The 110,614-nt window shown below is 30.1% G+C and overlaps 13 protein-coding genes across 26 annotated transcripts; 8 read left to right on the top strand and 5 right to left on the bottom strand.

Annotated features, from left to right (window-relative positions):
• Positions 1-1,330: 1,330 nt before the first annotated feature.
• Positions 1,331-7,051, bottom strand: LOC130668829 (protein will die slowly). 3 transcript variants are annotated; one of them, XM_057471311.1, is made up of 10 exons: positions 6,893-7,051; positions 6,605-6,653; positions 4,782-4,877; positions 4,605-4,701; positions 3,045-3,208; positions 2,869-2,958; positions 2,652-2,791; positions 2,331-2,562; positions 2,156-2,243; positions 1,331-1,916 (listed from the first exon to the last, which is right to left on the bottom strand). In XM_057471311.1, exons 3-10 carry the CDS (start codon positions 4,869-4,871, stop codon positions 1,816-1,818), a joined length of 1,002 nt encoding a protein of 333 aa, XP_057327294.1. In that variant the 5' UTR covers positions 4,872-4,877; positions 6,605-6,653; positions 6,893-7,051; the 3' UTR covers positions 1,331-1,815. The 3 variants fall into 3 exon arrangements, with proteins under 3 accessions (XP_057327294.1, XP_057327295.1, XP_057327293.1); XM_057471310.1 differs by having other exon boundaries at positions 1,337-1,916; positions 4,782-4,887; XM_057471312.1 differs by lacking the exon at positions 6,605-6,653 and having other exon boundaries at positions 1,332-1,916; positions 4,782-4,887.
• A 1,168-nt stretch (positions 7,052-8,219) lies between these two features.
• On the top strand, positions 8,220-11,961 carry LOC130668830 (cyclin-Q). 4 transcript variants are annotated; one of them, XM_057471316.1, is made up of 6 exons: positions 8,220-8,238; positions 8,721-8,854; positions 9,756-9,853; positions 10,103-10,321; positions 11,484-11,714; positions 11,782-11,961. In XM_057471316.1, the coding sequence occupies exons 2-6, from the start codon at positions 8,728-8,730 to the stop codon at positions 11,878-11,880; spliced, it is 774 nt and encodes a 257-aa protein (XP_057327299.1). In that variant the 5' UTR covers positions 8,220-8,238; positions 8,721-8,727; the 3' UTR covers positions 11,881-11,961. The 4 variants fall into 4 exon arrangements, with proteins under 4 accessions (XP_057327299.1, XP_057327297.1, XP_057327300.1 ...); XM_057471314.1 differs by lacking the exon at positions 8,220-8,238 and adding an exon at positions 8,295-8,543; XM_057471317.1 differs by lacking the exon at positions 8,220-8,238 and adding an exon at positions 8,339-8,357.
• A 796-nt stretch (positions 11,962-12,757) lies between these two features.
• On the bottom strand, positions 12,758-19,222 carry LOC130668828 (golgin subfamily A member 2-like). Of its 3 annotated transcripts, none has more exons than XM_057471308.1 (6): positions 19,031-19,222; positions 18,877-18,960; positions 13,640-15,818; positions 13,350-13,550; positions 13,057-13,260; positions 12,758-13,019 (listed from the first exon to the last, which is right to left on the bottom strand). In XM_057471308.1, the coding sequence occupies exons 1-5, from the start codon at positions 19,067-19,069 to the stop codon at positions 13,064-13,066; spliced, it is 2,700 nt and encodes an 899-aa protein (XP_057327291.1). In that variant the 5' UTR covers positions 19,070-19,222; the 3' UTR covers positions 12,758-13,019; positions 13,057-13,063. The 3 variants fall into 3 exon arrangements, with proteins under 3 accessions (XP_057327291.1, XP_057327290.1, XP_057327292.1); XM_057471307.1 differs by having other exon boundaries at positions 12,758-12,989; XM_057471309.1 differs by lacking the exons at positions 12,758-13,019; positions 13,057-13,260 and having other exon boundaries at positions 13,395-13,567.
• A 2,004-nt stretch (positions 19,223-21,226) lies between these two features.
• LOC130668827 (transducin-like enhancer protein 4) lies at positions 21,227-22,776 on the top strand. The gene is given in 4 exon segments (XM_057471306.1): positions 21,227-21,440; positions 21,534-21,628; positions 21,738-22,551; positions 22,648-22,776. Coding segments are annotated over 4 exon segments (1,065 nt in total). The 5' UTR covers positions 21,227-21,392; the 3' UTR covers positions 22,756-22,776.
• Positions 22,777-23,559: 783 nt separating this feature from the next.
• LOC130668823 (uncharacterized) lies at positions 23,560-31,879 on the top strand. 2 transcript variants are annotated; one of them, XM_057471299.1, is made up of 6 exons: positions 27,118-27,411; positions 27,583-27,824; positions 27,902-28,147; positions 28,253-29,127; positions 29,250-31,614; positions 31,700-31,879. In XM_057471299.1, coding segments are annotated over exons 5-6 (2,334 nt in total). In that variant the 5' UTR covers positions 27,118-27,411; positions 27,583-27,824; positions 27,902-28,147; positions 28,253-29,127; positions 29,250-29,281; the 3' UTR covers positions 31,701-31,879. The 2 variants fall into 2 exon arrangements, 1 of the variants encoding a protein (XP_057327282.1); XR_008990078.1 differs by lacking the exons at positions 29,250-31,614; positions 31,700-31,879 and adding an exon at positions 23,560-23,798 and having other exon boundaries at positions 25,394-27,411; positions 28,253-28,384.
• Positions 31,880-32,900: 1,021 nt separating this feature from the next.
• Positions 32,901-40,423, bottom strand: LOC130668825 (clavesin-1-like). Of its 3 annotated transcripts, none has more exons than XM_057471300.1 (6): positions 40,360-40,423; positions 37,134-37,301; positions 36,178-36,382; positions 35,737-35,860; positions 35,441-35,653; positions 32,901-34,208 (listed from the first exon to the last, which is right to left on the bottom strand). In XM_057471300.1, the coding sequence occupies exons 1-6, from the start codon at positions 40,406-40,408 to the stop codon at positions 33,984-33,986; spliced, it is 984 nt and encodes a 327-aa protein (XP_057327283.1). In that variant the 5' UTR covers positions 40,409-40,423; the 3' UTR covers positions 32,901-33,983. The 3 variants fall into 3 exon arrangements, with proteins under 3 accessions (XP_057327283.1, XP_057327285.1, XP_057327284.1); XM_057471302.1 differs by lacking the exon at positions 40,360-40,423 and adding an exon at positions 38,596-38,749 and having other exon boundaries at positions 33,817-34,208; XM_057471301.1 differs by lacking the exon at positions 40,360-40,423 and adding an exon at positions 40,124-40,282 and having other exon boundaries at positions 33,823-34,208.
• Positions 40,424-42,433: 2,010 nt separating this feature from the next.
• LOC130668826 (androgen-induced gene 1 protein-like) lies at positions 42,434-51,139 on the top strand. Of its 2 annotated transcripts, none has more exons than XM_057471305.1 (6): positions 42,434-42,754; positions 47,874-48,075; positions 48,571-48,708; positions 48,772-48,989; positions 49,146-49,405; positions 50,506-51,139. In XM_057471305.1, exons 2-5 carry the CDS (start codon positions 47,917-47,919, stop codon positions 49,345-49,347), a joined length of 717 nt encoding a protein of 238 aa, XP_057327288.1. In that variant the 5' UTR covers positions 42,434-42,754; positions 47,874-47,916; the 3' UTR covers positions 49,348-49,405; positions 50,506-51,139. The 2 variants fall into 2 exon arrangements, with proteins under 2 accessions (XP_057327288.1, XP_057327287.1); XM_057471304.1 differs by having other exon boundaries at positions 42,434-42,770.
• Positions 51,140-53,545: 2,406 nt separating this feature from the next.
• LOC130668962 (protein smoothened) lies at positions 53,546-67,331 on the top strand. Of its 3 annotated transcripts, XM_057471562.1 has the most exons (8): positions 53,546-53,831; positions 53,975-54,256; positions 57,581-58,194; positions 59,681-60,021; positions 61,776-61,977; positions 62,049-62,216; positions 65,782-65,876; positions 65,949-67,331. In XM_057471562.1, the coding sequence occupies exons 1-8, from the start codon at positions 53,802-53,804 to the stop codon at positions 67,106-67,108; spliced, it is 2,892 nt and encodes a 963-aa protein (XP_057327545.1). In that variant the 5' UTR covers positions 53,546-53,801; the 3' UTR covers positions 67,109-67,331. The 3 variants fall into 3 exon arrangements, with proteins under 3 accessions (XP_057327545.1, XP_057327543.1, XP_057327546.1); XM_057471560.1 differs by having other exon boundaries at positions 53,547-53,831; positions 65,782-67,330; XM_057471563.1 differs by lacking the exon at positions 53,546-53,831 and adding an exon at positions 54,365-54,510 and having other exon boundaries at positions 54,115-54,256; positions 65,782-67,329.
• A 4,017-nt stretch (positions 67,332-71,348) lies between these two features.
• On the bottom strand, positions 71,349-75,887 carry LOC130668964 (speckle-type POZ protein-like). Its single transcript, XM_057471565.1, has 2 exons — positions 72,115-75,887; positions 71,349-72,015 (listed from the first exon to the last, which is right to left on the bottom strand). Exons 1-2 carry the CDS (start codon positions 73,169-73,171, stop codon positions 71,921-71,923), a joined length of 1,152 nt encoding a protein of 383 aa, XP_057327548.1. The 5' UTR covers positions 73,172-75,887; the 3' UTR covers positions 71,349-71,920.
• An 807-nt stretch (positions 75,888-76,694) lies between these two features.
• On the bottom strand, positions 76,695-82,635 carry LOC130668969 (protein obstructor-E). Its single transcript, XM_057471571.1, has 5 exons — positions 82,497-82,635; positions 79,821-80,039; positions 79,482-79,749; positions 78,136-78,270; positions 76,695-78,048 (listed from the first exon to the last, which is right to left on the bottom strand). Exons 1-5 carry the CDS (start codon positions 82,546-82,548, stop codon positions 78,033-78,035), a joined length of 690 nt encoding a protein of 229 aa, XP_057327554.1. The 5' UTR covers positions 82,549-82,635; the 3' UTR covers positions 76,695-78,032.
• Positions 82,636-88,650: 6,015 nt separating this feature from the next.
• LOC130668968 (protein obstructor-E) lies at positions 88,651-94,043 on the top strand. Its single transcript, XM_057471570.1, has 5 exons — positions 88,651-88,840; positions 91,807-92,001; positions 92,066-92,250; positions 92,334-92,566; positions 93,531-94,043. The coding sequence occupies exons 1-5, from the start codon at positions 88,795-88,797 to the stop codon at positions 93,565-93,567; spliced, it is 696 nt and encodes a 231-aa protein (XP_057327553.1). The 5' UTR covers positions 88,651-88,794; the 3' UTR covers positions 93,568-94,043.
• A 4,390-nt stretch (positions 94,044-98,433) lies between these two features.
• LOC130668966 (protein obstructor-E-like) lies at positions 98,434-104,041 on the top strand. Its single transcript, XM_057471567.1, has 5 exons — positions 98,434-98,823; positions 98,899-98,967; positions 100,329-100,658; positions 101,606-102,002; positions 103,799-104,041. Exons 2-5 carry the CDS (start codon positions 98,928-98,930, stop codon positions 103,911-103,913), a joined length of 882 nt encoding a protein of 293 aa, XP_057327550.1. The 5' UTR covers positions 98,434-98,823; positions 98,899-98,927; the 3' UTR covers positions 103,914-104,041.
• An 887-nt stretch (positions 104,042-104,928) lies between these two features.
• On the top strand, positions 104,929-109,548 carry LOC130668965 (uncharacterized). The gene is made up of 5 exons (XM_057471566.1): positions 104,929-105,249; positions 105,671-105,898; positions 107,051-107,200; positions 108,141-108,360; positions 109,074-109,548. Exons 1-5 carry the CDS (start codon positions 105,037-105,039, stop codon positions 109,337-109,339), a joined length of 1,077 nt encoding a protein of 358 aa, XP_057327549.1. The 5' UTR covers positions 104,929-105,036; the 3' UTR covers positions 109,340-109,548.
• The last annotated feature ends 1,066 nt before the right edge of the window (positions 109,549-110,614 follow it).

The following is a 110,614-nucleotide window of genomic DNA, read 5'->3' as shown; positions in this document are numbered from 1 at the left end:
AAAAACGAAACCAAATTCCTGGGCCTAATTATTAAAAAAAAAGTCCAATAAAAAAATATTATCATCACCGTCCGTTAGTCTGTGGTTCAAAAATAGTGTGGCCCGATATCTCCAGGACGACTTAACCAAATGACTTAATTGTTTTATCATTTCCTTCAGAATCATGCAGACATGATTCCTTTCAAAAATCACTTCTGTTTTTTTTTTCGTTTTTTAACTTCCCGCTCAGAAAATTGATGTTGACGTTTTGAGGTTCTAGGAAGCTATTCTGACTAATTTCAAGATGATGTCCGAGCGTATGTACGTACGTATGCAAATATCTTTAACTTTTGAACGGATAAACCGATTTTGAACTTTAAGGTGTCATTCGACGCGGCTTGTTAGTATATAAAAGCTGTGAAAAATTGAGCTTGATCGGTAGAGTGCATTCGGAGATATTAAAAAAAAAAAAATTTTTCAAAAACGTTTTTTTTTGGATGACTTTTAATGTGTTCGGTGGATTGATTCCAAAATCTAATCAGCTCTAAAACTTCATAAGTCGCATCGAATGCCACCTCAACCATCTCAATCGGTCAATGCGTTCACGAGATATCGTGGAAGATATCTGCTGGCCCGCAGAGTAAACTGATAGACCGATTTTTTTTATAATAAATTATTACTGCTAAAACCGACGGTTTTACATAAAAACAAACACTTATACAGCCATTTTTCATTGACTGTTGGGTTGTATGCCACTGAGCGGTAGCATCTGCGTGACAATTTTTATGAAAAAAAAAAAAAAAAAAAAAAAAAAAAAACGCAACTGAGTCGATTTTTTTTGTTTTATTTTACAGATTTTTTTAAGTATTACTGTGTACTGTATTCAGATCTTTTTCTTTTGTTTTATTTATTATTTGAAGTATTTTTTTAGAGTTGAGTCAAGAAAAATGGTTGGTATCGTACAATCAAGAAATATTCATGTTAATTGAACAGATAAAATATTTCTTTAATTTCAAGAATAATATATCTTTTGATAATTTATAGGAGTGAATTGATTATTCAAAACATAATATGAGTGTTTGAGATGGAACTTTTGGATTTTTTTTAATTTTAAAAATTCCTTTTTATTATTAGTTGAATGTTAGGAAAATTCGTTATTTACAAAGTCTAAACGTTATACTCGCATCCATATGTTTATATATATAGTATAGATATTAGACTGTGTCAAAAAAGACATACACGGCGAGAAAAATATTGTCAGAATGACTATCTTCAAATGACCTATCGTTTTCCATCGTTATTCTGACAATATTCTTAAGATCTGAGATTTTTCTTAAATTTACTGGCCTAGGTATGTAATATACTATTTTAAAATTATTTTTATCGGGAAACTTGAAAATTAATGAATAAATAATGAGAAATCTACTTCTATTTCGGTTGCCGAATGGCCATTTTTATTTTATAAGTTTAATATAAAATTAATGGAAATGATTTAAGCTGAGTGAATTGCGATTTTATTTTGTCAACAATATAGCAACCACTCTCTGCTTCGCGTTCGAAGCGTGCAAAATATAGTTATCTAGATATTAATATGGTGCTTGCCCATATTTAAATCAACGTTCTTCCTTATTGATTGTGAAGTCAGTCCGTTTTTATTTAAAATCATTGAAATAACTACTGATTGCGACTTAAAATCCATTATTGAGATGTTCGAGATTACAAAAATGTAGAAAAGAAAAATAATGTTTTTATAAAATACACTTTCAGTAGCAATATGATTTACAGGATAAAGTAATATAAATTTATACACAAAATATTTTACTTAAATTAAATAGTCTATGTATCACTTTTCCATAACTTTATAGTTCTATCATTTTCCAAAGCAGCTGAAGCAATAATATTATCCGTTGGGTGGCATGTTGTACATAGTACTACGTCTGCAAGAGACAAAAAATAATAACGTAAATTAATATACACATAAATATATCCCAGTACCAGACGCAATACCAGAACGATTTGATAATCATTATGTTATACTAGCTGCGAACGCCCGCAGCTAGTATAACATAAATATTTAAATATTTTTTAAACGATAAAAATAAGTCGTCTATCCTTCGTCGTTCTGGTATTGGGACATTTACCTTATAAAAAATTCATCAACTTAAAAACATCATACCTGTATGTCCCTGAAGTTTTTGAACAACTTCCTTAGTCTGTAAATTCCAAATATATACCATATGATCTTCTGAACCAGAAACGATCCACTGAAATATAAGAATACGTACTCATAGTATATTATAATATTAATATTTTTATTATCAACTAAAAAGTTTCTTTAAATTTATAAATACCTTTCCCCCTGTGACAGAAAAATTTGCGAATATGCAGTATTTTTCATTACGATGACTGGTATAAGTTTTCAAGCATTTCCCTTTACTGTAGTCCCACAACTTAAGCGTGTTATCAAGAGTTGCAGCCAAAATATATTTACCATTTGGAGAAAATTTAACAAATGATACTGGTGGGTTGTCATCATCAATTAGAGTTTTTAAACATTGTCCAGACGCAGTATCCCATATGCGACTACACATAAATTGAATTATTTTTTACAATTGTAAGATAAAAATTATGAATAATAAATTTGAGCAGTTAAAATTTATAAATGATTTTACCATAATCCATCATAACTGCTAGAAACAATTAAGGATCCATCTCTGTTGAAATGAACTGCACTTACGGGGTCAGAGTGCGCTGGTAACGTTTTCAAACATTTTCCTGTTCTAACGTCCCAAATTCTGACACTTTCATCAAACTACAAAAATTATTTGGCAATGATAAGATTTTATAAAGTTAATTTTTTTTTTTAATTTGCATAAAAATATCACTTACCGAACCAGAAACGATGAGATTAGACTGAGGATTAAAATTACAACAGAATACGTAATTACTGTGGCCTTTTAAAGTTTTCAAACATTTAGCCTGAAATTTTATGAATAATATAAACAATAACTTGCGTATTTTATTTAGCATATTTCGATAAAAATGATTATCGGATAATTACTTACCGAGCTAAGCTCCCATATTTTGAGAGTTTTATCATCAGAAGCAGAAACTAATAGCCTACTGTCACTTGACCATGCTACATCGGAAATTCCTAATTTATGTCCTTGAATAGTTTTTTCGAATTTTCCATCATAAGATCCCCATATCTTTATGAGCTTGTCGGCAGCTGATAATTTATTTATTTATTTATTTATTTAAGTACTAACGCCAATCGGCAATATACATCAAAAATTAATAATATTAGAATTTGTAATAAATTTTAATATATATATAAGAAGGAAATGAGGGTACAATAAATCTGTGTATGTGGTTTAAGATACGTTAATGAAACTGCAGCAGTCGTTGTTTAATAAGAACAAATACATTTGTATATATTAGGCATTCATGCAACGAAGCACATCAGCTTCGAGAATTGAGTTGAAATTTAGTAAGATATCTTTAAGTAATTATTCGAAGAAGTTATCCTGATTATAAGAAAACCATTTTTTTTTTTTTTTTTCATCAGTAATTTAGAGGAATTTTTTAAAAACGACACAATTTTTTTTTATAAACCGCTTAGATGGCGCTAATTTTCTAACCATTTTGACTTTTCATCAAAACCCACTCCATAGAAATATGTGGGCTAATTTTTTTTCATCTAGGGAAGAATACTCTGACATGATCATGTATGATTTTATATCGTTTTGAAAATTATCATGAAAGAACATTATCATTCAAGACACCTAATCCACTAACAAGGAAAGTATCCCAAGTGTCCCTCTCCGATTTCGATGAAACTGAGATATGTTATTTTGTGTACGCGAGATGCGTCTTGGACCATACTGACTCGTATGCAGCACCTGAATGATTACGGTGCAGAACCATAACTATTCGTGTGATACACATTAGTCAGTAGCGTGCTCGAAAATCTTCGGCTAAGAATTCTTAAGAAGTTACTCATTCGTGTGCTGCACAGGAGTCATTCATGTGCAGCACCACTGGTTACTATTCAGAACCTGACTGAGTCGTGTGCGCACATTACTCAGTCCGGTGCTAACTCAATTTTCTTTCATTTTTTTTTATAACTGTACTGAGTCTGGTGCAGAACAGTAACCACTGGAGTTCTAATCTTTCCGTGTAGTTAAAAATAGGCGTTATACGTACAGCAATAAGAATCTATCGGATTTTTTAAGCAGGGAGAGAACTTGTAGAAAGCGCAAAATTTTAGGAATCGAATACTGAATTAGTGTATTGCCGCAAAAACTCGATTCAAAATTTTAATTGTTATCGTTGTTAAAAAATTTATTTATAACTTTCACAAGTTAAAGATTTACTTGCAGGTTAAAAGTCATTATCAGTAAACATCAATATATAGTTGCCGATGAGCTGTTGTCTTATTAATAGTCGTCAGTCAGTGGTTAGTTTTAAAGATTTCATAGATTTTTCGATAGATTAAGGTGAGATTAACTGCCAGTTGTGAACGACTTTAGTTTAAGAAACAAAAAAAATCAAATAAAGAAAGTATTGTGTGCACGTTGTCATTCACAATCTCCTTAATAAATAAAAAAATTAATAATATTTACATGAACTTGCAAGCCATTCTCCATTAGGGCTAAATTTGACCGAAGATATAGCTTTCGTATGTCCAGCGAGTGTGTATTTTAACGTATAATTTGGTTTCTGATAAATAAAAATGAAATGCAAATTAGTGTTTAATAAAATTTAAAATGAAGGATTTAAATTAAAACAATGATTCTTACCACGGAAGAATTTCCTTTAGTCCCAGATGCTGGCGTTGAAGTTGTGCTATTTAATGATTGATGAACTGGAGATGGTCCCAAAGGTACCATTGTCACCTAGAAATGTCTAAATGATAATTAAAAAATTTTAGTATTCTTGCCGAATCAAATTGTGAAAATCATGTTATCAATCATTATTGTAATCATTTATTTAGTTAGAATGAATAATCTCAATTGATCATTATATAATCAATTTTGTAAGAAAAAAATCTGAAAAACGGGGACTCTGCAAGCCAGCTGACACTGAAACATGAAGTTCCGATGCACGTTATCATGAAAAATATGGTGTGTGACTCAGGATAAAACACCATTTCAAATTGCGGGTGTGCCTGCGGCTCGGGCAGCCAACTTCACCTTAGTCTGAAATCGTCTTGTTTCATTCCTTGTCACATAATATACTATTAAATGGGCAGATATATGGCTCAGCCATAAGTGACCCTACCAAAAATAAAACTCTACCCAATTCAAGTCAGCAGCATCATCCCTACCTAGAAAATTCCTGCTCCAATAAAATATCTACCATCTCAAAATCTCTAACAATGAAAAAATCTACCATGATATAATCACTACCAGAAAAAAAAAACAATATCAAGCTGCATTTTTGAATAAACTCTAGGGTTTGAAATCCCTACCATCAACTTTAGAATGTATATTTTACAGACAATAAATTTATTTTTAATTAATTGGGAATCATTTGAGATTTAGGAATATGACTCTATTATTGAGGACTAATTAGTTAATGGGTAATTATTCAATATTGTTTGAGCGTTTAGTGCGCATGTTAGAAATTATAATTAACACGACTTTTTTCGTTAGCTAATATTTAGTAAACCATTTGGGAAGAAAGTTATGAATTGTTTTAGTTTTAAAAATTCCAAATGCTAATTACTCATTAATTAATTAGTCCTAAATAATACAGTCATATTCCTAAATCTTCCCAAATAATTAAAAATAAATTTATTGTCTGTAAAATATACATTCTAAAGTTGATGGTAGGGGTTACAAACGGTAGAGTTTATTCATAAATGCAAATTGGTAGTATTTTTTACTGGTAGTAATTATATCATGGTAGATTTTTTCATTGGTAGAAATTTTGAGATGGTAGATATTTTATTGGAGCGGAAATTTTCTAGATAGGACATTTCCATGATATTTCCCGGTTGCATTAAATTCCCTGATAACTCCCGACATTCCCAGTTTGTAGCCACCATGTGGTAAAAAAAAATTAGGCCAACTTATTGTATTTTTCAAAAGTTTTCGTGGTTCTGAATATTCATACAGGACAATTGACCACCGGTTTCTTGGATTAAAATAATTGATTTTAAATCAATGGAATAATTAATCGACTTAATACCGGGTCGAAATTATTCCTTAATAAATTATCTTTGAACTAGTATACAATTTAACTCATTTTAGCGTAATAAAAAGAGTGTAGAGATGATTTAACGTAAGTGAATCAGTCGAAAAAATAATTTCAATCGCGCGTTTGCGCTTGAGGTGCAACTTTTGCCGGTCAGTGTTTATTTTGTTTATTGAAAATATATAAATTTTTTAAATGGCTGCTACTTCATGATCTGGAAGTAGCAGACAATAAAAAAAGTAATTTTTTTAAAATAAGCAACTAAAATACTTATAAAAAAACAACTTAAAAATTGCAAATCAAAAACTTTAAAAAAAATTTCTGCGCATGTTTTAAATATTATTTACTTACAACTAACTTGTTTATAAAAATTAAAATATTGTCTGATATCTACTACTGTTAGTATTTTTTTGTTTAAACTCACCTATACTTTAGCGTCAATTTAAATGTCCTCGGAAATAATTCCGTAAATCCTAAAACGGAAATAATAAAATAACAGTTGTGAAAAGTGCAATTGAAATCGAGCACTTGTATTTTTGCATAAAATAGTAAATTTGAACAGTAATAAGTCAAAACAGTCAGGATTTCTTGGTTAAACTTGATACAACTGTACATCTACGTCGATGTGAGCATCCAAGATATTTAACTGTTCTGAATATTATCAAGTTTTTTAAAAATCTATAAGTTTTTAGTTATTATTGAAAATACTTACAGAGCATAAAAATAATAACCAGTGGAATGGATAAAACTTTTGTTATAACAACACAGAAAATAACCTCACTTATTAGTTTCAAACTAAAGAATAACACAATTCCGATTTGAGTATCTTTGAGTTATTCATACGCATGGTTGTAAACAGAGCGCGAATGTTATACTTAAAGGTTAAAGCTGTACTTTCATGTTACTGCTGATGCTGTTTTCAGAAACGATTTTGTCACGTGGTATAGTTTCACGAGAAGCGCCACCTGGGTGAATGTAGAAATTCCCCCTAATAGGACAGTTTGCTTAGCAAAAGTTTACTTACAAAAGTTTCCTTGAATTTTTCGTCAAATTTCCGTCAACTTCGGACTTTTCCGTTTTTGACGACAATTTGTATGCAACTTGCTATTCAATTTGACGTAAATTTACTACCCGAATTAAAATACAAATTGTCGTCAAAAACGGAAAAGCCTTAAGTTGACGGACATTTGACGAAAAATTCAAGGAAACTTTTATTATGAGTGAATGTACCAGACATCAGACAAATTTTAAATTATTAATAAATAGAGTAAATAATTAATAAAATTAAATTAAAAAAAAATACGTACTAAAAAAAATTTTGAAACTAATAAGTGCATTTTGTATAAATATTATATTTTTAATTATTTACTTTTTTTTTTTAATTTTCAATTTCTCTGATGTCTGCTACATTGACACTCATACTTTTATTAGGATTTTTTTTCTAGTGAAAAAAAAGTTACCTCTAAATTGAGGAAAAATTAACTGAAAATTTTTCTTTACAACTTTTGCTGCCAAATGTCGGCAAATTCAGGCAATTTCAACGCAAATTACAGTCAATTTCAAGCTAACGTGGCCATTAGGGTAAGTTTAGTCAGGACTTAGTTCAGCCGAACACGCCCTATCCCTAATAGCCACCAGCTTGAAATTGACAGTAATTTGATGTTGAAATTACCTGAAATCTGCTGCCCGAATTTGCCAACAATTTCACAGCAAAAGTTAGAAAGAAAAATTTGCAGTTAATTTTTCTTCAATTTAGAGGTAACTTTTTACAAAAAAAAAAGTCAGTAATGTTCATTCTTACCATTTAACAAGGGAAGCAAATTTGTACATGAATATGTCTACAATTTGACGGTAAAAAAATACTTAACAACTTTTCAAGTGAAATTAACAATAAATTGACATAAAATTTGCCTGAAAATTGACGACAACTTTTTTCTAGTCAACTTTTGAAGTAAATTTGCATTCTAATTCGGGTAGTAAAGTTGCATACAAATTGTCGTAAAAAACGGAAAAGTCCGAAGTTGACGGAAATTTGAGGAAAAATTCAAGGAAACTTTTGTAAGTAAACTTTTGCTAAAGCAAACTGTGCTAATGGTATACTAAAACACTTGAGGTCGATCTCATATTGTTGACAATTATTCTATTTCGTCCGCGTACAACCATAACCTTAATTGATTGTAAGTTAATGTCATATGTACATAATACATAATTCTCGCGTCTTACAGAATATTTGTATAATGATATAAATAATGATATCTCATGGTTAATAGTTTTATCATGAACTTTTGTTTACTTTAAATGAGTTGAAAAGAACCAGTTGTCAGCATGAATCCTTCCGAGCCCATTAGTACCGAAGTCTTGAGGTAGTCAACCTGTTGTATTATTTAAAATAATAGTAGTTTCAAAACATTTTATTTTTCGACTCTTTGTCGGCCGCACAGTAGACGATTCCTCTAAAGGAAATACCAGTAAATGTGTGTTGAACGGAGGGTTGGTACAAGATACGTGATTTAATTTAATTTTAATAATTTTGATTTTAGTTCTAAGATGAAAGATGTCATAGACGTTTTGGCCATGCAGCGTGAAAAAAGAAACGCATTACAAAAAAGTGTCACGATTGATTATACAATCTCAAATGATAGCTTTGCAATTTCACGATTCATATACGAATGTGGTAAGTTTAATTTAATTTACATTTTTTGTTCCATAGATTTCTAACTTCAACGTTCTATAAAAAAACATCGGAAATGGATTAAAAAAAAACATTTGTGCCTGTAACCTTTACACTGAGCGCGAAAAATGGATATTTTCAATAAAAAATGATTGATTTAAGAAGGAGAAGCTGGTCTGAAATACAAAAAAAAAGAGGATATTCCTGTGATTTTTTTCTGAGTACCTTCTTTATTAAAATTCTTAAAATTTGTGACATTATTGAGCATCATTCCAAGAATATTCTGCTAAATTTTCATAAAAAAATATTGAAAAATAAGCCAGTGGTAGTGGGGAGAGACGAGTCATTAAAAAAAAAAAAGTCTCAATGCCGTAGGCAGAATAACTCATGACTGCTTCATCTGAAATCAAAAAACCAAAAAGATTTCTTGAGTACATAAGCTTATCGCAGATTTGAATGAACGATTTTTTTTTTTTAACAAAACAAAAAGAGCAATTTCTGGTAAAAACCAGAGTTTTTTGATTGCATCTTTACTAAAAATTCATAAATAAATATTTTGTTTATTCCTTTGTTCGAATCCAAGATAAAATTATGTACTCAAGAAATCTTTGTGGTTTTTTAATTTAAGATGAAGCAGTCATAAGTTATTCTGCCTACGGCACGGACACTTTTTTTTTTAGGTGACTCGGTTTTCTTCACAACCACTGGCTTATTTTTCAATATTCATTTATATTTATCATTTTAAATATTAACTTATACAACTAAGCAATCAAATTTGAATAGCTCATAGTTCATAGAAGTAGCTCTCGAGAAAATTAATATATTTAATTTATATTAATTATATAAACCATCTTGTTCCAAGTTTTATTTATAAGATTTATTTAATTTCATTTATGTGTCATAGGTATTAAGCTAGATGCTCATCCACTGACCATTGCTACTGCTTCAACATTGTTTCATAGATTTTTGAGAGAAGTCAATCCACAATCATATGATCTATATGTAAGTAAATTTCTATTTTTATTTCTGAGTACAGGAGTTGAGCGAACTACTCGTATTCATTTTAACCGAGATTACTCTAAAGAAAATTATCTTTTGATGTTGTCACGAGATCATAACTTTAAACTTTGCAATTATATTCAAATTTTAGTCATTATCAAAAACAACAATAAATATAAAATTTGTAAAGAATCTTATGAGACTTTCATTAAAGAATATTTTTTTTATAATCTTACATTTTAAAAATTCTAGTTAATGGCAACGACATGTTTGTACCTTGCGGGAAAGATAAAAGACGATGGATTGAAAATAAGGGATGTAATGAACGTATCATCAAATACTCTTCACAGAGGATCCCAACCTTTAGAACTTGGTGATCAGTACTGGAGTATACGTGATGCTATAATTCAAGCTGAATTACTGATTATGAGAACGTTAAAATTCCAAGTCGTATCCGTTCACCCTCATAAGGTAAAGTTTTTCAAACTTTTTTATCTGATTTAAGGATTTTCGGAGGTAACCATTGAGTCAAAATAGCGTCAGAATTTTTTTGTTTACTTAAGTCTCCTAATAGTTATAAAAATTCATTATTTTAATTTATAATAAATCGATAATTATTAATTATTTAATAAAAGAAAGTAACGAAATGACTTCGTTATTTTTGACTCATGGTTTTATAAAAAAAATATGGTAACAGCGCGTTGTTGTGTTTCTGTGTAATAGTGTATGTATATACGTTTCAAATCTTAAAATTGGAAAATTCTTTTTTATTAGATTCGCTCGAACCTCCTTAAATTAAGAAACAATCTTAAAAACGACTGACTGCGAGAGTCAGTTCCAAAAGTTTTTGCTTTTTTGAGCTCACAGAGCTCTTAGCAGCATTGAAGTCATGGTTTTGAAGTTTGACTCTACAAATAAGTTTGACTGTGTCACGTTCTGGCTTCAATTGAATTTAAATATAAATTTTAGAATTTTTTTTTGGCAATATATAATAAAACTTTGGTCGCTCTGATGAAGAAAAATTCTTCAGCAGAGTAACTAAAGCAGATAAGCGATTTCCGCGAACACCGTCGTGGCCCGTAGTCTAAAATCATGACGAGGCATGAGACCCGGGCCTCGACGACGTTTGCTAGGGTAACCTGAAATGTGACATTGGACGATTTATAATCTTATAATTTTTTTGTACTGGATCTGCGGAGACAGAACAGGCAGTCAGCTGACGAACATCTAAGGCCCCGGACCTCTGTCCGGTGACCGACTGATTCTAAATTTAATGTTTTATTTAAGAATATACTTAAATTCAATTAAAATTCTGTATTATTTAAACTTGATCCCTTCAACCAAATTTAAAAACTATGCGAGTCGAACAGTGACATCACAGGAGGTCTATAGATTTTCCAATGATGTCTACCTGGGAAATATTTAATTTTTATTTAATTAAATAATAAATAATATGAATTAACATTTAGTCAGAATGTTACAACTATAAAACTGAAAATGTAGATTTTTTATCTCTCTGAATTTTATTTCTTTGCTTATCATATGATTCTCCATCTCAAGTCTTTGTCTTATTTATATTATTTTATTTTTATTATTAAATTTTAGACAATTTGTTTATTTTCTATTCATACAGTACCTACTTCATTATTTGCGCTCCCTTCAAGCATGGTTCGGAGAAGATGAGTGGTCCAAATATCCTGTTGCAAAGACAAGTTTAGCATTATTACAAGATTTTCATCATTCACCTGCAATTTTAGATTACCCCCCAAACTGCATTGCCCTGGCTTGTATTAATTTGACATTGCAAGTATACGGAGTGGTTGTACCATTGATGGATGAATGCGACCAACTCCCATGGTTTAATGTAAGTATAATTTTGTAGCTGTATAATTAGATCAAATTATGAATAACATAAATTTAAATCTCTTCAGGTGTTTTGCAAGGAACTAACGAGGGAAAAGCTATGGGAGATTATGGAAAAGGTCATGTCAACTTATGATCCTGAACCTGAAACTCAAGACAGTTGTTAAGTCATTATTTATTATCCGACAATGTGTTCTTACTAATGTATAAATAAAGAAAAGTTTTTCACGATAACTGATTGACGTCATACCGTCACTCTATCCTCTGAATATTTCTAAGTGGGATCAATTCTATCATTCGCTTTGCTTCACTATTGCTTTAGAGTCCTAAAGAATAACACTCGGAATTGTAATGGCGAGCACGGTCACTACTTGGATGGGTGAATCAATTAATGTAACAGGACCGAAATCCACCTTCGTCCCTACCCCACCCCACCCCAGACGACACTCTTAGCCGAAAAATATAACCGAAAACGACTAAGGCTGGGCATTAACCGGAGATATGATCAAAAATCCTCATTGCGCGTGGCATCTAACCACAGCTACCACGAGTCTATATCTTTCATGGGCCAAACACTACTACCATCTTAGGAAATAAAGAGACTCTGGTCGAAATGGGCTTGGAAAGGTCCCCTGTGGTACCAGTTTCCTGTACTGGTGATCAGGTTGCTTCGAGATAAATGGTGAGATGCAACTTCTCCTCATACCCTAAAAAGGTTTTCTTCCATTTGTCAGGCGTCGGGCTCGAGCGGAGATCACTGTCGTTGGGCCGGGGTTGAAAGCCCAGTGATCGCTGAAATGTCAAATTTCAGCGATCATTGGGACTTTACCTATCACCGACTGTACTGGCGTGGGTTTTCTCTGTGGCTTCCCCATGTTACTGTGCTAGGTCAGCCACCGTCAGTTGAAACAAACCGCGATGCAGTACAGAAGCACAAGTCGATCCATAGCCGCGCAGTATGTGACATGGGATAGAAGAAAATTGGAGGATAATCTGTTTCTAGGCCACTAGGCTGAAGCAGAGAAATATATATATAAAAAAAAATTTCATTCGTAAATTTTTTTTCAATTTAAATACATAAATAGGGTTACAAAATTTACATTTTTCAATTGCTTGTTATTGACTCTTTTTAAATTAAATTTTATTTTAAATTGAAAATATTTTATATCACTAGAAGTTTGGAATTCTGCATTAACATGGGTTGTATAATACGGACTTTTACCTTAAGCGATAGATTGGTAAAGTAAAGCGTTATCGGAATCAGGTAGGATGAGACCTGAAACAAATTTTGACTCAATGTAAAGACCTAATTAATGAACCAAAAATCAAATTGTTATCATTACTTTATAATTATATAGTAATCAGTTTCCCTGAGCACCATAGACAAGGATGAAAGTTTTGCTCCACAGTACATGGGTCCTTACAATCTTTAATGCGTCTGATTAATTCAATAATTTTTACAGTTGTTTCAGACGTTTCATTAGGTATCGATCCGTCTAATTGTTGAGCTTTCACTCCCTCTTCTGTCGTCAGAAAGTCTGGTACATCTATTAAGTAGATCAAAAAATATAATTATTGCAAAAAAATAATAGCAAGTTACAATTTTTAGGTGATTTGGAACTTCTGTGATATTTACTTGAAGATTGAGTATCTTCATGACGAGGAAGTAGAGAACCTCCAGTTTCTTTCAGCAAATCGGCAAAAAGAACTTTCAATTGATGGAGCTGTGCATGTTGCTGATTGTACTTTTCTATCAAGTGGTGGAATGTTTTCTCGTTTTCTTCTGCTTTACTGTGAAGAACGGCTCGTTGTTTATGATATAGAGTTATATACTCTCCTGAAAAAGCAGTAATACTATGAATAGTGTTTATGTGAATTGATTTCTTTAAGGTTTTGCAATTATTTTAGTTTATGACAAATGATTACCTATTGTTTCTGTTTCTCCTTGAAGTTGCAATACTAAATGTTCCAAACGCTGTTTTTCCTCCGTTAGCTCTGCTACTTTTTCCATCATATCCTTAAATCGTGCCTCTAGTTTTGTTATCGGTTCAGTCATCAGATCTAATCTATGAGTTTCTGTTTTTTCAGGATTATTCAAATTTTCTGTCATCGCTTCGGTAATCGACTGTTGACTTTCTTCAGTAAGTTTATGATTTCGAATATCTAAACTCTCGTCAACAGTAGCTCCGGAATTTTTATCGACAGAAGTTGATTCTTGATTCGGAATTTCTGACTTTTCGATTGAATCTAGATGATCTTGACATTCTGTTTTTAAAACAGTTGACTCTTGTAATTGCTCCTGAAAATCCTGTTGGTCGACTGTTTGCACCAAAGATAATTTTTCCATCATCATTTGGCTTATTATGCTCTCTTTTTTACTTAACTCATTTTTCAGTTGATTTATTTCAGATTTCAGTTCGTTCAATTGATCATTTAATTTACTTTTGACTGAAAGTTCATCTTGTAACTGTTGCGTTAAATTTAATTTCTCATTACTAACCGTAACATATGCGTCTTGGATTTCAGTTAATTGCTCTTTCAGTTGTTGATTTTGACTAATAGCTCTCGAGGCTCCTAATTGTTCACTTTCCAAAGCTGACAACAATTTTGACATTTCAAAGCTTTGATGCTCCAGTTCACGTAATTCTGCAATTTCTTTTTCCATAGCTTCTATTTTCATTTCTTTTTCACTTAAATCATTTTGAAGGCTTTCATTATTATGCAATAACGAACTAATTTTTTCATTTAAATATTCGACCTGGTTGTCATTTTTTTCCGAAAGAGATTGTTCGACTTTCTGCTTTTCTTGCTGATATTGTTGCTCTATGACTGATAAGCTCTGAACTAAATTTTCTTCCCGTTCCTTTAGATTTTTAATTATTGTCTGCGCATTTTGTAACTCTTCAGTCACGCTCTTAAACTTTTTATCTAATTGTTTTACATAGTTCTCATAATGATTAAACATTTCCAATTTTTCTGCATTTGAAGTTTGCAAGCTTTCACGTAATTGTGATGATTGTTCTTCGAACGTTGTATGAACTTGATTTTGATCTTCAAGTTTATGCGTTTCTTGTGTTTCATTAGTTAATTGTTTAATTTTTAACTCTGCTAATGTCAATAATCTATTTTTCTCTTTAATTTCCTGATGAAGATTCGTTAGATCAATATTTTTTAAGTTCAAAACCTGCTGTAGTTCAGCAGTTTCTAATTTCTGCTCTTCATAGCACTTTTCTAATTCCAAAAACTTAGAATTCAGATTTTCATAATTAACTTGTAAGAGCTGATAGGATTTATTAATTTCACAAATAGTTTGATTCGTATGATGTAATTTTTTTTCAAATTCGCTGCAACGGCACTGACTCGCATGCAATTCTCGAGTTAAATCTTCAATCGTCTGAGATTTTTCTGCTACTAAACTCTGGTAATTAGAAAGTGATTTACTGAGATTTGCTTTTTCTGCGACAAGAATATTCGTAGTCTGCAGATAAACTTGAAGATTTTTTTTTAAGAAATTTATTTCTTCAATAAATTTCGTATTTGATTCAATATCTTTTCTTAATATTGAACTTTCTAATTCGGATATCGTATTTTGGGACTGATTCACTTGATAATAAAGTTTTGTTAAAATCTCAGTATCCTCTGGCAGTAACTGATTGTCATTCACAGAATCGGGATTAATTTTCGATGACTTCATTATAAAATTATTATCAAGTAAAGTATCTGAGGAATTTTGTTGTTCAAGATTCTGTTGATTAGTTAAAGAAAGAGAATTTTGAAGCACATCATTTTCAAAAATAATCTCATTCGCAGAAAAGTCAGGGCTATTTCGAAGTGATGGAGAAGAACAGTCATTATCATGACTGTCATGCTCGACTGGCGACGATGATTTGCAAGTAATATCTATCTTTGATACTTCAAATTCTTTTTTGATATCAGGCAAAGCTGGTAATTCCTGTTCAACTGTATCGACTCCCAGAAATTTATTCATCACCAATTCCTTTGAATCATCAACTTCAAGAAACTTTAAATTTTCTTCATTATTACCAGTAAAGTGACCATGCTCCTTAACTAATTGGCTGTTATCTGCTTCATTCATCTCGGTCCCCTAAACATACGAATCGTATATTAGAAAAAAAAATTACGATACAAGGGATTGAAAATACCTTGATGGTAAATAATATAGAAACTATCACGATGATGCATGAGCTCGGCAAAGTATCAAATAAATAACAAAACAAAAACAAAACTCAAAACCGGTTAACTGAGATCTACTCTCAAAAGAGCTCGAATAGGGTAAGAAGTGAATGGTAATGAGCTTTTTTAGATCGGGAAATTTTTTCTCTTGTGTTGAAATCGGTAGCACGACTTGTAGTTCGCGGATAAAATATCCCCGTATTAAATATTTATGAGACGAAAATTCGTAACAAAATATCCTGTCGATAAATCTTATTCAGAAAAATATATTTTAAGTGAAAAAATAATTGATAGTTTTCGATGAACGGGCACCGTAGCATTTCAAGCTTATGTGTTGACCTATTTCCAAAATAATACCCATCGAAAATCTGTGAAGAAAGGGCACAGTACGATTTCAAGCATATGTGCTGATCTATTTTTAATATCACACACTCAAATTTTATGTGCAAATATATTGAACATTTCTGATAAAAGGGTACCGTACTATTTATATTAATAGTATTTATATTATTAGATATTTTGTCGGGGATATTTTATTTATCGAGTATTTAGTCCAGGGATATTTTGTCTATCGGATAAAATGTATTCGTTGAAATCAGATCATCCAGCTATTCGGAATAAGGTAACAAGTAAAGAATTTTTCGAATTTTCATTAGACCATTTGACGCCTCTGTACCTGATTGGGTACAGTAAAACAATTGAGGATAGTTATAAGTTTCTTTACTTATAATTGTTATTACCGCTCATTTCCCGTGTAAAAAAAATTCGTTCCAAAAAGATTCCAAAAAAGTTCTGCATGTGGAACTTCTAAACATGAGACAGATTAGAACTTCGAATAGATTTTTTTTGGAACGTTAGTAATTTTGATGGTAAAAAAAAAAGTTTTTATGAGCAAATTTATAGTCAAAAAAGGACGTTCTTGGAAATTTTTTGAAATTTTATATGGACATTTCAAAAAAGTTCCATAATCACCACTTTTGACTTTTTTATGGACTAAAAAAAGGCATCCCAAAACATTTCAAAATCACTTCTTTTTCATCTTTGGTAGACTAAAGACGTTTTAGAAACATGCCAAAATTGTTCAAAAATCACTACTTTTGAATTTTTTATAGAACTAAAAAAATGTCGATAAAAAATTCAAAAAAAGTTCCAAGAACGTCTTTTTTTACTCTAAATTTCCTCATAAAAACTTTTCTTTTACCATCAAAATTACTAACGTTCCAAAAAAGTTCCATTTGAAGTTCTAATCTGTCTCATGTTTAGAAGTTCCACATGCAGAACTTTTTTGGAATCTTTTTGGAACTAATTTTTTTTACACGGGTTTAGTAGGAGATAGATGTTTTGCATTAATAGCTTTTCTCTTTTAATTTTGGCGGTTAATGCGTTGAACATTATTGTGAAATACATAAATAGATTCCGTTTATCTTAATTAATAATTTTCGAAAGAGTTATTTAGAATAACGAGATCGACGAAAATTACACTAAGACAAAAAAATTTATATTATTTAAAAGCATCGGATCAAACTTTGCAACTGTGCGAAAATTACTATTCAAATTTCCTCTTATAAATTGAAAGACAACCACTTCACAGTTGAAACTGTCTGCTTGAAATGAGTACTAGTTTTTGTTTATAGTCTAACCAAAGTTGTAGAAGAAAAATACTTTTTCGCAGCAAAGTGAATAATTTTCCAAAAATAGCCTTTTCTACTAAAACCGATTTTCAAAGGATCTATAAAATAAACTAGTTGATTCCTTAAATCGTAAACATTGAATCCAAGATTTGTTAATATTAAGGGAAGAAGCTGGTCTGAGATACAAAAAAAAGATGATATTTTTGTGATTTTTTTTTTTTTTTTCAGAGTATCTTCTTTATTAAAATTCTCAAAGTTTGTGACAGTATTACGCATCATTTCAAAAAAATTCTGCTAAATTTTCATATGAAAATATTGAAAAATAAACCAGTGGTAGTGGGGAGAGACGAGTCATTAAAAAAAAAAAAGTGTCCATACAGTAGGCAAGATAACTCATGACTGCCTCATCTGAAATCAAAAAACCAAAAAGATTTCTTGAGTACATAAGTTTACCTTGGACTTGAACGAAGGAAAAAACAAAACATTCATTTTTGAATGTTTGGGAAAGGTGCAATTAAAAACCTCTGATTTTTTTCCAAAAATTGTTCTTTTGGTTAAATAAAAAATAAGATGATCCTGAAGTTAGCAGACAATTAAAAATTTTTTAATTTTGTTTTCGACGATTTAATTTAAAAAAAAAAAATAAATAAAAAAATGCACATGTAGAAAATTAAAAAAACTGTAAGTGCAATTTTTTAAAATATTTTTTTTTTAAATTTATGAATTTTTTTAAAATTTTAAATTTAATCGACGCCGGCTAACTTCAGTTTCATAAAAATTAGTAGTTATTGAAAAAAAAAAAAAAAAAATCCTTCGTTCAAATCTAAGATGAAATTATGTACTCAAGAAATCTTTTTGTTTTTTTGATTTCAGATGAAGCAGTCGTTAGTTATCCTGCCTACGGCATGGACACTTTTTTTTTTAATGACTCGTCTCTCCCCACTACCACTGGTTTATTTTTCAATATTTTTTTATGAAAATTTAGCAGAATATTCTTGAAATGATGCTCAATAATGTCACAAACTTCGAGAATTTTAATAAAGAAGGTACTCGGAAAAAAAAAATATCCTCTCTTTTTTGTATCTCAGACCAGCTTTTCCCCCTAAGTGAGAGAAAGTTTTTTTTTTTAATAACAGATTTTTCAAAAATGTAAATACAGTCACAGTTGCTTAGAACGAGTTTTTTTTGCGCGCCATTATCACTTTAAAATTCTTGCACTCGTTTTTCTCGCAGAGATGTCGACTGTTGAAGTTTCAAGTTGACATACATCTGTTACATCCACTCCCATACGTGGAAGTACAATCATTCTTTCTCCGGAAAAACTTTAACTATAAATACCCGTAATTTCTCATTGCTCTCTTCTTCATTCTGATATCCAGGAAGAGTTTCTTGATGTTGTTTATTTTGTTGGAATTTTTTCAGCTGTAAAACATAATAATTATTAAGTCATTATAATTTTATTAATAACATAATAATATGAATATTATTTTACCTTTCGCCTAGCAGCTAAAATTTTATCATTTTTATTCATAATAAATAAATAATTAAAGTTATTACAAAGATGTACACACTTATTTATTAATTTATAAAGTCAATATTGTTTTGAAACATTTAGTAGAAAATTTGACAACCCATATTCTTATTTACACCTTTCAGGCCTCCAACATGTTGGAACTAAGCTTATGATTCCGCTAGATGGCATAAATGCCTTTGACGTTTCTCCGATAGCATCTTTTTACTGCAAGTTGACAGAAAACGACGGCCAGAACTTAATGTCAAATTGACTGCAAAAAATTGATGTTTATTTACCCTAATTGCACAGTTTGTCCTGTAGCCACCTTAACCGCAAGTTAACTTCAAGCTGCTGCCATATTCTGAAGCCAATTTAAAGGAAAGTGTCGGAGAACACAAAGAGTTACGGTTAAGTTGACAGTAAATTGTCTGTAAACTTGAATTCAATTTGACGACAAGTGTTACTGTCAACAATGACGTTAAGTTAATTGAAAGTTCTGGTAAAAAATATCGATATCGGACTATCGATTGTTTCATTTTCTTCCATCGGACTATCGATGTTTCTGAAAAAAATATCGGAACATCGATTGTTAATATCGATGGTAAAAATAATTGCGAAAATTTGAAAAATTATAGCTACAACCGATGTAAAGAGAAAAATCGAAACTAGTATTTTCAATTTGGAATAATTATTGTTAAAAATGAATGAAATTGAGGGTAGCATATATGAAAAAAAAATTATTATAAAGAAAATTAGGAAAAAAATTACATATGGGGAAATTATTAAATAGTATAAATGCAATTTTTGAAAAATATTTTTTAGCACAAATTTATTTTAAAAATGAAATTAAAACATAAGTAAATGTCTGCCGATTTCAGTCTGATAAAATCAGTAATGTTCAAAAACGATTTTTATAAAAAAAATTTTTTTCCTAGATGATGATTCTGCAGCTTATAATTTTATTGTGGAGTTAATATCTACACGGAAAAAACAGAATATTAAGAATGAATAAATAATAGTAAAAAGTGGAATCTGTCATCAATAATTAGTACTATTATGTACTTAACGCAAAGTAGTTTACTAATTTTTGTAGATTCCTAAAAACTACTATCAATTATTTCAAAAAGTAAGTAAATATTATTACTTTTAGGTATAATACGTGACTTATTAGTGAAAGTTAATTAATTTATGGCATAATCTATTAAAAAGTAATGATTGGTCCAATTAGGAATTGGTATCTTAGATACTGATTTTTCCAGCCGAAAATTGCAAAAGTTACTAACTTTTATTTTATAAATTCGATATCACTGATCAATTATTAGCTTAAAATATCATTTATTCATCATCCTAAATTAATTTACAATATACATAAATCGAATAAGTGGTAAATAATAAAATGAAAAATTAGTATTATACTAGATACTGATTTTTTGCTCATAAAAATACCGAAAATTTTTAACTCTTATTTTATAAATTCTATCCCATTAATTAATAATTAATATAAAATGTTATTTATGCGTTATTATAAATTCATTTATTATATACATATATCGAATAAGTGGTAAATAATAAAATAAAAAATTAGTATACTAGATCATTATATATTAATATGTACGTTTACTAATTTTTCGATTCCTTATTTTTAAAATTTTTCTATGTTTATTTGAATAGTAATAACTGTAAATACCAATTTATAGATTCTTCTTCATATTAATTTCAATATACGAAATTACAAATTTTGCTCTTTTATGTGTATCAAATTTTAATATAAATAATAGCCATTTTGTAATATATATAATGATCCTGGTTTGATATTAGTATTGAATATACTAATTTTAAGTCAAAAATAAACTACAAACTATTAAAATTTTGAGCATCATTTTTTTCCGTGTACGGGGCAATATCCTCTGCCGAATGCCGAGTGGGAGGTCTATATCGAAGTCTTGACGGGGTCGGTTTTATTCCAATAAATTAATAGTTCGATGAATTTAATTCTTTATTATTAAAAAAAAAATTCAAATAAAAATAAATCAATTACAAGACTTTTTTACATTTTATCAATTTTCAAATTTTCCACCAAATGAGCTGTATGAGTAATCTAGCTTTCTTCTGACTTGCCGATATCAATAGTCCATTATTTCCCATCGACTATCGATGTTTCGACTTGAAAAAATATCGATGAAAAACATAGATGTTTACTTAAAAAAATATCGATGAATATCGCGCATCCCTACGAGCCCTCTTGGCCCTCTTGGCTACTGGCCCGCATCGTGGACGGACGCAAATTCAATATCTCCAGCGGAACGTGAAAAATACACCAGATCCCGGTCTTCATAATCACATGCACCTTAAAAAAATGGAGAAAGAACAAGATAAAGATATTGGACATGTAAGTTTTTTAAGAAATAGTTGAAGTCGTTGATGAAAAATTACTTTGGAGAATTGATGGGATTAATAAAATAAAAAAATTAAATTTTTCCAGCAAAGCGACGGTGAAAAAAGCGACCAGGCAGCAGGTGGCAGCAGTTCAGCTACGAGAGCGCCACTAGGTTCAATTGGATTTCCTGGCGGCAAACCGTAAGTGTTTTATTTAATTTGGTAATGACCAGGTCACTTGGCCTCGCATTATTTCTTCATCTTGTTTAAAACTATTTTATTTCTTTCTTTTTTTTTACTGAGCTTACAGTTTCCACGTGCCGAGTGAGGGTCAAATGCAGCCCGTGCAATTTCCACCTGATGCGCTTGTCGGACCAGGGATTCCACGTCACGCACGTCAAATACGCACTCTCCCTCACGACGAGGTTGTGTGCGCGGTGACAATCTCCAACCCCACCAAGTACGTCTACACCGGAGGCAAAGGTTACGTTAAAATCTGGGACATCAGCCAGGATGGCTGATCAGTAAAACTTGTGCCTGACGGCCGAACGCTTATGGTCGGTGGCGAAAATAGCAACCTCATTATCTGCGACCTGGCGGGCCCGACGCCGAGAGTAAAGGGCGGTATGTTGTTTTCAACAGCTGCTTGCTTCGCTCTCGCAATATCCCCGGACTCAAAGTTCTGCTTCAGCTGCCGCAATGACGGCAACATCACCGTCTGGGATCTACATAACCAGGATATGGTCAGACAGTTCCAAGGACACACAGGCGGAGTCTCCTGCATAGACATCTCCGCAGACGGGTCTAAAATCTGGACCGGTGGTTTCGACAAAACCGTTAGATCTTGGGACCTCAGAGAGGGCAGGCAGCTCCAGCAGCATGACTTTACCTCCCCGATATTCTCCCTGGGCTACTGTCCCACCGGCGAGTGGCTCGCCGTCGGCATGGAAAACTCAAACGTCGAGGTCCTTCACGAAAACAAACCCGAAAAGTACCAGTTAAATTTACACGAGTCGAGTGTCCTGTCGCTGAAATTCGCCTCCTGCGGCAAGTGGTTCGTCTCCACCGGCAAAGACAATCTACTGAACGCGTGGCGTACGCCATATGGTGCCTCCATATTTCAGGTCAATCATCTCATCATCATTTACGTCCACTAATTACCCAAGTTAATACATCTTACAATTATTTACTTATAATTTTTTTTTTTTTCATGATCACAGTCAAAGGAATCATCATCAGTATTATGCTGCGATATATCAACAGACGACAAGTACATTGTCACCGGATCAGGAGACAAAAAGGCAACCGTATATGAAGTGATATACTAATAGTATATTACACACCTAGGGAAGTAAAGTAAGAAATGTCTCAGATTACATGTAATTGTTGGCCGAGGCGAAGCCGAGGTCAATAAACATGTGATCTGAGGCTTTCTTATTTACTTCCCGAGAAGTGTATACTATTTTTCTCACCTCCGGGCGGAAAGTGCAACTTTCGTCCCGCTGTGCAAAACGAAGTTGCCGCTTTCCGCCCGGAGGCGAGAAAATAAATATTTCAAGTAACAAAGAAACAAAAAACAATAAATAATTCCCCGAGGCCTCTACAATGTACATATAGATGATGCAAAGAGCGTGATACAAAAAATAATATATATAATACCGTATATTTATATTTTCTTACAGGAATAAATAAAAAAACAAAGAAAAGAAATAATTTGCAGTTGTTTTTAATTATTAATTGTTACCAATCAATTAATGATTAAGAAAAATGATTCAAAACAATTTGAAATGATTTAAAATAATTTGAATCGACGAATATATAGATATACACTTAGCATGGAGTAAATTATTTTTCTTAATAAGGGCTCTGCCGAATGCCGAGTGGAAGGTCTATATCGAAGTCTTGACGGGGTTGATTTTATCCCAATAACTTAATATTCAATGCATTTAATTCTTTATTAATAAAAAAAAATTCAAATAAAAATAAATCAATTACAAGACTTCTTTACATTTTATTAATTTTCAAATTTGCCACCAAATGAGCTGTATGAGTAACCTATAGCTTTCTTCTGACTTGCCGATATCGATAGTCCATTATTTTTCATCGACTATCGATGTTTCGACTTGAAAAAATATCGATAGTCGAAATATCGATGAATATCGCGCATCCCTAATTTTTATATGTGGGGATACGCTTGTATGGTTGCGGTGTGAAGTGACGAAAATAACCTCATGTGATGTATAGTTTACATTTGACAACACAGCTTTGTTGGTTACTTTCCCGCCGGTGACATTTAAATATTTTATAGAAACTGAATGTATCTCAAAGACGTAATAAAAAAGGATTATTTCGTAAAAAGCGGCCGTAAGAGGTAAATAATAATCAACTATTAAAGAAAAAAAATTATTTATGCATGCTGATTTTGAATTTACTTCCATTGAAATTTTGTTTATTTACATAAATAAAATGATATTTTTATAATAACATGAAAATAAAATCTAAACGAGGTTATATTTACATCTATATTTACTACTACTCTCGACGGCTTACTGTGGCGCTTATAATGGCGGTGAACCGTTGCCAAGTGTCATATTATGGCGGGAAAACATTTATCGAGGAAAATAATTTGAATTTCAATTCAATTTTTCTTTTTAGGATGAACGAATACATAGTATTTTTAATATACTGAGGAATTACTGCGTATCATCTTTCTTATGTTAATTAACATATTGATATTCGTTGATTTATCATCACAACCACCTATGTCTTCACAAGAGCAATGTATTTTATGTCGGTTTTCAAGAATTTTTTTCTTTAAAATATAAACGGTTCCTATAGACTGTATTGGTTTCTATGCGGTTTTTGTCACAGTTGAGTGGATCCTATGGAAATTTTTGGGTAGGGTTACCTATCCTTAAATATTGACAGTTAATTCTTTGATATAAAATCTACTTAAAAAAAAATTTTGGGCCCTTAAATTGGAAATTGTTGTTACGCTCATACATCCTTGAGTACAATTACATAGATATTTTGTGATGACTTATTAAATACCCTGATTAGAAAATATGATTAATGACGATTAAAAACGATTAAATTTTTAATCTTTTTTAATCTTCATGCAGGACCAGAAATTGCAATATTATTTTACGATTAAAGACGATTCATGATGATTTGAAATTTTTTATCATCATGAATCGTCTTTAATCGTAAAATAATATTGCAATTTCTGGTCCCACGTGAAGATTAAAAAGGATTCATGACGATTTGAAATTTTAATCGTCATTAATCGTTTCTAATCGTAAAATAATGAATTGTCTTTTGACGATCAGAAACGATTAGATGTGAAAAACCATGACCATAGTGGCCACATTCCTGGAAAATCTGGATCAATACTATAGTATTGAACTCAAATTTTTCCTGTGGGTGAGCGAACTTCGGCCTAAAAAAAAAAGCAAGCGAAATAAGAAATGATTGAGAACCACGATAGCACGATTTGCTTGTTAAAAAGTTGATATTTCATTAGCTTGCGACCAACTTGTCGACAAGTTGTCGACAACTCTAGCTTTCGCAACTTTTGGCTACACCCTGGTGGAAATTTTTCGGAATCTTCTTTGAAAAACTCAGTTCTGAATTTCTAAAAACTTTGTCAGAGTTTTTCAGAAAAAAATCAGAAAAAAATTGCAATCGGATTCAATCGAAAAATAAATAAATTTTTTTATTAAATCCGATTCGATCTGATTGAAATTTAATCGGATACCTGGAACGCTTCTGAGCAATTCTGAGTTTCAATCGGATTTAATCAGAGTTTTCTATCAGGATCATTACCGTATTCTTCTATGTTAAGAATAACTTTGTAGTTTGTCTTATTGACTCAGCTTCTCTGATATACGGTCCACTTTACTTTATTAATACAAAATTTTTTTTTTTTTCCAATTTTTTTATCCTATTTTTTTCCCAACTCTGTAGACAAAAACTGTAGGCGTACTATGGGTAGAACGAACAAGAATCGTCGTAAAAAAAGAAAAAGTTTTCCAAAACCATTAGAAGATCTATCAGCTATTGAACAATTAGAATCTTGGATGAAATCCGTCGGCTGGACCCCATCGACTAATATGAAGCCCACTATTTTTCCAATCACGCACAGAGGCTTGATCACGTTGGAAAATATAAGCCCAGATACTCCACTTGTGAAAATACCCAGAAAGCTTTTAATCACTCCATCAGTTGCTTGGAATAGTAACGTAAAGGCTATTTTTATCGAAAAAAATGGCTATACAGGACACTCTGTATTAGCAACTTTCCTTTTATATGAAAAGCATTTAGGAACTACTTCAACATGGAAGCATTACTTAGATAGTTTACCGAATTCGTATACAACTCCAAGTTACTGTACGAAAATGGAAAGAAATATTATGCCCTTTTACATGCGTCAACAATCAACTATTTCATTGCAAAGAATGAAAGTTGACTATCAATCCATTTTAAAATCTATTCATCAATTAAAAATTAATTGCAATGATTTATGTACCCATTGCTCATTGTCTTTAACTAAAATATTCACATTCGAAGCTTTCAAATGGAGCTATTTTACTGTCAATACCAGAGCAATATATATGAGAGATAGTAATTTTAATAATGGAGGGAATATTCGCAAAGATGACAATTTAGCATTAGCTCCTTTTTTGGATTTGCTAAATCACTCATTTGATGCTGTTGTTGATGTAAAACCGATAAATAATGCATTCGATGAATCATATCAAATCTATACTTCAAAAGCAATCCAGAAAAATTCTCAAGTATTTATTAATTATGGTAATCATTGTACTCTTAAATTGTATGTAGAGTATGGATTTTTTATTCCAAATAATCCATTGGATGAAATATTCATTAATTATTTATTCATTAGTAAGTATAAAAAAATTTCAGAATTAAAAAATAAGTACATTTTATGTAATGATTTTCATGAAAATATAGGATTCACGTCACTAGGGTTGAATTATCGTGCTAAAATTTCATTTTTTATCATTTGTACAACTTTAAAAATTATTGAAATGAAAAATAAAATTTATTGTAATAATTTGAATCGTCGAGATGAATTGACATCTAACATTTTTTCGTGTAAAATATTAAACATAGAACGACTAAAACTTATGAAAGATTTAAAAAAAATGAAATCTCAAGTTAATAAGAGTGACAGTTTCAAAATTGGTATTGATGTTCAAAAAGAGCACATTTCTATTTTAGATAAATGTTTTAACCGCATATTTTATAAATAGTGCTATATAAAGAATGATTAGAAGTTGTATTATATTATTGTAAGCTTTCAATGTTTTAATGAGATTTAAATACATGTATATATATTTTTGTTAAAAATTTCTGTTATGAATGGCCGCAAAAAGCTTCTCTGTTTAAAAAATCTTATAGAATCCAAGAGTTTCTCATAAATTCTCATAGAGATATTAGGGTAAGAGCACCAGTACCCAGCCCCTAACCAGTAGCCAGCCGGTCATATACTTTAACATTGGCTCAAAATATATATAGATATAATTTAAGTTCTATGCTTTAGTCAAGTATAGGGCCTCATACATACAGCTAGAAGAATCTATCGGATTTTTTAAGCAGGGTTAGGCAGGGGTAGGACACTCTGACCTCCCACCATGCCCAATTTTGTCCCGTCTTTGCGAAACTTAAGAAAAACCCAACGACAAAAAAAATTCCTTAACAAGAGTTTTATGAGCGTGGTAGCACTGAAAATAATAATAATAAGTAAAGCCACAGTGAGCCTTTCAGCCATTTTGGTTTATTTTATCACAAAACTGAAGCAACGTGACACGCTGTATTGTGATTTTATAAAGTGTTTTTTTAAAAATTGAATAAAATTAAAAGAAGATAATAGACATGACTATTTGTAGTGTTCATAATTGCACACACTCCAGAAAAAATGATGTATGTATTTTACATCGATTTACATCGAATGAAAAAATGTAAGTATACTATAAAGTTGAGGTTATATCAATACTTTTATCAATTTATTATTATAATAAAATAATTTATAAATAAAATAATGTAATAAATTATTATAATATTTAAATCATTTTTAAATAATTTATAAATTATTATAATAAAATAATATATAATAATTTTTTATTTTTTAGTTGTAAAGAGTGGGTTCGTCTTCTAGGAGATGAGGACCTTTTGGGCCTTACACCACAAATGTTGTATCAAAAAAGAACCGTTTGCGGTTGTCATTTTACGGACGATGATTATGTTTCTTTCAAAAGAAAGAAACTGAAAAGTGATGCGGTTCCATCAATATTTGCAACGGAGATCATTCCTTTAAATGACGAGCAAATGAAGTCTTTTATGCCTCAAAATAATGTGGTTGAATCTAGCATAGGTATTTTTTTATGATACATTTTAATTAAACACCGATAATATTGAAAATTTCAATGAAACAAAATCTTTGGCTTATAGCTGTTCGAGTTTCAGTGGACCACGATGACTGGCAGAATAGTTTGAATAAACGAAAATCACATGCAATTGATACTTGTGACTTACAAGTTGCTGAAAATGATACGTTTATTAATGACGATATTGAAGCAAGCCGGACGCCATTAAATGTGATTCAACAAAAATCTAAAAGAAGATCGGTAGATATGGGTACTATCGCGACAAGTGTTAGAGAAGCGACTCCTAGAAGGCAGAGAACACGTTCATCAGGTATATACAATTTGAATAACTTATGTTACGAACTCATTACTATCGGTTGAATATTTCATCGGGTACATATAGGAATTGTAAGATTTACGCAAAAACTTTTTACAGAATTAGCGTTTGAAATGTTGGATACGAATTCAACAGTTCAGAAAGTTTATCCGTTCCCATTCAATGAAAGCAGCAATATTAACGACTTGGAGTATGTAAATATGCAGCAAGTGGTAAAAAAAAAAAAAGGGATATCTCATCAAGCACTATTAAGGAGATTGAATGGTTATTTAAAATATATGGAGACTTCACCCGCTGAGGAACTGGTTTCCAAAATTGATTCATTATTAAACAATTATTGTAAACCCATTAATTTTCGACGTGTGTGCTGAATTTATAAGCACGTCGCGTCACAAATTCCAAAAAAACATATTATTATACGCCCTTTTGGCCTATGAAAGTTTTCTAAACCTATAAGGGCGTATAAAAATAAGTCATTTCTGAATAAGTAACGCGACAGAATGTACGCGCACTTTGAATTGTAAATATTTTTTGAATTTATAATCGTGTTGTGTGTATACATATTTATATATATTTTTTTCATTAATTACTTAAATAACACTAAATTGTAAATATTTTATACAATTGCAAGCGCATTATATGTATATTAATCTTAGCGCGCGAATTTACATTTCTTGGCAGTCAATCATTTATTAGGTATAAAGTTGTAAATATTTGATTAAATTACGAACGCGCGATTTGTTTTTTTTCATCGAACTGATGTCGGTTTTCTAATAATTCATTATGTTATTGCAAGCTATTTTAACAAATAATACATTTTTTATATAATAACTTTTGAAATAATTATCTATAAATCGCGAACAGAAATAATGAATCACGCGTGCTGGTATGCACTATAATTATTTAAATTATAAACATATTTTCAATTATTCCTCGAGCTGCGATAACTTCGATCATCCTTTTAAATCATTCAGGTAAAAAATAAAAAAACGACACAATAATACGTAGCAGTTGTTTATCATTTTATATATTACAACTTTATTTTTACTAGTTACTATTTTTAAAAAATATTTAATTTGGTGTATTTGTTTTAAAGGAGCAACATCGTACGTGACATCAAGAAGACTTATGGAAGAAGCAGGAGTAACAAATGCTAACCCTACACCGGATGTTAAAGCTATTTTAGAGTTTCTGAAAGCTGAAAAAAAAGCAAGGAAGGAAGTGGAAAATCTCTTAGAAAAAAAAACATTAGAGTGTGAGCAATTGGAGGACCAATTAAAAAAGAGATCTTGCAATTGCTCGCAAAAGTCAACTTTTTCTCAAGGTCTGTCGTTGTTAATGGCTATTGAAGAACGCAATTACAATCGACTAAGCGGTGGTGAACGCTACACCAAAAACGAAATAATATTTTCTCTTAATATTTTTAAAAGATCACCAAAATGCTACCGATTTCTGCAGAGTTTATTTCAACTGCCATCAGAAAAGACTCTCAAGCGGTCTTTTGCGGATATAAAATTGCATCCAGGTTTCAACGATATAATTTTTTCTGCACTTGACAAAGCTACGAGTCGCAGTGTTGATAAATTGGATGCATATTGTGCAATTTTCGTTGATGAAACGAGTGTAAAAAAGAGAGTTACGTTCACAGAAGGTGACGACTCTGTAACCGGGTTTCACGACGATGGTAATGGTTGCCGGAAGCCAGACTTAGCCGACCATGTCACTGTTTTTATGCTGCAGCAACTTCATGGCCACGGAAAACAACCTTTATCATTCCACTTTACAAAAGGTCCAATGAGTACAGAAGTTTTGAAATCCTTAATTACTCAATTGATAGAACGTATTGTAGCTGCTAATAAAATCAAAATTGTCGCAATGGTTTCTGACCAAGGTTCGACAAATAAAGGAGCCTTCAATCTTTTAATCAACGATACTGTAGATGGGCATTATACTCGTAATTTTTTCACTGTCTCAACATCGACAGAAAAAATTTACATATTTTATGATGGTGCGCATTTAATGAAAACTACAAAAACTTGTTTTTCCGGAGCATTCGACAATTGGGTCCGTGAAGACCAGGCTAATAACAAGAGAAACGAGTACGAAGGCAGAATCATTCATTTGGGCAGTGAGAAGGCTTATCGGCGGGATGTTGTTGATTACTACGAGACTGATCCCAATTGTCATTTAACTGAAGATCATATTTATTCGAACAACAAAGTGAAGATGAACGTGGGAAAGGCTGCTCAAGTTTTAAGCGCGACAACTGCCAGAAACTTAATTAAACGAGGTAGATCGAATCCCATTCAGCACCCAACAGCTGAAGAAACCGGACGAGTTATAGGTATAATTGATGAAATGTTTGATTCATTAAATGGGAGTAAAATTGTTGGAAACGACCCGAAAATCACTACTTCGAGAGCTTTGGTGACAAAAAATTCTTCTCATTTCAATGATTGGTTTTCATATCGCAAGTTATTTGCATCATTTAAATTTATTATTCCTAACAAAAAAGTACAAGGGAACAGACAAAGTGCTTCAAAAGAAAATCAAAAAGATAATCACGTTAAAACGACTACTCCAAAAGCCATATTAAACAATCTTTCATCTGCCACTGACTTATGTCGTTATTTATTAGACACTGCTGGATTTGAATCAATTAACATGCGACATCTATCTACAGACGGATTGGAAAATTTTTTCGGTGTCGTTAAAAGTTTGCAAGGCTGCAATAGGAATTTAATCTGCTTACACTTTATAAGTGCATTTAAAGCTGCTCTGCTTACATCATATTCAAGCTTCACGATAAAAGGCACAAATTGTAAAAATGATTACTTTTCACCAATAATCAGCTGCGATGATTTAGTGACGAAACATACGAGTCAAACTTCTAAAGCAGATGTCGAATCAAATCAAATAGACTGTGAAGAAGATGATAATATTCCTCAAGTACATTTGCTAGACACAGATGATAATTTTCTTGAATCGTTAAATCTTTTTTTTGATGATGACATAGATGATAATGATGACTGTATAGTATTGACTGAGGAACAAATACCGGAGAAAATATTTCGGAATGTTTTACGCTCAATCAGTGATACACAGTGTACAAATTGTCAGTCAAATATTTATGAAGTGAATGAACCATCTATTCAGATTATGTCTGAAAATTTAAAAAGTGCAATTGCTGAAGCTGTTAATATTTTCAACAGAACTGTAAAACCTAAACTCCATGAAAAAAATATTGGTTTGTTAGCGATTACAGTTATGACGTCTGCATTTAGAAATAATTGGCTGACTTGTTCAAAACACCAAGTCTCGCTGAATAGTAAAATTGTTAGTAAAGTTGTTACTATACTTATTCAACAACAATGTAATATTTTAAACCGACAAGTGAAATTTGACGAACAAAAGGCAGCAAATGACAGGAAAATCTCTGAACTTAGTGGTAAAGGCAAATGGTTTGTAGATTTTCATTAATTATAATCTCTTAAATCGAATTGAAATTATTATATATAATTACAATTTATTAATTTTTATTTTCAGAACTGTTAGCTGGTTTAATTTGGAGCGTTACGTTGTCTCATGAAGATTTTAATGTACAGGCTTCGAGTGATTTCCCTATATGAGACATTTTAATATTACAAATATTTATTTTCAATTATTTTCATATCTTGTTCGTGATTGATTGTTATACAATAAAATTTAATTTATATATTTTTATAATTTCTGTGTTTTATTTAATATATATAGATTGGTTGCAATCATAAGTTACCTTACTTTTGGGACGAAAAAACTGTTTAAGCTATAATTATTTATTTTCCAGCTTAATTATTCTTAATCTCCTCAAATATTAAAAATTAAACTGTTTTTTTTTTTATTTAATGTATGTAGATTTAATTAAATAATAGATTATTTTATTTTCGTTATAAAATACCTGTAAAAGCTATAATTGATCATTTTCCTGCTTAATTATTCTTTTTCTTTTTAAATATTAAAAATGAAATTTTTTCTATTCTACGCGACTTAATTTTTTTTTTGTTACTTATATATTTATTAATTTTTTATTATTCAATACTTTATATGTCGGAGAAAAAAATCGAATCCTACCTGGCGGCGTGATAAAAAGGACATTCCGTTCTAACCTACTATAAAGTATGACAAATCGAGTTGCTTTTAATAAAAAATATGAATTGAGTGTATGAGAATAAATTAATATTTTTATTTTAATTATTGTTAAGAATATTTATTTATAGATCCTAATGAACCGTACACTTGCATCTTTTATTCTGCAAAATATTTCCTATTTTTTTTTTATTTTTTAAATTTTTGCTTTTTTCGCGCCAAATTTAATGACCAGCAGAGGGAGATTCATTTATCTCAACATACTGCCAACTTTTATATAGTCAGAAATAAAATTTCCTTCGAAATCTATAGATTCTTGAGTTTCATTTTGTTAAGTTTGACAATAAGTTTCGCAAAGTGGACAAATTTCGTTCCCATCTCAAAGCATTGAGTGTCCTACCCCTGGGGTTAGGCTTTATGACCAAATAAATGAAAAACAAATAAGATTGTAATTAAAGTAAGTGGTACTTTCTAATGATGAAACGTTTACCTGAAAACAATTTATTTCTGCGTAGAAAGCATCCCTACCCAAAAGTTCCTATAGATTTATTTTGTATTTATTTATTTATTGTTTTTTGGCCATGGAGTCTAGGCTCCTTGCGGCCATCACGGATACAATTATTTAATAATTAAAAAGTATATAGGATAAATATATAATCATATATAAAAATAAAAATACAAATGTAAGCTAAGTTTACAATAATGATACACTGTCATCGCAATAATATCATTCATTTAACAATATTATCATTAATCAATCTTTTAAAATCAACAGATAATAATTAAAGGACGACATACGAAATTCCTTAAAAATACATTGATTTGCACAGCCTCTTGGAAGTTTGTTCCACGCCCTTATTGCACTAACAATGAACGACTTATCATATTTAACACTGTGACAATTAGGGAGTACTAGTAGGTCTTGTTTATCATCGCCTCTCTGGAGTCTAGGTTCAATCGAAAATAATCCACTAAGAAATAAAGGCGTCTGACGCATTTTAATTACCTTATAAACAAAGGCGGAAATTCAAACTTACGAGTAGAAATTTTATGACAAACAGTATAGACACCACGGAAAAGGAAGAAAATCCCACTCTAATTAAGAAATGTGATCTGAGAAGATTAAAAAAAACTTTCTAATACTTATTAACTCCATAAATTTCAACTCCTCTTAATTTTTAAGCACCAAATCCTTTTGAAAAGTTTCAAACCACCCGTTATTCAATAATTTGGGAAAATTTGAAGTTATTCAATTTCCTATCCATTTCCACAATTATTCCTCGCTTTCCGACATTGCAAATCTCAAATTCGACTCTACCGTCCATCTTACGGTATTAATTGTTTGTGGACCTTCGCCTGTAGCTCGAGTAGAAAATTATATACGTAGGTTGTAGTGTCCTATATTCCCCCCTTGGTGAGCAGTATCTATCCTAACTTCATTTTATCCCTGTCAGACTCGAGTTTACTTATTGTAAACCTGATTGTGTTTGAAAAATTAAATAAATAAGTCAATAAAAAATAATACGAATTTTGAAAAAAAAAATTATTAAAAAACCATTTTTTTTTTTTTTTTTTTGTAAAATTACTTAAATTTTCATATATTAAAAATACAGTCTTGTTTAGAATAAAAAAATTTAAATAATGACAATGGAAATTCTGACTGAGTGTTTTTACTTTTGCATTGATATTTATTTATTTTTTGCTGTCACATGAGCGATTGAAGTGTAGATTGTGGATTTTCCAAAATTTTTCTACTATTCTTGTCTCGTTCCGTTGCAGCAATTTCCATTTCTTTCATTGCGGAATGAATAACTGGTTCTGCCCAGAGACTTGGATTAAAGGCAGGTCCTGTTCCTCCAAATTCAGCAGGTAGAATGTCAGTTGGCAAATGCTCATGCAAAGTGCTGAGATTATTCCCATGGAGATAAATCTTGTAACATGAAATAACAGTTGCATTAAAGTACACTGGTCAAAAAAATTAAAGGATATCAACCAAATGCAAAATTTTAGGTGAGTTTCAAAATGCTGTAACTTAGCGAAAAATAATTGTAGAAAAAGAAAAGCAAATCGTAGCTTTAAATTTCTAGTTTTCAGATCCTGAGTTGAAATATTTTTATGATTGATAGTTTTTAAGTGATCATAAAAAAAAAAATCGGACGTAAAAACGTTTTCAAAATTCTTTCTTACTTTTGAGAAGGTCCAGGACCTTCAGTAAATTTCTTTTGCTATTGTCACGTTAAAGCTTTTTTAGTTTGATTCCTCCTCATTAATTTGGAAGATTTAAGAGCTTAATGCGACAATTTTTCGCTGAGTTATCGGTGTTCGAAGCAAAAATGACATTTTGGACTCTGATAATTAATCACTTGGCAACCAACAATCGTACTGCAAATAGATGCGTTTTTAAGTACTTAAATCTATCATTCATAAGACTTGTATGTTTTATTTTGCTTTGCGAGGTCGTAAAAAAATATAAAATTTCCCGATTTTTTTCCGAAAGCCCTGATTAAGAAACATGATTTATGAAATGATTTAAAACAATTTGAATCAACTAATATATAGATGTACACTTAGCATGGAGTAAATCATTTTTCTGAATCAGGGAGATCTACAGACTTTTGGAATTTTAAATTCTTCTAGAAAATTGACTTATATAGGGATCTATGGAAGCGTAAATAATGAAAATTTTCCCGTTTTTCCATTCAAAAAATCTACAGGCTTAAAACTCAAAATAAATTATTTGCGTTGCAAAAGAAAAATGAATAAAACCTTTTTGAAAAAAATCCATAGGGGATGGAATTAATATAGGAGTGTATGGATTTATGTAAGAATTAATGTAGGAAACCGTGGGTACCTAGATTCCCATACGAGAAATTCATAAAGGAATATGGGTCTCGATGTAAGTAATTTCTATTGAACTCGGGGCATCTGAATTTCTATGTCATCTATCGTCTATTGATTCGCGTAAATTAGGAATTCACATAAAGCATTTTGGGAAACAACGGATACTCTAATACACATTAACGCGTATGAGAAAAGAAACAAAATACAGATTCACTTTTAGATAATAGCCATTAGTTGATTTTTTATGATTCATTTAATAATACGATGTTTTGCACTTAATAAATATATATTTTAATTTGAGATGAATTGGTTCAAAATTACCTTATATCGTACTTTTTCGTCAAGAAAAGGTTTTACAAGTGCAAGAGTCGCTTGCACATATAATGGAGGTGACAAAAAATGGATGGCCTTGAATCGTGCTGGGAATCTTCCGCGAAGAGAAGTTATCAGGCTTCGTAGAGCATATGTTCCAAAAGCTCTCCCATGACGTAATGAAAACCCACTCCAATCTACTATTACAACGAATCCGGATTGCTTATAGAAAATATGAATAACAAAGGAATAATAATCTCTGATTCATGAAATAATATAGTATTCAAACTATGATATAAATATACCTGATTACGACAATCCTGAATAAGAATTTCAAGAACCAAAAATATGGCGCGTTGAATCGATAATACTGGTACGGCAATAGGATCCCATTGGGAAGTCAAAATTATCAGAATGCATCGGCCTTTCCTGAACATAAATTATTCGCTTTTATGTTAATGCACATGGTTTTTACTTACTTATTTATTAATAATCACTGCGTCCGTGATCTTATAAACAAGTCATGTGTGAGCATGCACATTTTTACGCAGATACAATCAACACTAAGTTTTAAAGCATTTTGTTTGTGTCTGCAAAAAAATTGATAGTCATATAACGATTGTGACAACTAGAAATTAGGTGATCAAATTTACGCAAATTTGTCTATAATATATTAATTTATAAATTGCAAAGATGAGTCTCTACACAGCAATTTTCTTGTTTAGTATTTTTTACAGTAGTCTTACTTATCACGTGCTGGAAGTACTCCGGGTATACCAGCTCGAAGAGCACGTTGCAAAGCTGGGTCACGTGCAGTCAAATTTCCGAAAATATCTTGCCGATGTAACACTTGAGCTTGATAAGCTGCTATTAGTGAAGCGGTTTGTTCTATACGATACTTTCGGGCTAACAGGAATCGTGTTATATATTCATCAGTGCAGGCCTTCAGATCTAGTAAATAATAAGTATTTATTTGTATGGCTTTGAATTTATGTAGGAGACGAGATTAATCCGAGAAAAATGGTATATTACACATCAAGGGAAGTAAAGTAGTCTGAGGCTTTCTTATTTACTTCCCGAGGTGTGTATACTATTTTTCTCCTCGACGGAGGCGGAAAGCGACAACTTCGTTTTGCACAGCGGGATGAAAGCTGACGCTTTCCGCCCGGAGGCGAGAAAAAGTCATGGAAAATAGTCATGGTGTGAAGCTTTTTTTTAGCTTATTGATAAATTTATTTGCTCAATTAACGAAATTGATTTTTTGGCTGAAAAATTTTTTTTGTTCGCGACAAAAAAAATTTCTTGACCCAAGAAAGTTTGTTCTTGGTTTAAAAAATTATTTTTCATGGTTCGAAAACTTTTTTGTTTCAGCCAAGACATTTTTCTATGACTCAAAAACGTAAAAATCTTCAACCAAAAAAATTTTTTTTTGAATTAAAAAAAAAATGTTCTCGAACCAAGAAAAAAATTTTTAGACCTAGAAAGTTTTTTCTTGGTTTGAAGAATTTATGTTTCAGACTAAGAAAATGATGTCTTTCGTGAAGGAAATAATTTCTTGGTCCAAATAATTTTTTACTTCAATAAAGTAAGAAATTTCGCTTGGTTCACGAAAAAAATTTCGAAGACATTTTATTTCTTGGTTCAAGATTTCCTTTTTTTGCTGTGTAACAATCCTCTAATATATTGTTTATATTTTACTCACCTACTTCGGGCATTCCTCGTAAAATTGTTCGAACCATTTTAATCGCTAATTTTTTATCTTTGGTTTCCATTCTCGTTTCTTCATCAATAGTTCTGGACAATGCAAGATCAACATAACTGCGTGTTGGATCCCACATGTACTCACAATACTCTGCCATTTCTTTTAAATCTAAAAAATGTATTAATTGCACGTTGCAGTGATTATACATTTTTACTCATTCATATTATTTTCTTCTAATAAAGTGAAAATTTTTGTTTTTCACAAGTGACCATCAAAAGTCATAAATTCACTATTTAATCTTAAGGACATTCTCAGACAGTGCCCCCCCCCCCCAATTTTTGAAAAATATTCAATGAATTAATTGAAAAAAAAAACAACATAGTTGCAATTTCACTGAGATATAAATATGAAAATAAATTACTGCAATCGTTATTAATTAGAAGTTAAAAGAAATTTTTTAAATAAATTTCAGTAAAATCTTCATAATACCAATTTTATAATTCACATTCTTAAATTTTTTTTTTCAAATCCATATTTTGACGAAAGTGTAATTTCGTTGTCTTTTTTTCAATTAATGCTTTAATTTTTTTTTAATTACTTGATAAAATGTAAATATTATGACAGCTGAAAGACATTAAATATTTTTAAAAAATTGGAGCGGGGGCATTGTTAGAGAATGCCCATAATAAAAGAATTAATTATCAATTGAACTTAAAGAATTAGTTTTTTATGTTAAAAGATTTCTGTCGCACTTCGTGTCGAAAATATCGTGTATTTGTGTTAAAAATGGTCCGTGTTGATTATTTTGTGTCAAATCAACACATTTCATTGTATTTCTTGAGAATTTTAAATCGATTATTCAACAGTTCAAAAGTTACCTAAAATTTACTTGAAAAACTCAATCATCAGTCACGGACGGATTCTTAGAAAATTTACTTAAAAAAAAGATAATTCATCATATCAACATCAAAAAGTGTTAAAGTGACAGTTATATTGTGTGTTAAGAAAATGTCTTTCTTCTTCTGATGCGGGAACTGCACAAGCATTTAATCGAAAAAAATTTTGAAAAAATTGATAATTCGTATATCCTATAAAAAATTTTTGAGGTATTTTATAATTTGTTTAAAACATGGTAAATGACAATCATTTTTTCTACGCCTTTAATCTGGTAAATAAATGAAATAACGTAACTTCGTGTAAATATATTTTTAATCTACTTATACTTTTACAAATAAAAAATATCAATATTATTAAATTACAATATTAATAATTAGATTTATAAATAATGGAGAAGTAAAGAATCTTCTTAATTGACTTTTTAGAAAATGATAATGACAAACTCCGGATTAAATTAGAACCACCAGCTGGTCAGTTACGACTAACTAGTCAGTTACGACCACTTCGTTTTTAAAAGTTAGTTTCTATTTCTGAATTGTGTAAAAAAATTTTGAAAATGGTTTACCCTGCGGACCAGCCCAAAACTTTCCGTTGTTTGCGAGCTCTTTGAGCTCTCGATACGTCACGGAAACAGGAAAATACACAGAATAATGGGAAAATAAATGAGCTGATCGAGGATCCTTGAAGCATAGAAAGGGACACACGAGCTAACAGTAATATAACGAGGGACTTGAATTCAACTGGTTGTATCCCTACTACTAGTCACACGCAGATCCCTCAAAATTTCGACGCTCCAAGGATTAAAATTTCATCCGAAAATCGAAAATTTTTAAATTATACTTTTATGGTATGTTGGAAAAAAAAGAATTGAAACGTTAAACAATATATGTATTTTTTAATAATATGATCATGATATTCAGATATAATGTTGTGTATAAAAAAATATTAAATAAATAAAACTATATCATTAATGAATAAATATTTTTATTAATACATAGAGATCACATTATTAACTGATACATTGTTAGACAAAAATGGGAAAAAAGAACCCTGATAATTGACTTTTTATTCGAATAATTACAGACACAAAATAATCTAGAAAATTTCACCATATGTTTAACTATTAATTAAAGATTGATAAAACATTTTTAGTAAAATTAGATTATTCTTTTTTTGTACATAAAAAAATTTTCAACTTCTGGACTGTAGAGTATATTCATCACTTGACGTTCGAGTTGTGCAATAATAATAATCAGCGGCAGTCAACCGGTTGATGATGAGTCAGCAGTAAGCAGCTAAATGTTACTGTGTTTGCTTGAAACCGTTACCTCGAAATACTATCAGACATACATTTAAACTATCAGCTACTATAACACATTGTATAGAATTATATAACAGTAATAAATTTAAATTTTTAAAATAAATATCAAAATTATGATTTTACATTTTATAAAAAAGTTAAATTCAATTTTAGAAAAATATTCACACGAAAATTTTTATTAAAGTGACCTACAAATACGCATTATACTTGGTTTTTTTAGTCGTTTGTAAATGATAACCAGACTCGATTATGGTAATTTTTTCTTCTCATGTGAAAGTATAAAAGTTGATTAATACTCACAATCGTTGACCGAATAGTTTTTAATAAAACTGAAGCGTTTTGAAAAATAATTATTATTTACGAAAATTTTGATTTCGTTATAAGTATGTATTTATTATACAGTATTAATTACATATTTAACTATCGAAATATTGTCATAACAATGAAGAAATCGATATGTGCCAATTTGAAACTTTAAATCGACTTATAATAGGCTTTATTTATCAAAAATTCATTTTTTTTAAATCTAAATAAATCGTGTTGTTTACTCGTTATGATTTTCCAAGTGACTTGTTGAAAGAAAGCTTTAATATTTTCTATAGTTAAAGCGAATTTCAGTGGTTTATTTTGCAATTTCGTCAACAATTTGTAAATTTCTTAACAAAATTATTTTTTCAAAATTTTTGTTAAACCAAATTATTAAAATATTTAATTAATTAGTGAAAATATGGCAGTATTAACTGATTATTAATAAAAAAAAAACATAATTTACCTTGATAAAATGAAAATATGTGCGTTGTACAGTAGAAAACAGAAACCGGTATTTGATTGAAATTCACTTAATTTTAAAATAACTTATCAATTGATACAAACATTTTAGCGAAAAAACAAGCACTCACTAGCATGACTTTACAACAACTGACTCATGAACAACCTGTTAACTACGCTTACCTCCACTGTCAATAATATTGAAAAGTAAAGCAATGAATCAATGTAATAAATGCATACTCGTTACGTCTGGATTAAATATAAATTGATTTTGAATGATTAAATGCATTAAATGAGCTCAAAATTGTTTGAAGTATGTGTATACAAGCTTTGTTTACATAAATCAAAGTTTCGAATGTTTGAACATCAGCATAATCAGATGATCGTTTACTATATATGATATCATTGCATGTGCTGAAATATCGACCAAGCATTTTTAAAAAGTGTTCTGTTGAGCATGAAACAATCGATACAATTGAATTCTCGCATTTCATTGTATTACGTTCTAGCAAATTTTAATAGAGCGCATTACTTGTCGATTGGCGCAACTATAGTCAGACTTGTGTAATGTTGATAATTTTACTCGTACGGAAAAAGTATATATCCGGGATATATGCGGTCAAAATTGAATATATGTCTCATACCTGTGGCATATATTCAGATTTGCGGGAATATATACTTTTCCTGTACGAGTACTTATGCCCACAGGCGTGTTAAAATGCATCGCATCTTTTATTATTTATTATTTAATGGTTCTAATTTAATTATTTCTGATTTTTACTAGGTGAGACAAAGAGAGAGTAAAAGATATTATAGAGAGAAGGATAGGAAATGGGAATAGAATTCTTTTATGGTACCCTACCGTATTCTTACCCTAAATTTTTGGTTTGTCACCGAAGAAAACGGTTTTTGAAGTGTAAACTGTATACAGAAAAAAAGAAAACCTTGAACCGAGAAATAAAATGTCTTCGAAATTTTTTTCTTGAACCAAGCGAAATTTCTTACTTTATTGAATTAAAAAATTATTTAGATTAAGAAATTATTTCCTTCGCGGAAGACATCATTTTCTTAGTCTAAAACATAGATTCTTTAAACCAAGGAAAAACTTTCTAGGTCCAAAAATTTTTTTCTTGGTTCGAGAATATTTTTTTACTTCCCGCTAAGAAAATTGCAAATTTTCGGGAAGAGGGAAGTTATTGGTTTCGGTCCGATTTTCGAAAATCGAGTTTTCATCAGATGTCGATGTTTTAAGGTCCTAGGAAGCTATTCTGACTATTCCCGGATGGACGGCAGTGTGTGTGTGTGTGAACTTTTTTTTGTCTGACGATATCTTGGGAACGAATCAACCGATTTGATCGTACTTGGTGGCAATCGAAAGAGCTCACCAAAACTTAGAATTGGTTATATTTTGAGGTAAATCGGGCGAGTGGTTTATGAGTTATATGTAAAGAACCAAAAGCAAAAATAATTTTTAATTTCTATTCTTCGTATAACTTGTAAACTACATGACCGATTTTTCATTAAATCCACTCCTTTTGAAGTTTAATTAAAAAGTAATTTATTGTTTTTTTTGCGTTATACACGATTTTTTTTCACTTAATTGAAAAATTTATGACTTAAACATTAAAAATAACTTTTTTTCCTCGGACTATAATTTTTTTTGAAAAATCATAATTTATAAATGTATTATTTTGCTTAAACCAGTGGTTATCTTTATAAATCAATATTCACTGTATTTAACTAACTCCAATAGTTAACTCCAATAAAAAAAATCGTCTTCTTAATCATAAATTATTTTTTCGTGTATTTATATACTTTTATTTACAAAAAATAATTGAATAATGAATCAAAACAAATAGTAATAATAAAAGTGCTTCATTTGAATCTATAATTTTTTTCAAGACCTACTCAAAATCTTGTAGTAGTTGGAAAATATAAAATTCCCACAAAATTTGAGTTTTATTTATTGTTTAGAGGTCGCCCATCGAACTTCAAATTTTTCCATTTAAATAACCTAAGAAAACTTTTTTTTTTATTTTTTTATTTCCGTATTTCCAACCGTTTTTCAAATATCTATTTTTTCTTTTACCCAAATTTCTCCTATTTAAACCTTTATTTTACAAATTTGAATTATTGTCCAGTTTCGTACTTTTACACTTAGATAAATTACATCGCTTAATAAAACGTTTATTCCATATTCATTTTTAATCTCTTGATAACTTCTACCCTCTGTGTGTAAGCGATTGAAACTTGTTTGAAAACATTCCTGTAGCGTGTAGCGCTGTTTACGTTCTAATATTCTTACGCCACTCAACAGAAAGCTGATAGTACTTGTCAGCTACATCGATGTGTACAAAAACTGAGCTATGTGTTTCGGGGTTAGTAAGATTTAGTTTAGTGTATATTCAATCTCTGTGTTGTGCAGTGAGATAGAATAAATCCAAGTACATATCTCTGGAAGTCGAATATACAGTTACATTGCAATTATCTCCATTACCCAACATCGAAGGAAAATATGTCAATTTAAACTTTAATTGATATCCAGTTTATAGCTCATCGCAATTTGTTAAACCATTAAACGAAATAGTTTTTATTTTCAAATTTAAAGTAGATTTTGGTAATTTTTAAGATAAAAGTAAGTTCAAGTAAATGTAAGTAAAAAAAAAAACATTTAATAACGATCATTTTCAATAATTTTGACTTACGGTTACACATATATTTATATATTAGGGTGTTTCAACAAAAAAGTTTATTTTTTTACAAACAGGTTTATAAGTTTCGGTTGGGTGTATAAAAGCTTGTGTTTAAATTTTAGCTCTTAATATTACATAAGAGGTCAAATGTTAACTTATTGCTGACAAAACGGTAACATTTAAAATGTTGATATTTTATTTTACGTTCCAAAAAGCCAACTTTGTAGAAGCAAAGTATACTTAATGTCCAATCAAAAGTTAACATTTATGTGTTTCAAAATGATAACTTTACACTGGTAATTTATTAATTTTTTCATTCCACTTTGTAACGTTTTGTTGACAAATAGCAATTAGTTTTTTTAAACCAAAAAGGTAACGAATTGACATCTTTTTTATGTTGACAAATCGGATTTAAAATTTTATCTTTATGTTAACTAATTAAATATTTTTATGTTGACTTAATGCTAGCAAAGTATTAAGAATTTTTAAAGGATTTTCGATAGAATTTCTGGTGGAAATTTTTTGGAATTTTCTCTGAAAAACTCAGTTCTAGTTCTAAAGATTTTTTCAGAGTTCTTCAGAGAAAAGTGCAAAAAATTTCCACCAGAGATAATAAGTGGTACAATTAAAAGTACATAAATAAACAAAAAAAAAGTACTTATCATATTTTATTGTTTCTCATTTACAATAAGATATGAAATGCATCAGTATTTCATTTATTTACCAACTCTTAATCATCCACTATTGATTCAGACAAATATATACATTATGAAATTTAAATATTTAAATATTTATTTAGTGATTTATTGAATAATTTAAATGTAGTCGAAAGTTATTATATTGGATAAAAAATTATCAGTATTAAAATGATGAACTTTTATTTATCCCAAAAAATACATCATTTATTGCTTCATTTTATGATATTTGCAGACATTTTTATATTACATTTTGTTAATATCTTTCTTTGATAACATTAAGATAACTTGTAAAAGTTGAATTACAAAAAATTCCATTTGTCATCATTTTATTAACATTCAGGAATACCAGAAACTTGACTTGAAACGAGCAACTAAAAGCTGACAAAAAGCGACCCTGGCCACTGTAGTTACTCCTGGTGGAAATTTTTCGAACTTTTCTCTGAAAAACTCTGAAAATTCTTTAGAACTTTGAAAAAATTTTTAGAACTTTAGAACTGAGTTTTTCAGAAAAAATTCCGAAAAGTTTCCACCAGGGATACCAATATTGAAGATGTTCCACATCGCACTTTTAAGATGATAAAAAATGTCTAAACGAGTTTCGAATTATGCAATTCAATAACAACAAATTTTAGAACTAAATAGGTCACATGTTTGTAGGAAATTGATCGCTCTACTATAGAGGTCTCTTATCATTTTAAGATAAATCGAATTTTTTAAGTCATTTGAGGTCATAGTTTGATTTATAGAAAATTTCCATATAGTTGGATTTTTCCGGAGAAACTTTCAGACTTATCACAAAATATCTTGGAGCCTTCTCTAGTAGAAATTTTTCGGACTTTTCTTTGAAAAACTCTGAAAAAGTCTTTAGAACTTTATAACTGAGTTTTGCAGAGAAAACTCCGAAAGATTTCCACCAGGGTTTTATGTAGATCCCCTAGCGAATTCGGTTACACCGAGAAAATATCTAAAACATACCTGGTATTTGAGTATGATTTCAGTATGTTCTCAGTAGAATTCTAAAAGTATACTCAAATTATACTCATCCATATTAATAATTTAGGTATGTTTTTGAACAATTTATACCGAAGCTATACTAAGATAAAAAAATAATTTCTTAGATATCGATATATTTAATGTATTTAAGTATATTAGTTGAATAATTTATTTATATGTTTTTTTAATAAATAATTAAAAAAAAAAGTGGTAATTGAATGAGGTTTCGAACTTGTGACTTGTCACTTGAGAGTCTCGTGAAGTTCTCATGGCGCTGTCGCAGGTCGTGATGAATTGATCAATTTTATTTTTATTTATGGTTTGTTTTTTTTATGCATTATATTTGTGTTAACTATCTATACTATTATTGCAATAGAATCAAATAAATAATAAATTAATGATAATTGTCTGTCTATCAAACGTAAACAGAAATATTTCCTTTTACACTGAAATTTTTTTTCATTTTGGTAAAAAAAAAACAAAAATATAGAAGTAGTAAATAAGTAAATCAATAATTAAATTATTATGAAAATAATTTTTGAACAATTTACTACTAAAAAGCATTATAATACTAAACACTCAATTGAAATAGTATTTTTATAATTTTCTATTCAATAAATTTATTTACTTCAGACCTCAAAGAAACATTTTTCCTTTTTCCCAGGTAAAGACTTACATCGAAAGGTATTGTCCTCAACCTCTCTGATTTCGGTATAATTTGCGTATAAATCGTGCTTGAAATAGATATTTTTTCGCTATCATTTAAGTATGGAAAATTCAAAAACATACCCAAAACATGAGACGATTTGAGTATAATCTGGGTATGAATTGAGTATAATTCTTACAACATACCGAAATATTTATCAATTTCTACTATACCGGAAATGAACCCAAAAGAAACTTAAATTTTCGGTATAAACAAAGTCGCTAGGGTCATTTCATTTTCTATGAATTATTTTTTACAAAGTTTTCGGCATTCCAAAATAATTTGAAGTTATTTGTATTTTAATGTTAACTTCACTAAGAAAATTGTAATATAACAGTTTTTAATTGAATAAAAAATTGAAAATAGCGGATTATTTCATCGAAAATTATTTATTTATGAGAATTTGAGCATAGAAAAAGGATCCAATTCTTAGAAATCCTTTTTGTCTTTTGGAAATTCTTTATCTACATTATTAAAAATTCCAGGTCCACAAATATGTTAAATATTATACCGTTTAGATGAAAAAAAAAAAAAAAACGTGTTGTTTGTTTACTCGTTCATAACATTACGTTTGGTTTGTTTTATTCAAACTTCATCTGGCATCTACAGGAAAAAACTATTTATAAATTTTGCAATTCATTTAACTAAATTTCAATTAATAATGTATAAAAGTTTTTTTAGCATGTCTACCACCTTGAACATTTACATCAATACTCTATAATTAAATGTATATGCCATTACAGGTATAATTATTACAATACGTTACATACATACAATTACAAAAAACTCCTTTTATAAAAAAATTCTTCGTATATAAATGATTGTGATTTATTGACAAAATGTCCCCGTATATATGTGTGTATATTACGTATTGTAATAATTATGCCAGTAATGATAAAGTATTGATGTAAATGTTCAAGGTCGTATTCATGATGAACAAAATTTTGATAGATTATTTGAAATTTATTGTCAAATGAATTGTAAAATTTATAAATAATTTTATTTATGTAGATGCCTGATGAAGTTTCAATGAAATTAACGAATATTATGAACGAATAGATAAACAACACGTATTTTGCTGAAGCCATTCCCCCAAAGGGAATGTTTCCTTGTTAGAATCGGATGGATCCGAGTTCGAGACCAGCAGATACCATGGAATTTTTCATCAACATCATACATACTCGGTCAATCTCAGTAAATATCCTCACCTAACAGATTATAAAAAATGTCTAGATAAAATTTTTTTGTTGCGATTTAAAATTAATTTAAAAAATATTTACTGTCCGTAAAATTTTAGGGAACTCTATAAAATTTATTTGGAATTTATTAAATTGTCACATATAAAATAATTTTTCCTCGGGTTGTTTTAAGGAGAAAGAAAAAAAAATTAAAAAATCCATGTGGGATTCGAACCCACACTTGCTAGATTCTTTTAAAGATGGTTATTATTATTATTATATCAGGTCTGGTTTGATCGTAAAACAGTCAAAAGTGGACAAAACTCAACTAGTTACGATGAAACCAGGCATGCTATCGTATAGATATTAATACAGTTGAGATCAGTTTTAATTGTTAAATTTGTGTCTGAAATGTATAAAAAAAAAAAATACGATCAAAACAGACCTGAAATTTAGATTCAAGTCGTTCTCAATTTTACGCCTAAAGGTTTTGTTTGAGAGAAAAGTTTAGAAAAAATTACTATAGACCCTCCTTTTGATCAATTGTTTATAAATTTATGTATGTGCACAGTCAGTCATGACCTGAAAAAATCTTAACATTAAAAGTTTTTAATAGTTTGATTTGAAATTTTCCTGATTAAAAGAAACGATTTGCGATGTTAGTTGCCCATAAGAAGAGTGATTCAAAAGTATTTAAAATTTTTTTTTTCTAATCGTTTTAAATCGTTTCTTTTAATAAGGGTTAGTACACAGTTTTTATGATTCTTTTTCTTCCAAATGAGAGCTTAAAAGATCTCATTCGGTGAATAGTTTTTATTTTAAAGCTGTTTGCTTACACGGTCACGCCGAAAAAAGTGTTTTTTGTGTCTAAAAAACAGTCACAGGGTTTTTTCGGGTAACAATTTTTTTTTTTTTTTTTTTATTGTGTACGTTATTTCGAACAACTCCACAAAATCTTAAAACGGTTCACATTTTTTGACCTCACCATTCCTCTAAGGCTTCTGTACTATAATGTCCGGAATATAAATCTGTTATATTATGTAAAATATAATACATGCAAAACTTTTCTCATAGAAAAAACTTTAATTATTGTAACATAGAGATTAACTAATCGTTAAAATAAAATAAAATCGAAATTTGAATTTAAAATTAATACGATTACTTTATTGAATGCTTTTATTTCCTCATAAAAAATACAACATTTATTTATTTTTCAAATAAAAAAGTAAAATTTTACAAAAACAAAAAAAAAAAACAATTCAATACCAAATATTCTTTTGAAACAAACATTAAAAATCCCCGTCATTTGATATTTCATTGCAACATATTTCATTTTCATTTACTACAAAACGTCCACAAATATAAAAAATCGATCTATCGTTTCAAATGTAGCTGAGTCAAAATTATTAATTACATTATTGATATTAAAATTATTAAAATTTCAAAGTGAAGTTTACCATAGCCTAAATTGTTTTTATTTGTATAGATTACAGGAAAATTGAAGGAGGCGAGAAGGTAATTAAAAAAAAATGTTGGGAGCTTTACTGTTTGGATTTCACGTAGTTTCCTTCGCCCAATTTGCCTTTTCAGTTTATTACGACTTCACTTTCACCATAGTTCCAAAAGATGTCATTAGGAATTTCAGCGCCTATGGTGGCAAATTCAAATTTCTCACTTTTTGGGATGCGGTTCGTATTATAATTTCGAATCTTACTCAATAATTAATTATAAATCATTAGAAATAAATTTAAATTATTTGTGGGATTTACAATTATCCATCTTGCATAAACTTGATGAGTTTGATACTTACGTTGGAGGTTCTTGCGTGAAGCTTACTATTAGATAAAAATTCAAATTTTATATTTTTGGCAAGAATGAATCAATAATTATCGTTCTTGAAAATTTTAGTGTCATCGATCATTTGAAAAAGTTATTAACGATTAAAAATCAAAGTTTTGACACAGAGTCTTATGGGAAACTATAACTTTTTATGTTTCAACTTTATAAAAAAAAATATTATTAAAATAGATAAAAGGACAAATAATGTTTCAAAATATTCGTTAATTTATGCTAATAAATTAACTTTTTAACACCTCGATCTAGTGAAATAGTTGAAATCATCAAATTTAATGTGAAATTTTCAAGATGATTAATTTAAAAGAATAATTATCTATCGTTTTCAGATAATACAAGCTGTGTTTTTCCTGTTATGTATCCTTAACGACATTTATGGAACTAATAAAGTCGCACCAAAAGAAACCCCATTACTTCGACGAATTAAAGATTATTTTCACGCAACTTTTAGTTTCCCACTTGCGATGGTAAGTATTTAAAAACTTGTTAAAATTTCAACGAATTTGTAATGGTGGTTTAATCTATTGTAGTTTGTAGGGATAACATTCTGGGCATTGATGTTTATTGATCGAGAGTTGGTACTGCCTAAAGTTTTAGATCCATATTTTCCATGGTGGTTAAATCACTTAATGCATACGATGATTATGGTATCAACTGTATTCGAAATGTTGATGGCACCGCGACAATATCCGGAGAAAAAGTCCGGATACATTGGACTCTATGCTCTAATGCTCACATATCTTATATGGTATGAATTCAACTTACGTGAAATAAATGGTTTAAATCCACATTAATTTTTAAAATGGAATAAAATAATTATTGCGGATTTAAACCGTTGTTTTCTGGGTAACTGCATTAGTTAATTAAAATATGAATTTTTTATATAATCAATATGATTTTTCAGGATACACGTAGTTTATTATAAAAGTGGAGTCTGGGTATATCCAGTTATGGAGATACTATCATTCCCGCTACGAATCCTATTTTTCGTCACGTTATTTGTGTTTGTTGGACTGCTTTACTACGTAGGAAATTATTTTGATAATCTTATATGGGCTCGGGAAAAATCAAAGCATTATAAAAAAAGTGCTTCCAAGTCTAAGTAACATCACCTAATGTCACCAAAAGAGAGTATCATGGACAATTATATCGTTAGTCATAAAGGTAACTATAAAATGTTAACATGCTGATTAAAAAATTTGAACATTGCATTTAAAATGTGAACGACGACATTGAAGGGACGGAATTTAGAGAAAAAAAGTGCCATCTGGGCATCACCCATATGTCATATTGACGTCATAGTATGTCACACAGATATCAAATTTACGTCATGTTCACATAATTAGTTTTACATTATTATCTTACGTAAAAATGTGCGAAATAACCCTGATAGCCAAGTTGGCGAGAAACTGGCGTCAAACTAACAGTCGCAAATAGTCGCCAAGTTAGCCGCAAAAGTTTGTATTTCCAAAGTTGATAGACACTTTTTGAGAAAGTTGGTGGCAAAAGTGGGTAATCCATAAGTTGCCTTAAATTTTCTCAGAAACCTGCCTTTGAATTGCGGCTCTTCACTGGCAGCAACTTTCTGAGACAGTTGGCGGTAACCTGTAGCCAAATGTTGCAAAAGCTAGAGTTGTCGATAACTTGTCGTCAAGTTGGTCGCAAACTAATGAATACCAAGTTTTTGACGAGCAACTCATGCTATCAGGGGATGAGTCGGATCCAAATTACGGTAAATTACCATAAATTATTGCCATTTGCTGCAAACTACCACATCGCCGTAAAATTCCATATTTTACAGGAATTTTTTTGATTACGGTAAATACCGCAAAGTTACAGCAAACTTGCAGTAAAATACCGCGTTTTTGCCGTAAATAAGGTAAATTATGGTAATTTCCTGTAATTCGGATCTGCTAGGGTTCTAAATCATACAAATCTTTTTTGATATTTCACAATTAATCTACTAAGTCATTCGTAATACTGTAAAAGCGTAAGAATATAAAATGATTCAAGAAGATTAAAAATTCTTAATCATATCTAATACTTCGAAATTCTAAATTAATATTCTAATTTCTGTCACCGGTTATGATATGAAATAATTTGGTCAAAGTATTACAAATTTTTAACCCTTCCGAATACTTTTGGATCCTAAAAATAAAATTAAAATTGATTTGAAAATATTGAAAATTTTTTAATCACATCAATCCACTTCGTTTAATCAGGGCTTCTATCTAATAAATATATATTTTTTATTTGTTTTTCAGATATTCTTCGAAAAAATTTAAGTCTCACCAACAATATACAGAGGAAATTTAAATGAAGCTCTAACTTTATTATATGGATTCATAAAAATGTTCCAATAATGGAAAGTGGAGTTACTAAGAATATTTAGACAGTGAAATTAATTAATAATAATATGTTAATGTTTAATTGCGTTAGAAATACTCTATGATGATCAACTTCTTGATCACAACCCCCTACCATCACTTACGGTATTGATATTTCAATACCACAAGTGATCACAGTTGTTAAAAAAAAATCCAATAAGGGTCTAAGTACATAAAACAATATTACTTAATTTTGCATACGTTGTTATAAAAAAACTTAGGGGAAAATAACCTGAATATTCGATAAAAGGTAAAAACGTTCTCTAAATGAAATACTTGTGATGACCTATAACTTAATTAAAATATTGTAGTGCCTAAATATTCTGCCGGCTTACAAGGCAATTTAGAGATCTTATAGAATAAATTTCGTTTTGTAAAGAGCTTTTGTACAATTATAGTATATTATAAAATTTAAAAAGAAAAAAATGTAAAATAAGTGTATTAACATATTTTTTTTTTACTAGAAAATGTAAAGAAATAAAATAATAAAAACAATAATATTTAATTAATATGCAGCAAATATGAAAATACTTAAGTTTTAAGGCGAAGATTCATCGTTAAAATTTAAGGGTAAAATCTCTGTAAAAATTACCGGGAATGTCAGATCATATTTTTCTGACATTGATGTGAATATTTTACTTGATGACCTCCAATGGTTTTTATGAATTGGAAGAAAATTATTCCTCAAAAAGAAATTCAATCCCTCACTCATCAGTATACTAAAGAAGAGAATCAGCTACTGATGTATGCTTACAAACCATATAAACATTATTATATATGAAATTAAGACCTTTAATGAAAGAATTTAAGTTCAATGGGAAATAAATGAACGACTATTAAGTCATAGTCCTAATATCTTATGTGCAGCTGCACTTTAATTTTTGCTTGGTACAATACTCGATTCAAAGTTTGTCTTAGTGTTCTCCATCCATAAGTTCCCATAGAATCCACTCAAATGGGTCAAAAACTGCATAAAAACCAATACCTCTATTGGATTCTATGTGGTTTTTGACCCATTCGAGTGGATTCTGTGAGAACTTGTGGATATGATTGGGGTTGAGTGTGACCAGCGGAGGAACATAGTGACCGGTGATCAGGGCAAAAGTTGAGTAATATTCTCCGAATAAATTCTTTAGGAAATTGGACCCATTCAATTTTAGTAAGCTTCTTGGTTTAAAATATTTGAATTTCTGTTATAAAATATCGCGCTACTGATGCCATAAGGGCGTATCCCGAAAAAAATACCCTTGAAAAGGCATAAGGGCGTACAAAAAAATTTTTCCAGGAATCGACGTAGTTATGCCTGAAACGGGCAGAAATGCAAAAAAAAATTTTAGTACGCCCTTATGGCACCCAGGGTACCTACCGGGAGCCATAAGGGCAGACCAAAAAATTTCAAATTTGAAAAAAATTTTTTTTCGTCATTTCTGCGCGTTTCAAGTAAAGATACGTTGTTTCCCGAAAAAAAAATTTTTTGGTAGGTAACCTGGGTGCCATAAGGGCGTACCAAATTTTTTTTGCATTTCTGCCCGTTTTAGGCATAATTACGTCGATTCCCGAAAAAAATTTTTTGGTACGCTCTTATGGCATTTGTAACGCGATATTATTTCAAAATATTATCAAAACTTATGATATAAAAATTTATGAATTATTTTATATGATATTTTGTATAGAAAGTAGTAATTATTATTGAAAGTTTTTATTATTTCCTTGTGTAACTATTATTATTGTTGTTTGATCGAAATTTGTGTGATTTGATGGTTTGGAAACCGGTGTTGCTAAATTAATATTGAATGCTCATATCTTTCTGTCCTCAGAGTACATATAGTAAAATAAGAAAAAATATAAATGATGATATTTGTATGATTTTATCGAATGAAGATCTAACTAATAGTTTTGAGTTTGCCCAGTGGATAATTAATTATTATTATAATCTATATTATTAACAAGAAATCCTTTTTTTCTGTGTATTTTATAAATTTAGTAGTGATATTTGGGCAGTCACGTAGTGACTGCAGGTTGCTCGTTAGTATTATTATTACTAGTCTATAGTTATAATAGAAATATTACACAAGATTTTATGGTGTAAAATTTATAAGTGGAATACAATGCTTAATGTTATGATCATTTCTTGGAATTTAAAAAAAAAAATGTTGGAAAATCAAAAAGTGCATACCTCAATCGCTCATAATAATTATCAATATTTTATTTTTATATTATGACTTTTATTATATTATTATTCTAATTATTTCTTTACATTACTACCTTATCATTTTTGTGTTTTATTTTTTTCTTTCAGTTTAATTTTTATTATTTAAAATTTTCTTTAAATATTCCGCCTTTTTTTCTTAAAAACCGCTTTTTATTTTTTAATCCTACAGTCACACTAGTGCTGCTGATAGTATTTAGTGATGAAGGAAAAAAAAAAAGAAAAATTAATAATTTCAAGCTCAAAGAATTTACGATATATGTTCAAGGGTAATAATTAGCAGTAGTTTGTTGTCAATCTAAAGATAACTTTCACCCAAATATAATCTCCAGATAATCTAGAGATAGCCAGAGTTGCTAAAAAAAATGCTTTTGTTTTGCCGTACAATTGGCCATCGATTCCTATCTCCAGCAAATTATTCCACGTGCTGAGCAAATTTATTTTCAAGTTGACAGCAAATGTACGTCAACTTTAGTTCAATTTTCTGTCTACAAAGTGAGCGCAACACAGCGCAAATCGACAGAAAGTTCTCAAATTTCGCTAGCAATTTTCGGCCGCAGATTTTTTTCGTTGATTTTCCAAATTAACGATTCTGTCAATTTACTATCAGGAAAATACGTTCTTTCCAAGTTGCAGTTCATTCGAAATAGCCCTAATGACTGAATTTCATGTTCAAAAACCAGCGTCGAGCGTCAGCATGGAATCACATTTTTACAAACACCGGAAAGACTGATGGTGGGAGATCCAATAATACAAAGCGCACCGTGGGTGGTCCATGGGTCGGGGACCAGACACCGCACAGTATGTGTGGTCCGGTTGTTCCTCTGCAAACGGAATGTAATTTAGCTTTAGCTAGTATGGTTTGTGAGATTGTGTGTTTCGCTTGACGCATCCAAGCCGAGGAAGAATTTAAAAAGACTGAACGATTCACTCAAATATAATTTTGAAGGCGTAATTGACAACAATGCATTGTCAATATTATTACTTGTCCAAGGTAAGTTTTATAAATAAATATATTATAATTGTCAACTTGTAAACAATTTATCAATGCAGTGATTGGCTTAAATTCATTAGGTTTCTGTTTTTAAAATTTGACTTTTTAATTTAATTGTTATTTTATTAATTTTTTTTTTTCAGATCTCACTATGTGCATTTTACTGTATATTTATTTTGAGCGCGAAATTAACAAACGTAAATGCTGAGACGAGTGGAATTTATGAGAGAAATGAACTAGTAGAAAACGACAGGGGGGAAAGTTTGTACCCTTATGATCTCCGGAGCTACTCAAATAATGTAGAATGCAGAAGACCGGCTACTTGTGTAAAATTGGAATACAACACATGCATGGGTACTGTCTTGCCATACACTGTGTCTACTTTGGATCTTCTTCCGGAAGGCACAACTCAGGATTTAATTGCGGTAATAAATTATCGAATTAGTTCTTCTCAATATCTATTAACTACCAGGATAGTAGACTTTAAAAATATAAATTATTTTAACTTTTCTCTTGTAATTTAAACATTCTAGATCGCAATTCGATAATATGAATTATGATAACAAGCCTCGTCGAACTTAAATTTGTCTTAGTACTCTTGGAATTTTCGGAATCGTGGAAGGGACTTTTTTCTCACTAGTTTATCACAACTTTTATCATAAATTACATTCTTAATAAGGTAACATACCTAATCTATACCTGATCACTTTATATGTAATATATATTTATATAATTGCCGTAATATATACGAGCAACCTACAGTCACTATGTGACTGCCCGAGTATTACTGCCAAATTTATACAATATCATTTGAATTTAACTGTTTATTTAAATTTATGCTCTAAAATCAACTCTAGAATTTTTTGTTCATTTCTTTTGGGATTTTTTTTTATTAGTCTAATATATTTTTTTTCACTGACACCAAATTAAATTTTTAAAATTTTTTAAATCGTCTTTTTTTCCCGCGTAATTTAAATGTGATTCGAATAATTTAGATTTATTTATTTATCTCGAAACTTGGCAATGAAAAAGAGTTCAAACCGCGAAAAGGCACAAATTCAAGTCAAGACTTTTTCAATGATACCAAATTTAATAACATTAACTGATGCTGTCATGTAGATATGGCGGGAACAAAATTTTCTTTATTCTTTTAATAATACAGATCATAGATGAAAAAATTACTGTTTGTAAAATAAATATTTTTGAGTCAAAATACACCGCGATGTTTATTTGGATACTTGATAAAAAAAATTATAATTTATTTTTAACGATTATTTCAATCCAAGTTGACGTTTATTTTTCGGGACATTGAAAGAAAAAAATCCTCAAGATAAATCATTTATTTTCTAAAATTATTTTAAGAAAATTATTGTTTCACTTTAATAGTAAATTTCTAGAATCATCAATTACTTAAGGGAGAAAAAGGGTCTGAGATACAAAAAAAGAGGATATTTTTGTGATTTTTTTTTCAGAGTACCTTCTTTGTTAAAATTCCTAAAATTTATGACATTATTAAGCATCATTTCAAGAATTTTCTGCTAAATTTTCATAAAAAAATATTGAAAATGAAGCCGGTGGTAGTAGGGAGAACCGAATCACCTTTAAAAAAAAGTCTTTATGCTATAGGCAGGATAACTCATGACTCGGGCCAGGATTTTTGCGTTAATTTAAAAATAATTAATAATTAGTGGTGTGAAATTTTTTATATTACGGGGAAAATATTGGTCTTATAAAAAAAGTTTTTAAACAAAAGTTGTAGGAAATATAATTTTCTAAAAAAAATGTCTCTTATAATTTTTTTTAAAACTAATAAGAAAGCCGTATTTTCAAAATTAAGATTTTAATATTTGACAAAAGTTTGAATTATTCATTATGAATCTTAATTTTTGAATTACGGTTAAAATATTGATTGTATAAGAAAATTATAAGAGACATTTTTTAATAAAATTAAATTTCCTACAACTTTTGTTCGAAAACTTTTTTACTCAGACCGATATTTTCCCCGTAATATCAAAAATTTGAACTATTTATTTAAAAAATAAGGCAAAAATCTTGTCCCTACTCATGACTGTTTCATCTGAAATCAAACAATCAAAAAGATTTCTTGAGTACATAAGTTTACCTTGAATTTGAACGAAGGAATAAACAAAATATTTATTTTTGAATTTTTGGTAAAGGTGCGATAAAAAAACTCTGATTTTTACCAAAAATTGCTCCTTCTGTTTAATTAAGAAATAAGTAGTTATTGAAAAAAAAAATCTTTCGTTCAAATCCAAGATAAACTTCTGTACTCAAGAAATCTTTTTGGTTTTTTGATTTCTGATGAAGCAGTCGTGAGTTACCCTGCCTGCTGCATGGAGACTTTTTTTTAAGGTGACTCATCTCTCCCCGCTACCACTGGCTTGTTTTTCAATATTTTTTAATGAAAATTTAGCAGAATATTCTTGAAATGATGCTCAATAATGTCACAAATTTTAAGAATTTTAATAAAGAAAATACTCTGAAAAAAAAAAATTACAAAAATATCCTCTTTTTTTTTTGTATCTCAGACCTTTTTCCTCCCTAAGGCAAGCAAATATTTCTTCGATTTAGTTGATATGTTCTCAAATTTATTACAATTAAAAACGACAATAAATCAATTATTTAGTTAAATACAGAAAAAAAGGAATTGAAGAAAGATATAATTAAAAATTAGAAAAAAATTCTTGCACTAAGAAAACAATTTGTTTCTCATTGATATTGGCAAAAATAAATTCTATAAACTTTTTCGAGAGTTACTTCTATAAACTATGAAATATTTCAATTTAATTATTTAGTTGTGAAAATTAATATTTAGGATGACAAACATCGATGAATAACTTAAGAGTTTATTAAAAACATGATTTCGAAAAGAGCCACCGGCTGAGCGTCATAAGTCTCGCGTGATCGGTCTAGATTTGAATCTTAGGTAGGGTTAAATTATTTATTTATAAAAAAAATCTTTTGTTAAGGTACAGAACTAATCTGAACAACATTAGGTAAAAAAAGCATGTCTATTAATATTTTTTTGACAAAATCAATTTTTTTTTAAAACCAAAATTTTCTTCGGGCCAGAAAAACTTTTCTTGAAATAAGACATTTGTTTTCGCCTCAAAAAATTTTTTTCCGCTCCAAGAAAAGTTTTTCTTGTCCCAATAAAATTTTTTTTTCAATTCATAACTTAAAAAATTTCTTGGGTCAAACAAAAATTTTCTTGGGGTAAGTAAAACTTTTCTGCGCCAAGATATCCTTTTCTCTGAGTAGAGATATGTGCTGATCAAGTACTAGTTTCAAACGTTTTTTTTTGTCATCAGTCATTAGTATCTAGACTTTCTTTAGTATAAACATTAATGATTTGGTACAGTCGAATCGCGTTATGAGTCCGAATAATTCCTGGACCCCCACTTCTGCTCAGCAGTCGAACTTCCCCTACTTTGCAAGCGTGTGAGTGTGTACGTGATCATTTTTGTAGTCATAGAGGGGAATGTCTTCCAAGAAATATAAGTCGGCGGACTTATAACGCGACTGGACTGTATGCCAAAAAAACTTTTCTTGAAACTTCCATACGACGTATGGTACAAAACATCGATTTTCTGTTTTTTCTTACTGTTATATTTACTCATTTATAAAAAAATGTTAAACCTTTTCCGTGAATAAATTTTTTTTTTGACAAATATTGTGATAGTATTACAATATCACGAGTAATAAACTCAAATAGATTGTATTTTTAGGAACAGCTTCGACTTTTACAAGGATTACAACACATTCCCAAATGTTGGGCTGTAGTTCAACCACTTTTATGTTCATTGTTTATGCCGAGATGCGATAATAATGTTGTTGAGTTGCCATCACAAGAGATGTGCAAGAAAATACTAAATCCTTGTAGAATAGTCATGAATCATACGATATGGCCAAGTTTCATTAAATGTGATAATAAAAAACTATTCCCAAAATTATGCAAAGATATTTCGAGAGAACTGCAGTTTAATACGTCAGGAAGATGTTTGAAACCTCTAGTTCCCACTGATAATTCTCTAGTTACATTTGAAGGAATTGAAGGCTGTGGTACTCCGTGTAATGATCCGCTTTATACCAATGATGAACACAAACAAATTCATTCGTTCATAAAATGGGGTGCAGTCATTTGTATGTGTTTTCATATATTCACTATTTGTACCTTTTTAATTGATTGGCGAAGTGCCAATAAATATCCAGCTCTTGTTATTTTCTATATAAACTGTTGTTTTTTAATCTCTTGTATTGGATGGATACTTCAATTTACATCGGTAACTAGAGATTCAATAATATGTCATAAAGATAATACACTTCGGATAAAAGAACCCAGGTACTTTATTTTATATTATTTATTATATGATTTTGCACACCTCAACCGTGAACGCTGTGTGCTTTACGATCGAAATTCATTTTTCGACTTACGTTAAGTCGTCTCTGCACTTTTTTGATTACACTAAAATCGGTTAAATTGAATACTAATACAAAGATAATTTATTAAGGAATAATTTCGACCCGGTATTCAGTCGATTAATTTTTACATTGATTTAAAATGAATTGTTTTAATTCAACAAACCAGTGCTGTCAATTGTCTTGTATGAATATTCGGAACCACGATATCTTTCGAAAAATATAATAACTTCCCTAGTAACACGTGTTTAAGCAAGATTCTGGAGTAAGTATCTTGAGCAAGACCCCTAGTTGTTAGTGTCTTTTTCTACGTATGTGTCTTTCGCCAGATCATGTATCAAGAAACCTCTGTCAAGATTTGTGTATGTCTTGCTCATAGTATCGTACGCAAGATTATTAAAGATATCTTGAACACGGAGCAATGAAAAAGTGCCTGACACATTTCTTGCATCAGTAACTTACAATAGGTATACTTACGCATGGCTTGCTCAAGATCTGCTCAAGGCTCAAGGTCAATTTTGAACCTTGATCAGATCTTAAGCTAGTTGTCCTGCTACAATATTGTCAAAAAGTTATGAGCCATATACGCGGTAAGAGCAGATTAGGTGGTAGTTAAAACGAGACATTGCTTTTGTTCGATACTGTACCCATGAGAAGTTTACCTACACACTACTCATATATACGTATACACAAATACTATTGCACATTTTCTTAAATTAAAATTTGACAACGTCGCATATGCTCTGCCAGTTGCTGTATAGTGTACTGAGCATATGTTTAAATTTACCGCTCAAATAATACTATGCATACGCGTTGTCAGATTGTTCTTTTCCAATTCACTGACATTGCTCGCAATATTAATGATACGAACTTTGATTATAAATATTTCAAATTTTAACGGTAATTATATCTTAATACCCTTAATAAGTATAAAAAATTTTAGAACTTTCTGACACTATGCCCATCACCCGACAACTACCTTAAGCAAGCCATGATCAACTATAGTCTTCCTTGAATTGAGTTATAATCTAGCACGAATTTCTTGTGTAAGGCTTGCAATTGAAATCTGGTCACAAGTATCTGCAGCAAGACACATACGTAGAAAAAGACACTAGCAACTATCGATCTTGAGAGCACACTTGCTCAAGAATTTAAAAAGATTGTTATATGAGGTGTGACAGTAGGAATAAAAAAAAAGGCGGAATATTTAAATAAATTTTGAATACTAAAAAATAAACTGAAAGAAAAGAGTCAAAATAAAAAATGAAATTAATAAGTTAAAAGTTCAATAACAATTAATAATGTAAAAATAATTTTAATAATACAATCAAAGCGATTGAGGTGTGCCCTTTTTGATTTTTCAACATTTGTACTTATTTTTTACAATTATTTATTTTTCATAATTACAGTGGTGGCAATTTATTCTGTGTTATGGTTTTTGTTTTAATTTATTATCCATCAATGGCAGCTTTGGTGTGGTTTGTAATTCTCACTTACGCTTGGCATATGAGATTTCAATCTATTAGCACAATCCAAGATAAAATTGATAAGAAAAGTGCTTATTTTCATCTGATTGCCTGGTGTTGTCCTCTTGTTTTAACAGTCACAATCATTACCCTTTGTGAAGTTGATGGAAACAGCGTTACAGGTATTTGTTTCGTAGGATATACGAATCATATCGTACGAGCTGGTTTTGTACTAGGTCCTACTTTATTGAGTACTGCTGTTGGTGAATACTTTTTATCCAGAGGTAAGTTCAACGATTATATCGGCATGTGTATTAGGGTGTGTCATTTTAGGACAAATTTTTTTTTCAACGCATCACCAGCTTCTGTATTTGCAGAAAGTTGAAATAAAATGCCTGTTAAAATTTGAGCCTTTAATATTAATATTAAGTATTTCCTGATTGCGATTTTCTATTTCTCATTTAAATAACATGGGGAAAAAAAATTTGAAGTTTGGAATTTTATACCTCGGCAATCGCTCATTGTACAGACAAGCCCAGGATACATATTTGTAGGAAATTCACAAAAAAAGTATCATATCATTTTTTGATAAATCCATATCTGTTCAAAAATTATTTGATCTTGAAGTCAAATTTATAGTAAATTTCGAGATCTTTTTACTTTTCCGGCAAAACTGTAAGACATATCATAAGATGTCATTAGGATCTTTTTTGTGCACAATTTTATTTCCTACAAATCATCTGTGATAAAAATTTTTCAGATTCCGTATAATTTTCTAGTAATTTCCGTTTTATTATGAAGCTTTTAAAAAAAATAGTGTTCTGATCGATTTCAAGAACTTGACATTAAAATGACAATAACTACAGAACAATGCGGAATTTCAAAAAATTTTATTCGTAAAAATTTGTCAGGAATAAAAGTACCTACAAAAAAGATCCTATGACATTTTATGATAAGTCTGATAGTTTCGCCGGAAAGTTCCTTGATCTCGAAATTTACTATAAAGTTGACTTTAAGCTCCAATAACTTTTGAACAGATAGATTTATCAGAAACTGGTAGGAGCCTGAGTCAAAAAACAAATTCGGATTCAAGTCTCAAAGTTCTCAATGAGGTTTTTAAGGATCAGTTTAGAATTTTAAGATTGACAACAGTATTGAAAGTTATCCTAGTTTAGTCCTTAAAGTAGTAGTTACGACCAATTTTACAACTTTGACGACTAAACTGGAATAACATAATCTGGATTAGAGCCTCAAAATACTCAAAACATACAGGAATAATTTTATCCACATTTGAACCTCAAAAGTCTCATTCGACGTATTCTCTCCTCTCCTTTTTCTATCTAGAATTTTTCAAAGTCCGAAGTATAACTTTTCATTTATTGAGGATTTTGAGGTCTTAGTTATAGTTTAAAATCGATAAATTATTCGCATTTAGACCTCATAGTTCTCATTGAGGATTTTTAGTACTAAAGTAGAGTTACTTTCTGAGCGGCAAATAAAACATTAAAAGAATTGAGGCTTTTGAGGACTAGAATAGAATTTGTTCTTTGACTCGGGAGAATATTTTTTTTAGCGCTTTAAATTTCCTACGAAAAGGTATGCTGAGCTTATCTGTACAATGAGCCATTGCCGAGATATAAAGTTCCAAACCTAAAATTTTTTTTCCCATGTTATTTTAATAGGAAATAAAAAATCGCGATGAGCCACCTGTTCATATTAATATGAAGGGATAAAGCTAAAGCTAGCGGCAGTAATAAGTAGCGGCCGCTAGCTTCAGCTTCATATATCAAGGGCTTAAATTTTAACAGGCATCTTATTTTACCTTTCTGCAAGTATAAAAGCTGGCGGTGCGTTGAAAAAAAAGTTGCCCTAAAATAACACACCTTAATGCATATTTTATTATTTTAACTTAACGTTATAAAATATATGTTATTTTAAATGCTTACAATGATTTTTGGATTACTGTAAGTTGATATAAAATAATTTGAATTCAGTTGATCAGAGAAAAATATATAAAATTAACATTGTATTATTTTAGGATTAATAACTTTGATTCGTTTGAAAATAAAGAGTCACAGTATTGTATCGGAAAGAGCGAATTCAAAAATTCGAGGCACAATCATCAGGATGGGATGTTTTTCAGTTTTAATATTTTTTGCTATAATGATTACATTTTATTGTCACATTTATGAATTTCAAAACTCATGGAAATGGCATCAAAGTTTTAGAGAATATATTTTGTAAGTATTTTATTAAATACAAGCTTTTAATTAATAATACGATATATTATAACTGTCAGTATATTTTAAAGATGTTCAATAATCAAGTATGAAGAAAGTTTGGAATGTAAAATAGCATCACGGCCAAGCATTAACAAGCTACAATTACATTTATTGTCACCTTTTCTTGCCGGCGTGTTGATGTCTCTGTGGGTTTGGACCAGTTCCACCGTTGAAACCTGGAAACGATTTTTCCGTCGGTAAATTTTTTTTAAATTTCATCTGTATGTTCTATCAACTAAAACAAATATTGTTTGTAACGATTCGCGTTAAGCATGCATCGATATATTTCTGGTATCTTTAATTAGATTACTATACGTTTTTTAAACACTAAAACTATCATTTATTATTCTCTATTTAATAGTAGATTGAAAAAAGCATGAGAATTATACTTTGAAATTGACCCTGATTAAACAACTGGAAAACCAGAATTTGTCCAAATTAAAACGAATTTAATTAATTTGAAAATAATTCTCCAATTTCTAGTTCTGAATCGGAATTAAACTGAATTAAAACGAATTTGAAATTTTTAAATTGGTTTTATTCGTTTTGATTCGAATTCAAATTTTCAATTCAGTTGAATTCTGTTTTGCAGAATTCCACAGAATATAACAGAATTAAAATTTTTAATTCGGTCGAATTCAGTTGTTTAATCAGGGGATACTTAAGAATTAACGATGTTCTGAGTGAAAATTTATCCAACACTTTTTTAAATGTCAGTGGTGACACAAAAATTTTTATCAATACCAATGAGCAATTTCGTTTCGTCATAAAAACAAATTTTTGTCTTAGTACAAGAATTTTTTACTACTTGCACGTCTCGAACGCGAAGCGGAGAAGTTGTGGTTTATAACCGACTTGGCAAGGTTATGCGATTTCCTCATATTAAACTGTATATATTATTTTTATATCACACTTACACGCTATGAAAAGCACATAAATTTAAAGAGGGGACACTTACGAATAAGCCTGATACTTTTTTAAAACTTTCCGATACGTATTAATATAAAAAAAAGTTCAATAAAAAAAAATTATCGTGGTCGTCCATTAGTCTGTGGTTCGAAAAAAAGTCATGGTATGGATATCTCGAGAACAACTTGACGGAACGACTTGATATTTCTTTTACAATCTTCAGAATTACCCAGAGAAGGTTTCTTTCGAAAATCACTACTGTAGTCCTTCTCGTTGTTTTTTCTTTTTTATAATAAATCATAACTGTTAAAACCAGCAATTTCACATGTAAACAAACACGCACTACAACCATTCTTATGAGAAATGTTCTCCTTATCTTAATTTTTTTGTTGACTTTTACTACCGTATATTTACTATGGAAATTTTTATAAAAAAACGCGGGTGATTCAAACCTTTTTGAAATTTAATTTTTTAAAATATAACATTAGGGTTCGAGGCGTGCACTTTTGGATTTTCCAAATCTTTTAATTTTTAATTTTATCTTTCTTCAATTCCTTTTTTTTAATTAACCAAATAATTGTTTTATTGAATTTTTCAATTGTAATAAATTTGAGAAGGTATCAAGTAAATTGATTAGATATTTGCTTGCCCTAAGTAATTGATGCTTGTAGAAATTAATTACTAAAGTGTCGCAATCCTATATATCAATCTTTTTCAATTCTTGAGCAAGTCTGCTCTTAACCCGGGAAAAATGATCAGACCTGATCAGACATGAACAGGCATGAATCTTCAGGCCTGATTAGACATGAAAAATGACCATGCCTGATCAGGCATGTTCAGGTCTGATAAGGTATGTTCATGTCTGTTCAAGCCCACCCGGGTAAAAAAATTATAGATAAAAACTTGCCCTATATAATTATATATAATTATGTATAACTATATACAATTATATATAACTATTTCTATAGAAATAAAAAAAAACATAAATTCGGGCGAGTACAGGATTTTAACCGTAGACCTCGCGCTCAAAAGTTTAACCCGCTACCCGTTGACCTAAGAGATTGACTTGAAGAGTAAGTTTCATATGAACTTCAAGTAAAATCTTATACGTGATAGATTCTTGGTCAACAAAATTTTATATCTTATATATGATAGATTTTTAGTTACATGAAATTATATATAATTATAACTACGTTAACTATATATAATTATAACTAACTAAGTTAGTTATATTCAATTATAACTAAGATTTTAAATTTAATCCCATCCTTGGCGGTTTTGAATCACCCTGGAAACACCCTGGGAGTAGAAACACGGTGGAATTACGGTGGTTATACGGTGGGTTTTTTCATTGTATCACGGTGGTTACACCGTGTAACCACCGTAGAATCACGGTGATGCAATGAAAAAAAACCCACCGTGTAACCAACGTGGATCCACCGTGATTCCAGGGTGTTTCCAGGGTGATTCAAAACTGCCAGGGATATATCAGGCTGGATCAGACATGAACAGGTATGATCAGGCCTGAGCGTATTTAACGCTTCAGCCATGAACAGATATGGACAGGCATGGACAGGTGTGATCAGGCCTGATCATGTCTAATTTCAGGCCTGATCATACATGAACGGGCATGGTCAGGTCTGATCATTTTTTCCCGGGAAGATTGATAGGTGCTCGTGTCTTTTTCTACGTATGTGTCTTGCTGCAGATACTTGTGAGCAGATTTAAGGTAGTTATCAGGTGATGGGCATAGTGTCAGAAAGTTCTAAAAGTTTTTATACTAAGATTTTTTTTTCATAATAAAATATTATTTCCCCTCATTTTACTACCATTTTCCCTCAATTTAGTTTCCCGACTACACTTAGTGGAATTTACTTGCGCATGCGCTTGAGCTGCTACTATAAGTCAGCTGTTTACATATACATAGATATACTTATAGATAGTAAGACTGCGCATGCTTCTATTTTTAATAGTTCCACCTTTTAAGAGTGGAAGAGATACCTCTCTAAGATATTTTTCCTGGAACCAGAGCTCCGAGTCTGATATCTTAGGGGGGGGGGGGGGGCACTGTATCGTATTTCATATATAATAATATAATTTTAATTTTATTATAAATATTTTATTTACGTGTTCTAAAACCTTCTTTATCGCATCCCAGATATTTATATTCTTAAATAATTTTTAACACCTGTGAAATTTTCTGAATGCGGCTTATGTTCTTTTATTACTAAGGTAGCTGTAAATAATTTCTATAAATCAATCTAATAAGACTTTGGGAAGAATTAGATCTACTTAAATCAATGGGTTACCTGACGGTTGATTCAAAGACGATTGATCCCCGACAATTGATCCTTGCGACGATTGATCCGCCGATAAAATATACCTCACACACATATAAATGTGAAAAATTACGCCCTTTTTTTCACTAATTTTGTGTGCGTGTAACATAAAAAATATACTCACACACAAATTTTTCACATTTATATGTGTGTGAGTATATATGAGTATATTTTATCGGCGGATCAATCGTCGCAAGGATCAATTGTCGGGGATCAGTTGTCTTTGGGTCATCGGTCGTGTCACCAATCAATGTATAGATCTATTCGAATCTATTTAGATCCATTCAGGTTGACATAAATTTTCTTAAGCATGGAGTTAAAAAAAATTTTAGTAAGCCGTTAAATTCTGTTTGAATTTGAATTGAAATATTTTAGTGGTCGGGTAATATAAATTTTTAATATCTAATGAGATCTCATATTTTTGAAACTATAACCTTATTGGATTGACTAGATTCAGATCTACATGGATTCAAATTATTTTTGCCTGGGATAGTTATTATAATAATTTTTTTAGAACATTCAACCGTGAACCCGAAGAGCCTGTAAAATTAAAAAAGCATCGAGTAATTGCACAAGCATTTGCCAAAAGAAAAACTTTCAATAACAAAGGTCGTTTATCAATAAGTATCTACAATACTCATGAAGATCCAGTAGGATTAAATTTTGATCTCAATTCCGTAGCTTCTCAAGATTTCAGTTCAACTTGGGCAGCAGCGTTGCCGAAATTCGTAACACGTCGAGGCGCTTTAATAGGCGGCAATGCAGGATCAGTATCAAGCAATCGAAGAAATTCGGTAGATTCCGAAATAAGTTTTAGTGTACAAAGAGTTTCAGTTCAGTCTCGCAGAAATTCGGTGGATTCACAAGTGTCTTATCAAATTGCTGAAGTTAAAGCGACTCGCAAACGTAAACCGAATTCGGGACCAAGAAAACAACGCTCAAATCGAAAAATTGTACAATCTTCGATATCTACCATTGGTCCATTATTTATGAGAGGAAGTGCGACATCTCTAAATAGTCAACACAATGCTCAAATTTTATCTGCACTTACTATTGGTGGAACATCACAAATACCCGGTATGAAAAGGCGTTCTGCTACGGCAGGTCTAAACGAAAGTGGTTTTAATTCAGAACTAATGCATAAAGCAGGCATGTTATTACCATTTTTCTTCCCTGATGACAGCGATAGTGATGAAAACTCAAGTATCGACCAGGATAAAAACCCGGAAAGTGAAAGTAAAATTGTTATCGTTGAAAATATTAATATTGAGGAAGGCGAGCATTATAGTGAGAGTGAAGACAGTCAAGTGGATGAAGAGACTAAAATGCTCGATTCCGAAGAACCACTAAGTTGTACTAGAAGCAAAAATACTGATAAAACTTCTAAACGTTTTAGTCATGATAGTGAAAAAAGTCGCGAAACTCAAAAAAGTAAATTTATTATTCAAAATGAGACTATTCTCAAGCACTTTCTCCAAACATCTAATGACACGAAGACAGAGAAAGAAAATGAGAAAGATTTAACCAAAAAAGCCAATATCAGTAACTTGAGTTCAAGTTTGAATTCTTATTGCCCGGAATTGGTTCAAATAATGCAATTAGATGCGCAATCGAGTGCGCGGGAAATGGCGACACAAACATCTCTTCCAATAGATATTCTTGAAATGGAGGAATTGAAACAAAGTATTGATGAAATAATTAACAGTAGAAACTCTAGTTCAAAAACTACTCAAAAATCTCCACAATCACATAAAAGTAACAATCGAAAAACTGAAAATAAAATAATGTCTACGAATCAAAATGCTGTGCCACGAATATTAAAAGAGAACCATCAAAACTAGAAAATTATTAATCATAAAAACGTTTGATTTTTTTCTGTCAAGTTGTATGCAAAGAATACTCAAAGAACAAACTAGTTCTAAAATTTTTTACATACCTGTAACTTTTTGTAATAAATCAATTTTTATAACACTATTGTTACGTTCCCCTAATATTTTATTATGAAATAATTAATATAAATTTAATAAATGATTTCGACTTATAATTTAAATTTATATATAAATGAAATAATTAAAAAATTAAAGAAACAAAAAACTCCACATATAGATTTTTAAAAAATCTTCGAATTTCTTTTTTTTTTCAAGTGATTTTTGAGACGGATATTCGTCGCTGAAAATTCCAAAAGAAATTTCGAAAATTTGAGAGAAACCACATTTAAATCATCGTAAATAGTCTAAGATTAATAAATATAAATTTCTTATTAGTAATTTTTAATTCTTGGAGAGCCATCTCAAAATTATTTTTCATCATAAAAACTTTCGTAGTAAAAAACAATTTTTTTTTGAAATCGTAGTACCATCGGTCTTAGAATTGACGTCCAGAATTTAATGAAACTTGGCATATTGGTACATTACAATAAGATAATAAACCAGTTAAATTTTTAAAAGTCTACCGAAAACTGAAAAAATGATATTAATATATTAAAAAATGTTTGCCTTTACCATTGATCCTTATGGGGAATCACAGAATTTATTTTATTTCACAAAAAGTGACGTTCAAATTTCAATGAAAGTAGTATCATCAAAAAGAAGAAAATGTTTAGAACATTTTGGTTAATCAGAATCTGAGCTTCAAAGCTTGTGATAAGAGTAAATAGTAAATAATTAAGGAAAATCTGTTATACATATTACTTACATGTGGCAACGCCGCCAAAAAGGTTATGATGCGCGCGAAATTTAAACATGCATCAAAAACAGTATGTAGGGATATCGGTATTATACAAATTTTTTAGTACAAAACATACGCCATATTTTTTATTAATATAATTGAATTATTAAATACAGCAACATGTTATTTTATTAAGCAAACATGCGAAGCCAATGACTTGTATAATAGGTGTCTGTGCATTAGATTTTTGCGCATGATCTCATATTTTGAGTGGAACAGAGCTACTGTAAGCATACCTCTATCTCGTTTGCATTTACGCGGCGTTGTGAAATATAAATACTACAGAAGTCAAATTACACAAAACTGTCATTTGACACTTGTGGTATCAATAGTACTACCTTAAAGATCTCGAGCCAATGAACAAGTGGCACTTTTCAAATTTTTGGTAACTTCATTGTTACCCTAGATATCCCTAGCTAAACTAATTTTTCGTCAGATGTCTGCTACTTTCAGGGTCATACTTATATTTATCGCTAATTACCCGATAAAAAATGATTTTGTATAATTATATATGAGTCCATATATGATCAGATCTGAAAATTGACCAGATCTGATCATATATAATCATATATGATTAAATATAATCATGCATGAGTGAATATAGTCATTTTTAAAATCTAATTGAAAATATCTGTAAATTATTAATTAAGTAATTTAATTAGGATTTATTGTCTTCATTAATATAAATGTCGGCTAAATTTAAATTGAAAAAAACAAAAAAATTACTATCGGTTAACCATTATTATACTAAGGGGTCACCCGTCCAATTAATAACCCACTGCTACTTAACTCTGGTAATCGCTTGATGGTAGTCTGGTCCTCTAGTCTGCTATACACTTATACTTAAGAAAAATTCATGGCATTACTCAACTCAAATAATCAAATTGATACATCCTACGTAAATAATGCACCTAGTGATGAATTTGGTTTTGTACATAAATTACGATAGAATTCATTAGATAGATATAATCAAATCTTTTTATCTATTAACTCATAAATATCCACATATAAATCGATATCGATTTATACTTTTAAGTTGCTACCAAAACCTTTGAATATTTTTTAAGTAATGGGGATTTAAGTTTGATTGATGGTTGACAAAATAAAAATTTAATGACATTAATATTAAAACTGTCACATTATGTTATATATATTGTAACAAATGTGAAGCTGATATTTTAAATATTTGAATAGCTAGAAAACAAATGCATTCTTCTCTTGTTTTATAGATACGCGACAAAAGTCAGTCAGTCTTATTTTGACAGTTTAACAGCAAACATTGTATCTCAATAAACTATATATTGCTCTTGCTTTCTTTTACTGCTGTTAATTGTGGTGTTATTATTTCTAATATTGGCAGGGAGCCTAGTATATGGTGGGGACAACTGAAACGATCGCAGCGCTCGCTGTGGATACAATTTCGTTAAATTATGCTCTCTTTGAATATAAACACATGAAAATTAAGTTTAAAAATAGTTCATAATAGTTATTGTGTCGTTAATGTTTGCCTTTGCTCATCGTTTGAGGTTAAAACAATATTTTATAATTTATTGATTCAAATCCGGTTTGGATAATGATTTTTATCATTGGCTAAAAATTATTTTTTAACCCTTCGTTACTCGCGCTATACGGTGATTCCCTGTACAACACTACTTAAGCTAATAAAGTTGGCGTGAATATGAGTGAGACACTAGAGAAAGCGCTTGTAATGGAAAGTTAAAAAAACATTATGTTTTTTTAGTTACGATTTACAAGCAAATTATCATGACTTAAAATAAAATTATTTTCTTCAATTTTGTTAAAAAACTCAATTGACTATTCTACTATTTTTTAAACCATTATCATTGTAGTTGTAATATATTATTTGTTTTGATTTTATCGGTTAACCTTATTCTATTCTAAAATAATAGTGTTTATTATTTATTAAAATTTTTTATACTTAATTTTTTTATCGAAATATATTCAATTTAATTTTCTCTATCAAAAATACAATTACACTTTTTTATTTATATCATTATAAATTTTTATATTTTGATTTTATAACGAATTTTTATTTTTTACACTGATTTTATATATCTTTTATAATTCTCGAGCATGATTTTTTGTAGCCATCAGATGTCGTTTTCGTCGCGCTCCCTGCCAATAAGTATGTTATCATTGTAGTGTATAAGTGATATTAATTTAAGATACCAATCACTACAATATATATATATATATATATATATATATATATATATATATATATATATATATATATATATATATATATATATATATATATATATATATATATATACCCGTGAAAAATGAATCATACATGACCATATATGATCACATATGACCGTGTATATATGGCCGTATATGACATACATGGCCATGTATACATCGCTACGGCCATATATGACTTGATATAACCAATTCTAAATATAGTGGAAATCTAAACATGCAAACCTTTTCAATAAGACAATTTATAGATTAATTGAGAAAAATATAGATAGCCCGAACTGGGAATCGATAAAATGTATAGAAATTTTAACTAAATGAAAAAAAAAATTTTTTTTTTATTTATTTTTGTTTTATTATTATTTTAGCGACGCAGAAATGATCAGATATGCGAATAATTGAATCCTTAATCGAATTAGAAACTTTTAATTCAGAATAAAAATGCTAGACTTATTAATGACCGCACCCACTTCAGTAGGGTTCGAACCTGGGACCTTCCGTACGAGAGACCGACGCTTTGACGATTTTTATAATGATATAGTTTATAATATTTATAACATGCTAAATTTATCATACAAAATTCATGTTTTTAAAAAAGGTAGTGAAAAAATTTTCTTCGCTGTAGAATATATTTTATACGGTATAAAAAAAGGGTTAAAAAAATACATATCTATGTATTTCCTGATTAACCCTTTATCCGTCGCGCTATGAGCGCAGCATCGCAACTTTTATTAAAAGATTATTTAAAAAAAAAAATTTCCTGATTTTTTGAAATTTTATGAGTTCTTCTACTGTACTTTTTAGTATCGGATGAATGGATGATAATTATTTTTCGATATTTTAAATATTAAAAAAATATTTTTTTTTGTTAGAAAACCTGAGAAACGCGGTGATGTGCCGCTGACGCGAGTAAATTCGGGCTCTGAATTTGTTCGGATTTTTTGCGCAGTGTTGCCAGTTACCACCAGCGATTTATTTCCAGCTCATTTAATTCATCTTTTTCTTTAATACAAAATTTTTATTTTATTAAAAAATTGAAAAAAAAATGCAGTCGTATAAGCTTGTGTGAGTTTAATTTTTTAAAATCAGACTTTAATATATTTCTACAACTTCCAGTTTAAATCAAAAATTACAAAGTATGTACATTACATTGATTAAAAACCCAAACGACTATTTTTCATCATATTCAATTGAAATTTATATTGTAAATAGAAATAAAGAAAATCTAAGTTTTTATTGGAGGTCTTTAACAAAATGAAAAAACGAAAACAGAAGTTAAATACAAAAAACAAATTTATTTAGTAAATATTCATTTTTATGAAGAAAAATCGTGCCGTTACCAATAACCAAATTGTTATCTAGTGATGCAAAAACAATATCTACAGTGCTCCCCCCCCTAAGATATCATTTCTCCTCGATTCAGTTTTCACACTACACTCAGTGGAATTTACTTGCGCATGCGCTTGGCCGCTACTATTAGTCAGCTGTTTACATACACCTAAATATCCTCTTCTAAAAAGATAATGGGATGTCGTATCGTTTTATTATGTCACTTCTGTGACTATTTTATTCGGTTGTCGATTGGTCGACTGAGATAGTGGCGGGATTTTTGAAAGAATGAAGGTGAGCGAAGCGAGCATGTTATGTCTAGTACTTATAAACAGTAAGACTGTGCATGCTTCTATTTTTAATAGTTCCACCTTTTAAGAGAGGTAGGGGTACCTCTCTATGATATTTTTCTCACATCTTGGGGTGGGAGCACTCGACTCTGGTACAATCTTAACTCCCTCCGGTACACCTAAAAAAAATTAAAGGCGATTGAATAAATTCAATTTCATATTTCGATTTATTATAAGAAAATATAAGTTTCAGTATAGTTAAAGAAATAAAAATATACCATTTTCCAATTTATATCCGGCTACCGATTTCTCACCATTGGGATTTGTGATTATTATAGTACCACTGGGTGTACACGATACATCTTTGAGTGACATTTCTTTATCCATCATAAATTTTAAACTTCTGACGTTTTTTAATAATTTAGAGGCACCACAACGAATAGCCAATTTTTCAACTTCATTATAATTTTTGAAAGTAAGATAGCAGTTGACGATGGAAAATTCACACATACGTATCAGTCGTATTAATTTATATTCTGAAGCAGCTTCTAGCAAATTCTCTGAATAATCATCCAAGTCTTCAACTTGGCCAGTGTAGATAAATTCTAAAACTCTTTTGAATATATCTGGTTCGATATTCGTAAGAGTTACTTGATTATTATTGCTGCCGAACATTTGTTCATGCCGAGCAACAATTTTATATAATACAGAACATCGTGTTTCTAAAACAGTTTTATGGACTGGAAATTCAATATCCTTCACTTTGATTATAACATCACCGTCATTTTGTCGGCATTTGTATTTCAAGATAAAATCTGATAAATCGACATCTGGTTCATTAAAATATTCTACATACTCAAAAGGAAGTATAGGATTTTCGTCCAAGTAAGTTATGATTTCGACGCGCAGTGTCATTTCATCGTTGGGAAATAGATTGTTTCTTGTTTTTAGTAAAGTCAGCAGGGCACATGAACTAACCTGATTGTAATACAAATCTAATAATGCATGATCGAATTTCCGGTTTTTTCGTCCAACAAAAAAACAATTTTCGTCGGCGTCGACCACGTAAAAGTTACAGGTTACATGATTCTTGCAATCCGCTGGATAACGAGCATCGAACACTAGGTTTATTAATTCTAGAACTTCCATTTTCACGAGCATCAATCTTACATACCACTTCTTGACACAACTTTCAAATTCTGATGAAAATTTATGAGCCACTTGGATCTCTGTAGTGGTGGACGAATCTACACCTGATAACAGGTGACTTACATTTTTTATTACCCATGTATAGACAAATTTATGAACATTTTGTTCTATTTTTTTTAGAGGCATTTTTCACTAGACACAATTTGAATTAACTCAGCTTTTTTAAAAATTTTTTTTTTATGACTGTGATTCCGCGTTTTTAGAGGAACTAAAACTAAGTCCTGACTGAACTAAGCAGTTAGAACGTTAAAAGGAGCAAGGAGCACTCTCTCATATGAGACTTCAGTTTCAAAAGTATCCACAAAAAGGTGTAAAATTATAGTCTCAAAATCAGCTAGAGAGGCGCTGATAAGCATATGGGCCCTAATACCCGAATAGCCACTCTAGCTTGAAAATGACTGTAATTTGACATTGAAATTAACGGAAATTTGCTGCCTGAATTTGCCGACAATTTGACTCTAAAAGTTGGAGGGAAAAATTTGCGGTCCATTTTTTCTCAATTTAGAGGTAAATTTTGACTACATAAAAAATTCGGTAATGTTCGTTCCTAACATTTCAGAGGGTAAGCAAATTTATACATAAAATTGTCTACAATTTCAAGGTAAAAAAAATACTTTACAATTTTTCAAGTCAAATTAACAATAAATTGATGCAAAAATTTGCCTGAAAATTGACGAAAAATTTTTTCTAGTCAACTTTTGAAGTTAATTTTGCATTCTAATTCATGTAGTAAATTTACGTCAAATTGTATAACAAGTTGCATATAAAGTGTCTTTAAAAACGGAAATATCCAAAGTTGACGGAAATTTGACGAAAAATTCAAGGAAACTTTTGTAAAGTACGACATCTCTATATAGTCAACACAGTACTCAAATTTATCTGCACGTACCACTAGTAGAACATCACAAATACTCGGTATGAAAAGGCGTTTTGCTCCGGCAGGTCTCGATTGTACTAGATAAATACATTAGTTTTTGTGACAGATATTTGAAATTTACTACATTTAGTGCCTATAAATGGCAGGTTATAAATCCGCGTTTATTTATTTGATAAGATTGTTTTGAGTATTTGTTGAAAATTAGAGAGAAGTCGGTAAGTGGACGAATTAAAATGATGATAAATTTTGTCACAAGATGGGTCGTTAAGTTACTTCGATATTTTTTGGTCGTTTGCTTTCGCACATGTAACTAAAAAATATTTTTTGATCCGATGATTAGGTATCTTTTTACCAGCTGTATCTTGTCTAATATTTTTAGCTGCCGGCTATAGGCGCTAAATGTCGTAGATTTCAAGTGTCTATCATAAAAAATTAGTTTATGTCACGTCGTATGCAAAGTATGCTCAAAGAAAAAACTAATTAAAAAATTTTTAGATTCCTGTAACTTTTCGAAATAAATCAATTTTTATAACACTATTGTTACGTTCCCCTAATATTTTATTATGACATAATTAATGTAAATTTAATAAATAATTTCAACATATATCGGTGTTTTAAGACTTCTAACCGATTGCTTCATGTTTGTTGAAGAGTTCTCCAACATTTCTAATAATTTTTATCGGTCAATTAATAGATGGCGTTCTAAAAACTGATCATATACGTGAGACGTTTTCCGGCTTTCTATGTAGTGGAGCAACATCTCTGATTAGAAAATACTATTAATGACGATTAAAAATGTTTCAATCATTTTGAATCGTCGTGAATCGTCAATTGATGATTGAAGATGATTAATAACGATTAAATTTTTAATCGTTTTTAATCTTCGTGCAGGACCAGAAATTGCAATATTATTTTGCGATTAACCCTTTAGAGTTAGAGGATCTTGAAACGTCTACGTGTGAGACTAGTGGGGAGAGCGCGAATCGTAGAGTCCCGTGAGCATGTATGAGTGACATGTGAGAGTAGTAGTGTGCCTGTGAGTACTCTTCCAGTCATTTGAATCTCGCGCTGCGTTCATCGATAGTACCGTAGTTAGTATTTTTGACATAAGGGAGTAGTCTCTTCGAAAGTAAGGTTAGAAAAATTTAACAAATTTCATACATTGCCATGTAATTGAAAAATAATTTTATTGCGCATAATTAGTCGCTAGTATGCCAAAAATAAAAATAAAAAACATAAAACCTTAAGAGGTTGATGATGAAATAAACGTGAGAGTATTGAAAAAATCGACTTGTCACTGTCCAAGATAATAAATTATTGAAATTTGAACTTTCCTTAGTACTAAACGAAAGTTCCAAGTTAAATACGTATTTATTTTGACTAATTATGATGCTGATAATCAAAATACTTAACTATATTCATAATGAAACCAAATGTTGTTCTTACTTTGAATTTAAGTCCTTTGATAGTTATTATTTAATAAATCAAAAATTTAAAAAAAAATTATTTTTTACTTTCCGCCCAGGTGAAATGTTTTCTCTTATAATACGGCCCTTTCACATTTGCTGCGTGCTCTTTCTACTCTGTCGGGCTCCACCAGACCGAAGAGTGGGGTTTCAAGCTCAGACTCTAAAGGGTTAAAGACGATTCATGACGATTAAAAATTTCAAATCGTCTTTAATCGTAAAATAATAGTGCAACTTCTGTTCCCAAATGAGGATTCATAACGATTTAAAATTGTTAATCGTTATGAATCGTCTTTAATCGTAAAATAATATTGCAATTCCTTGTCCCACATGAAGATTACGACTATTACCCTGGTGAAAATTTTTGGGAATTTTCTCTGAAAAACTTGGTTCCAAAGTTCTAAAGACTTTTTCAAAGTTCTGAAGACTTTCAGAGAAAATTCCCAAAAGAAATTCCCATTAGAAATTCTTATATTATTTTTAGATTCAATATAATTGAAAAGTATTAATTTTACTTCCAGATGAAAACCTTGTGGAATAGGATTTATTGAAAAGTAGTCAATTCTCATCTTTTTCAATACTTTTCAATGAGTATTTTTAATCAGGGAAATCGTTTTATTTATGTAGGTTGATTGAATTTTGTTTTTCAATTGTGTGTCCTCTCAAAAAAGAGGGATTTACAATCATTGATTTTAAAAATTAGCCTTAAACAATTCAAAATTACTTTCATTAAATTTCAAAATGATGTATATTTTTCTAAGAAAAGTCAATAGAAGAACATTTACAAAAAAAAACAATAATTTTGATTTCGATCAGATAAAAAATTTCCAAATTATAACTTTCAAATATTTTTTTTTGAGAACCTGGTCACAAGACAAGAAAAATTTCAAACTTCTAGAAGAAACATTCAATAAACGTTCATAGCCGATTCAAATTGTTTTACTCAAGTATATTTCTCTTCACAAACGTTTTGTAACTTCAGAAAATTGTACTTGTTAATGTCTTTGAACACGTATTCGTTGATATGTCATTCCGACTATATATATATTAGGGTGGTCCTTATTTTGGACATTTTTGAATTTTTATGCTCCCAGAGGCTTATGTGGTTCGAAATAAATAAAAAAAAATATCCTCAAAGTTTCAGGTCTCTATCTCAATTTTAACCCGTGCCGCACAGCGATGTAAGTTTCCCATTTAAATAACACGGGGTTTTTGGCATTGAACGATTAAATTTTTATTCCGGCTAAAGTAATTGTTCGAAAAATTTGAAACTCTGTAGACTTTATCCTCATATTAGCAGCTACTCCTCAGAATTTTTACAGATTTTCAGCTACTATAATTTTGGGGGTACAGCATGATGAAAAAAAAGAAAAAAATTATTTTTTTTATTTTTAGCTAAAATTTTTTTCAAATAACATATCAAATCAGTCTGCATCCTTATCAGAAGTTCTTACTTTTTTTCATTCTCACACCTAAGTGGGTGAACGGTATATCTTTGTTGCACTAATACAGTAATCAGGAACTTTGCATTAGTGTGCAGTAAAGTGTTCGTTAAGAGGATTTTTTAAATTTATTACGATTACCTCACAAACGGTTTCAATGACGGCAGAAAAAAATTCCCTTAAAGTTTGAGCTCTTAATTCCAACAGAACCACGTGTCGCAAATTTTGTTTTTGTGATTTTTTAAGTTTATTATATTTATTTATAAAAGAAATCTATTTTATTAATAATTCATTATAGTTAGGAAATTGTAAACAAATAATTATTTTGATATTATAATGCACAAAACTATCCACCTTTTGTTTATTATTTATTGCTTAAAACAAATAATAAACTTGAAGGTGACCAACTTATTTAAGCAAATATTGAAAGAAATTTAATTTATTGATAATATTTATCAACTGTTAAACTGAGACATAATATGATTAGTGGCATTGATATACCGATCTCAGATATCAATTGAATGCATTATGTATTTTTGAAAAAGACACATTGCCAAATAACATAAACAAAAATATTTCTTGAAAAAATCACAAAAAAAATTTTGCGGTAACTCTTCCCGTTAGAATTAAGAGCTTAAACTTTAAGGGAATTTTTTCTGTTGTAATTGAAAAAAAATGCTCCTGATTACTGTATTAGTGCAACAAAGATATGCCGTTCACCCACTTGGGTGTGAGAATGAAAAAAAGGAAGAACTTATGAAAAGGATGCAGGGTGATTTGATATGTTTTTTAATAAAAATTTTAGATAGAAATAAAAAAATTTTTTTTTTGTTTCTTTTCATCATGCTGTACCCCCAAAATTATAGTAGCTGAAAATCTGTAAAAATTCTGAGGAGTAGCTGCTAATATGAGGATAAAGTCTACAGAGTTTCAAATTTTTCGAACAATTACTTTAGCCGGAATAAAAATTTAATCGTTCAATGCCAAAAACCCCGTGTTATTTAAATGGGAAACTTACATCGCTGTGCGGCACGGGTTAAAATTGAGATAGAGACCTGAAACTTTGAGGATATTTTTTTTTATTTATTTCGAACCACATAAGCCTCTGGGAGCATAACAGTTCAAAAATGTCCAAAATAAGGACCACCCTAATATATATATAAATATATATTGACATTTGCTTTGAATTTCCCGGTTATGGCTTAAGCCTCTTTAGCACTGTAAAAATATAAAGACATGATTAATTTCCTGATTCATTACTATATAAAAAATGTATTAGCCGAAAAAATTTGTAACGAATTTTACCATAATGGATATTCTTTGGGATCCATGCAGCTTAACGTGACAGAGTCAAAAAGTTGTCCATCACCGCAGGTAATAAGTCTGGGATGTCCTTCAACACAAGTAATTAATCGCCCACAGTCTCCTGGAACGGCAAATCTAAAAAAAATTGAGGTATTAAAATCTAGATCGAAATACTGAAGATAAATCATTCGCTTTGAACAACTATTTTTCTAATCAATTTAATATGTCATTGAAATAGTTTTAATTATACATAACGCTGATTAAGAAGTCCGAATGAATCCGATTGAATCCCAAAATATGTATTATTTTAGTATTGAATCAAATTAAGCAACCAATAGAAAAACTCAAACCGGATTCTATTAGATTGAATGAGAAAATAATATTTTATTTTTACAGATTGAATTTGAATAAAACTTAATCGGTCGATCAGAACGCTCTCGAGAGCATTGTAATTGACTGATTAAATCCGATTAATACCCAATTGAGTTCCAATCGGATTCAGTTTGAATTTTTGATCAGGGAATGGCTAGCATCTATAACAGTTGTTTATACTTCTAGTGCAAATTAACATAAAACGCGAGGTGTGAAAACACTTTATTTTTCGCGATTACCTGGCCGTTGATCCGACGACTATTGATCCAAACTACAATGCATACAATATTATTAGTTATACACGTTAATATACCCGAATGAAATATATCAATTAAAGTGTTCCCAGAGAGAAAGTCGCTGTCGGGATACGTCGAAAATTTTTGGTTTGTAATTATAATGCGTAGTAACAGCGTGAGATCAAAGTTATTTTTTAAAAGTGGATGTGATGTGCGATGGTAATGTGCCTTTTTTTCAAATATTTTGTGCGTGTGTGTAATTACAATAGTATGGTAACGCACGCTTGCAATGGTACTGAAAAAGTTATCTGGTGAAATTAATTAACACCAGGATTCAGTACTCTGAGGATAAACTACCACCGAATTCTATATCGTTCAATTTATTGTTACTCAATCAGTTGCGTCTCAAATCAATTATCGTTGGATAAATTGTCGACGAATCACTTATCACTCGGAGTAAGTATTGCTAGGATCAACTATCTGCGGATAAATTGTCACAGATCAATTGTCTTCGGTTCATCGGTCGACACCATTTTTCGCTCATTAGTTTAATAGTGTGGGAAATTGTTGGTGTATATTTACATCGCAATTACGATGAAGATAAATTTTATTATTTTGAAGTTTATTATTAACAGCTTCATAAACAACCATGTCTACTAATTAATAAGAGCTGTGAACTATTTTGCCATTTAAAATATAATTAAGTTTTTATTTATTTAGTTTACTTCATAAAATTACCTTGGGAAGGGCCAAAATTTAGCTGCAGCTGTATGTTTGGGAACTTTTTGAGGACATTTAAAACCAACTACAGCTTCTGGATTACAATACGGAATTAATTGATCTGGCCAGATACAAGTGTGGCTCTTGTCATCCCAAACAAGCCCAGGTGTACATGATTCATGATGAGGTTCACCGTAGATGCATTTAATGTACGTAGTGCTGCAAGAATCACTGTCTGCATACAGCCCAAATTGATATTCACATCCTGGAGAACTAATTGGGGTCGCTTAAAAAGAAATGATTCTTTGATACATCTTGGATAATTGTTTTTCTAATAAGAAATAATATACTACATACGATCAGCTTGGCGTCCTTTGCAATCGACAGCCCAGTAATAGTTACAGTGATGGTGTACTGCGCCGTGCCCATCGAAGAGAAGACCATTTTCACACTGCTCGAGAGTTAGAGTTCCATTAGTGCAAAGGAAAAAAGAAGCACAATCTTCTGGATGAGGATAAGCTTGTTCTCCATATTCTTCAGGGCAATGAGGAAGTCCATGAAGAGATGCACAATGAACTAGAAAGAATCATACAAGTAAAGAGTAGTGTTCAGCAATTAGATTCAAATTTAAATTCCTTCAAATACATCATATTTGTTTCAATATATACTAATATAATAATGAGTTATGACAAAATGATTTACAGGTGAGCTGCGTATGAATGAATATTTAACGAAAAGATCTATGGCTTCTTGAGTTTTTCGATATCTTAGTAGTTAGAAATTGAAAAAAAGGAAAAAAATTTTTTTAATTTGAAATTATGTATATCACGTTTAATATTCGAGCATTAAACTTGAATTTACTTTTGAAAATTTTTCTAAAGTGGATTTAATATAAGACATAGAGTAGCGCTCAAAAGTATTTTGACAAAGGTATTTTTATTTCATTTATTAAGAGTAAACAAAAAACACAAAAATCTTTAAGTTATGTTTTTGAATGATATTTAAAGTTCTATAGAATACCCAGATAGCAAAATGAAGCCTTGATAAATTCTGAATGAGTTCCTATTTGTGATTTGGACGTTTTATCAAAATCTTAAAGAAGTCTTTAAGAAGTTCTCAAGATGTCGAATGAGCCACCTAGCGAACTCAGTAAGACGTCTTTAAAAAGAGTTCTTAAAAAGTTCTTTTTTCTGACTTCGCAAATAAGACTTCAGTATAAATTTACCATGACGTCTTAAGGAGCTCATAATTTTGACTTCAAAGAAGTTAAAAAAAAGAATACATTAAAACGTCACAAAACTGTTGTCTTATTTATGGAGTCTTTACGAACTCTTAATTAAGAGTTCTTAAAAATGACACTTTTAATCTGATTGATCTGATAATCTCTGCATCGCCAAAATAATTAAAAAAATTTATTTTTTAAATTTACATGCATGGCCAAGTATGATCCATTTTTCATGGGTTAACTCGGTCTGATTTACATATGTAAACTATTTTTTAACTCATAGAACACCGCTTATAAATTATCATTCGACTGTAAAAAAAAACTATGCAAAAACTATCTATCAACGGTTATAAAACGACTTAATAACAATGTGTAATAAGACAGAAATTTTAATGATAGTTTCATGAAATTTTTACCATTTTCCACTGTAAAAAAAAATAAGCGACCTTTTTTTGTCTTTCGCAAGCTAAAAAATTTTTGATTAACTTTGCTTATAATAATTGGTATTTTAAATCATAGTTATAAGGATATAATTAGTTGTTATTACTTATAATGTACACTGAGAAAAAAACAACTACTTTTCTCATGTCCGCATAGTAACTATTACACGAAAAAATTGGAACCTGACTGGTTACTGTTCTGCACCCGACTCAGTATGGTGCTAGAAGAAAATGCCTGATTGTGGTGAAACGCCACACTGTTTACTGTGCGGGACCTGACTGAGTCGTGTGCGCAGATCACTTAGTCAGGTTCCGCACAGTAATCAGTGTGGTGCTGCACCACAACTGAGCATTTTTTCCAGCACCATACTGAGTCGGGTGCAGAACAGTAACCAGTCAGGTTCCAATCTTTCCGTGTACTACTTTGACATCGGAAAAGTTCTTGGTATGTCAACATAAGAAAATTTCCCATTGTAATATAGGAAAAAATACTACGGATTCAATCAACAAATAATCGAATTTTTATTTATATCAACTGTTTTTGAACTGTTCATTTACCGTAAAGTACTACTTATATTCTGGATGCTAACAGAAATTTTTTTTTCTAATAACTGCTCATTAACTGTTTCCTCATTAATTTTATATTTTTTGAAAATGGTTTGGATGAAGTAGTATAAATAAATGTATAATAACGATTTTAAAAAACTTTAATTCCAAGGGAATGACCACTATAAAATCGTTTGATTTCGGCATTGTTTTTATCTAAAAACCGTTTATTTTTCGCACATTACAACCGTAAATAAATTTTATTTTCAAAGTCAAAAAACTGTTAGTAAATAGTAAAAGTAATTAAACCGTTAATAAACCATTTTTTACTTCAATGAGGATATAATCGTCATATTCTTGGTGATAGCTATAATATTAATTATTATTATTCATTAATTATTGTTCTAAACTGATATATCTGATCTACGTATATATTATATGTCATAGCACTTAGAAAGCTTAGGCTTTAAGGTCAAATGAAATTTATTAAATAAAGTAAATTAAAAAAATAATCCACAAAGAATTCTGTTTTATGAAATATTAAAATATTTTATAATGCACATATTAATCGAGTTCTTTTTATAGTATTTAAAAAATATATCAACAATACTAAAGCATATGGATGTAGTTAATTGATGATAGCAGTACTGCTAACTAAGATTTCTCCAAAACGATAATTCCTTGGAACGAAAAAATTATGTGATGTTTATTTTTTCGTTATGCATCACTTAATTTTAGAGTTTAATCTTTTCCAACGGGAAGACATATGTTGAATAATTTATAGGTGAAATAATGTATTAAATCTTTTAAGATTATACTTACCAATTGAAAGAATTGTTGCTAATACGCAAAAGCTAAATATATTTTTGAACATGCTTTAATAATTACTTGACAACTAACAAAGTATGATTCGTTACCACTGAATTAAGAGAAAATAAATAAATCGTTAGTACCTCAGTTTTTGACCTCGAGAAACTTCACATTCCTTTCACTTGCGACTGAACGAAACGATCACTTTTTTCAATGATTAACTCCCCTCTTAGTTGACATTTCATGTCTTTTTCTATTATTATACAAATAAAATTTCTGTTAAGATATTACGTACTGTTCGTAATTTTAGAATACAATTTAATTCAGATGTATGGAAACTCATTAGAAACTAATATAAACTCATAATGAGTTTAAAAAACCCAAGTAGTAATGATAAAATTTTATTGTTATTATTATTACCTAATATTGTGCTACCGATTTTGTACACTCTGTATATTATCTTGCCTTATGGCTCTCAAGGGACATGGGTTCTATGACCAAATAAAATTACATTACATTACATTATTAATATTCTTAATTATTATTTTATGTCGATCGGCTGTATACAACTTGTTACATAATACAACTATAAATATCAGGAAAACATAACAATAATAATAATAATGATAATAATAATAATAATAATAATGTTGGCGTCCTAGAAGGGATGAAGCAGACTTTTGTGTCTGCACTGGCTAAAATACCAACTTATTCATCACAAGTTGAGTTTCTGGCATCGCGGATGCAAAAGGTTGTAATTCTTGGATCCCTTTGTCTCCTAAGGCAACGAAACTTGGCCTGCTTCGCATGCTGGCTATCTTGTTAATAGAGCATCGCAGCAGTAACGATTTGGCGCTCAGGTAAGGCCCTCGGTAGAGTCTTAAATATAGTGGAAACCTAAACATATAAACCTTCTCAATAAGACAATTTATAGATAAATTGAGAAAAATATAGATAGCCCGAACTGGGAATCGAACCCAGACCATGTCGGTATCGCGCCGAGTGCTCTACCAGTTGAGCTATCCGGCACTATACTATATTCCGTTCAATTTGATCTATAACTTAAAAGAAAATAATAATAATAATGTAATGAAGACAATTCGTCATTGAGCTATTGGTACTAATCATAATTGTAATAGGTCGCCATTTTATAATTAATTGAGTGGTTTTAATTAAATAAGAACCCACACATACGTGAGAAATTAAGGCTTCCCTCCAGCTCCAGGTTAGTCAACTTGATGAAATATAATAATAGCCGAATTTTACAAGATTTCTTAGAGGACCAGTTTTGCCCTAAATTAAAATTTTTACTTTTTGGAGCATATTGATTACGTATACCATAGAAGAAGACTTAAAAAAGTAAAAATGGTAAAAAAAAATCAAATATTAAAACTTTTTTTTTTGGAGCGCTTATTTTGCCTCAAATTTACAGATTTTTAATTTTAAACAGACGCGGTATATTGAGACCATAAAATATGGTAAGGGACCAGAAAGAAGTGAAACAAGTGAGAACCACTGAGGATATAGGCCCTTTTTTCTCAGGGGTCCCATTTGCCCCCCCCCCCTCCTTTACATCATGACATTATTATTTAATATTAATGGTTACTTGAATAATTTGTCTTGAAATAAAAAAACAAAAAGTACGTTTCTGATAAAAAAAAAAAAATCGATTCGTCAACCTTTCGAAGAGAAAATACATTTCTCAGACAGAAATTTTTTCGTTTTTATTGACCAAGCAAACTTTTGGATCAAAAATTTATCTTGGCCCCAGAAGCTTTTTTTTCACTCATAATGTTTATTTTTTGGAGCAAGAAAATTTTCCTTGGACCAAAAAACTTTTTTTGTTTTTATTCAAAAAATTAATTTTTCGGAGCAAGAGAATTTGTTGTCTTGAACCAAAAAAAAATTTTTTGAATCAAGTATTTTATTTTTCGTGAATGAAGAAGACAAATTCAGAAGACAATACTCTTCTTGACCCAAGTTAACTGTTTTTTCTGTGTATGACTCTGAATTACTAAAATCTCTCGATAACGTGGAGTATCGGCTCATAAATATTCCTAACATAATATGGACGTGAATATATTCACTTTGTATTTATCTGAGTGTTTGCATGATTACAAATGAATTCATTGGGTGTAATAACATGGGGCATACTAGTGCCACTCAGACATTTATAGTGCGTTATAATACTAAAAGTTTAATGCTCTATTAAATGTTTCATGTCATTTGATAAAGATCTTTCCTTGAGTAAAATTATCAACTAATCTTCTATTGAATGAACTTTGTTTTATAGAATTTCTTTTTCAAACGAAAATTTTTATATGTTGTCCTCGTTAATTGGAAAGTGATTGCCACGACTCTCAAAATGTTAAAATGTAGCTGTCACGTAAGAAGACAGATTTCTTTTTAAGTTGCCTGTAAGGTTTTATATTTCTTAATACAAAAAAAAAATCAGTTGAAATTTGATTCGTCATATTCTCAAAGTAAAGTTCAGTGTCTATAAATAAATGATTTTAATTATCATCAGTAATTCTTATTCAAATAGTAAGTAACACCTCGCTTAAGAATTCTTTTAGACTCTTATTCAAACATATATCTACTTATCCATGCATATTTCTATATATCCTTATATATTGCTACAAGAGTTTATTAGTTTTATGTAAGAAATGAGCCTCTATAGCAATTTTTTAATAGTATAGCTCTTACTTTAAGAGCACTTTTAAGAATTAAAGTTCTTATAATTAGTTCTCTTTTATCTTAATAATTATCAAAAATATTTTGTAATATACTTTTTTAAGGGCTTTAAATGTCGACGAAAAATGAAGTTCACTTTGCGTTGACATTTAAAGCCCTGTAACTTCTTTCTTATTCATTTGACGTATATATGATGTCCAATACTTTTTGTAGGAAATTTAATTTCCTACAAGAACGTGCCCGTCACAATTGAAAAAATATTTTTTGATAGAATAAAAATGAAAAATTATAAAATAAAATTTAACACTGAGGAAACTAAAATTTTGTTGATCTTTGAAGCCCCGTAACTTTTTCCCAGTTCATTTGATGTACATAATGCATCAGCACTTTTTTGCAGAGAATTTAATTCCCTACGAAATCATGCTAGGCGGAATTAAAAAAAAAATTTTTTCATAGTCTTAATAACGAAAAACTAAAATTAAATATTTTCGCGGGTATTTTAAATGGGAAAGGGGGTCCCCTTCCGTGATAGATCAATTTTAAAGATATCTGGCTGATATTTGGTGAGGATTTTTTGTTATAACATAAAGTAACATTTAATCCCATAAGACGTTAGAAAAAAACATTTTTTTGTTTTGGAACACCCTCATATTTATACACGAAAAAAAGAGCAGTTGAAAAATTACAGTTTCTACAGTAAAAAAGGCTTTCGGGGCAAAAATCTTTAAACATTAAACCTTAAACTGTAATTTTAGAAATTTGTTATAGTAATATAATTAATACAATTTTAAGCAGCAAATTTTACAGTTTAAATCGACAACATCGAGTTTGAAACTGTAATATTTGTTATTTCTGTAAAATTTACTGATAAAAAATGTAATTTTTACAGTTTCAGACTCGGAGCGCTTTACTACTGTACGAAATTGTAATTTTTCAACTGCTCTTTTTTCCGTCTATATTCGGTCGAAAAATTTTTATATAATTTTATATAATTATATAAAATTTTTAAATTAACCGCATTCATAAATGTTATATTACAAACTTTTTTCAAATTCTTGGAAGTAGACTAACAAAATCAAAAGCGGAATGACAGCTTAAAAATTTTCAAGTTTTAACAATGAATTATTATAAAAAACTGAGATATAAAATCAAAAAAATTTTAGTTAAGTTTAAGAAATTTTAACTTGTCATTTTTTTTTTAATTCGTCAAAAGAAGTGATTATCGCCCTGCTATTAGTGGATATACCCCCTGATTGAAAGAAACGATTCAAAAAAATTTTTTTTTAATCTTTATGAATACTTTTAAATCGACTTAATTGACATCGTTTTTGAAGAGGAAATAGAAATGAATAGTTTTGAATTGACGTATAAAAAACGGCTGGAAAAGATTGAATACGATTTAATTTTTCAAATATCTTCAAATACTTTTGAATCGACAAATAATAGTTGAATTTCTGGCTCGCCACGGTGATTTAAAACAATTCAATTTTTTAAATTGTTTTAAATAGATTTAAATCGACAAATACTAGACTAATTACTGATTCGTAGGTAGATTCGAAACAATTCGAAACAATTTAATGCTTCGAATCGTTTTAAATACTTTTAAATCGACAAATAACAGGTGAATTTTGCTATTGGTCTCTTTACCCTATAAACAATAATATAATTGAATATAATACAAATAACATAAACAATTATTTATTGATGTCTTCGATTTCATTAAGTTCATTTTGTATCTAAATAAATACAATCAACTTCGCCATTCTAGTGTGTGATTTTGCAAAGAGATTAGCAGATCAGACTGTGAATCCGAAGGTCCTAGGATCGAGCCCATGAGTTGGCTCGGATAATTTCTTTTCTTTCATGACAGTTATTATATATATAACTTTATAAAATTATCTATAATTATATGAAAATAGATCAAACCTAAAATCATATCTAATTTTATGTAAGCATTTATATAAAATTTTATATAATCATATATAAATTTTTTCTCCCGGGATGGATGTTTTCGATACACATGATTAAATTGAAGGTTTGTGGTATGCTTGTATTTGCAACACAAGTCTTGGGTTATGACGTATTTTCAACATCTCTACGAAAACGACTACACACATCATTTTTGCACGAGCGAAGCGAGTCTCTTCCCAGAGAGTTGTTGTCGTCGGGAATTGCAGGAAATTTTCCGTTTGTAATGTCAGTGCGTAGTAACGGCATGAGATTATATTCGTTTTCGAAGAGTGGGGGTAAAAACCGACGACGACTTACGCTCTGGGAGGACTTCAGGTGTAGGCAGTCGTTCTCGTTGATAATGTAACCGAACACAAGACCAATGTTGACAATACAGATATACCGGATTTCTCGTTCTAATCATACGTGTCGAACAATATTTTTTATAACGACGGTGTTTAAAGTTCAATATCGAGAGAAAGGCCTATTTTACTCGCACCACACGATGCTCGAATGTTGAACTTTAAACGCAGGGGTCATAAAAAATACTTGTTTGCAAAAAAATAATATTTTAAAATTTCATATTTTCTGAGTATTTTTAAAGTTTTTTCTTTCGATACGATTTTTTCCTTGGGAATAAAAAATTCGTGAAAAGAAACCAGTTTTTTAGTAATAACTTTTTCGCAAATTGAGATTTCATGCAATACCAGAGCTTGAAAAAAACATCTTTTCATTCCCTACAAGACTACATGCGCTTCTATGCAAAAATATCAATAATTGTTATAGTTCTGACTAATTTTTTTAAAATTCGCGTTTTTGACTTTAAAAATTTATAACTTTAGAAGTATCAGATATTAAGATTTAAAATTCAGCACACAGTTTCTCGATTCCTAAATTCTTTCTCTTCAAAATCAGGGTTTAGTTAACCTGATCCTATAAATATTTTTCATGTCAAAGCCGTTTATTTACGCGGTCACTCCATGAAACGGATTTTTGGTCCATAAAAAATAGTTGCACAGGATTTTTTTCCAGTAACAACTTTTTCTTTGTTATTGATATTGTTTAAAAAAACCTCACAAAATTCTGAATTCTTTTAAATTTTTCGACCTCAGCATGTATCTGAAATCCTTATTAGACTATACTACTTGAAGAGACAGATGTAAGAGAAAGTGCAAGAAGCGAGAGTAGATTTGCATATTTACATATGATCGCATCATGACCTGAGTATGCTATAATGTTATATTTGTGTACAGTTACGAAGATTATTAAAATAATGCCTTTATAATTTAATACATCGAAGAATTCAAATATTTTTTTTTAATTTTAATGCTCTTATTAAGGATAATGTAAGAATAATACTGTAACTTAGGATTGGATGATTTTCTAAAAGAGAGATCAACGGATTGATGAAGTAAAAGTTAGTGCGTTATCATGTATTTCGTTGAACGTATAATGTTGGTTTTCGATACCTATTGATGGTGAAAGTGTGAAAAAGATGACTTAGTGGGAGTGTTTCAGATATACTGGTTGGGAAGTCAACGATGTCGGCAGTCTCTTGTTCGATCACGTAAAGACATATACTTTAACTGATATTATTGTAGTGCTACAAATTAAAGAGAATAAAGACATTTTCATTAACTTAAATCTCAAATTTTATTTGTCAAAAATGATTAAAATCTTCATCATCGGCGTTTCAATTTTCTCTGTTTGTTGTAAGTATTGAAAATCAAATCTTCAATAATAAGTTTTTAGTGAACGAAGTAGTCTTATAATGATTCCTTTCTCCATCTTAGATAGAGCTTAAAAAGTTATAGATATAGATTTAAGTGATTGCTAAAGATTATTAAAAGACATTATTTAGAACTATTAATGGTGCAAGAGGGTTATTTTCAATACATATGAATGCATGCAATAGTTTCTAATTAATGTATTTCTAATTAAAGCTCATAATAGCGTCTTAAATAATATTTGGGTCTACTACCATTAGTTTCTACTTGACTCAGAGTATACTCAATATCAGTGAAATCTTGATTTTGAAAAAATATTATTCGCAGACGAAATCTGAAGCATATTTATCATTTTTGTATCATTAAAAATAAGCAATAAAAATTTTCTATATTTCCTATTTACTCCATCACGATTAAAAAAACACGAATTTATGTATTTCAAGTAATAACCATAGAAATCAAGCAGCAAAATGCTTGAGAAAAAAAAAGATTGAAGTATATAAAGGCTTGTTTTTAAACCCTTATAGCAATAAATAATTAGAAAATAATAGTAGAAAACAAAAACTTAAAACTTCTTACATCAGTTCTAATATTGTCCCTGTAGCAATTATAAGTCACTTTATTAAAGAGTTGTCCAAGAAAGACGCCATTGAAAAAAGTCTTTGAAGTAAAACTTCTTTGGGCGCGGCTGAGGGATGATTGAATGCTTTGAACGACGAAAGTGTAACGAAAGTGTAACAGTCATAGTCTGTTTATGCAGTCTCCACTTTTTAAACATTTACGCTGTATGTATGTAGGCATGTGAACTATACGCAAGTATACACGCTGCCACGCTAAGTGTAAAAGCAGCAACTGAGTATAGTATAGTATTTAATATGTACATTAAATTTATACATTTGTACGATTTTCAGACATTATATAATATATTTGAATTAATTTCTCCACTGAGAAAAAAAATTATATATTTTAAAGAAAAAATGATTGATTCAAGTATTTTAGTTACTTACATAGTGCAAAGCAATTGTTTCTTCAATCAAGTAAAATAATTACTTTATTCAAGCATTTGATTTACTTGCGCAATTCTAAGAAAAAAATTTTATTTTCTCAAAAAAACAGTATCAGACATGCCTTTTTTTTATCTAATGTTGTTCAGATTAGTTTTGTTCCTTAACAAACGTTTCTTTTTATGAATAAATAATTTTACCCAACTTAAGATTGGAACCTAGGCCGATGGCGCGGGACTTATGACCGAGGACGCTCAGCCACGGTGGCTTATTGGAAGTCATGTTTTTAATAAACTTTTGAGTTACCCGGGAAAAAATTTTTCATAAAATTTTATGAAATTATACTACTGAAATTTTGGAAAATTTCATAAACTTTTATAAAAGTTTATAAAATTTTACATAACTGTTATCGAGATGCCAAGGAGTTATTGGTACTCTCTAAATCTGAAACAGTGACTATTCACTTTTTCACAGCTATACCAAGTGGTATACTTATAGCTGTGAAATAGTGTGTATAGGCTATTTTGCAGTGGTTGTCACTGTTTCAGATTTAGAGAGTATAAAATTTTATATATTTTTATGAAATTTCATAACATTATATAAAGTTTTATAAAATTAAAAAAAGAACTTATGAAATTTTATTAGAAACCATGAGATAATTCTATGAAATTTCATAAAATTTCATAAAATCTCGTATAATTTCGTGACAGGCTAAAACTTCAATTTTGTCGAATTTTATAAAACCTCATGAAATTTTATAAAATTTCATAAAATTATATGAAGTTTTATGAAATATAATTAAATTCTATAAAACTTCATGTGATTCTACAAAATTGAAGTTTTAGCCTTACATGAAATGTTATGAAATTTTATGAAAACCATCTCATGGTTTCTAAAAAATTTTATAAATATTTAAAAAAATTTATAAAACTTGACACAGTTGTATGAAATTTCATAAAATTTAGAAATTATTACAAAATTTATGCCAATGACTTCGGATTTTGGTAATAAATATGTAACATTTCAAAAATTTTCATGAAATTTTATACAGTTTTATGAAAATTATCTTTTGCTTTTTGATAAAAATTTCATAATACTGTATAAAATTTACATAATTTCATACCAATAACTCCTTGGGATCTTCATAACAATTATGTAAAACTTTATAAATTTCTTTTTCCATTCCGCAAAAACTTATAAAATTATGTTAAATTTAGTATGAAAATATAAAACTCCATATTTTGATAAATATACTATTTATTCATACGCGATAACGTACGTGGTTCGGCGCAGTGGATAGCAGCAAGGACTTCGAATCGAGAGGTTGTAGGTTCGAGCCCAGCAATCGCCGGGATTTTTTCATCAATAAAAAATATAATTAGTCTGCATCAGTAATGTCTTCATCCATTATATCAATATGTAAGATCTAGTTTTTTCGTGATTTAATATTTGTTTCGAAAAATAAGTACTGACTGTAAAATTTTATGAAATTTGTAATTTTTGAAGTTCAATACAAAACGTACTGTTTTCAAGATTGAAAACACCAATATAGTCAGAGGTATTAAGATGAAAATATTGAAAATTACGAGCTCTTTGAGCTCGAAAACAGCGGGAAGTTTTGGGGCTTGCCCGCAGGACCAACCGATATACAGATTTTTTTTTTTTATGTGATTTAAATGGGAAAATGAATATTCGTTGAGCTTGTGGTAGGATTGAGATTCTGAGCTGCTGTTTCGGATCAGTTTTTTTTTTACCTAAGACTAACTTTCAAAAGTGTAAAACTTTCTCAATTTTGTCAAAAATTGACTACCTTTACTGTATTGAAATCATTTCCGAGCTAATATTTTAGGAGACTATATTCAATGATTCGATCGTTTGATGAATTTAACTTATGATTTTATAGATTCGATAAATAAGTATTTTTTAGACACTGATTCAATATTTCAGATGGGGCTTTTACTTGTCCGAAAAAAGATGGCCAGTATGAAGATCCTGTGCAATGTGATAAATTCTACCAGTGCGAAGATGGCGTAGCGAAAGAAAAGTTCTGTCCTGACGGCCTTGTATTCGACCCATTGAATCGTAAAATTAATAAATGTGACCATGTCTTTAACGTGGATTGTGGGGACCGTCTTGAATTACGTGAGAAAACTTTGTTTATTATATCAAAAGTTCTATGTTACATCTTCTGACTTTATGATTTTAGAACCTCCTCAGCCAACTAAAAAATGCCCGAGAAAAAATGGCTTCTTTGCCCATCCAGATCCTACAGTTTGCAATGTTTTTTACAATTGTATTGATGGAGAATCAGTAGAGATTACTTGTACAACTGGACTTCACTTTGATGAATTTAGTGGCACTTGTGTATGGCCGGACAGCGCTGGACGTGAGGTCAATATCCAGCTCTATCTATAATCGTTTTATCATGTCTCGCAACTGAAGAATGACAAAATCAAACTTCTTTAATTTTTTAGGGATGTGGAGCAGTAGGCAAAAAACTTAAAGATGGTTTTGAATGTCCAAAAGACCGACAAACCGATACTAGAGGCCAGGTTGTTGACCACCCGAAATATGCTCATCCCAACGACTGTCAAAAGTTTTACGTTTGCTTAAATGGTGATACTCCACGTGAACAAGGTTGTAGCGATGGAACTGTATACAACGAAGAACAACAAAGATGTGATGCACCAGAAAATGTGTTAGGATGGTAAGATAATACTAGTTTATACTACATGTGGACTAAAGAGCGCATCGTTTGACAATCATGTTGCCGCGACATAAGCGTAAGACTTTTGATGCATTGACGAATGAGGACAAATGTGATGGTCACCTACGGCTCGTAGCGACCACCCCACTCGTCCTCATAAGTCAATGTATCATAACCTCAAAGCGAATGGCGTAATCAGGATTGTCATGTTCGCTTCTCAGTCCGCCCGAGGATACATTATTCTTTGCACACTCTGCTATGAAAGTTTAATTTTCGAGAAGTAAAAAATAAAAATTTTATTTTAAATCAAATTTTTCAAGGATATTAAGTTGTCTATCGTATACGATACATATCACATGAGCGACAAAAAGTTATGCTGGCGAATCCGAATTACGGTAATTTACCGCATTTTGCTGTAATTTAACGTAAAATACGATATTTTTACGGCAAATTAGTCGCAATTTACGGTATTTTGCGGTTATGTACGGCGGAAATACGGTAATTGACCTAATTTGCGGCATTTTTACTGTAAGCACCGTATGCTTGTTTATTTTTACAGTTTTAACAGTGCAATGCTTCAATTTACGGTAAAATACTGTCGGCTTGCCGCAATTTTACGGTAAATTACTGTTCTGATAAATACTCAAATTTTGCCATAAAATTCCTACCTCTACCGTAAATTACCGTAATTCCGATCCACCAGCCGCGCTTCAAGCACAATCACGTCGTTAGTTATAGAGAGCAAAACTAAATAAAATCACGGGTCGTGGCATTTTATTACTACGTTAGAATATTTAGCGCACAAGTGCAGTTAAGTAAAATGTATAAGGAAAGCTAAATATGTATTTGGCGCTTCCGACACGACACAGCGCTTGGAAATTGAACTTTCAGAGCAAGTGTTGGAAAAAATAATTTTCTAGTAAAGCTCTAAAATAAAAAAAATTAATTTCTATACTGTTTTCAGTGAGGATTGGTATAAAAATGAAGAGAAACAATCTTAAACATATATTTAATGTTCATCTGCTACCGACTGATATTTTGCATTTTTAATATTATTATCATCGACTTATTCATAGCACCCAAATCCATTCAACAGTGTCAATGACATTTTGCTCATATTATTTTCTATTCTTTTCTGAAGATAAATAAAATAAGTTCATCAAAGATAAATTTCTTGTAATTAATATCCCTACAAACGATGTCATAGACGAAAGAGATCTCAAAAAGAAAGAAAAAAAAAATACCCTATGACAAAAAATTGGTCTTCTAACAGGATATCATTTTGGTTGGATCTTACAACTTAAAATATTTCAATGCGAAATATTTATGTGCGGTATCAATTTTCCGGGAATTTATAACCGGTAATGATAAAATAACTATCACGAATCGACAATATAAAATCGATGAATGATTGTAATCTAAGATTAAAAATAAATAAATATTAATTGATTATCTTAAATAAAAGTATTAAACCATATGTGCAAGGGAGATTTTATTTTATTATTAGTTGATAATAAAATCGAAACCATGACTGTATACTACAATAAAGTATCAATAAATGTTTGATGATAGTTTAAATTTATGATTAAGTAATGAAAGCATAATAACATATTTCGTATTTATATGCTGTTATATTTACCTCCTGTACCAATCGTATTCAACCTCAATAACTATGCTTACCTCTACCGCACAGCCAACAAGGGTAAGTGTATAGTCATCGAGAAGGTGCATTACTAGTTAATGCCCTACCACGTATCAGTTTTGATGGTCACTACATAAATTAGTGCAATCGGTTCATTAGTTTAAATAAAATTATTATCAAAAACTTAGAAAAGCCAGAGCTCCGTAAGCTTGAAAACAGTGGGAAGTTTTGGGATAGCCCGCAGAGTCAACCATTTTCAGGATTTTTTAATGATATACAAATTATTTAAAACAATCCCGTGTAAAAAAGTTTGGGAATTCCAGCGGCTAGTCGGCAGAATTACTAAGGAATTCATATTTGTGTCAAAATAGGACTTCCGCATAAATTCCGGATGAAAACTAAAAATGCAATTTTATCGTAACGGATGGTGAGAATTTCAGTCAAAAAAAGTAATGACAGCTGAACATTAGGGTGGTCGTTAAAAATTAAATTATCTCAGACGCCCCATAAAAAACTTCTTTTTAGAATGGACGATCAAAGTTCATTTTTCGATACAATCTCGGTTTTTTTTAAATATCTCATGAAATATCCAGATTAAACGAAAAAATCATAGGAACAATTTTGTAGGAAATTAAATTTTTGACAAAAAAGGTCATCTTCATTTTTTTTTATAAAATGTGTATTTATGAAGATATTTTAAAAAAACTTTTTTTAGATCCGATGAATTGAGCGTTTTAAGGATTACAAATTTTGAAAATAACATTTTTCTAAGTATATAGAAACTGTAACATTACTAATTGCATTAATAATTGATATATTACGAAGTACGAAGTTGTCTATATTTAAGAAAAAATTTTATTTTTAACATTCGTTATCCTTAAAATGCCCAATTGATAAGATCTAAAAAAGTTTTTTTAAAATATCTTCATAAATACACATTTTATAAAAAAAATGAAGATGACCTTTTTTGTCAAAAATTTAATTTCCTACAAAATTGTTCCTATGATTTTTTCGTTTGATCTGGATATTTCATGAGATATTTAAAAAAAACCGAGATTGTATCGAAAAATGAACTTTGATCGTCCATCGGCACGTGTTCTTTTTACTTAAAACGAAAAAACCAAATTTCCTACGTATTTTTTCACTAAAAGAAGCTTTTTATGGGGCGTCATTATTTGCAATCAACAACGGCAATTTTATAACTTATTTATAAAAATTAATTTACTTTAAAAAATAAGTCATAAATTTTCATAATAAATGTCATTTTTGATAATAGTAGTAGAGCAAAATAATTCAACTAGGTCCTTGATAACTAATCAATTAAATTTAAGAAGTATTATTTTTTAAAATTATGTGATTATAATAAAAATAGTACGAAATAATTTTTTTTTTTTTTCTAAATAATCGACAATATTTAATGAATTTCTCTTTATATTTCATAAAACCGAATGGTTGAAGTAGACTGAATAAGTAGATCATATAAAAGAATCAGCTCAACATTAGTACACTGAGCCCTGATTAAAAAAAATGATTAAAAATGATTTCACACGTTAAATGTCCATAAGAGACAGGATTAGAAATGATTTGAAGGATTAAAAAGTATTTAAAATGATTAAAAAACAAATCATTTTAAATACTTTTTAATCATTTTTTTTAATCAGGGAGAAAAAATTTCTCTTTGGACAATTAATTTGGTTTTGTTGAATTCTATTAAACTAAAAATTATTTGGGACAACTAAATTTTATTACGTCAATATAATCTATTTTATCATTTTTAACAAACGATTTAATAGACTCTATTTGGTTGACATTAATATTTCTCTCTCTAAGATAATAAAATCATATGGTAGAGTTAAGAAAATATTTATTGAATGGACAACCAAACTATTTTGTAGTGCCAACAAATCCAAACATTAGAGCAAAATATTATTATATTAATTCTAATAAATATTAATTAGACACAAAAAAATATATTCATTTAGAATAAATATATATATTTGTTCGAGGTTAATAAATATATGTTTGAACCTAATGATTATTGATTTAAAAGTTATGGTGTTAGGCAGCAGCAGCTGGAGTAGTTTGGTGCTCGCCACTAGATCGCGCCCACCATTTGTGGTGTCCCTGGTAAGATACTTATTTCGGATTTTTTATATTCCGAGCTTGAAGCATTTATGGGACGAGTTATCCGCTGAAAATTTTTGATAGTAATATAGGGGTATACTGTATTACACTATGACATTAATGTTTAATTTTAATATTTTTCCTGAACAATTTTTGTTGTAGTACAAAAAAAAGTACTTGTGAAAGAAATAAATTATTTTTCTAAATATGCATTTATTGAACTGTTGAATAAATATTCTGTCATTTTAAAATAATATTTAATTATTATTAATTACTCATTCTCTATAATGATCACTCATACATTTCATTATGACTACTTTATAAACACTAAAGGTAATCAATTTGATTTTATGCTTGCTACTAAACGTGTAATTATCTTACTAAATATTTTATAGTTTCTAATCACCCATTTTGTTGGTGGATTATAAAATATTTAGTTAAAACAACCAAGTATATGATTGGCAATGGGTAATCAAATCATTTTCTTGTTATAACTAAAATTTAGTTGTCGGGGAAAATTTTTTTCTCAGTGTGGGGCATTCCACGCCAAATCGGATGGTTTGAAAAATTTTAATTTTTGATTTCCTCAATTTCTTTTAATTCTTTTGTACCCACCAAAAGACTCTTCTTCCGAGATGTTGAGATTTTTTTGATAACCGGTTCAAAAGATATCGAATTAAAAAAAAAAACCGCTTTTTGACGGTTTTTTACTGATATCTTCTTAGAGAATGGTTCAGACCAAAATACTCACTGAATAAAAAACTATCGTTTTTCCATGTACTTTTTGAAAAAAATTACAAAAAAATTATTTCAAGTGTTTTAATACGTGTTTTTTAATTTTAAAAATTTAAATTGCATTTTTTAAAGTGAGTGCATATTTTGATTTTCTTCAAAATTTTTTACAGTAAGCTACTACTCAAACCACAACTTTTTAGGCCGGTCTGGTCTTGGGTTCTCGATGGCTACTTTTTTTTTTCGATTTTTGAAAATTAAAAAAAAACTTTTTTTCTCTATTTCATCAAATTTATCACCGATTTCTCTCTTTCAACGTATTTTGAAAAACTTCACGTATATTTTGTATTATTACAAGCATAGGAAATTGTTAATAATTAAAAAAGAGTAATGATTATTTTTCAATACAACTTCCTGCAATAAATATTTTCTTTATTTGGATAAAAGTTTCTTAATTATTAACAATTTTCTATGCTTCTTATGATAATAAATAAAAGGAAAAACGATAGTTTTTTATTCAGTGAGTATTTTGATTTGAACCATTCTCTAAGAAGTTATCAGTAAAAAACTGTAAAAAAGCGGTTTTTTTCAAAATTCGATATCTTTTGAACCGGTTATCAAAAAAAATGTCAACATCTCGAAAAAAGTCTTTTGATGGGTACAGAAAAATAAAAAAAAAAATTGAGGAATTCAAAAATTAAAATTTTTCAAACCGTCCGATTTGGCGTGGAATGCCCCATATGTATTCAAACTGTGTAAACATCTGAAATAATTTCGAAAATTAAACTTTTTTAATCGTACAGAGAGTACATTTTAGTTATTCCTATTCAAATCAACAATTACCCCTTCATGAAAATAACATTTTTTGTGTAGAAAATTCTCATCCTTAGAAAAAAATTATCAAATTTAGCATAAAACTTGCCACAAGATCAGACAAATCACTCGTTTCACTTCAATTGAATTTTTGAGGGTCTTCCATTATTTATAACAAAGAAAAATTATTTTCATTAAAAAGCTGATAATGATTTACACAAAATTGTACTGTATATTTTAATAATTTTTTTATTCAAAAAAAGTTAAAAAAAAATGCATGAATTCAAAAAATCATTGCTACAAAAGTTCTTTATATTGAAAAGTCAAATCTACAGCGAGGGATAATTTTTATGCAAAAAATAACTTTGCAAAATTTAAGAAAGATATGCGAGGGTCACACTTTAAAAAAAATATTTTATTTGGTGAAAGGATCTATATATAGATCTATATTAAATATAGAATCGAAGTAAATAGTCTGAAGGACAGTTAAGGTCAAGAGTGACCTTCCGAAGGATCGCAAGTCCTTGAATATACCTGTCACGCAGCTTTCATTATTGCATTTCACATTTTGCAGGTAGAAATGTAATCATAAGTATATCTCAAAAACATACGGTATTGTATTGGCACAAGCTGACCAATTATATATTTTTCTTAGAAAGAGTCTTTAAAATTACTTTAGCTCATATTGTGTACTATGCATCCCAGACAAAGGAAATTTTGAAATATCACCAGTTCAAAGAATCTTGTTTGAGTTAAAATCATCATTGAAACTAATTAAATAAAAAGGCGCTCAGTAGATAAGAATATCGAAAATCAGAAAAATAAAAATACTGTGAATCCAATCAATAAATGCATCGTCAGCTAAATAGAAAGTGTTGTTACACATCGGAAAGTTTTTTTCTGGTTCGGTTGAAGTGGGAGACCAAGGAACATTCTAAATAACTTGGTGATATATTTTAGTAGTCTCTAGTCACTCTGCTTGCCTGTCATTATAAACTACTTGTTAATACTGATATTTCAGAAGTTACTTTAGGAAACATCAAAACCAAGATGAAAACTAAAAACTATTGTTTATTAATGGTTTATATCGGTGAGTTGTAATAAAATTTTTGACTTATACACATGAGTTCATTATAATGAATATATTTTCCACTTTCAGTTCACTACTGAACTTTTGTACCAGTCTATGTAGAAAAAGATGCATAATATTTATTGTAATGTAAAGCCAGTAAACACAGATAAAAAAAAAATTATAACAAGTATAACTATGTAATAAATATTTATATGTGCACTCGTTTTATTTAACGTGTTCTGACAGCCATCAATTCTTGATGATGTCTTAGATTTTTTGAGTTTTTAAATTAAAACTACATTCAATTACCTAAATTTTAAAAGAGGAGCCATCTGGCCATACCGGGAATAGAAAGTTATATTTCTTACTTTCATTCGAAAATGTGACTTAAAATTAATCTCAATACTTGATAAAAATTATTTTTTATACATACATGATTCTATATATAATCAGATCTACCCTGATTAAGAAAAATGATTTAATCTATGCTAAGTGTATGTCTATATATATATCTGTATATTAGTCGATTTAAATATTGTAAATAATTTCAAATAATTTTTCTTAGTCAGCCCTGTTTAGAAAATCTCGTAGAATCTAGTAGATTCTCATACATTCCTATAGAGACTTTATAAGAATGGATAAGTTCTATGAGAAATTATATAGTTAAGTATAGGGCCTTATACATACAGCATATAAGAATCTATCGGATTTTTTAAGCAGGGAGGGTAAAAATAAGTAATTAAATTAGGATTTATTGCCTTTATTAACATGAATGTCAGTGATATTTATATTAACGAAACACACATAATCGGTCAATTGCTATTTTACTAACGGGTCACCCATCCAACTAATATCCCACGTCGACGCTGCTCAACTTTGGTTATCGCTGGATTGTCGTCTGCTCCTCTAGTCTGCTATACACTTATTTTTAATACACCATTTAAATATAGTGGAAACCTAAACATGCAAATAACCTTCTCAATAAGACTTAATTTTAATTGATAGTTGACAAAATCAGAATTTAATAACATTAACATTAAAATTGCCACATTGTGTAAGATATATTAGGGTGCGTTATTTCAGAGTAACATTTTTTTTGTTTTCCATTTAAATTTTGAATTATGTGTTACTACTCTGGGCATTATCACTGTCATTTATTACTATAACTGTGCATTTGTGATGAAAATTATGATTATCACTATCGTTGCCAATTATGTCGTTAATGAAATCTTTGCAAATTCAATTATTGATAGGTATGCTTTTAAGCTACGAATTGAAATATTTAATGAAGTTAAATTTACAAATAAATACAAATATTAGATTTCATATTAAGGTCTTTTATGACCCGAAAATTAATTTATAACGATTTTACGTTGCAGGAGTAACAACTGCGTTATCACGAAAACAACAACACATAGAACTTGGTCTTCGAAGAACAGCCCCGCCAGGGTTAAAAGAAGACGTGGTCATTTCGCCCTATGAAAATGATCAAGTAAATGATGATGAAATACTAGAGGTACCAGCTCAATGTTTAGAAGTTGATGGATATTATCCAGATTCTAAACAATGTGACAAATACTATGATTGCAAGGATGGAAAATATACTGAAAAGTTATGTCCTGATGGATTAGTCTTTAACGATTTCAGCCCACAACATGAAAAGTGTGATCTTCCGTTTGGAGTTGATTGTTCTAAACGACCTAATAGACGTGAGTTTTGTGTTTACTTCAGTAACTGATTGATTCAAATATCGTTTGGAAATGAAACCCTATGATATTGTCGAAAAGAATTCAATCTTTCATCATTTTAGAAAAAGATTCAGAAAGATTCGAAAATGTGAATTCATTTTAGTTTATTTCAATTCAAGTCATAACTCGAAATATGAAACTATTTTAGTATTGAGAAAGATTCAGAAAAATTGAAAATTCTCAATTTCTTTCAATTTTTTTCAATCCTACACTCGATCCAAAATATCGAACTATTTTGGTATTGAGAAGGATTCAGAAAGATTGGAAAATGTCAATTCATTTGGATTTTTTTCAATCCAACTCTTAACCCGAAATATGGAACTATTTTGGTATTGAGGAAGATTTAGAAAGATTGAAAACTATCAATTGATTCGAATTTTTTTCAATGCCACTAGTAACCCTAAAATTCGAAACTTTTTTGTTATTAACGAGGATTCAGAAATATTAAAAATATCAACTTATTCAAATCTTTTTGAATTCTTTGGAAGTTTAGAAATTCTTATATTATTTTTAGATTTAATATAATTTAAAAGTATTAATTTTATGTCCCGATGAAAACCTTGTAGAATAGGATTTATTCAAAAGTATTCAATTCTCATATTTTTCAATACTTTTTAATGAGTATTTTGAATCAAGGGTGGGTTTAATTTTGAGCTTGAAAAAATTTGGGTTTCATATTATGCTTTGAAAATTAGAATAATCAAAACCAATTAGGGAACGAACATATTTTTAAAGTTTTGATCACAATTATGCTTGATAAAATTAATGTATTCGGAGATAAGCCAATAGAAGTGAACAAGCTGTTTTAGTTACATTTTTTATACAAGTTCATAATATCTATCAATGAATTTTTGAATCACAATTTTAATTTTCTACAGACGTTAATAATTTAATAATCATTGTTCTAGAGACCCCACAATCGTCTCAGCACTGTCCACGAATGCATGGTTACTTTGCTCATGAAAATGCTCGTATTTGTGATACATTCTACTACTGCGTTGAAGGAAAATTTAATATGATCACATGTCCAGATGGCCTTGTATTTTCGGAGAAATCAGGAATTTGCAACTGGCCTGATGAAGCTCAAAAGCATGGCTGTGGCTCACGTGAATTGTTCAATTTTACTTGTCCTCAAGTCGATACAGCCATTGCTGCAACACATCCTCGATATCCTGATTTAGAAGATTGCCAATTTTTCTACGTTTGTATTAATGGAGAGACTCCTCGACGAAGTGGATGTAAATTGGGCCAAGCGTTCGATGAACGCACAAAAAAGTGTGATTGGGCCAGAAACGTCCCTGAATGGTAAGTCTATTCATCTAAATTATAAGTTTTTTTATCAATCGAAGGTAAAAGTTACTACTGACTATTTCTATGGGCTAACTTTCATATCAATTACTGTCGACGAGCGTAAAGCATGAACAACAATGTGGTGTTTAGTTTCTCTTAAAGATACTGTCCATGAAACTCCTGCACTGATAGAAAAGTGCATAGTAACCTGAACTATTCAGCTACAGGTATAAAAATATAGTCGCCCTAACCAATTTTTATTATTACTGGAATTACATACTAGTGTATATCGGTATGAAAAAATAGTTAAATTAACTACACTTAAGGAACTATTTTTGCCTTATTGTAGTCACTACAAAACATTAATCTTTTTAAATCAAGGCTTAGTAGTGAGCACAATATTATTGGCTCAATTATCATCCCGACTAGAATTTTTCATAAGGGCCTGACGAGGTCCTTATCGGGTTAACCTTATTTCAAATAAGGTCCCGATCAGGGTATCCTGACGAGGATCCGGTTATGAATGTAATGCTTAAGACCCATGAGGTCCTTATCGGGATTGCTTTATCAGGACCTTACCAGGATATCCTCATAAAATCCTTATCAGGTCCTTACCAGGATATCCCTATTAAATCTTTATCAGGATTACCTTATTAGTAATTATTTTAAAAAAAATATTAAATTGCAAAAAAAATAATAAAATTTTAATTCGATCGAGAATGTTATCTATTGTATTGAGAGCATTAATTAGAGGAAGTAAACATATTTTTTATTAGTGGAAAAATCCCGATGACTGCTGGGCTCGAACCTGCGTCCTTCCGATTCAAAGTCCTCGATGTTATCTACTGCGATGACATACACATGTGGTCTTGAAAGTGTAAACATAATATTCATTATAATGTCAAAGAATAACTGATAAAGAAGTAAAAAATCTGTGCTGCAATGATTGACATAATTTTTATATATTATTCTTTTGTACTTTGTTTAATTTTTAGCCTATAAATGAAATATTTAAAAGGATGGGATAACTTTTTTTTGAATAGGGATATCCTGACGAGGTCCTGATCAGGAATTCGTCAGGTTGACCTGATGGCTAATAACTTTTTTTTTAATAAGGATATCCTGATGAGGTCCTGACAAGGAACTTGTCAGGTTTGCCCTAATAAGGCAAACCTTATATTAACCTGACAAGGTCCTTATAGTACTTCAGGCAAATCAGGAAGAAATTCTAGTCGGGATAAACTAGATACAGTAACTATGTTAGCTTAGTGACGGTACGATAGTTGGTAGAAATGATTTTAATAGTTGACTCAACTAAGAGTATAGTCGTCGTCTCATATAACTGCATTTATTTAGTTCTTTTTAATACTGACAAAAGTTTCAACCGTACTATTTCACCTTAATTCTCTAAACAATCGATTTCTAGTTAATTTAATAATTATAGAATATTTCTGCTGACTAACAATCAAATGTAAAAAAAAAATTCAAAGGTGAATACAGTTATAAATACTATTAATATTTAGTTTCCCTGGTTATAAATTGTCTTCCTAATGCCAAAAGTGCGTATTGCAAAATATACGCTTTATTGGTTCTGCTGAGCCAAAAAAGCGTATCAAAAATTTTTTTTTGCTAATCAATTCCGTGTTAACTATTTTTCCTGTGTAGAAAAACTCAAATTTGAAAGACATTTTTAAGTTTTCATAACGGACAAATAAAGAACCTTTTATGAGTTAGAGAAAAACCCTTTATAGTAAAATACCCAGACAAGATGTTTGAATCTATTTTCTTAATCTATTTTCTTCAATTTACAGCAAAGACTGGTACAAGGACCAACTAACTGACGAGGAGTTATATGCTCTTGAACATCCGGTGTCAAGATTGAAAGTGAACAACTCCCAATCCAAGAGAAGGGGTAGCAAACCTTAAAGAATTCAATAGCAACATAAATGATTAATGTCTTACTAATAGAGATGATAATTATGTATTAAGTTCTTTACTAAAGCTGTATTAGTTCATGCAATAAAATTATCCACATTTATTTTTTCGTTTCAAAATTCAACGGTCAAACTTTGAAGTTCATTTTACTTATTAAGGCAGAAATCAATGTCAATGATCAAAATCAAGATTTAAATGAGTTTTGATTTAGGTCAGAGCAATAATATATGAAACATCCGAGAAAATGATTAAAAGCTGTGTTTGTTCAATTTTTTGCTGATAATATGATTTAAACTAGAACAAGTTAGATGAAATTATATGATGATCGAAAGAGACTATAAAGACGAAGAGTTGGTATGATTTTAGACACATTTTAGTACATTAGTTTAATTTATCCGGAAAAAATAACAAAAAAGGTCATTTTTTAACTTTTCAACGCCGATATCTTTTGAACTAATTTACCGATTTTGACGATTTTGGCGTTTGAGGCGGCGATCCACGCATTTTATTAAGTTTTAGAGCTAATTTTGAAGTCGATTGTTCAAGCCATTTCCAAGAAATCAAAAAAAAAAATTATTTTTTTCATAATTCGCAGTTGATGGCGAGCAAGCTCTTTCAATTGGACACACACACACATACACACTCGGACATCATTCTGAAAATAGTCAGAATAGCTTTTTAGGACCTCAAAACGTCGACATCTGATGAAATTTCGATTTTCAAAAATCGGGGTAAAAACAATAACTTCCCGAATTTTTTGAAAATCATTGATTTTCTTAGCGGGAAATTAAAAAAACCTGAAATGGAATTTTTTAGATCTGAATTACAACAAAGTTCAGTATAAACATTATCGGACAAAAGTAATACAGTATAGAAATCAGAGGACCTGCGCGTTGCATGAGTATATACCCTTGCTTCAATACTCGAAAGTGAGATGTTTCAAATAATAATAAAATGAGGAAAAGGTAGGGATATGTTGGGGTGTGAAGAGGGTGAAATGCGAATACGAGCTAGAGGTTTGCAGCAACACCAGTAGTGAAGTGACTTCCTAGGTGATATGTATTTAAATGGAAATTAGAGGTTGAAAGTTAAGTTTAAATCCCGTCTTACTTTTATGAAACATATCGAAATGAGTGTTACATCAGTTGAAGAAACTATTGAACTTCTGCACAATCAAGATTTTGTTAATGAGAGTTATTTCACAGAATACGCGACACAAAAGGAGATAATAAATCGTAATCGTTTACCAAGTCGTCGTCTTCTTAGTCAGGCTGCATTATTGGAAACAAATGTAATGAATAACAGCGTGTTTCACCAACCATCAAAGGTGTGGGCTTGCATAAATGATGAGACCGAATAAAATGCTTTAAACGCTTTCTTTTTTTAAATTATTGACTGTGTCTAGTGGTCCAACTTTAGTATTATTAAAAAGGGTTTGCTTTCATCAGCCAGAGTACACAAATAAAGCTGTAAGCCTATTCTTATGCATTTATTAGAATTTTATATCTTATGATTTTATTTTTTAAGACAAATCATAAAATTAAACAATTTTTAGAATTAAGGTAACATAGTATCGTTGTAATTAGTACAAACTTGCAAATACTTTTTTTCATATTTTTAGAGTTACATAGTTATTCATTGCTAGCAAAAAATAGGCAAATGTATGCTCAAGTTCAGAAAAGTTGCACAATCGATTGTAAGAAAATCTAGCTGGTGCGACTATGTGTGCATATGTGTGAGTGTTGCAGGATTTTCCAGTCATCAATTTCATTCATACAGTTCGACCGAATTGGCCTCCTTCCCGAAAACGAGAAGAGGCACGAGTATTAGAAAATTTACAGAAACGGGTAGAAAGGTCGGAACTCTTCAAAGCCAATCAGACAACTGGCTCCGAAGGCTTAACCACGGCGAAACTAAGTCAATTGAATAATAACCAGCATGAAAGCTTGGAAAATAGGCCTCAACTTCTAAAAAAAGTAAGTTTTTTTGTAAGTGTACGTCTCAATCGCTCATTTTATTTTTAATAATTACTTTCATTTTATTTTTATTTTAAATGTACCTGAAGATCAGAACGTTTTTCGCGGAACGTAAATAAAAACAGAAAATGGAAAGTAAAAAATCTACTGGATCTATTTTTCTGAAATGTTTCGTATAGGTGCTAGTATGTCAGCTGAAAATTGCAGCCACCCCTAATAACCCCTTAAGTCACCTTTAAGCAGTCAAATTACATCAATTTTTTTCAGTTTCGTTGCGCGAAAAACGTTCCGATCTTCAGGTATATTATTTCATTATTATTTAATAATTTTAAACTATTTTTAACTTCCCGCTAAGAAAATTGAACATTTTCAAAAAAAAAAAGAAAGTTATTGGTTTCGGTCCGATTTTGGAATATCGAATTTTTAAGAGATCTTGACGTTTTGAGGTTCTAGGAAGCTATTCTGACTAATCATAGGTTTAAATAGGTAATAATCATTAGGTTTAAATATTTATTTATTAACCTTGAACAAATACATATTTATTCTAAATGAATATATTTTCTACGTCTAAGTAACATTGATTAAAGTTATATAGTAATTTTTTGCTTCAATATTTGACTTTGTTGGCACAATAAAATAATTTTGTTGTCTATTAAATAAATATTTTATTAACTTGACCAAATGATTTTATTATCTTAGAGAGAGAAACACTAATGTCAACCAAATAGAGTCTATTAAATAATTTGTTAGAAATGAGAAAATAGATTATGTTGACCTAATAAAATTTAGTTGTCCCAAATAAATATTAGTTTAACAGAATTCAACAAAACCGATTTAATTGTCCGAAGAGAAATTTTTTCTCAGTGTAGAACCTCAAAACATCAAGATCTATTAGAAATTCGATATTCCAAAATCGGACCGAAACCAATAACTTGCTTTTTTTTTTTAAATGTTCAATTTTCTTAGCGGAAAGTTAAAAAAGTTTCCTTTGCAAACTTAATGATAATATAATAATTATATATAACTTTTTTCCCGCGATCTCGTATGTTTGTCATCTCAGATGAAATTTTTTCATCGTGATAGAACTTTAAATGATAAGAATCTTCAAAATTCTTCGATATTTATACAGTACGTCTGTTTTTGCTATTATAGATTTTGTTGAACCGTCCAATGAATATATTTTATGACCTAAGTGACTTTGAAACAAATTGGAGAGATAGTGAGTTTATTACAGAATGTTTATGCTGGCACAACGTTTACAGACAGCGACACAATGCTCGACCTCTAACAATGGCACCGAAGGTAATTTAAAATTTTCATTTTTTCAGCTATAGCCCTATAAAAATTATAATAGCTACATATTTGTTCATATGGAAACCACTTTGATTTGGCTTAAAAAATCAGAGTCTAAGAATCTTTGAGAGTAGTTACCCACATAGTAGTTTTTATAAAAATCTATCTATTGTATTTGTCCTCATGACGCAATTTTACAAAAAGTTTAACATTTTCTATCTAATTGAGTCACGCAGGTTCTAAAAATGCTATTGGTGAAAAAATTTATATATCTATTTATATATATACGATATAACGTGCCATTCTCTCACATAGCGTTCACAATCCTACACCGATCTTAATGAAACTTAGTATACTTATTCTATGGACAATTACCTTGGATGAGTTCGAAAATGAGCCAATTCGGCCCATAAATTTGGAACTTATGATTTTTTGAAATTTTTAAAAAAAAATTATTTTATCGATTTGACTGGATGTAACTTTTAAACGAAAAGAGGTATCCCATTCTTGTTAGTTCCACCTGAGAGCTTGCGCGATTGCCTTAAATTTTCACTATACAACTCATTGATTTAACCATTTATTCATTGAAATTTTTGAAATTTATTAGTAGATTTTATAGAACTCTAACTATTGTATTGGTCCCCGTGACGCAACTTTTCAAAAATTTGAAAACAGACTAATTGTTATATAAAAAAGTCTGTTTTTGATCTAAAAGCGATTAAAACAGATTAAATATAATATGAAAACAAGTCTGATATTGACCTGGATAGGGAATAGTACGGACGAAAACCGATTGAAATACCTATGCATATAAAACAACTATGATTCAAAAACCTAAATTAAATAAAACATACTTTAATTTATCATTTATTTTGAAACAAATCTATTTTTCCGACTTGGATAGTAAAATTGAACGCACTGGTATCATTTTAATTTTTTCTACTTTTAGTTGTGTGAATATGCGCAAACATGGGCTAATCATTTGGCTCATACGAACACATTCTACTATCGAAACGATCGAGAAGTTGGACAAAATCTCTACTGCCGGCCAGGTGGACCGGTGTCTGGAGATGTTGGTGGTCAAGATGTCTCTTCATATTGGTATTCCGGCGTCAAACACTACAATTTTTTTAAAGAATCGGACATTTTACATACCAACGTTAACACAGGTTATTTTATAATTAATTTTACTACAGATTAAATACTTAATTTTTACCCATCTTACTGAAGATATTTGACATCCTGAAATCATTCGAAGATTCCTTTATCAAAACATCCCAATTTCTTCGAGCTCTAAAATTGATATGTGTGAGACCCTCACAGATCCGAATTACGGTAATTTCCCGCATTTTACAGTAATATACGGTATTTTACAGCGAATTACGGAAAATACAAAAACTTACCGTAATTTGCGGCATTTTTAACGTAAGCGCCGTATGTTTTTTTATTTCTACAGTTTTTACAGTTCAATACTGCACTTTAAGGTAAAATACCGCAAGCTTGCCGCAATTTTACGGTAAATAACCGTAGTCTTAATTCACATTTACGATAAAAATACCGTATTTTTGCCCAAAAACTACCGTATGTTTACCGTAGAATGCCGTATTTTACGGAAAATTACTGTATCTTACCGTCAAACGTCGCGATTCTTCCGAATACTGTAAATTATGACAAATTCTCTTAATTTACCGTAATTCGGATTAAAAGTAAAGTGATTTGATGGTTGAAAGCCACAAAAAGTAATAATTGGCTTAAAAGCACCTTTCTGCCCCACCCTCCTATACATCTATTTACTCAGATCAAAGTTAGAAATAGATCATTTGTTGAAATCGTAAAATCATTGGCCTTAAAAAAATATATGCTATTCATTTTGTATGCACAGGTCACTTTACCCAGTTGATATGGTCCAGCAGCCAATATTTTGGAGTCGGCAAAGCCCGGAGTCGGAGCGGTAAAATTATTGTGGTAGCAACTTATAAACCTGTAGGAAACGTCTCTGGTCAATTTCAAAAGAATGTATCACCACCATTTTTGGAATGTGCAAGTTCAACAATACCACCGTCACAAATAAGTGATCACGATTTAATGGAGTCAACTATGTCAATTAGTAACAGTGACAGCTCAATTCGTATTCTGTATAATAATTAGGGTATTAGAATTTAAAATTTGTACACAGTTATAAATACGCAACAATGATAAAAGTTATGGAATAGACCATAAAAGTATGTAAAGTTTCTAGTCATCCTATGGCTTTGCCTGCACGGAAAGATTGAAACCCGACTGGTCGCTGTTCTGCACCCGACTCAGTACGGTGCTGAAAGGAAACGCTCGGTTGTGATGCAGCACCACAGTGATTACTGTGCGGGACCTGACTGAGTGATATGCGCACACAACTCAATCAGGTCCCGCGCAGTAATGACTGTGGTGCTGCATCACAACCGAGCGTTTCCTTTCAGCACCGTACTGAGTCAGGTGCAGAACAGCAACTAGTCGGGTTTCAATCTTTCCGTGTAGAATTTTTGATGTTAACTTACGCAAACTTAGTGAGCGCGATAGCGAATTCAACACTCAAAGCTAACACAAGATTTAGAGTATTTTTATATCCCGAATTATAGCATATCATCAATGAGTATTTGCTTCAAAAGTTGAGATATTTACTAAAAATTAATTATAAATTATAAGCGAATTCAATTACTAGTGATTGCAAGATAATCAATAAATTATACTAGCGAAGCTGATGCACGTAGCGAAGTTATAAGTTAATGTGAACTACTTGAGAACGGAGCACCCAAAACTGTGATGGCGGCGTCTTCTATCCCTGATTAAGAAAAGCGATTTGGAAAAATAAAAAAAAAAAAATTTTAATACGCTATACTTCTTTCACAAGCTTTAAATTCTACGAATTTTTAAGCATTAAATCCTTTTGAAAAGTTCCACATCACCCGTTATTCAATAATTTCCGGACATTCGAAGTTATATTCAATTTTCTAAATACTTCACAATAATTTTTAACTACTAAATAATAGCCGAATTTTCTAATTGTTGAAAGATTTGGAACGATTCAAAAATATAAATTTTTTAAAAATTGTTTTCAATCATTTAAAAATGTTTTTAATCACTTCAAATACTTTTAATTTTTATTGAGAATTCAGAAAGATTAAAAAACATTTAAATTTTATTTTATCATTTTTCTTCATCAGGGATATTGGTAGCCGCGTAAAGCGTGACGTTTGCAGCATATGGCTGCCTAAGCGAATTTTACTACATAAGATTTAGCAATCTAATATAAATCGTTAAAATAGCGATGCCAAGTATGGTGAATATACACAAAGAGTATGGTTAAATTAAAAATACTTTTAATTCGAAATTGAAAATTGTTAATGCCGCAATTTAACAAAACATGTCAATTCAACAATACATTTT

Source organism: Microplitis mediator, chromosome 5, assembly GCF_029852145.1.
Source record: "Microplitis mediator isolate UGA2020A chromosome 5, iyMicMedi2.1, whole genome shotgun sequence".
Taxonomy (NCBI): domain Eukaryota; kingdom Metazoa; phylum Arthropoda; class Insecta; order Hymenoptera; family Braconidae; genus Microplitis; species Microplitis mediator.
The sequence above is the reverse complement of the archived record's forward strand: the minus strand, read 5'-3'. Positions and strand labels throughout refer to the sequence as shown.

Excerpts from the sequence above, each read along its gene's own strand:
- LOC130668966 (XM_057471567.1), top strand. The coding sequence starts at position 98,928 with ATGAAAACTAAAAACTATTGTTTATTAATGGTTTATATCG. Across the intron at positions 100,659-101,605 it reads TTCTAAACGACCTAATAGAC|AGACCCCACAATCGTCTCAG; the intron begins GTGAGTTTTGTG and ends TCATTGTTCTAG. Across the intron at positions 102,003-103,798 it reads GCCAGAAACGTCCCTGAATG|CAAAGACTGGTACAAGGACC; the intron begins GTAAGTCTATTC and ends TTCAATTTACAG.
- LOC130668828 (XM_057471308.1), bottom strand. The coding sequence starts at position 19,069 with ATGAATAAAAATGATAAAATTTTAGCTGCTAGGCGAAAG. Across the intron at positions 15,819-18,876 it reads AGAGCAATGAGAAATTACGG|GGGACCGAGATGAATGAAGC; the intron begins GTATTTATAGTT and ends TCGTATGTTTAG. Across the intron at positions 13,261-13,349 it reads TGAAGATACTCAATCTTCAA|ATGTACCAGACTTTCTGACG; the intron begins GTAAATATCACA and ends TCTACTTAATAG.
- LOC130668968 (XM_057471570.1), top strand. The coding sequence starts at position 88,795 with ATGATTAAAATCTTCATCATCGGCGTTTCAATTTTCTCTGTTTGTT. Across the intron at positions 92,251-92,333 it reads CGGACAGCGCTGGACGTGAG|GGATGTGGAGCAGTAGGCAA; the intron begins GTCAATATCCAG and ends TTAATTTTTTAG. Across the intron at positions 92,567-93,530 it reads CCAGAAAATGTGTTAGGATG|TGAGGATTGGTATAAAAATG; the intron begins GTAAGATAATAC and ends TACTGTTTTCAG.
- LOC130668965 (XM_057471566.1), top strand. The coding sequence starts at position 105,037 with ATGAAACATATCGAAATGAGTGTTACATCAGTTGAAGAAACTATTGAA. Across the intron at positions 105,250-105,670 it reads TGTTTCACCAACCATCAAAG|GATTTTCCAGTCATCAATTT; the intron begins GTGTGGGCTTGC and ends TGAGTGTTGCAG. Across the intron at positions 107,201-108,140 it reads CTCTAACAATGGCACCGAAG|TTGTGTGAATATGCGCAAAC; the intron begins GTAATTTAAAAT and ends TTCTACTTTTAG.
- LOC130668826 (XM_057471305.1), top strand. The coding sequence starts at position 47,917 with ATGTTGGGAGCTTTACTGTTTGGATTTCACGTAGTTTCCTTCGCCCAA. Across the intron at positions 48,076-48,570 it reads TTCTCACTTTTTGGGATGCG|ATAATACAAGCTGTGTTTTT; the intron begins GTTCGTATTATA and ends TATCGTTTTCAG. Across the intron at positions 48,709-48,771 it reads TTAGTTTCCCACTTGCGATG|TTTGTAGGGATAACATTCTG; the intron begins GTAAGTATTTAA and ends AATCTATTGTAG.
- LOC130668829 (XM_057471311.1), bottom strand. The coding sequence starts at position 4,871 with ATGGTACCTTTGGGACCATCTCCAGTTCATCAATCATTAAATAGCACA. Across the intron at positions 2,792-2,868 it reads ATCTCATCGTTTCTGGTTCG|TTTGATGAAAGTGTCAGAAT; the intron begins GTAAGTGATATT and ends TAATTTTTGTAG. Across the intron at positions 2,244-2,330 it reads TTTCTGTCACAGGGGGAAAG|TGGATCGTTTCTGGTTCAGA; the intron begins GTATTTATAAAT and ends CTTATATTTCAG.
- LOC130668830 (XM_057471314.1), top strand. The coding sequence starts at position 8,506 with ATGAATCCTTCCGAGCCCATTAGTACCGAAGTCTTGAG. Across the intron at positions 8,855-9,755 it reads ACGATTCATATACGAATGTG|GTATTAAGCTAGATGCTCAT; the intron begins GTAAGTTTAATT and ends TATGTGTCATAG. Across the intron at positions 9,854-10,102 it reads CACAATCATATGATCTATAT|TTAATGGCAACGACATGTTT; the intron begins GTAAGTAAATTT and ends TAAAAATTCTAG.
- LOC130668962 (XM_057471560.1), top strand. The coding sequence starts at position 53,802 with ATGCATTGTCAATATTATTACTTGTCCAAG. Across the intron at positions 54,257-57,580 it reads CAACTCAGGATTTAATTGCG|GAACAGCTTCGACTTTTACA; the intron begins GTAATAAATTAT and ends TTGTATTTTTAG. Across the intron at positions 60,022-61,775 it reads TGAATACTTTTTATCCAGAG|GATTAATAACTTTGATTCGT; the intron begins GTAAGTTCAACG and ends GTATTATTTTAG.
- LOC130668823 (XM_057471299.1), top strand. The coding sequence starts at position 29,282 with ATGGAAGAAGCAGGAGTAACAAATGCTAACCCTACACCGGATGTTAAA.
- LOC130668825 (XM_057471300.1), bottom strand. The coding sequence starts at position 40,408 with ATGCATTTAATCATTCAAAATCAATTTATATTTAATCCAGACGTAACG. Across the intron at positions 37,302-40,359 it reads ATTTAATCCAGACGTAACGA|ATTTAAAAGAAATGGCAGAG; the intron begins GTATGCATTTAT and ends TACATTTTTTAG. Across the intron at positions 35,654-35,736 it reads TTCAGGATTGTCGTAATCAG|CAATCCGGATTCGTTGTAAT; the intron begins GTATATTTATAT and ends ATTTTCTATAAG.
- LOC130668969 (XM_057471571.1), bottom strand. The coding sequence starts at position 82,548 with ATGTTCAAAAATATATTTAGCTTTTGCGTATTAGCAACAATTCTTTCA. Across the intron at positions 79,750-79,820 it reads CAAAGGACGCCAAGCTGATC|CGACCCCAATTAGTTCTCCA; the intron begins GTATGTAGTATA and ends TTTCTTTTTAAG. Across the intron at positions 78,271-79,481 it reads AAATTTTGGCCCTTCCCAAG|ATTTGCCGTTCCAGGAGACT; the intron begins GTAATTTTATGA and ends AATTTTTTTTAG.
- LOC130668964 (XM_057471565.1), bottom strand. The coding sequence starts at position 73,171 with ATGCCTCTAAAAAAAATAGAACAAAATGTTCATAAATTTGTCTATACA. Across the intron at positions 72,016-72,114 it reads CGGATATAAATTGGAAAATG|GTGTACCGGAGGGAGTTAAG; the intron begins GTATATTTTTAT and ends AATTTTTTTTAG.